The sequence below is a fragment of the Daktulosphaira vitifoliae genome, unplaced genomic scaffold, assembly GCF_025091365.1.
Source record: "Daktulosphaira vitifoliae isolate Bord-2020 unplaced genomic scaffold, ASM2509136v1 Scaffold_4, whole genome shotgun sequence".
Lineage (NCBI taxonomy): Eukaryota > Metazoa > Arthropoda > Insecta > Hemiptera > Phylloxeridae > Daktulosphaira > Daktulosphaira vitifoliae.
This window is the reverse complement of record NW_026099575.1, coordinates 33,311,836-33,417,771: the sequence shown is the minus strand read 5'-3', so window position 1 is coordinate 33,417,771 and position 105,936 is coordinate 33,311,836. Positions and strand designations below refer to the sequence as shown.

General features: G+C 25.5%; 6 protein-coding genes, 1 long non-coding RNA gene and 2 other non-coding genes across 14 annotated transcripts; 3 read left to right on the top strand and 6 right to left on the bottom strand.

Moving 5' to 3' along the window:
* Positions 1-9,419: 9,419 nt before the first annotated feature.
* On the bottom strand, positions 9,420-17,902 carry LOC126904502 (zinc finger protein 729-like). Its single transcript, XM_050683587.1, has 4 exons — positions 17,388-17,902; positions 16,510-16,569; positions 15,792-16,008; positions 9,420-13,406 (listed from the first exon to the last, which is right to left on the bottom strand). Exons 2-4 carry the CDS (start codon positions 16,557-16,559, stop codon positions 9,978-9,980), a joined length of 3,696 nt encoding a protein of 1,231 aa, XP_050539544.1. The 5' UTR covers positions 16,560-16,569; positions 17,388-17,902; the 3' UTR covers positions 9,420-9,977.
* Positions 17,903-20,501: 2,599 nt separating this feature from the next.
* On the bottom strand, positions 20,502-21,451 carry LOC126904509 (uncharacterized). Its single transcript, XR_007703765.1, has 2 exons — positions 21,028-21,451; positions 20,502-20,632 (listed from the first exon to the last, which is right to left on the bottom strand). It is a non-coding gene; the product is annotated as an uncharacterized LOC126904509 (long non-coding RNA).
* Positions 21,452-25,872: 4,421 nt separating this feature from the next.
* Trnae-uuc (transfer RNA glutamic acid (anticodon UUC)) lies at positions 25,873-25,944 on the bottom strand. Its single transcript has one exon. It is a non-coding gene; the product is annotated as a tRNA-Glu (tRNA).
* Positions 25,945-32,688: 6,744 nt separating this feature from the next.
* Trnae-uuc (transfer RNA glutamic acid (anticodon UUC)) lies at positions 32,689-32,760 on the top strand. The gene has a single exon. It is a non-coding gene; the product is annotated as a tRNA-Glu (tRNA).
* A 6,138-nt stretch (positions 32,761-38,898) lies between these two features.
* LOC126904505 (uncharacterized) lies at positions 38,899-49,680 on the bottom strand. Of its 2 annotated transcripts, XM_050683592.1 has the most exons (9): positions 49,314-49,680; positions 42,195-42,245; positions 41,905-42,128; positions 41,155-41,360; positions 40,950-41,067; positions 40,577-40,885; positions 40,382-40,512; positions 39,952-40,166; positions 39,510-39,699 (listed from the first exon to the last, which is right to left on the bottom strand). In XM_050683592.1, exons 2-9 carry the CDS (start codon positions 42,235-42,237, stop codon positions 39,659-39,661), a joined length of 1,287 nt encoding a protein of 428 aa, XP_050539549.1. In that variant the 5' UTR covers positions 42,238-42,245; positions 49,314-49,680; the 3' UTR covers positions 39,510-39,658. The 2 variants fall into 2 exon arrangements, with proteins under 2 accessions (XP_050539548.1, XP_050539549.1); XM_050683591.1 differs by lacking the exon at positions 39,952-40,166 and having other exon boundaries at positions 38,899-39,699; positions 49,314-49,666.
* On the top strand, positions 47,023-48,920 carry LOC126904507 (succinate-semialdehyde dehydrogenase [NADP(+)] GabD). The gene has a single exon (XM_050683593.1). The coding sequence runs from the start codon at positions 47,255-47,257 to the stop codon at positions 48,770-48,772; it is 1,518 nt and encodes a 505-aa protein (XP_050539550.1). The 5' UTR covers positions 47,023-47,254; the 3' UTR covers positions 48,773-48,920.
* Positions 49,681-49,805: 125 nt separating the features above from the next.
* On the top strand, positions 49,806-62,984 carry LOC126904508 (peroxisomal membrane protein PEX14). Of its 3 annotated transcripts, none has more exons than XM_050683596.1 (9): positions 49,817-49,951; positions 50,407-50,474; positions 58,773-58,918; positions 59,010-59,069; positions 59,144-59,179; positions 59,651-59,821; positions 59,883-60,020; positions 61,868-62,082; positions 62,146-62,984. In XM_050683596.1, exons 3-9 carry the CDS (start codon positions 58,877-58,879, stop codon positions 62,447-62,449), a joined length of 966 nt encoding a protein of 321 aa, XP_050539553.1. In that variant the 5' UTR covers positions 49,817-49,951; positions 50,407-50,474; positions 58,773-58,876; the 3' UTR covers positions 62,450-62,984. The 3 variants fall into 3 exon arrangements, with proteins under 3 accessions (XP_050539551.1, XP_050539553.1, XP_050539552.1); XM_050683595.1 differs by having other exon boundaries at positions 49,819-49,951; positions 50,344-50,474; XM_050683594.1 differs by lacking the exon at positions 50,407-50,474 and having other exon boundaries at positions 49,806-49,951.
* On the bottom strand, positions 54,212-58,364 carry LOC126905041 (testis-specific serine/threonine-protein kinase 1-like). The gene is made up of 4 exons (XM_050684437.1): positions 57,835-58,364; positions 56,317-56,524; positions 54,786-54,967; positions 54,212-54,561 (listed from the first exon to the last, which is right to left on the bottom strand). Exons 1-4 carry the CDS (start codon positions 58,362-58,364, stop codon positions 54,432-54,434), a joined length of 1,050 nt encoding a protein of 349 aa, XP_050540394.1. The 3' UTR covers positions 54,212-54,431.
* A 1,781-nt stretch (positions 62,985-64,765) lies between the features above and the next one.
* On the bottom strand, positions 64,766-87,769 carry LOC126904501 (RING finger protein nhl-1). 3 transcript variants are annotated; one of them, XM_050683583.1, is made up of 14 exons: positions 87,623-87,769; positions 72,189-72,367; positions 71,848-72,126; positions 70,509-71,735; positions 70,304-70,442; positions 69,857-70,099; positions 67,789-68,053; positions 67,313-67,689; positions 66,720-66,989; positions 66,446-66,618; positions 66,235-66,375; positions 66,021-66,161; positions 65,397-65,614; positions 64,766-65,241 (listed from the first exon to the last, which is right to left on the bottom strand). In XM_050683583.1, the coding sequence occupies exons 2-14, from the start codon at positions 72,321-72,323 to the stop codon at positions 65,028-65,030; spliced, it is 3,822 nt and encodes a 1,273-aa protein (XP_050539540.1). In that variant the 5' UTR covers positions 72,324-72,367; positions 87,623-87,769; the 3' UTR covers positions 64,766-65,027. The 3 variants fall into 3 exon arrangements, with proteins under 3 accessions (XP_050539540.1, XP_050539543.1, XP_050539542.1); XM_050683586.1 differs by having other exon boundaries at positions 67,613-67,689; XM_050683585.1 differs by lacking the exon at positions 87,623-87,769 and adding an exon at positions 72,728-72,874.
* Positions 87,770-105,936: the final 18,167 nt, after the last annotated feature.

Below are 105,936 nucleotides of genomic sequence, written 5' to 3'. Positions count from 1 at the left end.
ATGTTCATTTTCACCGTGAAGATAAAATATAGTCCGAAATTTTTTTTTTTCATAATAAAGTAAATTACATTAGCTTTAATTTAAGATATATATAAAAGTGTCAGACCTTCCGGAACATTTTCAAAAGTTATGTTGAAAAAGTAAATTTTTTGTGAAAAAGTTGTCATTTTAAATCCCCCCCTGTGGGCAGGTTAAGTGTCAGATTTACAAAAAAAATATACCAAATGATAAGTAAAGACATCAAGCATCTATATAAAAAAGAATTATATTGATATGTTCATTTTTGAAAAAGTTATGGCACTTTTAAGTAAAAAAAATTGAAAAAATTTCGAAAATTAGCGATTTTTAAATTTGTAATTTTTTTGGAGGTTTCCCCATTTACGGGGAACGAGGGCATTTTTTTCAATTTTTGAGGGTAATGTCTTCGACTAGATACAATTTGTGATCTTTTGACGTATCATTGAAAGAAATTGGTTCGGTGAGAGCTGAGAAAAAGTGGTAACAGACAAAAAAAAACACATCTTAGTAAAACCAATACCTTCTCAGCTTCGCATCGAAGCTAAAACTATAACTGAATTATGATATAACGTTTATAATCACTGGTGTCATATTTTCTATAACAAAAACAATTACATTACAAAAATAAAATTTATTTTTATTTGGGCAGCGTGGCGTGAACAATTTTTTTTCGTATATCTTAACTAGGACGAAATCTTAATAACGTCACTACTTATAATTAAATTATTTAAATATTTTCTTAATTTAATATTATTTATTGTTTTTAGCACAATATTAGGGGCGTGGTGTAGTGCGGTGGTCACATTTGTTGTTGACAAAACTCTAGTGTTAAACCACACCTACCGCTGTAAGTGAACGGATGGGTGACCATGCGTGCGCTTCTACGGTGGCGAAAAAGCACCATGTTCCCAGTGCAGAAAGCAACAACGGGCAACCATTGCACTTAAATTTTCCCAGGTTATACCAATCCAGTTGGTATTAACCAACCTAACGGTTGTAAAAAAAAAAGCACAATATAATTATTAGAACAAAATTTAATCATCAAATAATATTTTCATTAAGAATTTCTACATAAAAAAAAGTTTACCAAAACTTTAGTGCCTCTTAAGCATAAGCTGTCTCTAGTTAAGATAAACTTAAGTGTTTAATGAAGTAAATTTTTTATAGAATACACAAATTAGTAGAATTTTATAGTTCATTAAAATTCAACCTCTAAAATATATTGATTGATTATACATTTAATTGTAATTTGTAGTTAACAGTGGCATAACTAGACTTTTGAGGAGTGCAAAGAGATAATCATTAAAAAATCTCTCTTCAATTTTTTAATACTACTAATAACATTTTTACTAAAATAAAATTGAAATTAAAAACAAAAATTCCATGATAATTATAAAAAGATTGCAAAAACACCTGGAGTTCTAAAATATCGCTTTTACCAAATTTATCATTCAAGACCTTTTTACTTTTATTTTAGTTGGAGATGATAGTAAATGGAGATAACATGAGCCCCCTACACTCTCACCCTAGTCGACCACTGTTATGTGATAACCAAATCAAAATAACACTATGGCCTAACTGCAATGCTATTTAATAACTAGAAAGCGCTACACTAAGCCTCATCTATAAAAATTAATTATATTCATTTAAAACTTTTGATTTATACAATAAAAATATTTACATCTACTATTTTATATATTTATGTTTAAATTTAATAAGGTGTGTAAAATATTTTACAAAGTTATTGAACAAAATATTAACAATGTTGAATATACTATTCCATAATTGTTGTTAAATATTTCTTCTAAGACAGTTATTATTACAATTAGCGCTAATTATACTAACCATCTTGAGAACTTCAACGTAACGAGCAACATACTCAAAAGCTCACAATTATACAGAAAAAAATAACGAGAAGACTTTAATTCCTCTCTCTCTCTCTTATAAAACACTACTTAGCAAAAATAAAATTTAATTTATAATCAACTATACCATTATTTTTCTAAAATGAGTACTTACAAGATAATTGAATATAATTATAAATGTATTGGTAATATTTATAGCTTTTTTAATATAATAAGTAGATAAAAAGTAATCTAATAATTACTTTTTACTTTTACTAAAGCTGAAAACTTAAAAACTTAAAATGAGGAAACTAATTATTTAAATTTAAGTTATTCCATTTTAATATTTTTAATATTTTTTAGTTTTTTAAATTAATAATATTTTTAATATAGTTTTAATTTTACTTATTCCATAAAAGATAAACATACAATTATTTACGAGGAATAAAATCATACATAGCTGAAACAATATCAGTTTAGTAAATTTATTTTATACTAGTCTACTTAAGTTATCTATAATAAGATAAGGATACCTAGAAAAATACCCAGTCACACCATTGTGATAATTCATAAACATAGCACAACATGTTGTATAAATAAACCTTTATATAATCTAAATATAATATCTACTATACACTGTAAAAAGAAACAATGTGATATTATGTATTTTTATGTACTGAGAAGGTAGGCAAAGAATATAAATTCTATTAATGGAAATGTTTAAACAAAACGTTAAATGTCGTATTAGTTGTTTAAGATAACGTAAGCAAAAAAGTATCTATAATACCAAGTATTATAATATTACAAGTTCAATTATTTATAACAAATAATTTGTTAACCATATGATATTCCATAAAATTTTTATATTGAATCCATGCATTACTTTTAATAATAAGTTCTATTTCCATAAAAGATCTATAATAAAAAATGAAATAAAAATAAAATATTGATAGCATAAGAAAATGCCGCAAGCAATTGTAAAACTTTTTAGCGAAGCCTGTAATGATAACCCGATATTTTCAGAGAAACGCTTTGAAATTTGCAAAATTCCTCCATGTGCTCGATCGTAAGTCACCCTCTCTTAGGATGTTATTTACAGAGTAATCGAAATGCTTTTCAAAATACATTAAATATATACTCGTTTCATCTCTACATTAGCAAGGTTAAAGTATTTTTAAAAACATTTAAAACGCAGTTTAAAGTTTAATAAATGAATAAACATTGAAAATTAATTTGACGTTCTAATATTTTATTAATAATATTTTTTAAACTTTATTTTATAATTAACTTCTTGCTTTTAAAATAAAATGTTATAAAATAAAATGGAAACTTTGAAGTTTCTTTTATATAATTTTTATATTTGCTTGTTTTAACACGAGATGGAAATTTATAGCAGAATCAAATAAATATCCTTCAAATTATGTCTTAAATTTTAGTAACGTATATATATATATTTATGCTTCATTTAAAACTAAGGGAAAAAAATTATATTTATAAAACCACCAATCATGGATTCTAAAAAGAAGAAAGGGTAAATTATCTGATCTTACGATTACCTTTATTGTGTCACAAAAAAATGTTATCGTTGTTAATGTTAATGTATTTAATTTAAGACTAGCGCAATAAGTTTACTTGGAAGCTAACGCACTTTTCAATCAAAGAGTTATAGAGATACGGATATTTCTGTGTAAGAATAATAGCTTAAAAAAGTTATAAAATGTTTTTAAAAAAACATTAAATAGTTAAATTATAGTTATAGAAATAATAATTTCTATGTCTGTCCTACACATATATTTGCTTATACGAATTGTGATTTTAGGCATAATTCCAATTAAATAGTTAAATATCATATTTTTTTAAATAATGACAACTTTCAAATTTATGTAACTTCTGTAAAATTAACTGTCAGAAGTAAATTTAAACTTGTAAAATAAAATCAAACATTATTGATGAAATATTTTTAACGATTTATTTTTAATATATACAAGATGGAACGGATCTAACTGACAACTCTTATAACTTATGATCTACATAACATTTTATACTTTCTTTTTTTTTTTTAATCAATTTTTACAATATAGAACTATATTTAAAATTTGTTTTATGTTACTTTTTACAATTACAAAAATATTTTAAAAATTAATATTTTTTTTAAGATTTTAAAATAGCCATTTTATAGATAAGTTTTAAAGAAAAATATTGATACCAAATACTTTTATTTTAATTCAGTAGTTACGTTTATACAGCATTTGGAAGTTTGTTAAATTTTAATTTTTTTTACAATTTTCCAATGGTATCAAATGTTTGTTCATATTATGTAAAGTACAGAAATAAACACTTATTAAATTATTTACTGGTAATAGTACGCGATTTCTTTTCCATGAAAATTATTAACATTTGAATAAGCATTTGTAATTGACATAATAAAACAAGGAGTAGTATAATTAAGATTATTAAAAAAATTATAGAAACATTGTCTAAAACACGCAGATATTTAATTCATAATTTGTCAATGACAATAGAAGCAATAATTCAAGTTATAAATTTACAGCACACAGTAACGTAGTTTGAGCCAAATTTTAGGTATCGCAAAATTTAAAAAAAATTTCTGTGAGGCAATCAGCGTTTCTGACTTCCCTTTTGCCACTTGCCTATACTTATAAAAATAACCCCAAAATGATCGCTCACGAAACAAAAAATTATTTGCTGCATGATTTTCCCATTTTAAAATTGTACAAAAAAAATTACATAAATTTAATTAGAGACAACATGTTTACTTTCATTGATTGATTTTCAATCGATAGAAAGCTGAGAAGGTATTAATTTTACTATGATGTGTTTTTTTTTTGTCTGTTACCACTTTTTCTCAAATGTAACCGAATCAATTTCTTTCAACGATAAGTCAAAAGATCACAAATCGTATCCAGTCGAAGACATTTCCTCAAAAATTGAAAAAGTCTCCAAAAAATTACAAATTTAAAAATCGCTAATTTTTGAAATTTATTCAATTTTTGTTAATTAAATTTTTTTTAAAATGACCAAATCAATATAATTTTTTTTTTTTAGATACATTAGGTATTTACCTATCATTTTGTGTATTTTTTTATAAATCTGACACTTTACCTGCCCACATAGGGGGAATAAAAACTGACAACTTCACAAAAAATTAACTTTTCAACTTAATTTTTGAAAGTGTTCCAGAAAGTCTGATAATATTATATATATATTAAATTATTGCTTATGTAATATACTTTAATATGAAAAAAAAATTGACATCTAGACTTGTTTTCATGGTGAAATGGCTACTGTATTCAAAAATATGCTATTTTTGTTTTATAATTCTCGGTTTTTTTAATAATTAGTAATAATATCAAAATTTAGAAGTGAAAAAAAAGTCTAATTTTAGATTTGAATACAGTGTAAAAAGTTCATTTAGAGAAAAACACATTTGTTTTTTTGTTTTCTTATCAATCATATTTATGTCTTTGAAAATACCCACAACAAAAAAATGATTTTCAAGAAATTATTTCGTAAACGGCATTTTCTTATAAGAATAAACTTCCTTTATTGTTAAATATTATTTTTTCTAGTGTAAATGAATAAAACATTATTATTTCATGTGGATAATGATGCTAAGCTAAAAAATGTGTATAACATCAGAAAATATAATATCAACCATTTGCATATAGTGACTATTAAATTTTGTAAAAACAAATTCAGAAATTTTAAGTTGGTAAAGTAATTATGAAAATAAAAGCTATTTAAAACTGCGTCTTTAACTATTTTTATAAGTAATTCTTTATGAGATTACACTTGTTCAAATAAATTTTTTTTTATCTATCCATACCAGCTTATATTAATTTGTAGAAAATTCTATGTAAAATTATAAAAAATGACCTCTAATATTTAAGTATTTGACTAACTTTATAACTTCAAATTTTAAATAAATTTTTCATGTATGACAAAATATTTAATTCTATATTTATGAGGCGTAGTGATGTTTGGTGTGGCGCAGTGGATCATTCAGTCGCCACCTTAGCGTTGATGTTCATCTACGCTGTTTGCAATTAATTCCCAGTTGGATAATTACACGGAAACTTTAACAATGAACTCAAACAGAAATAAATTATTTCATTTGAATATTTTTTTAGATTTAATACTATATCGTTATCTAGTGTGATTTATAATAAAAAAACTGTATTTGGTATTTTAATTCCATGCCTTTGAAAAATGATAAAGCATTATACTTTATTTAAATACAATTTATAAAAGACAGTTTATACAATAGGAATATTGTCTATTAATATTTTTAAAAAATGAAAGAATATTTTATTTTATAATAACAATATGTTTAGTGAATAATAGTTTTCACTATAGATTTTTTAACATTTTAAAATAGCAAAAGAAATTAGTAATATAAAATTTCAAGCTAATTAAAAAATGATTCAATAATACGTTTTATTTTGTATGTTATTATGTTTTCTCGACATAATTCACTTTGGAGTGATCTAATATTATCTCAACCAAACTCCTATGTGATAGTTGAAGGGGTTCAATATAAACTCAGTGAATTATTTGAAAGAGATTCAAATAACAATATTGTGAATATAACAAATGATAAACGATAAAGTGAAACGAAATGATCCATCTGAGATTAACGCCGCGGCTTGTTCGTTAAATTTGGATGTTTTACCTGGAGAAACTATAATTTTCTGTCTCAGGAAGCCACTAGAAAAAAGGAAAATCGATTTTGAGGATGCTTTTAATGCTATTGGATTTGAATTTAATGAAGATTTAAAAATATTTCTATTTTCAGACGATTAAGGAAAAACACATTCATGATTTACCAACCCAAGAATGTTGCGCGCCAATATACTTATAACTTATAATGATTAATTTTCTTTATTTTTTCGAAATATAATAAAAAAATTTCTCCTGCTCTATCAATGGATATTAAATGAAGCAGCAATTGTTACTTCCTTCTTATTGTTCACATCGTACACAAAATAAAACGTGTTAATCGGATGTAAATTTATCTTTCAACCCAAAAACTTAACTTTGTAGCCGATTAACACATAGTTTTTCGCGGGGAAAACTAAAACACATATTATTTACTCAATATATTTTCTGAGCATAATATACTGAAGCTAATCTTTTTTTCAAATACAAAATAGAAATTTTTTTTTTTTTATTATTATTAAAAATACTAATATTCATCAAAATTAAAAAAATATGCGAAATAAACGTAGAAATAGCAATATATTTATCAATATAAAATTACATATTTGAACTCATTGTATTCTGAAACGTATTTATATATTTCTCTGCTATGTTTTACAATGTCCAGTAAATATATACAAATAGTATAAGTCCCTAAGCCTAATAATATTATTAGCTACTTAGTACTCATTACATCTTAATAATAAAAAAGTAACAAAATTAATAAATATCATCAAAAGGGATTAATAAAATCTAAAAATAATAATTCTTCTATAAATTTTAAAACTTGTTATCTCGACCTATTTCAATTTATTAATAAGAAATTATCATATAGAAAAATTAATTTTCTCAGAAACTCAGAAACAGAAGTTTAATTTTTATGAAGAACAAAATTATATGTTTTAAAAAACAAAATATGTGGTTACATAATTTTTCTTCGTCCCTTCAAAGTTTAAAACCTTAAATTAAATTTTCTTAAATAAGATTTTCTATTATTAATTTAATAATATGATAGAAAAAACATTATTTTGAAACATTGAGCGCAAGAAGGTATTGTTTGTAAAAATATATGTGAATTCCACCCGTGCTACATACCCACTCAATATATTTAAATCCTTTTAACTTAATAAATATTTGTCCTAAAATTGTTATCGATTAATTAAATATTTTTGAAAAAGAAATCTAAAAAATGATTAATTCAAAATTAAAAAAAAAAAATACTTTTATTGTATTTTTTAAAGTAATAAAATAAATCCCTAATAAAAAAAATAATAATCCCATTAATTATATTTGAAGGAAAAGTTCTAAAAACTGTCTATTTTAAAATTTAAAATTAAATAAAAATATTGTTTAATATTTTCATTAAACAAATAATAAAAATATGATTTAATGAATTCTAAGTTTGCATAAATTATTTTTAAAAATATTGCAGTGAAATGTTAATTGTATTAAAAATTATAGAATTTATCACTTAGATCTGTTCCATTCTGTATATTTTTCAAAAGCATATAATTGTTGTATTATTATAATGATTGACTTCTTAATTGGTAATCATATCTAAAATGATAAATACGTATACTACTGGGGACCACTAAACAAATATTTAAATAAAAATTGTACTATACAAAAATGGTGATGCTTTATTCTCTTCGTGAGTATTTTGTAACTAACAAAAAAAAAACAATATGTAAAAATTGTGGTTTAACTTGTTAAAAATAACAAAAATGTAAAATTTTACATCGGTGTTAAGGAACATTTTAATCTTACTCTTATGTTTTAAACAAGTTTTTTTTTAAACGTGTTTTTTTAAAAATCTGATCAAAATTAACAACATAACCAAATCAGAATGAATCAGATGTTTTTGTGTGAACAGCTTATCTCTCATAGTAGAACAATCGTCTGTGCTTAAGTTTTTCAATGAATTTTCATAAAAAGTATAAGAAAAGATATCTTGATATCACTTGTATTAACTATATAAATTTCATTAAAAACTGTATTTAATAAATAATTTTAAAACGCAAGGAAAAAATTGTAAAATTCTTTTTTTAACGGTTGGGTAATTTTGAGATTTTTCTGAATTTAAAAGGTAGTTTTTTCGGGAGCAATTCATTCAAATAGATTAATATTGGATTAGTTTGATATGAAGCTTAACAAAATCGGTCCAATGAGAATTAAGAATTCATTGACATGCAACTTAGTTAAAAGGACGGAATCTTGAAATTAAATTAAAATCTGTTAAGTGGAAACGCAAAATGATTTATAATTTAAGAAGTGATATTGGTATTTTCATATTTACTAACAAATATTACTAGTTTACACTAATGTAAATAAAAAATTGTTATACATATTATATATCTAAAAATATTATAAATAAAAAAATAATAATTTTTTTGAATAATTATTTTACAATATGGGACTTAAATTCAGAATATTGCAGCTAAAAATTCTTTCAGCACAGTGGCATCGATATGAGAGGGGAGCATACCCTCACAGTAATGTAACAAAATTACATGCATTGATTTATGGAAATTATTTTTTGGAAGGAAGAAATTAAATTAAATCCCTCAAAAAATTGACCACTTATGCCTATGGTTCAAATTTAGATAACTTCATAACTTAGAGAATAAAACTAAAAATAATATCTCATTCTTTTTCTTCTTCAATTTCCTCGCCTTAATCCCAACTACTTGAGTTCGGCCACCCTTATCCTAAAATAATATCTCATTAGAAATTAAATAAAATTTATAATTAATAGCCGTTTTATTTGTATTTATTAAAATAAGTAGTTTTATTTCACAAAGATTTCTTAAGAATTTTTCAATACAATAATTGAACATGGAGTTTTCTTAATAATAATAAATGCTATTTAATAGATACATAAAATAGTAATACTTAAAAAAACAACAACTTAAAATTACTGATCTTATTTAATTTGATAATTGAAAAAAATTATTGTTAAAACAATAAATTATGAAACTTACAAAATAAATATGGAACAAACAAAAAATAATATTAAAAAATGTAAAATGTAAAAGTTTCAATAAATAAGTTATATAAATTTTAAACACAAAAAATAGATATAGTATGATCGATTGGTTATTTTTGTCAATCTGATTTTTACACTTTTCTCTTAGTAGAATCTAACAAACTTAAAATTACAATATATAACTATTTTAGTAATGGATACATTCCTTGTTAAATAAAATTTCTAAAATATACATTCAGTGATATTTATAGAAAACATTTTGTGTAAGCTGAATCCTTTATGTTAAACTTTACTATTCTTAAATATAAGTTTCTTGTAGAATAAGTTACATAAATTAATTTTTAAACATATCTAGTCTTACACAGTAGATATAAGTATATTTATATTATATTAAATAATTTATCAGATAATTATTTCCCATGTTTATTTCTCATATGTCTCCAATAATTGCCACTACTAGAGAAAGAAAGGACACACTTATTACATTTGTACATTTTATTAGCTTTACTTGAATGACACTTTTTATGTGATATTAATAATTTAAAATTATTGTATACTCTGGAACAAATTTCACATTTGTATTGTCTTTTGATGTATTTTTTATTGCTTGAAGATTTTTTTGGGAGTGAATTACTTACAGGTTTTTGTATAGAATTAGAAACATGATAATCTAAAATGTGCATTCCTAAAGCAGCATTTGTATCAAATTTTTGACCACAATCTTTACATTCATAAACTTCATTGACCGAGTTCTTTTTATGAGTTTTTTTATGGTTTTTCAAAGAATTTAAATAAATGAACTTCTTACCACATTCCCCACAACTGTGATTTAGATCAATATTTTTACTTGCGGGTTCAATTTCACGTTGTTTCCAATTTTTAAAATGAATAGGCGATTTTTCTTTATTAATTGAAGATTTTTTTTCTTTGTTTTTTATATCAGTGTTATCTTTAAGTTCTGGATGTTTTCTTGATCTATGCTTCAAAAAAGTATTTCTGGAATTGAAAATCATACCACATAACTCACAGTGAGATTTTTTTATGTTTGCAGTTATTATAACTTTAGATTTTCTAGTAATTAAAGCTCTTTTACTGGATTTTACTGTATGTTTGACACCGTTTTTTTCAATTAAATTATGAATATTTCTACGATGAGCCCAATAATTAGAAGAACAACTATAAGATCCATTACAGATATCACAAATCCATTGCTGTGATTTTAAAAAGCGTTTTTCAGCTTCTTTTGTAGCAAATTCAGGCATATTACGGTTACAGTGACGTCTGCACTCTTTACTTTTCAACAAGTGACTATGCCAGTAACTTATTTTCTTATATCCATTCTTACAATGACGACATTTATACATAATATTACTACTATTTAGAACAGGTTTTGCTCTATGTTTTGAAGTAGGTTTAGAGTTAGTCATATAATAATAACAGTTCTCTTTTTGATTTTTAGAACTATGTGTTATTAAATGTCTCCTCCAGTTATACAACCAAGTAAATAATTTTCCACAAATAGAACACTTACAAGGTTTAATATCAGGGTGAGTACTTTTTCTATGATCAAATAATTGCAAAGGATTAGAATAATTTTCATCACAAACATCACAAACAAATACAGAACAATTTTTTATCAATATTTTATTAAAGTTTTCTGAAGTATTCATAGTTGGATTATAATTGGTCGTTTTTGGTACATCAATAGTTGTACTTGTGTATTCATATTTCAAGTTACTGAGATGCGTTTTTTCATGACGTCCTCTATTTCCTGAGTTTTTGAAAGTCATTTCACAATAACGGCATTTATAAGGCCTTAAACCAACATGATAAGTCATATGTTTTTTTAAAGAGTATAAATTTTCAAATGTCTTATTACACTTAGGACATATTATTGATTTATCTTCAAATACAACTTTGTTTATTGTATGAATATCAGTAGAAATTAAATTTGCTTCTTCGGTACTATCAGGATTGCTTATGACATTTTTGTTTTGAACAACCTCCTCGAACTTATTTGTATCATGTGAATTTGATGAATTTGCAAAATGAGTGTGGGATTTTTCATGGTTAGTGCAGCATCCTTTAGAAGAGAAAGTCTGGCTACAATACCTACATTCAAATAACTTAACAATAACTTTTGGGGGTACGAGTTCATTATTTGAGTGTATAGATAAAGTTTTGTCTAGACTAGTACAAGATCTTTTAGGTCTTATGCTTTTAATGACAGTTGAATCATTAGTTGAACTAGTAGCAATTATTTCATTTTTTACTTCTATACTATTAAGAATATTGTTATTAGCAATCAAATCAACATCATGATTCATTCTGTTCAAATTTTCCATAAGTTTTGAAACTGATTTTTTTAAAATGTTATGTTTACCATATTGATGTCTAAATAAATTTGATTGACAACTAAAAGCTGAATCACATAAGTTACATTGAAAAGGTTTAAATCCTGTATGTGATCTGTGATGAATAAACATTTGAAACCAATTTCTATTTCTTTTACCACATATTTCACAAACAATAAGTAAACTATTGTTTGGTTTAATTGAATTTGAATTATTGGACAATTTAAAATTTTGTTTGTGATATTCCATGTGTTGTTTTAGCTCTAAATCAGAATGAAATTGAATCTCACATCCAATACATTCCAAAGGTCTAGCTTTGCATAATGTTGAATGATAGCTCAAATGTAAAGCATAGCCATGTTTACAAAAGAACGGTTCTTTACAAAGAGTGCATTCAAAGGTTGGTAAAGATTTAGGTTTGACCTTTTCAACATTAGACGATACTGATGAATTTATATTATTTTCAGTTTTAATATTTGATTTATTAAATAAACCATCAAAAACCAAATATGAGCAAGCATCATTTTTTTGTTCTTCATCTTCTTGTTTAACTACTTTACTAAAAGTTTTATTTTGATCAGATTCACTACAAGAATTATTAATAAATTCTAGTTGGTTATTACTTGAGTTATTAGCATTAAAAGTTTCATTCTCTGATAAACAAATATTATCATTAGATAAACTATTTTTATGAAAGTTAAAATGTTGGAAGTGTTTTGTTACTTTATTATGATTTAATCTCACATGTCTTAATAGATGTCTTTTTAAAAAAAAAGACTCATGACAAAATTTGCATTTATGTGGTTTTATATTTAAATGTTTTCTGGAATGAAGTTTTAAATAATGTGGCGTGGTGCATATTTTATTACATACATTACACTTGTTTTCAATATTTATTTCTGTATTTTTTGATGCACTTTTAAACTTTTCCCAAATATTTATGAATTTTTTTGTACAATGTTCTAAATGACAATTCAAATAACTTTCATCGCTAAATTTAATATTACAGTTTTTACATTTGAATATTTTATTGTTTCCATGAGCTTGTTGCATATGAATCATTAGATCATTATTTGAAAAATTCTCTAAACATATTTGGCATTGTTTTTTCATATGAGAGTTTTGATGGGTAGACATATGTTGTTTCAAATCATTTTCAATTAAAAATTCTTTACTACATACATTACACGAATGACAAGATTGTAATTTACTCTGCCATACTCCATTAGTTTTCTGTAATTTTATACTTAAATTACTAGAGCTTTTATTATCTTTTTTTACTTCATTGTGTACTGATTTCATATGTTGATCAGTTTCTATTTCAGTTTCAAAATATAAATCACAATTGACACATTTATTTTGTTGAGGGTGACATTTTTTTATATGTCTATTAAGACCAAAATTTAACTTGAAATTTTCACCACATACATCACAATTAAAAGGTTTTTGAGAGCTTCCTGAATTTTTTGTATTTTGATCTGATGGCTAAACAAAAAAATAAATAATATTTGAATCCATACACTATTTAAGAACAAGGCCAAATTTAATTCATGTGCAGGGTTGAGATGTGACACTGGATAAAATACTAGCCTTGAAATTATCATTAGAAAATGTGAATTTCATGCATTGATAACTTCTTTATTTTTTTAGTGTATTATTTTTTTAAATGGTAAGCGCAATAAAAAAATTTGGTGATGATATTTAGCAACCTAGCTAGAGATTTTCCGGGTATCCGGTTTGGTTAGACAAATACTCAGTCTCCATTATAAAATTAAAGCAGACTACAGTATTGTTTTTAAACATTTTATTAGATGGCTTTTAGTCTGTATTTTTATCCTGAACAACTAACTCTGGCTACACAATTTCTAAATATAGGCCTATCAAAAATGATTAATATATTGTATTAAATATTATGTTTTTTAAGTAAAAAAATGCTTATATTCTAAATTATTATAAAGACACAGAACTTTGTTTATTAAAAAAAACACAATTGTAGAATCGTTTTATAAAATAAAAATAATATGGATAATTCTGTTTGCTAAGTAAGAGATCAACTTAGCAATTGACGTTCTGTACCTTTATTAAACAACAATTATGGACCACGTGTAATAAAAATCTGAAATAAAAACATTCTGACACAAATTTTTATCTATCTAGAATAATTTCAATAGACATATTAGTGTAGTCATTAAAGAACAATATTTTTATTTTACTTAGACTCCTCTGAAATTTATATTGATGCTAATAAAAATACATTGTGCAAAATTTGAATCTAATAAGTCAATGTTAATACATTCTTCACAACCTCAAAATTGAAAAAAAATGTCTTAAAAAAAGTTGAAATCTTCACAATTTTTTTTTTAATCAACTTATTATGACAATCATAATAAAACCTATAATTCAGAAATATTATGAAGATTTCAAAAATATATATGTACAATTTTCAACTATAAATTTTTATTTGAACTAATTCAATTAAAATGTAAGTTCTATAAAAAGACTTCTACTTAGAGAAATTTAATTGTTTTTACCGGTATTTTTTTAATATATGAGTATGCTATTAAAAAATAATGATTAAAAAAAAATAGAAGAAATTAAAAAAAAATCATTTAATCATTTAAATCAAATTACCCCATATTTTTAGTTTTGGCATGGCACTGGTAAACACTACCCTAGAAGTAAATAATTTTTTAAAATAATAACATTTTAATATAATTTTGAAGTAATAAAATTTACAAACTTTTTTATGTATCTATAAAAAAATTACTTAAAAACTTTAAAATAAATTATTTTGCATCCTTAATTAAGAATTAAATAACTAATTACACTATGTAAATATTAATTATACCATTGTTTCCAACAACAAAAAGTACACTACATTGAATAATATACAATAAAAATTGATCACTTATGGCTAATAATATTTAAAATTATATTAAAAATATTTATTTAAGACTAAAAAATATTTTTAATAATTTATTAATAGCATAACAGCATATTTTAACATACAAAGTAGGTGGTATTAGTGCAGCCTATTAAAAAATTGTTACCACGTAGTGTTTAATGGATGTGCGTTTATTAATAAAATAAAATAAGTTAGAGCCATTACAATGTCCCTCTATTAATTCTTCTTTTTAAATATTATTGGGAACCCATCAACTTCATGATTTAAAAACTGATTTCGTACAATTTTTTTATACATTCATAGTTAAATAAAAATAGTAAAAATTATAAATTGTCTAAGGGTAGCTAATGACCTAAATTATTTATAGAAATAATTTGCTTACTTTCTTGCCAGTCACAATACTGATTTAGCTAAATACTCAGTGATAGAACCTAGAAATTTATATAGAAATTTTGAATTTATATATTTTTTTACTATTAATACCAATTATGCTGAGTAGTTTTTGATTTATGAGTAGTAAAATCGTAATTATAAAACAAATAGAAAAAAAATTATGGTGAAAATCTCAATTATTTAAAAAAAAAAAAAATTGTATTTTTACTCGACTTAAGAAGCTTGAGACATATGTTTATAGTTCTCAAATTTTCAATAGTACATTTTTAAAAGCATCAATACAAATTTAAGGCTAATTTGAGGTAAAATTATGTTTAATAATCATCCTAATATATATAAATTACTACTATGAATATCGACCTAAATTTCTAAGTCCTAGATTAAAACATTATTATAAAGGATTTTCTATGGTATTTGACAAGTAATTCTAATATTCAACATTAAACTTTTATCAATAGATTAATATACTATTAAGTATTTAATACAGTAATTGATAATATAAAATATAACACAAAACAATGAATTTTTTCTGCATAATGAAGCTAATAGATAATAAAATCAATATTTTATACCTGAATATGATATTCTGTAGTATTATGTAATAAAAGATCATTGTTTTGAAGTGGTGTTTCTTTTGATATTTCCAAAAAACTTTGCCATGAGCAATCAATCAACACATCGGTTTCTAACTTAATAATCTTATTGGTATCTTCTGTTACTAGAGATACGCAATTTTCATCAGCTGTATACCATGCTCTACTACTATTTGTATTTTCAACCCATAATATGCTAAAAAATAGAGTAAAATACATATTTTTAAACATTTTATAATTCTATATCACAGTAGTTCCCAAACTATACAATGTAATAAAAAATAATTTTACAATACAAAAGTATTATTTGAAGGGTCTGTAAGAATAATGGGCTATGTTGCCATTTGTAAATTTTTATCTGATTTTTAATTATAAGATTACTACATAGTATGCTATTTTGCAAAAAAAGGTAAAATCCAAAAAATTCTTACATATCACTTTTTTGGATTACATTTTTTTTTTGCGTAAAAATGTGCTGTGAAGACAAGTAATTATATTAATAGATTTAGAATTTTTTTTTTTTTATGAATATTTACATAGTATGTTATTTTTGCCAACCCTTACATTGATTTTATTTAATAAATACAAAATAATAATATCATTTCACAGCAAGTGTGATTAAATATTACTATTTTATGGAAGCCTTGAATTAAGAAAAGTTTGAGAACCACTGTAAAATTTTACTAAGATACCATACCTAGGTAAATCATCGTTATTTTCTAGTGGCTCAATTTTAATGTTATCCATATTAATAAACCTAAAAATTAAAAGTAAATAATTTTTATGAAATATTGATATCCACATTTTAGCAAAAGCTTAAATAATATCAAAGTTGTTAAAAATATAAAAATTATTTTTTGAGTGAGTGTGATCATTTTTAAATATACTGAAATTAAATTTCAATGATTCCAAGTTCTCAAAAATATTTTATAACTAATTAATAATTAAAGTTTACAATTTGTACCACATTTAAAAATCTAAGATCAATAAATACAGTACTGTTTAGAATTTTTTTCTGCATCTTAACTCAAATTTTTCATCAATAAAATTCTTAAATTAAAGGAGGAAACGCTCAATTCATAGCTTACAAAACATATACTTTGACAGTATGTAAGAATGAATATTATTTTTAGTTGTATTTTAAAAGAATTTATTTAACATCTAAATTGTAGTAACATAATATTTCATTACGAGAGTCATACATTTTTTTTTAATAATTAAATCCCTCGATTGCTTAATTATTAATGTTTATTTATATAGATGTATAGGTACATTTTATTTTACAATATTAATTAAATGTTAAACAATATTTGAGAAATTTTTTTGGCATTGTTGCTTTAACCTAGGGTACCTTCCAATTTTTGAAACTTTGATATTGTTGTTGCTTATATATTGGTTATCAAAATTGAAATATACATAGAATTTAAATTTAATCGGTTAATTAATAAATAAACAAGAAGATTGCGATGGTCATACAGACTATGATTGTTTATAAACTAAAATTACTAACAATACCATAGTTAAAATTTTGTTAAAACTTTTCTTATAAAATTAGATGTAAAAAGAATAGAGTACCTTGTGAGAACTCCTGTCAATTAGAGTAAATAGTTAAGTAAGATACTTGGAGTTAAGACACAAAATTCATAATTGATCATTTAAATAAAAATCACATCAGTGATATAATAGCGTAAAACATTATTGTGCAATTTTAAATTTAATGTTAATTATTAGTTTACTATAAACGTTTTGTTAGCAAAAAAAAAAGAAATAATCAAATTTGAAAACACTATAGTCCATAATTTAACATGTTCAGATACTTAAAAATCAAGCAAATTATTCATTTTTTAAACACAAATGTTCAACTTCAATCGAAATGGTAGGCTTAAATTCCATTGATAAACGCCGCAACATAGTTTATACTTCATGTCTACAAGCAAATAATATTTCCTGAGCATAAGATTCTGTCGCCATTTTTTAAAATTGATAACGCACATATCTGATACGCGTATAATTCACATTATAGCACCATAAATTTGATCGTTGTGATTTTTAAATTATTCCTAACGACAATATCGTCTATTAAACCGCAGTAGGTATTCTCATAATTTGAAAAAATGAGATTTTTATCAATATTGATAAAAGATGTTCTGAATATTTTTTTTTCTTTATTTTTTTTTTTTAAAAACTTAGTTCTACTGGTAGTTATGAAAATAAAATCACCTCATTTATTAAAGCGTAAATAATTCAAATTAATATTTGATTATATTAAAGACCTAGAAAAATTGAGATGTATAGTGGCCATTATCATTATAATCGTACTATTGCAGAATAAAATATGATATTCTGTTATGAATTGATAAAATTAAAACGGTTTGTATCGCTAAAAAGCAGTGGCGTACAAATTTGGCTCCAATTAAAAAACATAGAAGAAACCTTTCCCATTTAGTTAAAATTAAAAAAAACAGTATTTTAGAAAGACTAGTTACATGTGTCTTAATGCAAACGCACGTTTCTTTAACATTGGGGGTTATTTATATATAGAAGACAATTGTGTCTTAATACAATCGGGAAAAGTATTTTTATTAGAGCATGTACCATAAGCTTTAATTAAAGATATGATTGAAGATAGGAATATTTCCGGAACATTTTTGAAAGCCATGTTGAAAAGGTTAACTTTTCATTAAAAATTGCTTTTTTAAAACCCTCTTTGGAGAGTAATTCGGTCAAATTTTCAAAAAAAATTACCTAATGAAAATAAAATACCTAAAGAATATTTAAAACAATGGTGTTGATTCAATCATTTTTAAAAAAATGATTAAAGTTTTAAGTGAAAAATTATAATAAATGTCTACGTTTACAGATTTCAAAAAATTTTAATCCTTTGAAGAATTTTCTCTATTTACTAGAAATGAAAGAAATTTTTTCGATTTTTGAGGGTAGTAGTGTAGGAAATTTTCAGTTATAAGCGATTCTTAATCTTTGACGTGTCGTTAAATAGAATTGGTCTTGGAAGACCTAAAAAAGAATTGATAAACACAAAAAAAAATAAGTTTACCATGATTAAAATAAAAAATATTCATTTACAGCTAAATTATATTTAATTAATAAAGTCACAATATTATTAAAAATTCGTTTATACGTATTTGAGAACAATCATCATCGCTAACACATATATAGTTTGCGTTTTCTAGGTAATATTATTTTATTATCACTTAGATAATTGATAAAATTATTTTCATATTAGATACTAGGCGATAGCCGGCACTTTGAATTATTATTATTTTGATTTCTATGTAATACACTCGCTAACACAGAGCATATAATCATAATATATTTTTTACTATAATTTAAAACTGAATAAAATCTGTAATCTTATAAAAGTTAAATTGAACATTATAAATTCTATGAGATTAACATAAAACATAATTTTTTTTTCAAAAGTTTCACTCTTAGAATCATAAGGAAAAAAATGAACATCACTTTCAGTTTTTGTACGATATCGTCAATATACTTATGTGTTTTGGTAAAAAAAGTTTCATCATAGTTATATTTAAATTTTAAATGAATTTGAAATATTTATAAAACATTTTCTGTAAGTTTACTTTTAAACATAATTTTCTTCATTGTTTCAATATTACAAAAGGGTTCACACAATAAATTTTATTTTTTGAAAAACATGACATGTTGATTCAATTAAAATAAACTATTAAGCGTTGAAACTATATATTTTATTGCAGTTTAAATCTTATTAGTGAATCATATTACAAAAAACAAAATTTAATGTTTCATCTTTGTTTTTTACTTTTTACTTATTGTTACATTAAACTATATTTATTCAGTGAGTATTATTCCTTAAAAATTATTCATTTATTTTTTAATGTTGAGTATTATTTTATACAAATATTAATGAAAAATTATTTTTATTTAAAACTAAGAATGAAAATAGTTTTAAGGAGTTATATCTCAAAAACACAAGCTAAATATAAAATTTTTTGTTTCATTATAAAAATTGACTTAAATTGACAAAAATTCTCTTATTAATTCATAAAAATTGGTTATAAAACAATTTAACATCATATTTCTATTAATTAAAAACAAATATGACATATTGTAAAAACTATTCTTGGATAATTATATTGTAAAACAATGAAGTGATAGTATTTATATATATATATATATCTTAAATATTATAGTTTACTATCAAATTTAATAAAACAATATAAATAAGTGATTCATGAAAGTTTAAAATTGATCATATATACGGTAACATTATTTTTATTAATAGTTTAAATCTATTAGTTTCTTTAAAATTAAAGAAAAATAAGTTTATTATGGATACAAATTTAATAAATTAAGTTTATTGACTTTTAAACATAAATGGGTAACAATTTAAAAACTCAAATACTAAGATAAAAATATTAAATAAAAATTTCCATTTAAACAATTATCACAAAATTATTATTAGCAAAAATTATTTAAAAAAAAAAACATTACTGAAGAAATCCATTATATAGAGACTTCAACCTTCACAAAAGATTCATGTTGTCCATTCAAAACTTGCTGTTATACATAATGACTAATATGTGAATTTGAGCTAGGAGTCAAGTTCATTTGAATTTTTCAAACTTTGTATATTATCTTCTTAATCTAGAGTTAGACCTATGTAACTTGCATTACTTGGTATAAACAATTCAGGAGTATAGAAATACACCGTTTGTCTGCTTTGGGGCGTATCAATAAAGTATACCAAAACTTTTGTTTAATTTTGAATTTAGTTTGAACTTGTAACAAAACTGCCTGAATCATTTAGAGTTTTTGAACTGAAAAATGATAGCCCTGTCATTATCAACAGCTNTGTTTTTGTGAACTGAAAAATGATAGCCCTGTCATTATCAACAGCTAGGCAATAGCTATAAAATAGTTTTTAGACCAAATTTCATTAACTCTGCAGTTAAACTAATTCTTTATGCAGATTTAAATATTGCAGATAGTAGCAAAAAAAAAATATCTTTAATATAATCATAGTTTGATTAAAGTTTAACGAGAATTTAATAGTTTTGAATTTCATTTGTTGTATAAATTATCAAAAAAGCTCTATTAACACACTTAAGTTTTATTACTTGTAATAAAAATTTGATTTTTATGGAGTAATTTTTTTTTTTAATTTTTGTAAGTATTTTTTTACGTATTTTATGAAACATAATTATAAAGTTACTTTTAAAGTCTTGATTCCTCAGCCATTTCTATTTCTTTAAGTCTTAGGAAATTTTTTCTGGACTCAAAGTGATAAATCGCCAAAAATAAAATATTTCCGATATTTATGCTTTGTTTCTCTTAGTAACCGTTTGGGTTACTTAGAATTATCATTTCAATCTGTTTGTTGATACGCATATCGTGGTAGTCACTTTGTAGGTTGGAGAGGTTCTTATCTATTGTATGTTGAGAAGCTGATGCCAACTATGTTACGTCTTAAGCCGGATTCCCACGACTGGTGTACTTGACAAATATACGTCACTTTTGTATACTCTTCAAGTGGTCGGAACTTGTACAAACATTGGTCACTTGTCAGTTTCCCGCAGATTGTCGGTAAATGTAACACAAGTCAGAGTAATTAATAGATTGAAAAATTTATAGTTGTAGTTCACTGATACACATTTGTGTACTTGTCAAGTACTTGACCAATATTTCATTTTAGGGTGACTATCAGTAACATAATTTTTTCTTCCCCGCCCACCTATATTTGTACAATATAGCGATGGTTTATATAGTTAATTAGTTAATTAAATTTAATGGATGGATAAAACTATTTTATAGTATAAATGTTATATATAATAAATTCAATTTATAAATATAATTCAATAGTTCAGGTTGATTATATAATATATTAATTATATAACTTATTAATTTATGAATATTAAATATAAAGTAAATATTATTGGATAGTTTAATATTTTACTAAAATGTTTATTATGTAAAATTATAATAATATAATTATAATTACGTATATGTAAAATTCTGTTTCATTTTTACAAGTAAAAAATTATATACCTTGTTATAATACGATGCTTAGCTGAAACGCTATTAATTTTACTCTTTTGGGGTTTTTTTCTTTAATTTTTAGGGAAACTAGACTCCTCAAATTCGCTCTAATTGCTTTTGTTGGTGGGTACCGAAAACAGGATTAATACATTTTAGAACTGAACACTATTATACAGTAATAGCATTTACTATTTAATAAATCTATACTAGAATTATAAGTGTAAAAACAGTTTTATTTCAAGCTTTGATGGCTATAATTAAATGAAAATGAATTAATCGGGCAATTTTAAACTAAAATATCAAAACTAAAAAATTAGCGATGCTAAAATACTTCAGTTCCAATATTTTATCAAAAGTATATAAATTTATCTAAATTTTTGTTAATATAGTAGAATCTAGAGACTTTTTGTATGTTTAATACCTGGTTGCATAAACATATACAGAACCAATAAGTTAATATAATATAATTAAAAAAATCAAATTGCAGTTCATATATTCCAGAAGCTCCGGAAAAGACTAAAGAGAATAGAACTTTACGACGTAAAAATACTAATAACAAAATACCGCTTCTGAACTCGTCCTCATGATATTAAAAAACATTTATGAGATAAGAGGTACTTATTGTTCTATAAATTCGACCAAGGAATCATGATGGACAATGATAATAAAATAAATATTTATGCAAACTTGAGTATTTTACTATTAACGATAGAATTTTTTTTTCATAATCATTTTATTCCGTTTGTCCCGATATCTTAAGCACACATATAGCGTTGAAATACCCCGGTCTAGACGTCGCTATGAATCCGTTTTCCAATGGAAAACGTATGGAAACGTCATCCAATTGACCAAGAGATACACACGAGTAATCGCTGTTGATATCGATGTTAAAAAATTAGAATTCGCCAAAAAAAACGCAGAGATTTATGGAGTCAGGGACAAAATTAAATGTATACAAGGAGATTTCTTCGAGATTAAAGAAACGTTAAACAAATGTAAGATACGGGTCATAGTGACGTCTCCCCCATGGGGCGGCCCTTCGTATAAAAAACACGAAGTTTACAGTCTCGAGAAAGATATGTGTAACGACTACGAAGGAGGCGGTAGAAAACTCTTGGACCTGCTGAGAAGAATTGCTCCCAACGTAGCACTACACATACTACACATACCTAAAGCTACAGGTCGAAACGAGGTAAATTAATCTAATTTCTATAGGTAAATCACAGTTGTAGTTAATGTTGATCAATTAATTTTCTAATTGATACAATTTGGAAAATTATTCGACCTCAACATGGAAATTCAACACAATTATATCGACGAAAGACACGATTCTATAACTGCGTTTTTCGGCCGATTTGACAACATGAACACGAAATTCTTATCTAATGACAACAAACTTTATACGAACAGAAAACATCTCAAGTATCCAGAATGTGCTGATAACTATTATTGTTAAATTATAATTCAGCCATTTTTTCTAATTATCCACATTGTATTGATAAAGAAAAATTTCCACATTTGTAAATTTAAATATTTATAAACCTATTTAGACATATCACCGACTTTTGAAACTATATGAATACCTTACAACTCTTTTATTTTTGCCACAGCTTGCTGTCGGATGACATGATTTACTGAAAAGTAAAGTTTAAATCATTGTGTTATGATTATGTACATTTAATTATAAAACAAATAGTATTTTTATTGATATTTCTAATATTTTTGTTTTTGTATAAATTAAATTTTTTTTATGTTTAATTTTTTATCTGTTTATAAAACTACTTTAAATTATTCTGAATATATTTTGTCGATTGTAAAAATGTTAATATACTTAAATTGCTAAAATTTCTTTATATATATATTTTATATTATATTCTACATGAATATAGAATATAATATTGAATGCTTCGAGTTATTATTTTACATTTTCATTTGAAAATATTTTACTAATTTTTAATTAATGAATTTTCAATAAGTTGATTTATGTTGGATAAAAGTTATTAAAACATTTTCTAGTGCTTCTAGTGGATGTTAAATAAACCAATGATAATTTATACAAATTAAAAAACATAATTTATTGAAAAATTAAAGACATAATCAATATACATATAATAATTACTTTCATATCACATCATACCTAATTCATATTAATTAGGTATGATTTTTAATTCATATGAATTAAAAAGTTTATTGTTAGAAAATTCAGGTGACATGGCAAACATTTGTTTATATTGCCAAAAGTATATAGAACATCACAGCAGAATTGAATGGGTGTCACGCACGCACTACATGTCGTCGAATGGTAACTGATTGTATAGCTGATGAGTATAGACCAAATGATTACAAAAATTTTGATTTCTATTTCATTTTGTGTGACATGACTAATAATTAAGTAAAACTATTTATAATAAAAATGTTATTATTAACGAACAGCAAATCGTCGTCTCCATAAAAAACCCTTTTTTTTTATTAATATAGTTTATTTTAAGTGAAAAATCTACATCTTTAATTTTAATGGATGGATATAAATTTTGTTTTCATAAAACATTTTAATTTTTTTTTTTGATCTTAGTAATTATGTTATCTCGTGGAACAATGAACTCGTAGATTTAATTAGTGAGAAAGAGATATGGAGGCTGTGGCATCAATGAAAAAGAATAAAACATTAGGAACAGATGAAGTGTTAATTTTTTGAAAATCTTGTGAAGCTATTAAAAGATCAATAAATGTTTTATTTATTTTCGATATTTTAAAATGATAGGTGAATACCTAAGGTATCTAAAAAAAAAATTATGTTTATTTGTAAATTTTAAAAAAGCTATGGTAGTTTTAAGAAAAAAAAGTAAAATTAATACCTTCTCAGCTTCGAATCGAAGCTAAAACTTAATCTGTTTTGTACTAGGTAGTTAGTCCGTAAGACGGCTAGTTGTGCACCGCACTAGAATAACGTTTTACCTTAAGCCTGTTTAAATCGCTAATTATTAAATAGTTAAACTCAATTAAAACAAACAATAAATAACATTAAAAATAATATAAAACTTAGCTGAACAGATGAAGTTGTTGATAGTGATGAGTGGACTGTATGAGATTTTGTGGTAATGGTGTCGAACATTTGAGTATGAAGAGTCAGAGTGTAGATCTGGACACGTAATCTGGATACGTAATAACTTGTACTTGAGCCTACCAGGCGTTTATTCAAATAAATAAATAAAAGTAATGGCAGATGAGAACAGACCGCGGGAATCGAATATGGCAATGAAGATATTTAGTGATGGTCAGGGCCCAATCACTAGTGGCGTGCAAGGGCACGAAAACTTTGAGCACAAGGTTGCAATAAACAAAAAAAAGATTAATGGTCAAACACTTTACCATTCAAGCTAAGACGCTTGTTACAGAAAAGAGTGACACATAAAATAAAAATTGACTGACTGACTTACGACGATGAACTGTAAACGGATGACAATTGACACGGAGGCCATCGATTTGCCGTGCTGGGTGGGCAAGGGAGTGAGTAAAGCAAGACGCTGGAGATCAGTTGCCACACGATATAATATAATCAACGATGTTTGTATCAACTTTGCTAAAGACGTTCTGTACCAAACATAATCTAAGGTTTGTTAAATCTAAGAATAGAATTTTGTATCAATAAATAACATTTTTGTCTTATTTCAATTCTATATTTCATAATATATTTTAATCCAAAAAATGTTTTTTTGAATATCACTATTCAACTACTATTGAACTACTATTGGTTCATTCAATATCAAATAATATATATTTTATAAAATAATAACCAAAATTAAACACAGTTTTTTTATACAAAATTTATTTTGGATTATCACGATATTTCAAATATAATTAATGCTGGAAAAATAAAAAAAAAGTCGAGATATAATATCAATACCGAATCGAAAAATCAATATTATTGACGAACCCTACAAAATAGTACATGATAAAATGATTTTTTCTTGCATTCATAATTATCAATAACGTACAATAAACCATAGATTAATAAAAACTATTCCGGTACCGGGAATCGAACCCGAGCCTCCTGGGTGAAAGCCAGGTATCCTAGCCACTAGACCATACCGGATGATGAATGGGAGAGCATTTTATATAAGTTATGAAGTAATTTAACATTATGGCAATTTTGAAAAAAAAAACATCAAATTTAAAAGAAAAAGTATTCAAATACAAATATTTCTAAAAAGTATTATGAATACTTTCAAATACTTTTTATTTATTTATTCTGAATTTTATCTAGAGTATTAATTTTTTAACTACCCCAATTTAATATTATATCGTGTGTTTAGGAGAATATGTGACAATACACATATTAATCAGAAAATTTGGAATACTGATTCACGAGAATATATAAATTAACAGAAATAGATCAGTTGAAGTTAATAATTCAAATTTTATTACAAATATTACAATAGTATGCGTAGTGTTTAACAATTTTAATATGAAAAAGAGAAGATTATTGCTGCTTATTAATTAATGGTTTGTTTATATATGAGAAATTGGGAAGGAGAGGAGTGGAAATTGGTATACATGCTTATTGAAGATAAATGAAAAAAAACGGTAGCACAGTGGGGTCGAGGCACAGTATAGACGTGGCATAGATGAGATAAGTATAGATGATATCTGACAGTGATTAAAATCACTATCATAAGAAACGCTTCGATGCAAATCTGTAGATAGTGTTTCCTTTAGAGAAATTGGTGAAATATTTTAAAAGCAACATGAACTCTTATTTCTTTAATTATATCCTGATTAGTAGTTCTTTGATTTTAAAATATAATATATGAATAAATACTAATTATAGTTTTTAAATTTAGTATGAAATTGTGAGGCCAGCTATGATGTATGGTTAATAGTGTTGGGCGGTTGATAAGAAAGTAGAGCAGAGAATAAGTGTAGCAGAGATGAGAATGCTTAGTTGGATGAGTGGAGTGACTAGAGAAGATAGGATAAGGAACGAGCATATAAGAGGAAGTATAGGTGTTGCGTCAATCGTGGATAAGATGACAGAAAATAGACTTAGATTGTTTAGTCATGGTATGAGGAAAGAAGAATCGAAAGCTGTAAGAACAGTTATAGAAATGAATGTTGAAGGAAGAAGAGATAGAGGAAGACCAAAAAAGAGATGGAGGGATGCTATTGAATGCGATTTGAGGACAGCTGATGTGAGCGTAGAAGATGTGGGAGATCGTGTCAAGTGGAATCTTAGGATAAGGGTGCCCGACCCCAAGTAGTTGGGATTAAGGCAAAGAAAAAGAAAAATATTACCAGATATTCCGGTGGCAATTGACATAATATGATTGTTATTTCGGAATGTACAATTTAGCGTTTAGTTGGGTTTAAATAATATAGCGTCAAATCAATTACCTACTCTATCGGTTGTATCTCAATATACACTACACTTTAATGATACAATAAATAAATAAACTCACACATACACACATATGCATTTATAACATTGTGTCTAATGTAAGTATAACATGATAAAAAGTAACCGTAAAATGAAAAAAATGGAATATAAATTTTATTACTCATATTAAATGTAATGTAACTCGAAAAATATTTGTTTAAATGAAAAAATATAAGATTATATTTTTATTTATAATTGTCTTTTAAACAACTTTTGTGCGAAACTTTTTTTTGTAAGTTAAATATTTTTTTTTGAGAAAATTAAGAAAGCTCATATTTTTGAACTTTTGCGAGGATTTAAAAAAAAAGCTCAATTCCAATCTTGAGGACTATTAGTATGTCATTATACATATTTTAATTCAACTTTTAAAAAAACAAAATTTTTTCCGCAATTTTTCCTTTGTTGACTGGCCTAGATGTCAATTTTAAACTTGTAATTGAGCTAAAAGTTATGGTAATATATTCAATTTATTTTACTATAAACTTTCATAAATCTTTATCAAAAATTTTTCATCAACTTTAAAGAACCAAAAAAATAGGTTAAAATTGAAAATTTGGACTGATTATTTTTAACATATTAAAAATCAAATCAGTAATAATTTGAAAACAAATTTTTTTTTCTTTTAATTATTATTTTATATATATAATTAGTAATAATATAAAAAATTAGAAGTGATAGAAATAGTCTACTTGCAGATTTGAAAACAACGCGAAAAGTTGATTTAGAAAAGTATATTTTTGCTTCTGATGAAAGTTCCTTGTAGTCCAGTGCATTTTTTTATAGTAACAAACAGTTTTTATTGAAAATTATTGTATCAAGCCCTTTAAATTTTTATACACGTAAAAGTAAAGCAAAATATAACTTCTTTATTATTTTTATAATTTCTCCGTTTAAATTACAATATTAAATATCAATTTCATACTAAATTTAATAATTATAATTAGTATATATTCAAATATTATATTTTAAAATCAAAGAACTACTAATCATGATATAATTAAAGAAATAAGAGTTGATGTTGCTTTTGGAATAATCCACCAATTGCCTAATTAAAACAAAAAAAAAAAAAGTTTGTTGGGAATTTTTTCTGCTATTCTGCAAAATTACTCCTTCGTTGACTAGAATGAATCATTAAATAGAAAATTTTATGAGAATTAAAACAATGTTATTTTTAAGATTAATATGCAGTCAGAAAGTTTTATAATTATTATTTATTGTAAATTTATCAGAAAAACTCATTATTTTTTGCATTTTTATCGTAATAGAACACTTAAATAGAAATCATAGTAATCATTTCTAAGTAATTTTTGATATTTAAAAAGATTCTACTATTGAAATATCCAGAACTGAATTAATTTTAATGATTTACTTTAACTAAAAAAAAAAAAGTTAATATTTTGAATCCCTCTTGTGGGCAGGTAAAGGGTTAGATTTATAAAAAAAACCAAATGATAGATAAAGACATGCATCTAAATAAAAAAAAATATACTGATTTGGTCATTTTTGATAAAGTTATAACAATTAACAAAGTTATAAGTTTTATACACTGGACTACAAGGAACTTCCATCAGAAACAAAAATATACTATTCTAAATCAACTTTTCGCGATGTTTTAAAATGTGCAATTAGACTTTTTCTATAACTTCTAAGTTTTAATATTATTAAAAAATAGTTTTTACATATAAAAAAAAATAATTAAGAACAAAAAAAATTGTTTTAAATTAATACTGATTTGATATAATATTTAATATTAATTTGATTATTAATAAGTTAAAAATAAGGAAAATGACATATTTAACCAATTTTGTTAATCGTTTAAAGTTGATTGTTGTAAATGTTTATAAAAAAAAAAAAAAATTTATTTTACCATAACTTTTAGCTCAATTGGTAAGTTTGACATTGACATAATTAAATAGAAAATTTTATGACAATTAAAAAAATTGTATCGTTAAGATCAATATGCAGTCAGAAAGTTTTATAATTACTATTTATTGTAAATTTATCAGAAAAGCTCAATATTTTTTTGCATTTTTATGGTAATAGATAACTTAAATAGAAGTAATAGTAATAATTTCCTAGGAACTTTTGTTGTTTGTTGAAAAGATTCTATAATTGAAATATTGAGAACTTAATTAATTTTAATGATTTACTTTAACTAAATGTACCAATCAAAACAAAGTTGTTAAAAAGATTTACTCAATTGAGTTTATTATAAAATTTGATTATATTTGTAAAAATCAATTGTTAATTCAGGAGAAAAAACAATCATTTTTTTTAGAAATGATTTATATAGCAACACGTTAGAAAAAAATTTGAATATTATAGTCTAATAGTAGCACACACAAACAGAGTAATAAAATTATTAAATTACAAAGTAAAATGATTTAATTTTGTAGTTGAAACCTATCATATCAAACTTCATTCGTTAATAAATATTTTGAAAACATTAGAAATTAATGATTTTAATTGTCTTTATGGAGACGATGTAATAACTAACTGTTTAATTGATAAATTAGAATTTTTTTTTCAATTTTTGAGAGTAATATCTTCAACTAGATACGAATTGTAGTAATTTGACGTATTGTTGAAAAAAGTAGGTCAAGTTAGAGCAGAGAAAATAAATGATAGTCACAAAAAAATATCTTCTCGGCTTTGCATCGAAGCGAAAACTTAAAATATAGTAAAATAATTTTAATACGAATAAGAAATTTCTTCTTGCAAGGGGCGACTAAAGTGATGGGATCCTTGATCTTTATTGAAGTTATTGAATCTAAATGTGATAAAAATCAAACGAGTTAAAATTTATACTAACTTAAAAAGAATTAAGAAAAAATGCAAAAAATTCATTGCCATATGCGGGTTGGAACCTCGTACCCCAAGCGTGTAAAACATAAATTTTACCAACTCGGCAACCGTACGTTGCTTCCGGCGGTTGAAAAATTGGCTATTTAAGCTAGTTCAAATTTCAAAGTTATTTTTCTCGACTTAAAAGAAACAAACATATTTAAATAAGTTTAACTATCTATACTATATCAATTTTAATTTATATAATATTTATGAAAATCTGTACTCCCCTTGTCAGGTATTTTAAAATAAAATAAAATACAAAACCCAGAATTTTAACACAAAAATAGCATATTTTTGCATACGGTAGTCATTTTTACCATGAAGACAAATCCAGAGGTCAAATTTTTTTTTTTCACATTAAAGTATATTACATAAGCTTTAATTTAAGATATATTTAAAAGTGTCAGTATTTCCGGAATACTTTCAAAAATTAAATTGAAAATATCGTAGTAACAATACGCATGTTTAAAGTTTTGACCCCCCTTGTTAAAGGGGTATGATCCGATTTACAAAAAAAGCGTGCCAGATGAAAGGGGTATATAAATATTTATTATAAAAAAATAATAATATTGATCCATACATTTTTCCAAAAGTTATATAAAATATAAATTAAATAATATAACATATAAAATCGAGATTTTTTTCACGGAAATCGTACGTTTTTCTTTAACTTTGATGTCCGTTTTCACCACGAAGACAAGTCCAGAGGTCAAATTTTTTTTTTTCAAATTAAAGTATATTACATAAGCTTTAATTTAAGATATATATAAAAGTGTCAGTCTTTCCGGAACATTTTCAAAAGTTAAGTTGAAAAAGTTCTACTTTCTATACGCATTTTAAAAGGTTTGCACCCCCCCTGTATAAAGGGAAATGGTCCGATTTTAAAAAAAAGTATGTCGAATGAAAGAAGTATATATAAAGTATTTATCATTAAAGAATAAAGTTGATTCATGCATTTTTTAAAAAGTTATAGCAACATAATGTTAAAAAATGTAAAATATAATATCAAGAATTTTTTCACAAAAATAGCATATTTTTGCATACGGTAGTCATTTTCACCATGAAGACAAGTCCAGAGGTCAAATTTTTTTTTTTCAAATTAAAGTATATTACATTAGCTTTAATTTAAGGTATATATAAAATTGTCAGTCTTTCCGGAACATTTTCAAAAGTTAAGTTGAAAAAGTTAATTTTTTGTAAAAAAGTTACCATTTTGAAACCCCATCCTTTGGGCTGTTAAAGGGTCAAATGTTCACAAAAATATATAAAATGATAGGTAATTATCTAAGGTATCTATAAAAAAAAAAATTATATTGATTCGATCATTTTTAAAAAAGTTATGGCAATTTTAAGTAAAAAAAATTGAAAAAATATCGAAAATTAGCGATTTTTAAATTTGTAATTTTTTGGGGGATTTCCCCCGTTTACGGGGAACGAGGGAATTTTTTTCAATTTTTGAGGGTAATGTCTTCGACTAGATACGATTTGTGATCTTTTGACATATTGTTCATCAAAATCGGTCCAGCGAGAGCTGAGATTGAGCGTTCACAGACACAAAAAAAAAAATAAAAAAAAAAACACATCATAGTAAAATTAATACCTTCTCAGCTTCGCATCGAAGCTAAAATAACATATTAAAATGTCCTGCATATATAAACTTTAAATGTAAAAGTATAGGGGTACCATGCTTACTAAAATTAAATATAGTTTAAAAAACTAAAAAACATGCTTTTAGAGCACATTAAACTAAAAAGTTAAAAATAATTTTCAAAATAAGCTTACAACAACAATGAACGAAAAATACTAGTATTATTGTGAATAAAAGTGTGGGTGTTTTGTGCCATATTTTTCGTATATTGAGCGCCCGACTGTTTTTTAAGTTATATTAATTTTTCACTTTTTAGTTTTTTATGACATCGCTGTGACAGTAACGGAGTATTTATTGTCAATTATGGCTATCAATAAATATAATTTCTGTATTGGCAGTTAGTGTATTTATAAACTCACAACTGTGTCTTACTACTATTGATAATACCTGCAAATATCGTCATAAAAAACCAATTAGCTACCAGTATTTGTAATCCGTTATGTATTATACATGTATATTAACTCAAAAAAATTTGAACCTTTAAATGTTTATATCTCATAATAAACTCTAAAAATTTGTTTATATATATATATATATTTATAATATTGATGACACGCGCACATGTACGGGTACGAAAATAAAAAAAAAAATCATGCAGGAATAGTGTTGTCGGGATGGGGTGAATGCGTTGCGACAGTCTAATTTCAAGGCCATAGACGACGGGATACCAGGAATAATAACAAATGGCGCGTGGAGAGTTAAAAACTTACAAATAAACTTACTAACATAAACATATATACAGGTGAAACTAATATAAGCGTGTTAATGACAATAGTTTAAAATTTCTTCTCAGCTTTTCATTGGAACTGAATAACAAATATAACTTTAAATAATTAAATTTGGCATTTAAGACGTATAAGAATTTACAGTAATCTAAAAGTTATACAAAATGCCAATTTATTTCAGTGTCCGGTATGGTCTAGTGGCTAGGATACCTGGCTTTCACCCAGGAGGCTCGGGTTCGATTCCCGGTACCGGAATATCTTTTTTAGAGTCTAGATAACACATTAAATGTATTTCTATCATATTTTTCTTGATTCAAGTTTATACATTTGGCAAAAAACTTAAATAATTTTGTCAACTATCCAAAAATACTATTTTTAGATTTTAAAATATACAGTCTGATCCGTTTATCATAACTTAATTACTCGCGAATACAAACATATTGATCTATATTTTTGTTAATATAGTAGAATCTGAAGACTTTTTGTGCGTTTAATGCCCGATTTCATGAATATTGAAACCAATAACTTAATATAATATAATTATGAAAATCAGATTGCAGTCCAAACATGTTAAATAAAGAGTCCTTTGTATTTTTTTACTTTAATCCTTTTTTAAGTATTTTTATTGTATAGTTTTTAACGAGGTGGTATTGAGACGTACTTTACGATTGCTTAAAATAAACACAGTTATGTTATAACTTTTCAAAAATATGTATTATTGTTCAATTTAATTTTTAATTGCCATAAAAATATTTTTAGATTTCTGTCGTTAGTTTCTAATATATACACATTGTTACAATAATATATTTTCGTCTATCTCTAAATACTCTACATAACCATAATTATTGCATTTATCGGAGAATAAACATCCAAGAAAATAATTTTTAAATTTTAGTGGAAATTCAATAGTTTTGAATTTCACATATTTAAGTTTTAATATTTGTGAAGTAATTATTCTGTGTATTTAATTTTGTAATTATTATTTAAAGAAAGAAAATAATAAAATTATTTTTGATGTCTTGATTCGTCGGCCAATTTTTTTTCTTATAGTCTTAAGAATGTTTTCCTTGATTTAAAGCAATAAATCGCCAAAAATAAAATATCTTTCCGATGTGCCACTTACTAATGAAATGCTTTGATTTACAACGTAATAGTAGTGTATCGTTTAGATTAATTAAGAAATATGATAATAATTTCTAAACTAAATAGTATTTAACTGTGTAAGTATATGGTCGAAAATTTGGAAATTTAAGAGAAAATATAAGAACCGTCAAATGCAAAACACCAACTAAAAGAATTGACATTATTATGTTATAAACATACTGGTATCTAACAAAAAATGTATAAGTTTTTTCTATTTCAATGGATAGAATAATTTATATTATAAACCAGTATGGATTTTTTTTTACATATATCTAAATTAATTACTTGGAACTCATAAGAATTATTGTATGTGATCTTATATTCAGGTGTCATAAAAAAATTTACGTTGTTGTCCCTCTATAGTTTTTCAAGTGGCCACCAACCACTAAATTCACATAAGTCCCTTATAATGAAATTTGAAGAAAAATTCGTTATATTGAACAACCAAGAAAACTTATAACGTGTCTCTAGTTAATTTATTTTCCTAATATACTAGTGCAAGTTATTCATTATTAATTAAATATAGAGATAAACATAAAATGTTTCGTTGTTAAGATTGATCATATATGTACACAGGTAACATAGGCTATTGGGTAAACAATTACAATTTAGGTTTTTACAATTTATGTATTTTACAATTTATTACTAATATTTAATACATGAATTATTACAATAAATTTATGGAGACTTGTATTTTATATTTTGTTTTGCAATTCAGACATTCTTATACATTTTAGGGTGGCTTCAATTGCTTTAGTTTCTAGTCCAAGAAACTCTGAAAGAAGTTTTGGTAATCCAGCCCGTCTTTTGCTTTCCATGAAATTGATGCATTCTGACATTATGTGTTTAAATGTAAGTCGTGTATTACAGGATTCACAGGTTGGAGGATCTTTTTTGGTCATAAGATAACTATGGGTAATATACACATTTTTTTATTTATATGATTTATTTAAGTAAATCATATAAGTGAGATGAATTTTTATATACTTTACATTTAGCCCTCGAAAAAAATATTTTTAATAAACTTAATATTAATTCTATGTTTTTTAAAATTTCGGTTATTTAGACATTATTAATACTTAATACAAGAGAGAAACATTATTTATAATTTCTAATATATAACCGGTTATTAATATAAGTTAAGTTTGCAATTATTGCATTGAATAAGTTATTACTACAATAGTCTTTTATAACAGCTTGAATATAAATAATGGGCGGGGTGGATAAGACGTATACATGATTTATTATGTTTAGGAGAATACTGAGATAATTACTATTTGACTCTAATTAATTAAATATTATTTTGAATAAGTGTGTTAAATTTCTAGTCAACACAAATGCTTAAAGTATTAAATTTCTTTAGGAGAAAAGACAATTTTACCAATGTTAAAACAGGGATCTAAATTCAAAACTTAAAAACAAATAACATAAACAATTTTAAGAAATTGAAAAAAAAAACAAATTGAGTGATGTATTATAATTTGATTAAACATTGATTTTAATTTGAGGAGTTGGAATTAATAACAAGCTATGTACCAAAAAATTAAAAATTGATCAGTGACAAACTCAATAATATAAATCAGTTTAAGTTCCTTAAGTCCCGCAAGGGGATTCGTAAGGATCACGGGCTTAACAACCCCGTGGACCTTAGTTAATTCAGTGGGAGTGGCAATACGTACCACTGCTCTCAGCCGGTCATGACTTTGGCTAGTTGGGACTGGTAGGCCTGGGCATACCTGCTTGCTAACAGCGAATAGGCCCTCTAACTCAATCATATCAAGTGAAAGGGTTGCTAACTTGTCACATGGTATTTAGTCGAAAGGTAAAGTGATCATTAGGATCCTCTATGGCACCTAGCACACCATAGAGTATACAGTCTTATCACAGTATCGAGCTCTGCAGTGATGGACCTTAATTTCTCGACTACTCGTGGAAACTATATGGATAAATACATACAAATACCATTAAATAACGAACTTGGTACGAACAGGGATCCTACGGATAACCTGTCGGAACAAGAGCGTGAATTGGCGGCTCTTCGCAAAAGAATTGTCTAGTTTGAAAGTTGCAATGCGAACAACAGGACATTTCGTGAACCGTCTACTAGCAAAGAGACAGCAACGTTAACAAATGCAGACCAGGAGTCGCAAGATCAATTGGGAGCAGTAGCTGACAAAATCTAGGGTCTAAAACTTAGACCCACAGACAATAGAATTCAATTCACTCAAATAAATCTGTATTACAGTAAGGGGGCCAGTAGTGTATTACTTTTACTAATTTACTTACTAATTGAGAGGCATGCAACACCCTTACAAATAGCACTTATTCAGGAACCATGGATAAATGGTGACCAGATTAAGGGGCTAAACCTAAGGAATTTTAAACTGTTTCATAAACAAGCAAATAAACCAAAAATTTGCATTTTGGTTAACGAAAAAGTTAAAGCTAGCCTCGTACTTAATCTATCAAGTGCACACTTGACTATTATTAGAGTAACACTAAGCGATGGTAAAAATATTATAGTAGCTTCAGGATACCTACTATATGAGGTAATAGACCCAACCTAACTATGCTCTTTAATTATTGTAAAAATGAGAAATTAGAACTCATCCTAGGTATGCATGCTAATGCTCACCACACTATTTGGGGGAGCAGTAACATCAACCAAAGAAGAGAGGTAATAATGGATCTATTGTTGACTGCAGACCTCAGTATACTGAATAGAGGTAGCGAACCTATCTATGTAATCAGAAACAGGCAAGAAGTTATTGATCTGACAGTTTTCTCAAAAGGGTTACTTCAAAAGATAAAAGGGTGGAAAGTGTCCTCCGAACCTTCTCTTTCTGATCATAGGTATTTACGATTCATTTTGGAAATTATCAAAATTGAGACGGAGTACTATAGGAACCCGAAAAGAAAAAACTGGGACAACTACAGGGCATATCTTTCTCATGACCTGAATAATCTACAGTCGAGACAGAGTACTGAAAGGGCTGTAAATATACTACATGACTCTATTGTCTCGGCTTACAAAGAAAACTGTCTTTTAATAGAAAAGAAAGGTACAGGACAGGATGTAGTTTGGTGAAATGCAAACCTATATAAGTTAAGAAAGAGTTCACGTAAGATCTTAAATAAAGCAATAAAATCAGGTTTGAAACAACACTGGGAATCCTATAAGGACACCCAAAGCAACTACTAATCTACATTGAAAAAGTCCAAAAGAGAAATCTGGAAGAAGTTCTGTGGGGATATATTACAATTCCCTAGAGCAACTAGACTTCTGTGATCACTAAGGAATGGACCAAACAAAACTGTCGAGGCAATACTACTGCCAGACGGCATGTTCACCAATAACGATAATAAAACATTATCACATTTGATAAACACAAATTTTCCTGACTCTGATTATGGAGAAACTTATTAATAGGTACATTAAGAAGGGGGTTCTAAAGGAAAACCCTTTACATGAAAACCAACATGAATATCAAACGGAGAAATCTACTGATACAGCTCTTACACTGCTTAATCACTAAGATAGGGAAAGCTGTTGAGAATAAAATGTATGCAGTAGGTGTGTTCTTGGATATCAAGGGGGCTTTTGACAATACTCCCTTCGGTGCTATGTGTGAATTTGCACAACAATATGGAATAGAACCACTTATTACTAAGTGGATAGAAACTATGATTAAGGAACACTCTATTTTGGGACAGCTCAATCAAACCAAAGTAATTAAGAGTGTTAAACAGGGATGCCCACAAGGCGGAGTTTTACGAGTAAAACAAATACTGTTATACACAAGCCTATGCTGATGATTTAGTTATAGCAGTGGTGGGTAATTTCCCAGACACTATCATAGACTTAGCACAATAAAGACTAAACACTATACATATATGGTGTTGGAAGTATATTTATCTGGTAAACCAAATAAATCAGAGGTCGTTATGTTCACTAGAAGAACAGGACTAGACAGTCATGGTACTCTACTCCTTGGACTATATCAAACCGGTTCTTAAGAATAACATTTCCTACAAAGTGGAAATCACTACAGGTAGAGAATAGAATATTAACCGCCTGATTGAAAAGGAGGATTTGTAATATATACAGATGGATCCAAAAAATCAGGAAAGGTAGGTGCTAGCATTTGGTGTCTAAAGCCATGAATAAATGTCAGTATGGCACAACACACTCTGTTTTCCAAGCAGAGGCGATGGCGATACTGGTAGGGGCTCAGAACCTGCTGGTATACAAGAAAAGAAAGATACTATCTTTTTTTCTTTCTATAACTACAAAAAATGACAGTCAAGCGGCTTTGAAAGCACTCTGTAATGACCAGGTGAATTCAAAACTTGTCTTCAAATGCAGGGAAACTTTAGAATCACTATCGAGGTTCAACAAAGTTACACTAGCGTGGGTACCAGGATACGACGGTGTCACTGGAAATGAAAATGCTAACTTTCTAACCAGGAAAGGAGCAGAGAATATCTATAGGATCAGAACCAGTAGTAGGACTTGCTGAGCAATTGCTTAAAGCACTGCGCAATAATTGGTGCAGACAACAACACAGGAAAATCTGGAAGTACTTGGTAGTACCCAGACAATCTAAAATTTTCATCAGGTCTACTGCTGGGTGATCTTAATAGCATGACTAGACAACAAATAAGCACTTTGATTGGTCTACTGATAGGACATGGTCACTTGCTTAAACATCTTTACGCAATGGGAGTATCGGAATCACTATTGTGCGTGAAGTGTGGAGTAGAATAGGAAAACTCATTTCACATTATGTGCGAATGTAAAGTCTTGTCCACACTAAGATCAAACTACTTGAGTAAACCTTTTCCTGAAAAAGAATATATTAAAAACCTTGTAAGTTTGTAAGTTCATAAGAAAAAAGAGGACTAGTGTAACAGAATTAGACATTTGCACCACACTAACTAGTTTTAGTAATCTATTTTAATGTTTGAAAAATAATTTATTTAAGTTTTAGATAATATTTTGTCTTCTGAATTAACTATAAAACTTAATAAGAAACAAAAGTTTACTTTTCAGAACCTTAAAAAGATTCTACATCATAGAGTTTACGACATATTAAATATAAAAATTGCCAAAGACTGGGGTACTGCCAGTGACTGTATTACTCCGTAACACATTTTTTCTACTATGAAGTAAGAAAATTACAATTTTTTAAATTCGAAGACCTCATTTTTCAGTAGAAAAAAAAATCAATTAATAAAAATAAAACAAGGTGTTATCATATTAAATCATAATGCTTAATTATCTCAATTAACATTTAAAACATAATATTTCGCATATAAACTATAAAAGTTAAATTAATTATGTTTTACAATACTATTTACAATCACAAATTTTATTAAATAAGAGCATAAACTACACAAAGTTCTAAATACAAAGTAAATCTATTATTACAGTTATAAATTATAACCAATACAATTACAAATTCTAATAATTTTAATTAAATAAATAAAAATAATTTTCATTACATAGAATATTTACAAATTTAAAAATAGTCTCACTTTTGTTTTATTAAGTCTTTTAAGTCATATAGTAAATAACAATGTAATATAAGTAATATGACACCGGGAATAGAGTACATAATCATTTTGAGCCATTCAGATCCATATTGTACATTGGAAATATTAGAAGATTGTGATAAATTTAAGGGACTTTGCTGTGGAGAGGGATAGTAATGATAAGGTGTAACAGCCTGATGGTAATAAGGCGAGCATATGGAATGACAACTGTGTTGAGAATATAAGCTTCTAGTGTCAAATTCATAATCACTTTTTGTAGAGTAAGTTGGATAAAATCCAGATGAAGGGAAAGTATATTCAGAAAGTTTGTTTCGATTATTTGAAGCAAATAGTTTTGGTGGTTTAATAAAACTTTTTTGGCTGTTGTAATCATTGAGTTTCATACTACGGAATAAATTATTAACTTGCTTATTTTCTAATCCTTTTTTAGTAGGAGTATCATAATCTACTTCCATCATTTCTGAGGTATCACAATTTTTAAGGGATTCATTTTCACTAAAAATAACAATAATACAATGTATCAACAAGTAAAATTTTTTTGAAGATTTATAAAATTATTTTATTTATTAGTGAAACAAACTTATTTTCAATAAAAATTATTAGCAGAAAAAATTATGATTTTGGAATGTAAATTTTAAGAAGTATAACACAATTATAATTATAAATCGTAATAAATACATTAATACACGTAAAACATAGAATTTTTAAATACTTGAACATTTTTTTCAGAACTTAAAGTAAACATACCATTTTTTTTTTGCGAGATCAAATTTTGGGCTTCTAAAATGTTATCATACTCATCTCTTGTTGTATATTGAATTGGTTTTGAAATAGCTTCAAGAAAAATTTTTTTGTTAAGTACATGGGCCACTTTGAATCTTGGGAGACGTACAATAAATTCATTACTTGACCCAGGTTGATAATGGTTTTCCCAAAGATATGATTTTGGTGAGATATCTTTTCTATTAAAATGATTATTATGGTAAAAATCAAATTGGTACTAGATAGCTCATTTTATAATTAAGCTACATTATAATAATGCTTTTATTAATATATGTATTGATCTACTTGAGTGGAGTATAAAAATGCCCAAATAAATAAAGGATTTTTTAAATATATTTTGAATAAGTTTGTTTCACATTAAGTAAAATATTTATATATTTCAGATTTTTATTACCTTGTATCAAATGGAGATGATGAACAGTTTTGATCAATAATTTTAATGTTGGTAGAATCATTTCTTTTTGTCGTAAAAGATATCATTAAAGTATAAGTAGGTATTAATATATCAAAAGTTATAAGTACAAGCTAAAATACAAGAAAACATTATATAACACAGTACATAGTATTAAATATCAAAAATAGTTCTTACTTTAATAGCATAATCTTCAAAAATATGAAAAATATTAACTATTGTTAATAAGAACCAACAAAACATAGTTATTAAATTTAATATTTCCAATTCCATGAAATTTTGATATATAAGTAATGTAGAACCAAATATGCATGTAATTATTATCAATTGATCAGTAGTTATAATATTGTTATTTAGAAAAGTCAAACTTAAATATTTGAAAAATTTAGTACCTAGATCATTTTCAATGTGAAATATAAATAATACATTTAAAATAGAGAGACATATTGAACTTATAAGTGGCCATTTCAATGAATTATATGTCAACTAAAAAAAAAAAATTTTATTTAGTAAATAATTCAATAATCAATGAAAAATAATGACTTATTACTGTTTGAAATCTATTTGAAATTTGTTTTAAACTATAACGTTGTTGTTGTATAAAAAGAATTTTTTTGGTGTATAAGTCACATTTATGACACAATTTTAAAGTTTTTTCTAGATTATTCCTGAAATTAGTAGTAATAAAATGTACATATTATTAAAATTATTATTAATTTTTTGAAAACAACATTTTTAATCATTTTAATAATTACTTAAATGCGTCTATTTCTTTGTCAAAGTATTTTTCTTTAGAAGGTGTAAAAGATGCCAGCTGCTTGATTTTTATTTCTTGAATAATATTACATCTATTGCATAGTCCGTTTTTGTTTTCTTTTGTATTATTTTGAGAGACAACAAAATGGTCATTATTGAGTATTTCATCATGTTGTTCAAGAATTTCTTTACTATAGCTTCCATCCTAATATTTATCAAAATTTATTTAATAATTTCAGTAAAAGATTTTATTAAATCAAGTTGATAAAAAAGATGATGTACAATATGTAATTTAATATTGTAGAAAACTAATTTAAGTTCATTTCTTTAAATAAGAATACAAGTTAAATTAAAATATTTCATATTTATAATAAAAAGTAAAAATATAAGAAAACTATGATTTCATTAATCTAATAATTGATTATTTATTCAAAATTATTTAATAATAAAATTAATAAAATTAGTTTATAGTTAAAGAAAATATTCTGTAGAGTTAAAAAATAAATTTCTTATTAGGAAAAAGGTACCCTCTATTATCAGTATTACACTGATGATCAAAAATATTATTTTAAGATAATATCACATTTTATTATTTTTAGTTGTGACTGAAGAAGAATTTATGAAATAAGTAATTTAAAAGTTTAATAAAAAAAAACCATAGGTGGTGTTGAGGTGGCCATATATATCTCATTATAGCTAACATTTTTTAATTTTATAAAACTAAAAAATTTGAATTTTTTAATACTTACATCTTTAAATCCATTGAACTGTCCACATTGTGAGCAAGTAAACTCTGATTTGTTTTCATAAGGAACACTGAAGTTGGAATTACAAAACCAACAGTTAACAGTGATAGGATAGAATTTTCGCACGTAAGTATAAATGTAGTAAATAAAAATAATAGTTATTATTGGTAGCAATGTTGTAGAAATCGGTTTCTCCTTTAATACATCTGATATTATACTTGGATAATCTAAAGATGATAAAACAATATATTACCACATTTAATATGTTTAAGATTAAATTCAATCAAATTTACCAGCAATATATAATGAATAACAGTTTAGCAATTTCGTCAACATTTCTATTTCTGTAAAAAAGATTTAAAAATATAAGCCATAAAGTAATTATAAAATTAAGTAGTGAATTTATTGTTAGAATATTCATTATAGGTATAATCGATTAGTTACATTGTAAAGAACATTCTTTTTTACAATAGTTAGACATGATAGGTTATTACTTATTTGGAATATTTCAAAAAAATAAAATGTACTTTTATTATACTTGACAAGATTATAGTTGAGGCACAATTTACAACAATAAGTAGTTAAATTATTTAATGTTGGTTGGGTTTGTGTTATAATAGCTATCATCATTAGCTAATAATTCATAAAATTTAAATACTATTATTAATACTTTATTTATTTAAAATAAATTTGTGATATAGATGATAAATAATTTGTAATATTTCGAATAATTAGATAAACTTATATTTTTCTTTGGTAACAAACTATACTTTTTTAAATATCCAAAGAAAAAAATTATTTGTGGATTAAGCAATTGGTTATCTAAGGCTGTCTTATATTTACGGATTTATTGGTATTTCAATATACAATTGCAAGGGTATACCACATTTTTTAATAATAAAAAATAGTGAAATATAAAAATATTACTTGAATTAATATCGATTTAAAAATAGTTTTTCTTGTAAAATACAATGACTAAATCTTACAAATCGTATTATTCTGCAGGAAAAAGAGAGATAGTAAATTTAAAATGCTCAAAGGAAATTTAATTCAAATACCAATATTCATTGTGTGATCAGTTGTATAGATGCTTATGAGGTTTTACACACATAGATCGCGATTATAATTTTTTTTGGAATGCCATACACCTTAACATTTTTATTTTTATTTGTAATTAAATAAAATTAAATTTACAATTTTTAACAAAATAATTTAATTTTTAAGGCATATTAAGGATAAGTCGATAAATAAAAAATACCTATTTTTACACGTGACAATAAATATTTTTCTTGATATACATTATATTTTATACACTACGCAATTTTAGACTGTGTTATTTTCTTTGAACATAAAGAATCTATTATATAATTAGAAGATAATGCATCTTGAGGATAAGTCGATTTATCTCCCCTTTCATGAGTAATCGCAAAATTACTTTGTTAAAAATTATATATTAGATTTTTTTTAAATATCAAAAAATAAAATTTTTTGCGTTTCTAGTATAAAAAAAAAACATTACTGAAAAGTATTGACTAATCCCTTTTTCACGCATAATCACAATATCACGAAGTAACATAGAAATCTCTATCTTAACTGTGTCACATTTTTAATTTTGTGTAGATAATATAATTATCAGATTATTTAAATTATATAATATATCAATTAAAAATAATTTAATGATCGATAAGAATAGTGATATAACTCGAAAAAAAAATTACTAGAGAGCAAAATATAATTAACAATGGAGGCGAGCTGTGGGTTTGATTATCTAGTTTGTCTTAATTAGATTAATTTCTTTGATGTGTATTCAGTGGTGCAACCAGAGGTGGTTAGGGGGTACAACCCCCTACAAATTATTAGTGATAATTAAGTTTTTTAGACGTTATAACCTATTATTTGGTTTATTTGTTTTCGTAAAAAAATTGTTGGTGATTAAAAAAATAACCGTAATAACTCTTCTTTCAGAAATTATTTTTTGGTTGTGCTACTGTGTGTAACAGATAAATATTTAAGTTGTTATTTTTAAAAGCACAAGTGAATATCTGTTAGGAGGTAAGAGAACAATTATTTCGTTAATTAGAAATCTATATAGTTTTATAAGCTTTTGAAAAGAAAAAATAGTACATTATTTTGTATTTTAGAAGATATAAAGTGAGAAATAGTTAATCAATTACCCCATATAATGAGTGATTCATTTCGAAACATTTCGTAAACTATTGAAGATTTTTAATTTTAGTAAAGAAAAATATTATTTGATTAGAAAAACTCTACAAAGATTTATTCAAGGATAAAAAATTCAATTTTTTTTATCGGAACTCCTATTTGTTGTTTAATTATGTAATAGAAAAAAATTACAAACAATGTTTTTTTTATATGATTAACCGTTTACGTTTTAAAATTGTTTAAAGATTTGGATTTAAAATTTAATTCATCATTAATTTCATTTTAATATTAATAATACCGGAGGAAACAACAAACTGTTCCAATAAATTTATCTGGTCCATAAATTATTTTTATGGTAATTAGACAATTACTCCACAGTAGTCAATCATCAATGTAGTATGCGTAGTAAAATAGTATGCAAGTATTAATAGATGTGTATTATTAAAGATTAGATTATTGTATGATAGATAATATCCAGTAATGCTAAGATAAATCACTACTGCATGTTAAACACTAAATGATAGATAGAAAATTGGTCAAAATCACAAAACTTATAAAAACAATAACAAAAAAATGAATTAGATAAAAAAAAGTTATAAGAATAAAATTTTTTGAGATTTTTTATTATCGTGTTATTAAAATAAAACATTAGGGTTCAAAAATTATATTAGTTTTTTGGATCAAATAGCATTTTCCTTTATAAAAATTTTAATTTTTCAAAAGTTTTAATGAAATTGAGTGTTTATTCCTTTAAATCACTCTGTATACATTGTTTTTTTTTCAGTTAAGAGAGAATAGGTTTTTTTTAAACACTAATAATCCTGATAACATTTTTTTTTATAAAATATCTGAGAAGTATTATCAAATTTACATTTAGAGATGACTTGGACCAATAGAACAAATTCCATTCAGTTATAAAGAAATCAATATTTAGTCTAACTATTGGTTTTTTCTTTTTTGTTTGTAGAAAAGAACATTTTAAAGTATGAAAAATAAATATTCTATTATTATTTCAAATCACATAATTAATTATTTGTTAATTAATAATTAATAAATCAATAAACTTTCTATCCTAGTGAAATAGGAAACAGAATTTAAAACTAGTTACCATTATATTATTGGTATACACATGATATTACATGATATTTGAACATAATACATCGTATTATATTTAAATATGTAAAGCACTGGATGTTTCTTAATTTCCCAGTTTGCTCCTGCTTTCAGTAAAAAAAGTGATATGTTATTGATAACTATTGTACATTTATCCAAAAAAGTCGTGAATCATATTTATTTATAAATACATAATAAAAATTATCATTTGGGTACAAATTTATAAGCGTTTATAAATTTTTGTTATGTTATTTTGAACATATTACTAATACTGTTTTTTATTAATTGGCTTAATAACTATGAAATATGTTGTAACTAGTTATGCGGAAGATTAGGAGGTTCATTCCCCTAAAAAATATTTCTATGTTTTAGTAAGTACCTGCAACAAAGTTGTATATATTTAGACCCTATCAAAATGAATAAAATAAAAATTATAAATAATTCCTGTTTAATATAAATAATTAAAGCTGAATGTGTCAAAGTGACATTTTGGGGGAAAAAATAGTTAAATGCAAAGCAAAAGTAAAATGTTCATTTTTTACAGAGAATTTAAGATCTCATTTGATTTTTAAAAATGTAGTAGTAATTGTGAACGGTACCAAATTTATATTTTTACATATTTGGCTGTTATTGCATATATATATTTGAGTACATTTCTTAAATTAAAATCAATTTTTCTATCGTTTCGTACGATACAATTACATACGCGCAAATTATTTGTTAAGGACTTACGTTCGTATATATATAAAATAAATAAATAAAAATAAAAATACGAATGTATAATTTAATGTGCGAATCTAGAGTTTAATGGGTACTAGTTATAATCGAAAATTTGTCTGTATAATCCTTTCTAGACATTTACTACCTTGTAACGTTAGCGTGATTTAAAAAACGGTAAACTAAAGATTATCTACTTATTAGTTATCAATAGTAATAATAAGCATCATTCAAAACCAAATAAAAGTAATTTTATATAGGTACCAAAGTATTATTAAATAAGGTAATCGATCAGTTATTCTTCATAATACGTTTTTAGACAAACAGAATAACAAAGAGCTAATCTCTCCATGTTTACTATAAGGGACGTATTTAGGAGGTACTATCGTCCTGGCGGTAAACTTTTTTTGGAATTAAGGGGCGGCATTATTATTTTGTAACCACAATATTTAAAATAGAGGGTATAAAGGGTTGACAATATAACTACCTGGGGCGTCAAAACTATAAATATGTCCCTGTTTATTATGTATTTTCTCATACATATACTAATTCCGATATCCTGCTATATTTGCGCCGATAAGATAAATATTACGTTGACAATTTTACATTTATTTTTGGTATACTATAACAATTTTATTTATTATGTAATTATTAATTATGTACCTACATGCGTACATCTTAATGATTGAAATTCAGTGTACGCATATAAATATCAACCATAGAAATTAAATAAATATTTTTTATCCAGTGAAAATATAAATTACTGAATTTAATAAGGAAATTATAATAAAGGGGTCACGCTGAATTGAATGACACCGCACGAAGCTTCCTTTATTCAGTAATACGAATAAATCGAAACTAAGTTTTTGTTGATATTGAATATTTTTAACAGCATAACTACTGATAAATTATTAATAAAAAAACACCTAATATACTCTTGATATCGAAATAATCATTTAAAGATATATACTGGTCATTTTCACAAATATTGAATTTTAAAGATATATCTAACTACAATTCGAGTAAAATATAGATAGTTGGTTGTTGGCAACACTGATAATTCGTCGGGGAAAGAATCTCTACCCGCCGCTTTCCCATTAATATTACTTTATTGATAAAAATTGGTTTCAAACCATTTATAAAACCGTATTTCACTACATCATTGTAAACATCTCGAGTGTTTACTCTTATATAGAATAGTGAAAACCACTTGTTAAGTATTCAGTTAATTAGGAATTCGTGGTTTATGAATTTTATGTAAAAATTTAATTATTTGGTCGATAACATATTTATTTTTAGAAAATATTGTTTCTTCTGACAACATAAAATAATTTTGAGATTTTCTTATTAAAAAGGAGAAATGTTTTTTTTACATACAAGGACTTTGAGAACATCATTGAAAATGTACAATTATCGCCATTCATCAGCTTGGCCATCACAAGCTTACATAAATGGATCTTGGTGTAATGCAAAATCAGGTAAGACTTTCAATGTTATTAACCCAGCAACTGGAGAAATTATTGCTACAGTACCAGATTTAAATGCAACGGATGTACAAATAGCCATTAATGCTGCTAATATTGCATTTCAAAGTTGGAAAACAACCACAGCTAAAGAAAGAAGTGATTTATTAAGAAACTGGTATAATATTCTAGTGAAAAATAAAGATTATTTAGCTGAAATAGTTACAGCTGAAGCAGGGAAACCATTACAAGAATCGTTAGGCGAGGTTTCTTATGGAAATTCTTTTGTAGAATGGTTTTCAGAAGAAGCAAGACGAAATTATGGTGAGTATGTCCCAAGTCCTATAAAAAGCAAAGAAATTCTAATGATTCGCCAGCCATTAGGCCCAGTTGGATTAATAACACCTTGGAATTTTCCAATTGCAATGATAACAAGGAAAGCTTCAGCTGCTCTTGCAGCAGGATGCACTTGTGTTATAAAACCAGCTGAAAATACGCCCATTATGGCATTAGTATTAGCTAAATTTACTCAAGAAGCTGGAATACCCAATGGTGTTTTTAATGTAGTGACTGCATCTAGAGAAAATACACCACAAATTGGCCAATTATTGTGTGAAAGCCCAGGAATATATGGAATATCATTCACTGGGTCTACAGAAGTTGGAAAATTGTTGTATAAACAATGTAGTAGTACAGTAAAACGTATTGGTTTAGAGTTGGGAGGAAATGCTCCTTTTATTGTATTTGATAATGCTGATTTAGATAAAGCAGTCGCAGGAGCAATGGCTTCAAAATTTAGAAATTGTGGACAGACTTGTGTTAGCGCAAACAGATTTCTTATTCAAAAACAAGTATACTCAAAATTTATAGATAAACTTATGGAAGCAATGAAGAAATTAGTTATGGGAAATGGTAAAGATTGTGGCATTAATTTAGGCCCATTGATAAATATAAGTCAAGTAGAAAAAGTAGACCGCATCGTGAATGATGCAAAAAATAAAGGGGCAAAAATATTAGTGGGAGGAAAACAAGCTATGAATTATGGGGAAAGATTTTATGAACCTACCTTAATCACGGATGTAAAAGATAATATGGCTTGCTACACAGAAGAAATTTTTGGACCTGTAGCAGTATGTATAGGCTTTGAGTCAGAGGAAGAAGGTTTGAAAATAGCAAATAATACTAATAGAGGCTTAGCTGGATATTTTTACTCAAATGATTTATCTCAAGTTTGGCGGGTTTCAAAAGCACTCGAAGTTGGTATGGTAGGAGTTAATGAAGGGATTATTTCATCCACTGAAGCAGCTTTTGGAGGTGTTAAAGAATCTGGTTTGGGAAGAGAGGGTTCTAGTCATGGTTTAGAAGATTATACTGAAATTAAATATATATGTTTTGGAAATATCCAACAAAATTAATCAAAATAAAGAACAAATTAAATAATGTCTTCCATTGGAAATTATGTCTTCCTGTAATTTTAGAGATATATTATAGTTGTTATTTATTTATGTACTGAATTGTTAATGGTAATATTTATAATTAATTATAATTAATAGTGAGAATAATGATTGCCAATAGCATTCTTTTTTAAACCTTCATTACTTGAGTTTTCCATTCAGTCAAAATTGATACTTGCATAAGATTATAAGTTAATTCGAAGTGGATTGGTAATGATAATTAATTATATTGTGTACTATCTGATTCTTTATTTTCATTTTATTTATGGGTTAAATAATTAATTTTTTAATATTCTCAATTGGTTATAAGTTTTACATTTAAATTTCTGACCATCAATTATTTTTGAATGATAATTAGTAATAACATATTGCTAAACTTAATAGTTAAGTTTTTGAAAGACATTAATTTAGATAAACACTTAAAAAAAGCATAGATAATAATTTATTTTCTTAGCAAAGACATAAAATAAGCATAAATAAGAAATTCAATTATATAACTTACTTTTTAGTCGTTTGAGTTAAACATTCATGATATAGTTGCAACTGAATTAACTATTTTACTGATTGTAATAATTATTTATACTTATAAAAAATGTATAGTCTTCGTTCAAATGTCTTATTGTAATTATTGTTAATATATTCGCGTGAGATATAAGTCAAGTAGGTTAAAAAAAATGGTTTTAATTTAATTAAATGGTATTCTATATAAAAAAACCACAAAAAAATTATATACCTAGATAAAACTGACCGAGAGTTATTCAGATATTAATAATTGAATATGCGAATAGAAACATTGATTAAATTCAATAGTTTTTAAAACTTCAGTTATAAGTAATAATGTGCTTGTTATTAAATAGATTTATTATCCACAGTTAAACACAACTTTAAAAACCTGAACAAAATATATTACATGATAAAGTGACTGTTTGTTCCATGATTTTTAAGAAACAGATTTACAATGAAAAAACTTATCATTTGTTATTACAATTTTGATAATTTATTTTCACAATTAGTCCTGAGCATTGATAGATTTTGATAATTAATAATTAATTTTTAGTCATCAGAATAAATACTATAAAATCAATGATTTTACGATGGTTGTTAAGAACATTGGACAACGATTGAAATTTAAACAATAAGGTATGTATTATAATAATTATAATGCAATGTCTTGTAATTTAATGTTCTACATCTATTATTGATGAATAGATTAAATTTAAATTGAATATTTTTAACAAATGGTAATATAATTTTAATTATAATATAAACAGGCTCTGACTTACAAATTTTTTAGCCTAGTATAATTTAAAACATTGTGTCTTTTTATATCTTAGAATGTAAATTTAATTAAGTGAGAAAAACAAACTTATTTATAATTGAAAAATATTACTTCTCCTAAATTATGTTATTGGGAATTAGTCTGCTTTTAAATATCCCAGTACAATTGGGTTAAGCAACCCTTTATATCCCTAATGTTTTTCTATAAACTGAATATAAATTATTAATTAAATTTTCTATTTTTAACTGTACAGGTACGTACTTACAGTTGTATTTTAGGAATATATCAAAATAGTTTTATGAATATTTACTTTTAGTTTTCATAATTTATTGGTGGCTGAAGGGAGGCTATGATAAAGTTAGGGATCCTCCGGACCTCTATATTGTGAGTTATTGTGAATTGATTTTTGTTTAGTTATAGAACTTTTGTTTCTTTTAAAAATTTATTTTCTTATCAGTTAAAATTTTTTATTTATTTAGATATAAATAATAGCCTCAAATTGCATTAAAATAATGTAAATATATTATGCTAAATCTAATTTAATATGGAAGAAATCATAAAACATAAAATTTTGTGTTTTACTACTACTCAATAAAACATTATTTATTGCATTTATTCAGTATTGATTTGTCTTTGAAGGTTTTTTTTGTAATGATGCATGCATTTGTTTAACAGTTACTATGGTAATATAATTATTCATTATTGAATAATTTTTAATTTAGTCTGTGTAGTAATTTTTTCAATTTTTATTTTTTATAATTTAAAATGTTTTTTTGGTTTGACCAAATAATAAATGAAAATAATAAAAAACTACCAAAAGTCTTTACAAAATCCGGTAATAAAAAAAATGTAAACAATAATTCATTAAATAAAATTTGTTATCCAAAGTATTCTCCATTACCTGCAATCAAGTCAAATAGTCTTCATAAAAAGCTAGAAAGACAAATAACATACATAGTTACAAGTCCTGTATTTGTAAAGGCTCCAAAAATCTCAAAGGAAAAGAAAAATATTTGGACTTTTAGGGATTTTAAAAAAGAATTGAGTAAAAAAAATAAAAAAGAAGATAAGACAAATGGATTAATGTGGTTTGAATTTTAAGAATAACTTATTAATTTTAATTTTGCATAAAATATTTTTTCTACAAAATATTAATGATTCCCATGAATCACTAATTAATTTTTCTTAAAAATAATTTATGGATTTATTTAAATAGATAAATTTTATTTTATTATAAAATATACATTAATAACTTAGATTAAGCATGAATTTTATATAAGTACTTATCTCATTAAATTGTATCTTGTTGAGAAATCAAATAGAATTGTAATTTTTTACAATTTTAATTTTGTGTTTCTTTATATTTTTCAAAACTAAGGAAAACGGTTCTAATAATTGAAAATCATAATAACCAGTTTTTTGTAACTATGTTTGATACTATATCATGGTTGAACTATTAAAATTTTAAGCAATTATTTATTTTTGAACTAAATCTAGGAATTTAATGAAATTAAGCTTACTTTTCAAAATCTTAAAAATGATTCTATGACATGTCAGGATTGAAAATTGCCAAACATTGGGATAGAACAACGATTGGTATCGTTATCCTAGTAACATTTTTAAAATTATATTATTATACATTTAAAAAATAAATGTTTTTGTATAATAAATTTTTACTTTTATATTTAAAATAATTTGTTTATTTTTTTATTAATCATTATCTACATTACCATATAACTATGCGTCTTTAAACAAAAATTTTTCATTTATAACAAGTTATTTTAATGTATATAAAATATTAAATCAATCCATTAGTATTTCCTTCTTTCTATGATCTTAATTTAAAATTAAGATATTACAGCTCATTATTTGTCTAACTTTGTTTATCTATAGCCATTTTATCTAAAATCATGTATCTTTATAGGATATAGTTTCTCTCTATTAGTACAAAATATTTCATGGTAGTTTTTATAAATATGTAGTCTGATTGTGTAAAAAGGTATAATGTGTTTTTTTTTAATTGTTTATCCAATTTAAGTTGTGATAGTGAGAGAAGAAAAACCTTATATGTATTATTTTCCTGAGCTACATAGAGTTTTCATTTTAAAAATAACATATAAAAAATACATGACATAAAATGTAATAAATTATAAAAAATCTATATGACTACTTATATAATTCTGGAGTCTGTGGTAAATTCAAAAGAAAAGATTTCCCTTTGTATTTTAAGTATTGAAATACTTATTAATATATTATATCAAAGTTTGAATTTTTAATTAAAAGTAGTGTGTTAAGTTTATCTTTCCGACTTGTCTTCTGTCACTCTTCATATAATTTTTTTTTTTAATTATAATATGCTTAATAAATTTTAATGTATTCCTTAAAAATGTTTTTTTGCTTGTAGACTCTATAGGGTCATTGCTGCCTTCCTCACCGTTTTGTACTCTTGTAAAAATAGTAAGTCTGTTGCTAGAGAAATAGACAAAGTACTATTGCTAGGCTAATTAATTATTCAGCGCACAGAACTCACAAAACGTTATTTTTTCAAAAATAATAATTTATTCAATAAATCAAACAATTATGGTTATTACAGATATCTTTCAAAATACAGATAATATCTGTATATTTATAGTATTTATAATGTTTCTAAAACTAATCTCTTATAACCAGTTATAATTTAATAGAGTTAGTTTATAAATATTCACTTGTTATTAAAATAATTAGATCATATCTTCTGTTTATGAATGCCAATTAACATTAGGAAAATATAATGTATTTTAATAAGTTAAACTTATTAAATGAAATTCTTGAATGAATATTACTTAGTTGCTATAAAGTTGCAGCTATAATAAACTATTTTTTTGTAACCTCAAAAAGATTCAATAAAAATATTATATAGTTTTTAAAAAAATTAGGTTGAAATGGTGATTACTGATTGTGTTTAATATCAATTTTTTTTTTTGGATATGATGTTCAAAGATTTTGATATAATACTATATATTTAAATGTGTAAAAATAGTAATGTAATGTAAAAATTTTCACTTACCTTGTTTGATATTTTCTGTGCAAAATATGGCGAATCGATGAAGAAAAGAAAAAAGAGAAAAACACTAATCAATTTAAATAATATAATAAACGCTAGATCGTGAGTTGTCTATGTGATATTTTCGAATTAAGCAATAATAATAAATAATAATTTGTAAATAATAATTATTATAATAATAAAAACGTAGATGCGAGTACGAAAAACAAAAAAAAGATTGTTTGTGAGCTGGATTTAAATATCCTCGCTCCCAGAATTATTTAAAGTTGTTATTTGCTATATGTGTAATGGACAAGTGAAATGAAGTTTTAAGTATATTGAATATTATACTGTCTATTGCTATCTGTATGATAATCATCAACAGTGAGTTAAAATATTATTGGAAGGATAATATATTATTATTGTGTTATAATACTATTACTGAAGTACAAAAACTATTTAATTCATTAATAAAAATTGATTTCTGGCTAATATTGTTTAAAATTAAAAGTATATTAAAAATATTATTAATCTAAAAATGTGTAACTCAAAAAGCCACAAAATAATTACTAAAAAATTGCAGATTGTATTTCGGGAACTATGTTATTTAAAGTTTAATTTTAATATTACCCCTATCACATATGATCAGTTTTTATTAAAACTTGTGACATTTTATATGAAATAAAATTAATATAGTTCCTCTTGTTTTTTTTAAGGGGTTGTATTCAAATGTCATAATTTTTAAATTTTAGTCAGTTGAGTTATTTCTGTATATAGATATTTAAAAAAAAAAAAATAAATTGATATTAGTTAAATTTTAGAAGAAGACGTTCCTTATTTATTTAATTTACTACGTGACTTATTTAGAATGCTAGACTGTAGTTTTTGTATCCTATATCAAAATTGATTATTTTTAATTTCTGATTAATTTTTATTCAGGTGACATTGTTAAAAATTTTGATTTGCATTTATTTTTGTTGAAATTTTTTATATATAAAATTTAATGATACTTTAACGTGTTGTGTATGAATAATAAAAAAACAATATCAAGTTTAAATTAAGAGAATATTTGTGTATTCAGTTCATATCAAGTCATTTTTAATTTAGACTTGTTAATTTATTTTAAAATACTTAGGAAATTAAAAGTTAAATTTTTCGATATAATTAATTTTTTTTAAATTAATTAAGATGTTTTGTACTGTGAATCGAATTTTTTTTTGCAACAGTCACAGTTCTTTAAAATTGTTTGACTTTTCATGAAAAATGAGATTCTGTATTACTTGTACTAGTGAGTTATGTTACATAATATGTATAATATGTTATACGTTATGTTGTTTTACATTATTAAATTCTTCTTTGGTAATGTGGAGTGGATTTTGTTTATACCATGTATGATTCATAATTTGCCCTAACACTGCCCTTTTTTTGACATCGGGCTCAAGTATATTCCTGAAAAAGCATTTAACATAAAATTTTACATTTTCGTTTTGAAAATAATAGTAATTATTTTTCGAATTATTTTAGCTTTTACATCTCAAATCTTCAGCCGAATTAATTCAATTTATAAGCAATATTAGTATGTGTAACCTATTATCAACATTTTTTTATATTTTAGAATTCGTTAGTGCTTATTTATACATATTTTTTTGACTAACTTAATAATGATATGTTACCCAATAAGTTTAAGTGCTTCTCGAGGAATTAATTTTCTCGGTTGGTATAATTTCTTAGCTAATTGGTTAGCTACAATTTTACTTCGATCTGAATGTGGATATGGCATAACATTTCCAAGCATTATGTACAGCACTACACCCAGTGCCCATACGTCATACAATTTTGGGTTGTATGGGATACCCTTTCATAAAACATATAAATAAATATTTATAAAATTAATTATTTGTGTGTCAAAATAAAATTAAACTGGTATATTTTTCTTACTATCTCTGAGTGTATTTAAATTCATACATATTTAATTTAAAAGGAGTGAGTAATACTAATACAGTTTGCCACAAATCCGGAAAACAGGAAAAATCAGGGGAATTTTTTTATTTACCAATGATTCTGTGGAGTGTTAGGGAATTTTATTATAGTACCAGGAATTTTGACAAAACTGTTTCACAGTGTAGTGCAGGACCGTATACGGAAGACCATTGGTTTCCGGGGTACAATGACTGTGGTTTTCACCAAAAAATATTTCTATCGCGCCACGAAAAGAAATGATGAGAAAAAAAAAAGTCAAAAATAAAATTTATGTAAGTTATTTAACCAAATTGTGCTCATCATAGCAGCCTTTATCACTCAATAGATAGTACTGGCCTCGTGGCCAGTCCTCACCTATTATAGTGGATTTCTGTTAAAATTTAATTATAGTTATATTAATTTTGCTATATTAATAGATGGATTGTAATTTAATTAAATATTGAATTATTATAATTTAATGACATATAATAGGTGAAATTTTATAATTTTTGTGGTAATACTTTATTATTTCTATGAGTACACTTCTTCATTTTTCGTGCTTTAGTTAACGAAATAAGTGCATTATCTAGCGTTTTATACCACTATTAACCACGACACTAAATTGTATTATTAGGTAGGGTTGGGTTTATTTAAAAGAACCTTTTTTTTTTTGCGTTGCCTCCCTTCTGAAAAATGTCTAAAATTTCAAGGAATTTCAATATCAAAAAATTGTGACAATCCTGTAATATTTTGATATACTATGTTAAAATTTGCGGTTTATTTAATGATATTAACTTCCTTACCCTCAATATAAAATAATATATTACCTAAAATTTGTTTAAGGATTTGCAAATAAAAAATACTGCTATTAAACATTTTTCTTTAACAACTTTGTTAATTATTTTACAGAGTTACGCATATTTTGACCAAGTTTGTATGCTACCTAACTTTTTATCCTAATATTTTCAAAGTTAAGTTAAAATCCTAAATGTAGATTTTGGGTATATGTTTATAATTTTATTTATAAAATGAAGAACGTTAGAGACTTAGTATCTGACGTAATTCAAAAGTTGACTTAAATATATTGCCAAATAAAAGAAATTATGAATGTTATTGATATTATTCTTAACGTTACTATCTAATGATAATAAATTACGTTTTTTTAATAATTTAAATAATTTTTAAATACGAAATAAAGTGTAACAATTATATTTTATGAGCATTAAATTCAAATATTATTCATACTTGTAATACTTCTGGTGCAGCGTAAGAGGAACTCCCGCAGTAAGTTTGACTTAACACTTGTCGGCTTCTTTCATCCACGCAAAATCGAGTGAACCCAAAATCAGTCAACTTGATGTGTCGTAAACTTTCTAGTAAAACGTTTTCACATTTAATATCTCTGTGCGATATATCGTTCCGGTGTAGATAATCCACGGCTCCACATAATTGTCTGTAAAATATTTATTATAAACATTTGATCACCAATCAGTTGTTTCAGTAATAACTTTTGGTCAATAGTATTTTTAGGGAGTTTACAGTGCCCTTAACGTCCATCAAAGTCATTTGTGGTTTGTGTCATTTGTGTATTTTTAGAATAAATAGTTATATTGAGACAATAGACAAATTGTACAAGCGTCGATTTTTGAGAGATTCTTTTTCATTAAAATATCATCGGTGAAAAAATTTCGTTTTTGGGAAAAATATTATATTTATAACCTGTTGTTTTTTTGTTTATTATATATCAAAAGGTATTCTCGTCGGGAAATTTATTACTAGCATTCATTCCATGTCATCTTAAACAGTTATAAAATCGCTTGTACTTTATTATTTGCTGTATTATGATTTATTTCTTAATAATTAATTTTTTATTAATAATCTGTTGGAAATCATTGTTCATATTATTCACATTTTTGGTTGATCATTAAAGAAATTAATTTCGAATAGGGTTAAATAAAGCTATTTGTCGAGGCATAAATAGAGTAAATTTTTTAATAATAATTTTAACACGAATAATTGCCAAAAAAATGAGGTTTAGAAATAAAGAAAATAACGTAAGAAATCATGAAATGATGAATGTTTTTATTAATGATTTCAGTCATAATATTAAATTATTCAACGCTGATAATATTAAATTCTAAGATATTTTCTCAATCTTTAATCATAAACTGTTTGAAATTTTGCGCATGGAACTGTTAAAATTTATGAGAGTTTTACTCGCATGTAGACTGTAAAGATAGACAACAACCCGATTGTTAATCGTTATTCGCGCTGTTTTCTATAAGCTATAAAAATGATCGTGAAATCTATAACAGTTGTTAGTTCAACGAGAAGAAAACTTTTTCTCTAAAAATTTGTGTAATAAATATTTGTATTAAAACTGTACTCGAAGTGTACTAAAAAGTGTTTTCAAATAAGCCAACTGCGCGCATTTAATCTGATCGATATTTTAAATAGAACAACGACAATATCCGTCGTCGTTGGTGACTAAGACAACCTTAACTTCGTTCTGTGTTCCTTTTTTTAATAGCTCGTAAACTGAGATAGATTTAGTTATAGTTCTGCGTTATTACGGAAATAAAAAGATAATTTTCTTTTACGACCCAAGTACACGTTTGTGGCCATCATTATTTTCTTTATTATTTTTTAAAATATTTCGTGCGCGTTTCGTACTTCTTATTTTGTCCTATCGGACAAGTGCTTGAAATAAATCACGGCAGCCGAGTTCCTAAGGAACTCTTTGAGTTTAAAAACCGTTCTTACTTAAAAAAAGAATGTGCTTGCCATTGGGGTAGACCTCTGGTTTTTTGAATATAGTTGAGCAAGTCGCCTTTTTCGCAGTAATCCATGAACACGTATACAGAAGATGGCGTGATGAATATCTTGTGCGTATTAACTATATTAGGGTGTCGGACGATACGTAAAACTTCGAGTTCTCTTGGTAAGAATTTTCGTATATACGACCCATTGGATGCGCGACGTTTGTCGATCAATTTACATGCCACTCGTTTCATTGTCCGATCTGGTTGCAACTTTAAAGCCATTTTTACTTTACTGTACGAACCCTGACCAATAGTAGAGCCTATATAGTATCCATCTTCGGCCAAGGCAGAACTAACTGAATGTTCGGTCACTTGGACGATTTTCGGACGGATTTCAGACGCATACCACTGCCACTGTTGCTGTTGCTGTTGCGATTGCTGTCGTTGACTTATATAATTGAACTGTTGGGGTTGCGTGTGGTAATGATTGCACAAGTGTCTATGTTGGTTATTAGTGCTTATATTTGACATTAGAACCTTTGTCAATGAAAACCGGAACTTTAAATTACCACTAACAATTTACTATAAAGATTTATAATGTTGGTTTTAAATCCGGAAATGACATTTAAAAAATATAATTTTGAATAATGATAAAAATGTATACTGTTGCCAAACAAAACTACTTACCGTTTTAAAGAGATTAAACAAAATTTTATTTTATTATTAGCCAATTTGCGTGATATTTAATTTTTATCATAAAATATTCTTTCATCAACCTATGAGCTATCATTAAAATTAAATATTAAGGAATAATTTAAGTTTTGTTTATTATTAATCTAAAAATGTATTTTATTATTGATTCATAAAAACTTATAAAATGTATTTATTTTTATAGTCTTCTATCGAGATATTTATGATTATTATGTTTTTTCTTTTTAGATACTTTTAAAGTTGTCAAAATTATATAGAAATATATTTTTAAAGAAAATATTTCATTGTCCTTGTTTTACTTTGATTTTTTTAATCAAATAAAACGGAGAAAAATGGACAGTGATGGTACATCTATTGAATTATATTCTAGTGATGTAAGACTATTTCATTATTATAATAATTATTTTTACATTAATATAGTCAAAATTATTAAAAAATTACCTAGCATGGTTATTTATTTTACAGGAAAATAATACAAATATTTCAAAAAATTCAACAGATATTAATGAAACTGATAATTATAAGGCAAGTTAAATATGAACATTGTATAATCTTAATCTTGCGTGTCTCATTTCTAATACTAAATTGTTGTTATCCAGGTTAATGATAGACCAATCGATATTCGTGAAAATTATGTAAGTATTATATTAATTCATATCAGGGCTAGTGGAAGTGTATGCAGCCAATAAAATTTCCGAAGTCCTCCTTGTTTAATAAATAAAAAAGACGACCCTTTTTTCTTTCATTTGGCTTTACAATATCTAGTGCCAGTACTGGTTTATATTAATTTTTTAATTTTTATTTTAATTATGCTATTCATAGGCGAAATTATAAAAAAAAAAATTGGCGTGACTAATGATAATTTTCCCTCACCTAGTTTTTTTTATATAATATTATACAGCGTGTTCAATAAGTAAGGAATTAGATCAATTTTTACCAACAATGAGAACAATAGAAAACCGATTTTTACTAACTGAACACTCTGTATGATCTTCTGAAAGTAGGGGTAACTTAGGCCCTGAAGATCCACCCTGACTATGCATATGACATTATATTATTTAAACATGTATAGATAACTAATGATCAACTGAATCAATGATTCATAGGTAACTAAAGCGATAGAGTTTTTAAATGCTGAAACAATAAGAAACACACCTTCTGATAGAAAAGTTCAATTTTTAAAATCAAAAGGGCTAACTGCTCAAGAGATAAATGTAGCTTTTAGTAGAATTTCAGATATAAACTTCCCAAATCAACAATTTAATTCTTCTAATCAAGTATGTGATGTTTTTTGTTACTTTTTCCATATATGTTGTATAGACATTTTATGTTTTTTAGTTTCAACCATATTATAATTCTACACACTCATATGGTGTTTTACAAAAACCATATGAGACACAAGGATGGTTTAGAAAACTATTTGGGCCAATTGCTTTAGCATCTACCTTTATATATATATGCTTTCACATATATAAGGTTTGAAATTATTTAAATTAAATTATAATAAAAATTTTATTTTAATATGTTAAATTTATTATTTGATATGTACTTTGTTATATTATTTAAAATTTTAACTATGTGTAGTTTAAGGCTTATAAGAGTCATTTACCCAGTTAATTTGAGAGGTTAAAATGTTGTATTGAGGCACATAATATTTATTTATTTAATGGACCAGTGGCTCTTATTTTTTTTTATGTTTTACTTCTCTTCTTAAAATAAGTAGTAATTTTAAGAAAAATAAATAAAAGTCATTAAAATGATTTTAAACTATATTCCTTACTAAAAATTCTAATTGCATTGTTGGTATGTTAATTGGTATACAGAATGTTCATAATTAAGGAATTACGTTAGTTGCTACAAACAATGAGAATAGTAGAAACACATATCCTTACTTGTTGAACATTCTTACTTTTTTCTATATTAGATTATTTATTTTTTGTCTTTAGTTAGTTTTGGTTACTAAAGACATTTTTAGAACTTTTGAAGTAAAATGCCATTGATAGCTCAAGTACAGGATATTTTTCAATATGTAAAACAATTGACATTAATTTAATGTATGTAATATGAATTATTTAATTATATGAAATATAGACATAAAAATGGTAAGGAATAATGATACCAATAAAGAATTACAAAGTAATGTTAATTTATACTGCGAAGTAGATAATTATAGAGATAATATTTTATAGATGAAATGTTATCATAGGAAAAATCTTATTTCGCCTCATTACTCAATATTAGCATTCTATTTAAAGGATTATTTTGACCATAACTGGTACAAGTTTTTATAAGGAATGTAGGATTAAAGTGAGTATTGTATTGTGATATATGAAAGGGAACACATTTAATAAGTTGGAAACAGGTATAATGGTACTATATAGAATAACAGGGTAAATATAAAAATAATATGTAAACTAATTTATTGAGTTAATATTAAGCCTATTATTAAAAGAGGTTATGGTTTTTAGACATTGAATTTTAGGTACAAATATACCAGTATCTCTATGTATAGTATTATAGAAAAATTTACTGACTTTGACATGTGATCTTATTATATTGTAGTAAGACCAAACATCTATTTAATTGAAGAAAATTAAGTAAAAAAAGAAAATATTGAAAATTATATCAATTTTTATTTTTTGGTTGAAGTATAATGTGAATTTTTAAATGTTTGTCAATATTAATTTTTATAGATAAAATTAACATAGTATAATGTACATAATTATAATAGAAACATTAATAATATTGATGTGTGTTAAGGAGTGTTTAAAATAATAATAATAGAAGTTCGCAAGTAAATGTTAGGAGCCGAGTTACTCAATCTTGCTAACATATGCTTAGTTAGTGTTATATAACAGAACTTGACATAAAACGTCATACTGTGAACTAACAAAGAAAATATTTATTATTATAATGCTCTTAACGACATTAGTTTTTATAGTCAAAGTAGTAAATCAGGGTGGAATACTCTGTTTACAAAAGAGATATATCATCAATAAATATAATTACAAAAATTAAATAACAGTTTATTTGTACATTACACATTATTATAATATTAATTACATTACATATACATTACACATATATTATTACAAATTTTATATTCGAGTATGTATTATTTAACTATGAGAGAGTAAATAAAAAGTAAAACATGTTTAACTCTTATAGAAATGTATTATTTAAAAATGATAAACCAACTTGTTAAAATTGTATCACACAATTTAGTATAATTCAACATTATTTTAGTAATTTAATTCATTTTAGAAATTCATTATTTTAATTGAGTTTTCTCATAACTGTTAATTTTATCTTTTGATATTTAGAAGTACATAGAAGTGTGGCTTTTTGGAACACAAAAACCAACAGTAGAAGAACGTTTACAAATGGTTGAACTATCAATTCAAAAATGTTTGTTACTTTTGGAGAAAAAAAATTTGGAATCAGAAGATCATATATCCAAACATCAAACTCATAATCAAATAGAAAATGATTTTATTAAACAAGAACTTAAGTCACTTAAAAGTTTATTACTCAGCAGGTAATTTTCTTAAATACATTAAAATAATTTGTAGAGCATATTATAACTTAATATTTTATTTAGAAACCAATTTCCTCCAGCTAATGGTACACCTAGTTTACCTCAATGGCAGCAAACAAAACAATTAAAATGTATAAATGATACACAAATTAAAAATAATTCCATTTCTTTAACTCAATCAATAAATGGTAATATATCTAAAGATAAGTCAAACACTGATAATAGTCAATTATCATCCATCAAACACACAAAGCAAAACCAAAATTCTTCAAATACCAATGTGAGCAATTCTATATCTTCTGAAAGTGTTGATATTGATGAAACTGATTGTGTTTTTAAATTAGAAAATAAGGAGAATCAGATATAATTAATAACTGATTTATAAAATGTATTTATTTGATGAATGTTTGTAATAGATGTTAAATTAAAACAATAACAAATTTGTTAAAATCTTAATTTACACCATGTGTAAATTAATTAATAAGACTGGTGTTTGTCATTTAAGAACAAAAATAAGTGGGTTATACAATTTAATAATTAATTAAATTTATATTTATTAGATTTAATTATACTTGGTATTTTTTTTATAAAAACATTACTTTGTGTAAGTAAAAATATATATAATTCTATTAAATATTGCATTAATGAATAATATTCACTTAAAGAAAGTCTAAATTATTTTATGGAAGTTAATTTTAAATATATTTTTGGGTACTGAATACTTAATTTGAAATTATTATACTATTATGACTGAAATTTAACTGGTTTATGTTTTTTATTTCTATGCATATTTTAATCAAACAAGAAAATTGGGTGTAATATTATGGTTTGTTGCAAATTTTTATAGATATGCTTGATTTATTGATAAAACTTTCAAAATATACAAAATCTTTTGGTTTGAATATTGATTTCATTTATTTTTGTAAAATTTGATTGTTTACATTTTTTTAGCTTCGATGTGAAGCTGAGAAGGTATTAATTTTAGGTATCATTTTAAAAATGATGTGTTTTTTATATTTATATACATGTTTCATAGAAGTAACAAAATATACTACTATATCATTTTTTATTATTTCTCTGTAAAAATTACAATAGTAAATTATTAAATATTAATTTCATACTATATTTAATTTAATTTACCGACCTCAAGTAGTTGGGATTAAGGCGAGGAAGAAGAAGAAGATACTATATTTAATTGTTATAATAAATATTTATTAATAAATTATACTTTTAAATCTAAGAACTACAAATCAGGATATAATTAGGAAATAGGAGTTGATGTTGTTTTTGTAATTATGCAATAATTTCTTAGAATTAAACACTATCTACAGATTTGCTTTGAAGCGTTTCTTATGACAGTGATTAAAATCATTATCAGAGATCAGCTATATTTGTCTCAACTATAGCATGTCCATACTGTGCCACGACCTCACTGTGCTACCGTTTTTTTATTATTTATGAAGCATAGTAAAGTGAAATTACTTTTAAATTAACGAGTTTTGTTAGAGTGTTAAAAATATTTATAGGTATTTACTCAGAAAAAATAATCATGGTATATTTCGTATATTCGAATATAATATATTAAATGTATTTTACTATAAATCTACTCAAAAAACATAGTTTTGAAGTAATTGAGTTTCAATGATTACTATTTTAATGTATATCACTATAGTATTTGTAATTTTATAATTTCAATATTATAATTATATTAAAATATAAAGTATGAATTTTTACCATAAAAAAATGTGATAATTTTTTTTTTAGATTTAAACGTTAAAATAGATATTAGATTCCATAGATTAAATTTATTTGTGTGACTAAAGCTATATAAGTGAAAAGCTTAAATATAATGTGGTGTTATTATGAGTATAATAAAAAAATTTGTTAAATATAATTGAAAGGGGGTTTTAAAACGCTTTTAACTATAAAAAGTTTTTATTAACCACTTTAAAAAGTATTTTAGGACATTAATTTTTATATGCTATAGCGTAGAGAGGAAGGCCTTGGAGGCTTTAGCTCTACCAGTGCTCTACTATAATTTAAAAAAAATCAAATGTATTTTTAATAAAACCTTTTTTCAAAGGAGAAAAATAAATCTTATTAAGATTTAATCCCTCAAAATATGTTGTCCACTTAAAATTCATGAACGTTTTGCTAAATTTACTATGTTGCCACTAAAAAAAATTAATTTCTATAAGAAAATATAGTTAAAATATTCAGTTTTTGCGTTTTTTTTTTATTTTTGATACTTAAAACTTTATTTTTAAACCATGTGTTAAATAAAATGTACGTACCTATCTGTAAAAAAATTTTTACTTTTCAAATTAGTTATTATTACCATGGTTTTTGGTTTAATTAAAATCTGATAAATCGTTTTTAATATTAAAATTTGATGGAAATCGTCAGATAGATGAGTTACGATCATATACTACCATGAAATTATACGTGTTGTCATCTTTATAACAAAATTGTATTGAGGCAGTTTTAAAGATTTTACAGACGTTTCGTGATTGTCAAAGACAATTTTATGACTACGTTGTGTTTACGATCCATTAATGTCAGATTTCAGACTTGTTTCCCAACAATATAATATTTGTTCAGAATTTTGTTGTATGTTCCACTTTTTCGGGGATTCGATTTTACTTTAATTTAAAACTATTAGGTATTATAAAAAAAACAAGTGTAAGTAGTTTTATATTATATTTTTAAATTTAGTTTAAATAATACAGTTAAATATAAAACGAAATAAGTAACAACAAATAAAAAACAGTTCAGTAAATTGTAATTATTATTACAATGCCTTGATAGTAATAGTTTTTTTCTTTTAAATTTATTCTATGGTAATGAGAAGCTGAACGAAGAAGTTATATTAGATCTAATTTAATTACTATTAAAAGTACATTATGTACACTTTGAATTCTCTGGAATTTTGTAATTAACTAAGATTAAAAAACTTGAACCCTGTGATTTTCTCGATCGCACACTAATATGTTCCCATTAGACATGACTGCGACACCTTCTAGACCTTTGAATTCTCCGTCTCCAGATCCCCAACAGCCAAATGCTCGTAGAAAAGTGGAATCTGGATGGAATATTTGCACGCGATTATTACCCGAATCAGCTACTAATATGTACCCTTGATCGTCTACAGCAACTCCTCTGAAATAATTTAATTATTTTACAGTATAAAGTAGAATTTAATTACAAAATTGGTAATGTATAAAACTAATTCTATACAGTCAGTTTCATTGTTGTTAATTGATCATAAGCTACTTTATAGATATTATATCTAAATACATATACAATACACTTACTTTGGGAATTTAAACTGCCCATTTTCAGATCCTTCAGACCCGAAAGAACTGATCACTCTACCGTTAACATCAAATATTTGTATTCGATGGTTATTGCAATCCGAAACAATAACTCGATTCGTGTTAGATACGGCAATGTAATGTGGATGTTCAAGCTGTCCGATTTTGTTACCTTGGGAACCGAATTTTCCTACAAATGTTCCATCTGATTGGAATACCTGTAAAAACATCAATTTAAGTTCATAAAATCATTTATCAACTGTATGTCATTTCATTCAAGTGCATAGTATATCTATGGTAAGTCATTCGATCAATTTTAGAGGTTGTTGATGTTAAACACTATGTGTTGACATTTTACGGGAAGAGAGAGATAAAAATGTTGACAGGTCTACGTGAGCGTATTGTTTGTAAGAAATCTCGAAGCGCTTCATTGACTAGCCACAACGTGATAGATTGAGAGTAAACATCAGTAAGAAGTACAGAGGCTAGCGTTGGTAATGGACATTTAAACAAAGAAATAATAATCTTTTGTTTAAATAGTTAAGTTTGCGTTTTTAAAAATTATAGTTCTCTTGATATTATTGAATTAAATTATAAACATCTTATTTCATTAATTTTCTTTACCTGAATTCTATGATTTTCTTTATCGCATACATATATAAATCCAAGAGCATCTGTAGTTATTCCCCATGGATAATTGAATCGACCGTCACTTGAACCTTGACTTCCGAACGATCTTAAAAATCTCCCTGAAGGATCTAGAACCTAAAAAAAAATTATTATTTTAGCTATTTTATATCAAATGACATACAGATCTATGATTAAGAATCTAATTTACTTGTATTCTATGGTTGTATCGGTCAGCTATGATATACTGTCCTATTCGGTTAACAGCTAATCCAGCCAAACAGTCAAATTCACCTTCGCTATTTCCATAGGATCCAAAATCTTTATATAGACTACCGCGACTATCAAACACCTAGTAGTGTTGCATGAAAAATAATTGTAAGCTCTACTTTGAATATTTTTACGAATATTATATTACGTACTTGAACTCTATGGTTAGAGGAATCTGCAACGACAATTAGATTGTCTGGACCGACAGCAACTCCTCTTGGCCATGTAAAATATCCGGGCTCGCTCCCCCGGCCTCCGATTTTAAACAACAATTGTCTTTTCTGCAGGTACTGAACTCTAGGGGTAGAACCTACGCCCTGCATACCTGTATAAAAGTATAAAGTTTATATTTTATACTGTTTCATCAAAATTTTGTCATTATTTTGATTTTAATATTTAAATGTTGTCACAAACAAATTATCTTGCCTGGTTCGATAATTGTACGGGAGACGGGGGAGCTTTGCATGTTTTTTTGGTCGTCATCTGAACTGTCGACAACCGTTGAATTGGATCGCGATCCTACTCCTAGGGATATGCGTCTAGCTGCTGATGAGCTTGATGGTGTACTAGATGAAGCAACAGCAGAGGAAGAAGACGTGTTCTCTTTTGCTGAATTTTCTTTATTCCGATTTCCATATTTATTTTTAAGATATCTCGCCCATGAGCTCAATGAAGTACCATCTTTTTCTGCAGCTCCTGTAATTATAAAGCGTAAATATTTTAAAATCTGAATTTATGATAAAGTAATTTTTGACTTAGCAATTTTTATATAATTTGAAGCTTTTTTACTTTTCTTTTAATTAATAAATTGTCTACACACTCTATTCACTCTTATAAATTAACATAATATTTATACGACTAAAATATGATTCCGAAATTACAATAACCAAAGGTGTTTAGAAAATATAGGAATTCTATCATAATGTATTAAGATATGATCTATGGAGTCATCGAAAAATAGCTATTCGTAAATTTTTTGTGGGATCGTAAATTTTTGGGTTGACCGATTTTCGTAATACCTGAATTAGTTACAGGCCTATCGGGTGAGTTTTCCCGAGATTTTAAAGCATGGCTGGATCGACTTCTGGATAAGTCTGAACCATAGTGGTTTTTAGAATATGATGAGGAATATGGAGAAGTGCCAGGATCGTCCTGATATAGGTCTTCATCAAGGTTAGTACTGGTCCTACTGCGTAATAACCCCTTGTCATTGTATTTGCTCTCACTGCTATAACTCGATTTGCTAGGGTCTTCTTCTATACTTTTATTTTTTAAGAATCTGCTAGTGAAGCGTGGGGTAGTTCTGTTCAGGTACTTACTACCACTTGTGGTCGTGTCAGGTTCTTTTGGACTCTGGTACGACGACGACGATGACTTATACCCGCCAGTGCCGTACCTAAACAAGATAAAATGTTTAATTTCTAATAATTTATAATTTTTTACTTGAAAATTTAATAATAATTAAAAAATAGCAAAAGCCATTTAATATTCTTACCGTGATCTAGTGTACGATTCGTCTTGACTAGGTCTTCTCGAATTGTTCCCACTACCACCATTGTTATTATCTCTTGCGTTGGCACTTCTTGCCAATAATGGACCAATATCTGTTTTTTCCATTGCTTTAGTTGTTGGGGTTTTGGGTTTTGAATCTTCAGAATCTTCATCTGATTCAGTTTCAGACGATTCTGATGAAGTATCAGTGTCTTCGTCTTCTTCTTCATCTTCAATTTCTTCTTTTCTGGACGAACCTTCATTGTTACCTAAAGTTAATATTTAATTTTTTTGTAATTAAAATTTTAACTATAATATTTATATAAAAAAATTCCGATACTATTACATTTTAGTTTTTTCATATGTAGGCCATAAAAAATCAGTTAGAAATTATTCAAATTTTAAGTTTTAGTAGCACACATAGTATTAATTAAATAATATGTTACTATTAACTTATTGTAGATATCATCATAGTGTAATATTTAGGCAATAGCTTTAAAATTTTATAAACTCCTAACAAATTATTTTTACATGAGTGATCTTCAGTAAAAACTAAATACTTAAAATAGTTAAAACTTAAATTTATTAAATAATAGAAAAGACCAGATAAAAGCTCTTTTGGTGTTGAAAATATTTTTTTGTTTTTTTTTTCTAAGTAAGATCGTTTTTTTTTTAACAACCAATTTTTATTCATATTTTTTGCTTATAGTTTTTATAATCTGTATTTCTAACATTAATGTATATTTAGATAATTTGATGCTATACTATATTAAAATAATTGTTTTTCAATCATTTTTTACACTAATTAGTGACGTATGAACTTTTGTTATTTTATTAAAAATTTTTCCAATATACGTAGCTAATATCTAACAAACCCATGGTTCATAACCAGATAAAAAGCGCTTGCCAAGAAGGATCGTAGTGTAGACTTTCTTGACGAAATAAAATTAAGAAATTATTAAAATTAAGTATAATTTAATTGTCTTTTTAATAATTTGAACATTTTCAATAATACCCCACGTACTCACCCTTGTTTATGATTAGAGCTTCAATCAGTGATACGAATTATCAGAAAAATAATAACTTCTCCATTTGCTAATAAAAAGTAAATATATTGGAAAAATAAAAAAATTTTTATTTGACGATTACAGAAAATTTAGTCTTTATTATATGCAATGGCAATTTTTATGCTCTGTGGTAGATAAACTATGAAAGATAGTTTTTAAAATCTTCACTGTATATTTGCTAGTTATTGTGGTTTGAATAAAGCCTTAAATAGCTAAATTTGTTCTCCATTGGTGGGAACCGTGATGAAAAATGAAATATTAAAAAATTAGTCATTCTTTTAACTGTTAAAAATATTTTTGTTTTTTTTTTAATTTTTCAAATTTATTATAGGTATGAGTATTTACTCATAAATATCTTTCTACTTAGCTATTAACTAACTTTCTAGGATTTATCATTAAAGAGAAAATAAAAACAGTATTATTTTTCTGTATATTCACGTTTTTTTGTGTTCTTGTTAAATTGCTCTGGTATGATATTGAATATTTCCAGTTAATATCTCATTTAAAAATCAATACTATACAATGTATAGTACTCATAACAAATAAATGAAATCTTGACGTTGTAAAAAATATGACTTTTTTCATTTTAATTTCCATAATATCTTCTTAATTTTAAAAAACCAAGAAAGTAAAATACATAAAATCTATTACATTATTTCATAAGTTGCTTATACAAATGTTTTTAATATGGTTGATAATAACTTACCAAATATGGATCATAAGTTGCAAGTTATAAATATTCAATACTTAAGAAAAAACTTTATTTATAGTCATCATTTATAATTAGAGTAAAAGTTTGTATTATTTATATAATATAAACTTTATTTTTCATGCATCATAGGTCAATTTATGATAAATAAAAAAACTTTTATTAGAATACAAAATCAAATATCAATATTCGAACTAACTAAATTTAAGTCACACTCAATACAATAATACTATGTAAATGAAAAAATAATAGGAGAAAAAGTATAAAAGTAATAGTTAGAAATATTGGTGAATTACCAGAGGTATTGTAACTTTGACTTCTAGAATTCGTTGGTGTTGACGAATCCCTTTTTGAAGAAATAGAAGAAAAACGTGCACGAGGTGTTGCACTTCCTGATCTAGAGCCAACTGGTGATTGTTTTATTTCATCCGAAGGATATGATGTTCCCGAAATTTTACGAGGGGTAGTTCCAGGAGTTTCAGAAGAACCAGAACTTTCCATACTCTCTGACCTCGTTGATTTTATTTTTTGGTTATTACCTTAAAATTTAATACCACAATTATTATATAAAAAATAATTAGAAAGACAACTAGTATAAATTGAACGTTATTGATAATCATATACTAAAACTAATACTCAACATTATTTATAGTTTATTTGAATAATAATTATTGCGTATATAAGGATTAAATTTATGCTCTAGTTGTTATTTTACTAATTATTTTGTTTTCCTCTCGTTTTACCTGATGTCATAGAAGATCTTCTCGACCCTGTTGATGAAGATGATGTTGGTGGGAATCCAGGTTTAGAAACTGAAGTTGATTTTCTTGTTTCTACTACTTCTTCTTCAGATTCGCTCTCGGATGATTCAACTGTATCAGCCTGTAAATATTATTCATGAAATTCCTATTTAGATTATTTAATTATAATTCAAAAATTTTTATTTACGTTTTCAGCAACAGCTGATTTACGAGAATTATCCGTTGGAGTATTTGAACGATTTGAATCTCGGGACTCTTCTCGTTTAATGACACTGACTCTATCTTTTCGATCATTATCTGAAGATGTAGACGCTGTTTTATTTTGTCGTTTAATTCTTGCTATTTCATCGTCTTCGCTTAATTGTCGCTGAGGGGTTTGTTGAGGAGATGGTTTTTTGAACTGATGTACTTGTTGTTGAACTTGAACTATAGTTTTGGGAATAACTACCTCTTTCTTTTCTTTGTTCTCACTTTCTTGTAATCTTTTCATCACTCTAGGTGAATCATACAGTCTAGTAATACCACTCAATGGGCCCTTAGCAACGTCTTCCGTGTCTAAGACGCGTTCTCTTTCCCGATGTACTATACTGGGTTCTGAAAATCGTACAGATCTTGTGTCTGTATCAGAATCTGTATTATCACCTAAACCATGTCTATTCAAGCGAGACCTAATTCTAGATCGAGCAGAACTTCTATTTTCGTTATCATGTGATGAATCGGCGTCATATTCATTTCTGTCTCCCCGAGAATACCTACTTGGGTATCTCTCACCGAATTTTCTACCACCAAGTGGTGATACTCTACCACTTATTTCACCTCCAGCGTCGTAAGTGTTTCTTTCTTCTTGACGATATTGAGAAGCTAACCGATGATCGCTTTTGGATCTCATTAGTCCTGGCCCTGGAGGTTGAAGTGTGTTTGAGCTCGAGGTGAATGGTTGATGTGGAGCTTGAATTACAAGATCACCATAGCCGGCAACGTGCATCACCAACTGATTAGGGTCATGAGCCATAATAAATTTAGCTCTTCTATTGTAATCTCCTATTTCTGTCTCAAAGTTTCTGATAAATTCTACAGTTTTAAGGAATATTTCTTTTGCGTCCATTAGTTCACTATCTTCCCATTCTACATCATCTGATTGCATATGTTTATCAGCCAGATCACAATTACTTTGAATATTAGAAATTTCGATTTCAAGATTATCTTTAAGATTACTAAGATTTTTTAGTTCTGTTGTCAAATAACGATCAATGTCACCACGAATATTTTCTGTACGATCTTTTAGTGCTTTGGTTAGTCTACTATAAATTTCATCTACTTCTTCAGATACAGATGTACAATTTAACTGTAAAGTTAACATATTTTTCTCTACGCCTGCTAGCATGTCAGACAATCTGTGAACAGCACGTCTTACCTATGATTCAATAAAAATATTTTAAAAATACTTTTTGAAGTCGACTTTCTATCTTTTATAAAAAATTAGGTAAAATTATTGCAAATATTTAATCTTTTCCAAGATCAATTACCTGATTATTTATTCTTGATATTTCCCGTCTCAATATGTCCATATGAGCACCTTTGCAATCTACACATACTTCTTTATCACAATGAACACATGGTGTCACGTATGCTTTTTCTGAACAAACTCCGCAACGTTTCATTACTTGACCACTGGTGGGGTCAGGAAGTTCTCCTGTGATCTCGATATGTAATTCTAAAAAGCGCTGTAAAGTTACATTTGTTGGATATCCTTGAACACCATTGTACGGAATTCTGTGTTCAGCTCGACATTCTGGACATTTTACCTAAAGAAAAAAACAGATTTTTAAGTAGCTATATTCTTTGTGTTATATATATAAATTTTTACTTGTCTTCGGACATAGTCAACTAAACCATCCATGCACGGCTCCATACAAAATGAATGTTGGCATGGTAATAATTTTGGGTTGCGATACCTGTCCAAGCATATGGCACAGGTTAGCAGTTGCTCGAACTGCTCCATATTGCAGTTGTACTGCTTTGATTGTAGTATTTGTGAGTTTAATTCTAAAACAAAAGTTTATTCGCGTTTAAAAAACGTATGAAGTTCTATTAATGTTAAAGCATTTCACTAAAGTATAATATGCACATTTTAATAAGAGGACACGGAAACACCATTAACCTATTACATCTCTAACGCGTTGTTTTATCAAACCCTTTTAGGTAAAATAATTTCAACGATGTCAAATTAAAAGAACATATATTTCAACTTAAATATATTATCTTTTACGAAGTTTAATACAGAATACAAAACACTTTTGTGCCAAATTATTAGAATTCTAACTTCCCAGTGCAATGACTTGAAATCTAATCCTGTTATACATTGCAAAGTTCAAAGTCTCGAAACAAGTAAAAGTATATGCTTACTCGTGAACAAAATTGTTTTGAATTTCCTTTGATAAAATGAATATCACTGAGATTATAGTTTTAAAATATTACTACTATGAAAAATCTCTTGAAACTGATGTCGGTCATTGTATTTATAGCGTAGCACACGGTACGGTGGTAACTAAGTCACTGAAAGACTCAGAACATAATATATTCCATAGATGCGATTACTAAGTGTCTATAAATAGGCGCACAACTCGAGTGAATATGATCCTGGTATTCACCTTGTCGCATCCCGTTGAAATTCTAATAAATGAGTGAAGTACGTGGGTCGTTTACATTAAGACGGAAAAGTCGAAAAGGAAATTGCGCAATCAATGATACTTTATAATATATGAGATTTGAAAAAATATTTTACTTAAAGGAATATTCTTCATTAGATTTAGATGATTGCAGTCATGTTGTTTATGCATACAGTTATACATTGCTTACGTTTGTGTGAACGGCGATTCTGTCTACGATTTTTTGGCACTGATTTTTGTGTTAGAAATAATATAATATACTATTTTGTGTATGGTAACATCGTTACTAACATTTATAAATTCCAAAGAGTAATATATAAATATTTATATTAAGTGTAGTTATTACTTTAGGACAATAAGAATATTTATTAATCGATTCTAAATCTAATTTTTGTCAAAAAAATCAATGAATTTCAAATACAATAAAATATTTTCATTCTTAAAAATGAAATTTTTAAGAATAAATCTAAAACTTTTCATAATAGAATTTTTAGTAATATTAAAAGAAACTTTTATTTTAAATAAATTATATGGTTTTGAAAAAATTAACGTTTTGTACCGGAACAAAACAAAAATATTACTTTAGATGCTAATAACTTAAAAAATTATAAAAGAAAAACAGTTCAATGATTTTTTTTATAAATGTGTTTAAAAACCATCGAAACTACAAAGTCATGAAAAAAAGTTTTATAATAATCATAACTTTTATATTTATTTAATAGCTCTGATTTTAAAGGTTATTGAAATATTTAAAAATTATGAAATATATATTTTTAATTTATGTAATTTTATTAAAAACTATCATCTTAGAAGAACTTTAAAAGGTTAGTCTCATAATAATATAAACAAAACAGTTATTGTTTTGTTTTCTTTAATTTAAATTAACTGAAATGAAAATTCATTTTTTAAAATAAATTTACGCAAGCTTGGAATATATTTCACAAAAATTTTTTATTTATTGATATCACAGTGGAAGTTACGTGTACTGCATAATATGTATACTACATAGCATAAACCTAATATAACTTGTTATGATACCACGCACATCATTTTTTCGTTGTGTTTCAACGTTTTTTTATTGTGATATTTATTAAAATACTTTCTCGAAAATTTTATTGGAATTAATATTTATGTAAAATGACTTACTAGTATATTTGGTTTAATTATACTTAATTTTATTCATTTAAATACGACTTTATGGAAAACCTTCACATGTCTAATAACTTAGATGCGGAAAATTAAAAATAAGTTTTTTTGCTAATGGTAAACTTATAAAATTTTTACTCCGCCTTAAAATATATTTTTATATAACAATAAAAATAATTTTCTAAATTTTTGGAGGTTAAGAAAATATTTTGAGGGACTAAGCCGTCCAAACTCTCTCACTTTTTCACCGATGTATTATTTTTTATTTTTAATCACGCCTTTAGTGGTTTTTATATAAATATCATACCTGTGGAATATTAAAACTAAAGATGTATAATTGGTTAGAAATAAGTGAATCATGAGAAAAATAGAATCTAAAACATATGTGAGGTCCTTCAATTCTTCTGTAATGCTTCAAAACTTTTTTAGGCTTAGTATCACCTTATATAACAAAAATATCTATTTTTACTTAAACTTTATGTATACGAACTAGTTTGAGTTAATCTTAAAACACTTGTATAGTATTCCCACGCAGATATTCGTTATCCGGATTACCTAGGATAAATAAAATGTTTTTCTTTTTTTAACTAGTAATCTTTTGAAATGTGGAATAAATATTAGAATTAATAGTGGAGTATTACCCTGTCACAGGATAATAAAACAATAATTAATTCAAATTTCGATCAGATATTAAAGTTAATTTTTCTTCTGTCTAAAAAATATATTTATACAATGTGATTTTTTAGGAATGATAATCCTCATTTTTCGTTAAATTATGATTTTTGATAAAAATTTACAAATTATAATTTGGTTTATTTTTAAAAATAATTGTAAATATAAAATTTATTGCAGGGAAAAATTATATCCAAAGGTAGATTTAAAGAGTAACTTTTGAAATTAAAATAAAACACTATTATTATTTTTTTACTATTAAATGAAGAATGGTTTAAATAAAAATTTGACTGATCAATAACTAATACTGTATTATTACTTTTTGAGTTAATGTAATTTTTTGTTATAAACCACAGAAATGCGCAACGTTGAAGAGTTTTTATCTGTATGTTATGATTTAAATAGAGCGTTGCTAAACACTACCCCACTTTTCACTTTTTCTACATTTTTGAATGCTCAAAAAGTAATATTAACTGGTTATCGACCAGTCGAAATTTATTTAGACCTTTTTCATTTAATAGTAAAAAAATTAAAATAGATTCTTATTTAAATTTCAAAAGTTACTTCTAAAATCTACTCTTAGAAATAATTTTTTCTTGCAATTAACTTGATATTTAAATGATTTATACAAATAATTAAGGTTATAATTTGTCCATTTTTAGAAAAATCATTTATAATTGAAAAATGGAGATTATCATTCTTAAAATATCACGCTGTATATTTTTTAATAGATATATGTTAAGCGTTCCATCGTATACAAATAAGGGGTTAAGTTTTAAATAATAGTTTTTTATTATCAATATATTTTTCTTAACTAAATGTGTTCAATATAAATATTTTACAATACGCTGAATATTTTAAAATATAAATATAAATTATTTTTGTAATTTTGTTTTGATGAGGGCTTTTTAAATGTATTTTTAAGATTACGTGACGTCGAGGTCACGATTAAGTTCGTCAGTGCGTCATCGCTGTAAAAATAATAACTCTCGATTGTGTCCTACAGTTTTACATAGTAACATTGATGATTAACTTGTTTACTTAAAAAAATGTATTTTGATAATATGACAGAAATATTAACATTACGAAAGTTGTTGATTTAATTATTGTTGAATTTTCAGGGATGAACTGGTTCCTTTATTGCTGCCCTGGAAATTATACTTTTAGCGGACAAAAATATTTTTCATTTGTAATATTTAAATAAAAAATTATCATAATATTTAATATTTTTATTTACTTATTTTCTATCGAATAATTTTTTATTAATTTTTATTTTTTTGTTAAATATCAATCAATAATTTGGATTTAAATTTAGGTAATAAGTTAAAATATAATACTCAAATAATGTCATAACAAATCAATTTATAGCTGATACAAAAATATAATAGAAATCAAAAATTTCATGACCGCACCTGTGAATATTATACAGTTGACTATGATTATATGCTTTAAGTTACCAAGGCAATTAAAAGTGAGAAGGTAAAGCAAAGGCCAAAGTATGAACAATGCAAACAGAAACCATGTTAAGACGTTAAGAAGTATAATAAAGATTGAACAGGTTAGTATTAAATATTTAAATTTTTGAAAGAACTAACCAATTTTTAGCTTCGATGCGAAGCTGAGAAGGTATTAATTTTACTATGATGTGTTTTTTTTTTTATTTTTTTTTTATTTTTTTAGCTTCGATGCGAAGCTGAGAAGGTATTAATTTTACTATGATGTGTTTTTTTTTTTATTTTTTTTTTGTGTCTGTGAACGCTCAATCTCAGCTCTCGCTGGACCGATTTTGATGAACAATATGTCAAAAGATCACAAATCGTATCTAGTCGAAGACATTACCCTCAAAAATTGAAAAAAATTCCCTCGTTCCCCGTAAACGGGGGAAATCCCCCAAAAAATTACAAATTTAAAAATCGCTAATTTTCGATATTTTTTCAATTTTTTTTACTTAAAATTGCCATAACTTTTTTAAAAATGACCGAATCAATATAATTTTTTTTTTTATAGATACCTTAGATAATTACCTATCATTTTATATATTTTTGTGAACATTTGACCCTTTAACAGCCCAAAGGATGGGGTTTCAAAATGGTAACTTTTTTACAAAAAATTAACTTTTTCAACTTAACTTTTGAAAATGTTCCGGAAAGACTGACAATTTTATATATACCTTAAATTAAAGCTAATGTAATATACTTTAATTTGAAAAAAAAAAATTTGACCTCTGGACTTGTCTTCATGGTGAAAATGACTACCGTATGCAAAAATATGCTATTTTTGTGAAAAAATTCTTGATATTATATTTTACATTTTTTAACATTATGTTGCTATAACTTTTTAAAAAATGCATGAATCAACTTTATTCTTTAATGATAAATACTTTATATATACTTCTTTCATTCGACATACTTTTTTTTAAAATCGGACCATTTCCCTTTATACAGGGGGGGTGCAAACCTTTTAAAATGCGTATAGAAAGTAGAACTTTTTCAACTTAACTTTTGAAAATGTTCCGGAAAGACTGACACTTTTATATATATCTTAAATTAAAGCTTATGTAATATACTTTAATTTGAAAAAAAAAAATTTGACCTCTGGACTTGTCTTCGTGGTGAAAACGGACATCAAAGTTAAAGAAAAACGTACGATTTCCGTGAAAAAAATCTCGATTTTATATGTTATATTATTTAATTTATATTTTATATAACTTTTGGAAAAATGTATGGATCTATATTATTATTTTTTTATAATAAATATTGATATACCCCTTTCATCTGGCACGCTTTTTTTGTAAATCGGATCATACCCCTTTAACAAGGGGGGTCAAAACTTTAAACATGCGTATTGTTACTACGATATTTTCAATTTAATTTTTGAAAGTATTCCGGAAATACTGACACTTTTAAATATATCTTAAATTAAAGCTTATGTAATATACTTTAATGTGAAAAAAAAAAATTTGACCTCTGGATTTGTCTTCATGGTAAAAATGACTACCGTATGCAAAAATATGCTATTTTTGTGTTAAAATTCTGGGTTTTGTATTTTATTTTATTTTAAAATACCTGACAAGGGGAGTACAGATTTTCATAAATATTATATAAATTAAAATTGATATAGTATAGATAGTTAAACTTATTTAAATATGTTTGTTTCTTTTAAGTCGAGAAAAATAACTTTGAAATTTGAACTAGCTTAAATAGCCAATTTTTCAACCGCCGGAAGCAACGTACGGTTGCCGAGTTGGTAAAATTTATGTTTTACACGCTTGGGGTACGAGGTTCCAACCCGCATATGGCAATGAATTTTTTGCATTTTTTCTTAATTCTTTTTAAGTTAGTATAAATTTTAACTCGTTTGATTTTTATCACATTTAGATTCAATAACTTCAATAAAGATCAAGGATCCCATCACTTTAGTCGCCCCTTGCAAGAAGAAATTTCTTATTCGTATTAAAATTATTTTACTATATTTTAAGTTTTCGCTTCGATGCAAAGCCGAGAAGATATTTTTTTGTGACTATCATTTATTTTCTCTGCTCTAACTTGACCTACTTTTTTCAACAATACGTCAAATTACTACAATTCGTATCTAGTTGAAGATATTACTCTCAAAAATTGAAAAAAAAATTCTAATTTATCAATTAAACAGTTAGTTATTACATCGTCTCCATAAAGACAATTAAAATCATTAATTTCTAATGTTTTCAAAATATTTATTAACGAATGAAGTTTGATATGATAGGTTTCAACTACAAAATTAAATCATTTTACTTTGTAATTTAATAATTTTTTTACTCTATTTGTGTGTGCTACTACTAGACTATAATATTACAATTTTTTTTTGTAACATGTTGCTATATAAATCATTTCTAAAAAAAATGATTGTTTTTTCTCCTGAATTAACAATTGATTTTTACAAATATAATCAAATTTTATAATACACTCAATTGAGTAAATCTTTTTAACAACTTTGTTTTGATTGGTACATTTAGTTAAAGTAAATCATTAAAATTAATTAAGTTCTCAATATTTCAATTATAGAATCTTTTCAACAAACAACAAAAGTTCCTAGGAAATTATTACTATTACTTCTATTTAAGTTATCTATTACCATAAAAATGCAAAAAAATATTGAGCTTTTCTGATAAATTTACAATAAATAGTAATTATAAAACTTTCTGACTGCATATTGATCTTAACGATACAATTTTTTTAATTGTCATAAAATTTTCTATTTAATTATGTCAATGTCAAACTTACCAATTGAGCTAAAAGTTATGGTAAAATAAATTTTTTTTTTTTATTATAAACATTTACAACAATCAACTTTAAACGATTAACAAAATAGGTTAAATATGTCATTTTCCTTATTTTTAACTTATTAATAATCAAATTAATATTAAATATTATATCAAATCAGTATTAATTTAAAACAATTTTTTTTGTTCTTAATTATTTTTTTTTATATGTAAAAACTATTTTTTAATAATATTAAAACTTAGAAGTTATAGAAAAAGTCTAATTGCACATTTTAAAACATCGCGAAAAGTTGATTTAGAATAGTATATTTTTGTTTCTGATGGAAGTTCCTTGTAGTCCAGTGTATAAAACTTATAACTTTGTTAATTGTTATAACTTTATCAAAAATGACCAAATCAGTATATTTTTTTTTATTTAGATGCATGTCTTTATCTATCATTTGGTTTTTTTTATAAATCTAACCCTTTACCTGCCCACAAGAGGGATTCAAAATATTAACTTTTTTTTTTTTAGTTAAAGTAAATCATTAAAATTAATTCAGTTCTGGATATTTCAATAGTAGAATCTTTTTAAATATCAAAAATTACTTAGAAATGATTACTATGATTTCTATTTAAGTGTTCTATTACGATAAAAATGCAAAAAATAATGAGTTTTTCTGATAAATTTACAATAAATAATAATTATAAAACTTTCTGACTGCATATTAATCTTAAAAATAACATTGTTTTAATTCTCATAAAATTTTCTATTTAATGATTCATTCTAGTCAACGAAGGAGTAATTTTGCAGAATAGCAGAAAAAATTCCCAACAAACTTTTTTTTTTTTTGTTTTAATTAGGCAATTGGTGGATTATTCCAAAAGCAACATCAACTCTTATTTCTTTAATTATATCATGATTAGTAGTTCTTTGATTTTAAAATATAATATATGAATATATACTAATTATAATTATTAAATTTAGTATGAAATTGATATTTAATATTGTAATTTAAACGGAGAAATTATAAAAATAATAAAGAAGTTATATTTTGCTTTACTTTTACGTGTATAAAAATTTAAAGGGCTTGATACAATAATTTTCAATAAAAACTGTTTGTTACTATAAAAAAATGCACTGGACTACAAGGAACTTTCATCAGAAGCAAAAATATACTTTTCTAAATCAAATTTTCGCGTTGTTTTCAAATCTGCAAGTAGACTATTTCTATCACTTCTAATTTTTTATATTATTACTAATTATATATATAAAATAATAATTAAAAGAAAAAAAAATTTGTTTTCAAATTATTACTGATTTGATTTTTAATATGTTAAAAATAATCAGTCCAAATTTTCAATTTTAACCTATTTTTTTGGTTCTTTAAAGTTGATGAAAAATTTTTGATAAAGATTTATGAAAGTTTATAGTAAAATAAATTGAATATATTACCATAACTTTTAGCTCAATTACAAGTTTAAAATTGACATCTAGGCCTGTCAACAAAGGAAAAATTGCGGAAAAAATTTTGTTTTTTTAAAAGTTGAATTAAAATATGTATAATGACATACTAATAGTCCTCAAGATTGGAATTGAGCTTTTTTTTTAAATCCTCGCAAAAGTTCAAAAATATGAGCTTTCTTAATTTTCTCAAAAAAAAATATTTAACTTACAAAAAAAAGTTTCGCACAAAAGTTGTTTAAAAGACAATTATAAATAAAAATATAATCTTATATTTTTTCATTTAAACAAATATTTTTCGAGTTACATTACATTTAATATGAGTAATAAAATTTATATTCCATTTTTTTCATTTTACGGTTACTTTTTATCATGTTATACTTACATTAGACACAATGTTATAAATGCATATGTGTGTATGTGTGAGTTTATTTATTTATTGTATCATTAAAGTGTAGTGTATATTGAGATACAACCGATAGAGTAGGTAATTGATTTGACGCTATATTATTTAAACCCAACTAAACGCTAAATTGTACATTCCGAAATAACAATCATATTATGTCAATTGCCACCGGAATATCTGGTAATATTTTTCTTTTTCTTTGCCTTAATCCCAACTACTTGGGGTCGGCCACCCTTATCCTAAGCTTCCACTTGACACGATCTCCCACATCTTCTACGCTCACATCAGCTGTCCTCAAATCGCATTCAATAGCATCCCTCCATCTCTTTTTTGGTCTTCCTCTATCTCTTCTTCCTTCAACATTCATTTCTATAACTGTTCTTACAGCTTTCGATTCTTCTTTCCTCATACCATGACTAAACAATCTAAGTCTATTTTCTGTCATCTTATCCACGATTGACGCAACACCTATACTTCCTCTTATATGCTCGTTCCTTATCCTATCTTCTCTAGTCACTCCACTCATCCAACTAAGCATTCTCATCTCTGCTACACTTATTCTCTGCTCTACTTTCTTATCAACCGCCCAACACTATGAACCATACATCATAGCTGGCCTCACAATTTCATACTAAATTTAAAAACTATAATTAGTATTTATTCATATATTATATTTTAAAATCAAAGAACTACTAATCAGGATATAATTAAAGAAATAAGAGTTCATGTTGCTTTTAAAATATTTCACCAATTTCTCTAAAGGAAACACTATCTACAGATTTGCATCGAAGCGTTTCTTATGATAGTGATTTTAATCACTGTCAGATATCATCTATACTTATCTCATCTATGCCACGTCTATACTGTGCCTCGACCCCACTGTGCTACCGTTTTTTTTATATTTATCTATTGGAGAGTCAATTAAGTCTCACTGAATTACTAAACTAATACTTTTATATTATTTATATCATATTATGTAATCTTATAAGAAATAATATTTTCAAGAGACTTTGTTAAAGTTTTAACAAGAATTAAACAATTTTTTACTGATAAATTTTACTTCACTGCTTTATGTTAGAAATAAGAAGTGTATAATTTTGTTTATTTATTGTTATATAATGGTAATTAATGATAGTAGTCCACAACTTTATATTATTATTATTTATTTCTTTATCCATATGTTATCCATTAAAATTGCTCAACATATGCTATTGTTTTTTCGATGGTTTAATTTGTCATTTCTTCAATACAAAAGACCATATTATTATGTGTATAAACCGAAGCTTTTATTTAATATACTTTCAAAGATGAGTATGTTTTGTTATAACAAAAACTGTGAAAGAGCATTATTTCATTATTATTGTTTAATTTTTCGTGTTTATCATCTATTGAATTTTGTTTTAAACAAGTTATTTGATAGATTAAACTTCTAGACATACATTTCAGATTTCAAACTTTTTAAGTTAAATATAAAATTAAAATAAGCACAATGAATCATTCAAAAAAATTCACTATTTGTATATCTTTAATTTATTTTCGATGACAATTTATAAAATATGATAAACATATTAATTGGGGACGACAACGCTCTAGAGCATTTTACTAAGTTCTGTTTTCAGTCTTAGTTTAGTTAATTTTAAATTTAATTATTTTCTCAAATTAAAATGTCGTCGTTTAATCTATTAGACGACCGAGCATGAATCGTGCAATTAGAGTTGGACAAATAAAACTGTTAATCTTAACGACCTTACTACTAAAATTTAGGCTACAATATTAATCCATCTTTGAAATTCACAAGTTTCTTATACTAATGTAGGATAATCAAAACAGTATTTATGTTAACAGACTCGCGATTCACCCCCAGTCATTGTATTAATGAGTTATTAACTTCTAAAATGTTGGTACAAAAGTTGTTATCGAACTGTCATTTTCTTAAAAATAATAGTGGCTAGTTAGTAAGTTTGTTAATTATGTGTATTTATATTAAAATAAAATTTTTTAGCACAGTAGGGGCTTGATATAGTTGGGACAAGTATAGAGGATATCTATCAGGGATTAAAATCACTATCATAAGACTCGTTTCCATTTAAATCTGTACGTAGTATATAATTATATATATATATAAAATGGTGGATTATTCCAAAATAATATCAAATCCTATTCTCTTAATTATATTCTGATTAGTAGTTTAAGTAGGTAATTTACAGTAATTAAATTTAGAATTTATTAATTTCTTGATTTTTAATGTTTCTTAAACCTCCTGATAAATCTTCTGTGACTGAACATCTAATGACATATAAACACTCCATTAAAACCCTAAAATTAATTTAAAATGTATATAACTATAAGTTGAGATTTGAGATAAAAATAATCGAAATTTATTTTGTGTATATGCTTTTGATATGTTAGGCGGCCATAAAGAATACTGAAGAGTGTGATAATTACCTAAGCCAAAAAGCGCGTTAGGAAATTTTGCTGAAATCGTTAATTTTATTTAAATTTTATTTGATCATTATTTCAAAAAAATGATATGAAATATTGCTATTTAATTCTCAAAATATAAACCGTTGAACTGCCTATAAAGCTTGTAATTCGTTACTTAGTATTTAAAGTACTAAATATGGTTTTATTCACAACAGAATAAAAAAGAATTTTTCTCATTATGATTCATAATGGTCACAAAAAAAGTCTTTTTATTTCGCTTAGTAATATTATGAGTCAGTTTGCCAGAAATTTCTGAAAAAGAGAACTATAGTTCTCAATAATTCAATTTTAGATACTTAAATTTAAATTTATTAATAACAACACTATAAATGTATTTAATAAAGAAACCTTTCCAAATTTTCTTCTATATTAAGTTTGTGTTCCCTATGTGTTACTTTTCAAGTTTTCTTTTCCTTTTTTTCGCTTACTTAGAGATCCTTCAGGCTAAATTTCAAAATCAACGGGCTATTCACCGTAATTTTTTACTGTCTAAAAGTGTATTCGTGTTTACAGCTATCAAAAATGTTTTCATCTATTGCAGACATCAACATCATATCGTATCTATAATCATATATACCAAACCTTTTACATTTCGTCAAGTTAACCGTAAGGCCAGTCGACAAGAACATGGACATTTTATAATTAGACGCCTAGGGAAGTTTTAGATGTGACAGCCAAATCCTTAGACCTGGATCTGTGCCAGGATATATTGTGCGAATTTGGCGTGGACACAAACCGCCTTTGTGCGTCCTCGACGCACGCTTTTCTCTTTAAATATTGTGCACAACAGTTTTATACCCCCCTCGTCATTTATCCATGTATATATTAAACATACCTCTTGTTCTAGCCTTGGTGTGTAACTCTGTCTTCGGAAGGTATCTAGATGTACTTCGCATTAGATTAAAGAGCGTACGTGTGTTTTTGTCTCTTTGTTTCAAAATACAAAGTACCGAAAGTTCCGTGACCCAACGGTGTACTATAAATATAAATACGACAGACAAGTGATATTAATCAGATGTACTCATCCGTACCTCATTGAACAAACGCAATACTCTTTCTTTTATATTTCCATGAGATTACTTAGATTCCTCATCTATGTTTCCTTTGAGTCGCTCACTTCCAATGTCCCAGTACTATTATAACATGAGAAAATCGGCCGTTTTAGAATTAATTAGAAAGTCAGCATCACAGAGCTGATTTTTGTTCTCGACAGTAATGCGGGTAAAATACATTTACATTCGAAAATAATCGTTAAAAAAAAAGTGTTCAACTGACCATATTGTGTCTGGTTAGGGTTCACTGCTACAATAAAAGTGCTTAGAATGATGGAGAATTTTGTTTAGCGAAATATTAGTTGACAGAAGTCAAAGGTTTTGGTTTTAAACAAACTGAAAATTCTGTTTAAAGAAGTCAATGTAAAGAAGGTGGTTATTTATTTTGTTCGGACGCTTTTGAATAATAAAAAGTCAAGATCACTACATTTTATATTATTTGAGTATAAAAGAAAAATTATCGATAAATGAACTTGGTGCAATTTAGTTGGAACTNATCGATAAATGAACTTGGTGCAATTTAGTTGGAACTATAAAATTAATTTTTTAAGTTCTTTTAGATAGTTAACTAATATTTATGTCAATGAAAACGGAAAAAGTTCTTCTGGAAAAATGTCTGTGAACTAAATCGAATCTCAATATTTGTACTTAGAGCAATATTTATCCTAACCGAGTCTAATGGTTTATTAGTTTTCTTATTAGTAATAAGTTAGTTTTTTTATTTTTCATTTCTATAAATCACCAGTGTACTTTTATCTAGATAGTCTTGGTGGAGTTATTTTCATAAAAATAATTTTCTAAAGGCCATATGAAGAATGTTCATATTCATTATGACATTCCCTAAAACCTAGTGAAGTAATTTATCTACGTGGAAAAATTCGGTTAGTAAATAAATTTCCGCGATGTACGTATTATCATTACACGTGTCATTTGGTGGAAGTTATCGGTTTTTTACTTGTAGTGTTAGGATTCTAGTATATAGATTCATTAACTTAGACGGTTCATTGTCTAAATGAATAATACAATAATAAATAGCGATAGTCATTTTGTTACAACGTATTTCTTTTGACCACTCCTTTACTGTGAAATATAATTGTAAGCATATGACTTTTCCCCAAATGTATATAATCACAGGTATTTTTACACTTTGTTAGTTATTTGTATACGCGTACATATAGTCTATGCAAAGTTATGTTATTTTTTAGTCAGTTATTTAATATAGGTCTTCAATCAGTAGGCGAAAAACGTTCTAGACTTAGTGGGGCGCTCTGTTATAGGATTAACTCGACAATGAGACACTGCAGTTTTCTTATTAAAAACTCTGTTCAATTAGGCTGAACTTAATGTAGAAAACATCCTTTCCATCATCCCTTCTACTACACGCTGTCAGTCCTACCACATCCTAGCTTTCACTATTTTTTTTTTTGTTTTTCATTCTTCTTTTCCGACGCGTTTAATTGTGCGTAAAACGTGTAATGGTATCTTGGGTCTGTGTAGAAGGCGGTGACGGCCTAGTCACTAGTGGGCTGATAATGAGAAACAGTCGCTGTTGGGAAATAAATGCGACGACCTGTACCCATACAAGTCAAGGAAAAAGTAACTTAACGGCTTTAGTCCAAAAAAAAAATTCGATTCCTCTGAATACATCAAACCAAACACTAGTGTTTTCTCTAAGGATTTGGAAAACAAAAACTAAGTAGATTATTGTATGGTAAAAAACTCGTAGCATTGTAAGAATATTGAAATTTTAATTAAAAATAATGCAAAAATCTGTTTCCAATATTTTAATTCTTCAGTAGTGAGAGATTTTCATGATTGTTTTGAATTAAGTAGAACGATTTTTTGAAAAACACTTATTTAATGTATTTTATTTTATGGTTTTTGTAAAGAAATTAGCTATTGTTCTGGTCCATAAAACAAAAAGTTAATTTAGATGTTATTATTTATTATTATTGGTAATATTGGTTCTAAAAAAATAATATGTAGAAGAAGAACCTTACAATAAAATATAAAACTTGGCAATATAGAGCGGATGTTGTAATTTCCTGGAAAACTATGCATTTTTTTTTTTTATTGTAACTTGATAAATTCCACTATATTTTTATTAATAGAACTTAAGTAATTGTTTATTTGGCCAGTAAAATGAAAAATAAATAAATTTGGCAACATTAAAAAAAAGTTATAATAATCTAGAAACTGAAATTTAGTATCTCAATTACTATATCTCGATGTGCTGTAATCGCTTTATTAAAATTAAGAAATGTTCAAGTTCTTTTAAATATTTTAACTTATATTTTTCAAACAATTATGGTTACTAATAGGCACGTTATTTAGTGAATACATTTTAAGCTAGACAAATTTGAACTTTTGCATATGCATTCATCAAGACATACTTAATTAGTCACGCACTGAACCATCCATGGAAGTTTTACTTAAAAGTATTAAACTTCGCTAGAGTTGATCTAAATAAATTTATTGCATTCATGTGCATAAAATATAATTTTATAGTTCTACGATTGATCTATAATAAATATAATAAGACGATTTTGAACTATAGCCAATGTAGGATTTGGTAAAGACATGTACACTCATAACAAAAAGAATTTTTCCTCTGAGATTGTAAAAGTTATGTTTTTGATATTTTACAACACTTTTCTAACAAGTAGTTGAACTTAATGAGCAAAACGTATTTTTATCTCCATTCTACATACTAGAAGCAAATATAATTTTTATTTTATCGTATTTAATGCTTTAGAAATGTAACGTCATTAAATCAAGTAATTTTCATAATTGTTTTTATTTTTGTTTCGTGTGTTAGAATTTATCTAATTATTCCAATTATCAAATTAAGTGTTTTGGCATAATTTTTTATACTAAAAGAACATACCATTATTATTAGAAATATAATACGACGACATCATAATAATCACTAGGACTTGGTTTTCGGTAGTCATTGACAAGTATAAAAACACATATCGCGTTTTAGGCACAGTGTTACATTATACCACTACAGGGTATTGTTTGGACATTAATAGTAACGCTGTGCTCTAACAACAAAGATATTGCATTACTATATTACTGACAATAGACAACAACGGACGAGTAAGTATGACTGAGTTATGGATATCGGATCGTACGCTGGTAATTTATTTTTAAAGCTAACTTACCTAGGTGATTTTCAAAAGATCCATCGTAACCGTGATCTAGCGCGTTTCCAGCTCCGACGAGCCGAAAGTAACGCGAACACTGAACTCGATCATTACCGTTAAACACCTCTCTGTAGCAGTCGGACGCGATTTTTGGCTAATTCTTTGAACGGCCGTGCTATTTGTATCCCGACATCATTGGCAGATATCCACTTTTGACGCGCGTAACCAAATTCACCGCTACCCTTTCGCTGTCGCCAAACGTCAGGTATACTTACAGTATGTATCTATTGTTTTATGTGCTACAATAATAACAATAGTAGCTGTTGTTATGCGTGAAAAATCAAGACGAATTTAAACATTTTCGTCAAAATTATTATTTGGTAAGGAAACCCGTTGTTCAAATTTCTGTCATCATTAGCTGCTAAAAATGTATTTTCATAACTTCATAATCATACGACAGCTGTTGTTTTGTTTCATTTTATCGAGTATTTATGTTTTATAAATTCGGAATATTTAATGTTTACAAGTTAAATAAAGAAAATGAGACTGGAATGAATTTAATCAAAATGATAAATAGATGAAGTCTATAACTCTGACATATTTTTAGCAAATTTATATAGTTTATGGGACTGAGAAGGAAATAATTTTCCTTAGTGCTATAGGTTTGTGCGGCTTGCAATATCCATTGTTTTTCTGAATTGTAGTCAATGCCATTCCATCCAGAGTAATATCGCAGGTTTTTTCACTTTATATTACATAGATAAAGTTGTAAATGCCACAAGTTTACAGGTCTTGATAAAAATCTTTTTCTCGGTGCACATCTTTTTTCTCATCAATATCATTTTATTGTTGAGAAAAGAGATTTGCGCTCAATCTAATAAAATATACACCATTTTATTGTTACTTAAATATTCAGACACTCGAATGAGACAATTTACGTTAAATTTTAAAATCTTTCTTGGTTATAAATTTTTGACAAAAATAAATAAAATATCGATTGATAATAAATTGCAATTCATAAATAATTAATACACTAAAAAGTGCCTTAGGCTAAAATGCACTTCGGCTATCGATTGTTAGGCTTTATGAATGGATGACAGTTTATTAGTTATAAGACATTTTTGATTTCCCATAAATTCCATAATAATTTTCTTAACAAAATTTAAACACTAACATAAAAATATATTTTTCGTAAGAAATAGAACATATAAATTAGGTTGTAATATGTGTAATCTACACACGATTGATTTTTATTTATTGTGTCGTGGCTTCTAATTGAATTAAAATAATTTATCTTCCTTACATTGTCAATACTAACATTATTACGCATTACGCCTTGCTTATACAATGCCTCTTGACTGATAGTATTACGAAATTGGATCGAAATAAAAAAAATAATCGCAAAATACGGGACTCGTTTTTTATATTGTTGGAATGGAAAATCCGGATACGGTTCCACTAAGATACTTCTAAATTGTGTTTATATTTATCACAAAATATGCTAAGCATTCAACAAAAAAAAGAAATAAAATTCATCTATGTTAAATTCTATCAATGTTTTTCAGGAACTTCCTCAGGCGCATATAATTAAATTAAAAATAAAGTTTTTTTTTAACATAAAATTTTATATTAACTGAGTAGGTGAACTCTTAAAATTATGTAATCACTACTATTTGATATTTATTTTGATTATACTTTTTTTGTATTGTCTAATATGTGCGTATTAGGTATTTATATTTATTTATAACGTATTTTTGATATTTTATTATTAAAAATAAATAAATGTTATATAATTTGTTTATATGTGATAAAATTATAGTAGTTGAAATAATATAAATAACAAAATAAGAGATGAAAACATTTTGTATAATGAACCCGAAAAAACATATCAAAAAATTACACGGTGAGAACGATGCCAAAATTATGAAGCTATTTGGAGATTTTAAAATTAAAAATTACTCATCTTAAAAATACAAGTTTTCCTAAATAAATATTAATATAAATAGAATAGGAGATAGATACTTTTTATAAACATAAAAAAATTATTTTATATTCCATAGTCATATAATGTGTATCAATGTTAAGTAAAAAATATTTTTTCAGTCACATTATAGTATAATATAATCTATTACCAGAGAAAAAAGATTCCTCTATTTGAATAATTACAAAGTTAATAGAAAATTAATTTTATTAAACCATTAAACAATAGTCTTATGAGATGAATACTTACGTGAATAACTTAGAAAGCGTTGCTTATTAAGATTATTTTATGAACAAGGCTAGTCGGAGGCAAAAGCTAAGTAGAAGAACGTTAAAAAATATTCAAGAAATCTCATCCAGAAAGAAATTAAAAATAACTTTTGTAATAATTCTTGTACATGTCGTCGCATTTTAATGAATTAAAATAAAACCAAAGATGTTGTTAATATGATGCAAATATTGACTATATTAAATGTACTAAACCAAAAGTAAAATATGAACTATAATAGGTATATGGTACATGTATAATTAATATAAATATAATATTTAGAATTCATAAAATTTTAAACTACTTATTAGTTAACTTTTATGATACCAAATCGTTGCTTAATATGTTTCCTTATTTAAACCAACAATAAATAGAAAAAAATGTTATGTTTAAAAAAAACATTAAGTTAAATAAATGACCACGTGTGTATAAATTCACGTACATGTATAAAACACACTTGGCCATTTTCTTTATGCTGTTACGTTAATGAATGGCATTTAGACAAAGCCTTTGTACAATTACATTTATGCGATATTTCTTTTGAATACAAAACTGCTTTATAATTACGCGTTTAAAATGACACTTTTTTTGTTTTTAAGAATTTCTATGCCATAAGATATTTAATGCAAAACATTTTATTTTACTATATCCAATTATCAGGTACAATAAATTAACGTTACTAAACTAATTTGCAAAGGTATTTCAATATTAGACTTTTATTAAACTCAAGTTTTAAGTTATTATATTGTTTAAGCCTAAAATGAATTTAAAATAATATTAAATAAAAAGAACAAATATATATATAAAATTTTTTTTTCTAAAATATGTTATTTAACATAAAAATAACTTTATAAGGTATTGATCAACCGTTATCTGTATTTTTAAAATGGACTTAAATATTGAATTTCTGGACGAACAAAAAGAAATATGATATTTAATCGACAGAGGAGGGTGACATAACTTTAATAAATCATCATCCTCATACATAGTGGTCAGTGAAGCTTTAAACAAAGATAGAAAATGATTATTAATGATCATTGCAAATCTTCTAGTTATTATTGCGATTAGATTTACAAAAAAAAAAAAGTAATGGAAAAATAAAAATAATTGATCAGTTTTAAATCCTTCTATTTCCTTAACTTAATATGCTACAGAGGGCGATAGTTCTCTTTTACATATTAGGGAGTCAAAAATAGTTCTTTGCTAAGTGAATGATGGACGGAATGGGGATTATTATCGGCTTACACCAGAGACCAGACAACACCAACGACAAAATCGCAAGAAAAAAATCGTTAGCACCCTGGGGATCGAAGCCGTGCCCCGTGCGTCCAAACACGTTATTTCCCACTGTCAGGCCGACCCCTTATAAAAAAGTAATGATAAGTAAAAAGAATTCTTTTATAAAAAAGGCGAAAGATTTATTCGTATTGAGAGGGAGCCGGAGTTAATCTTTTTATAAAAGTTTAACTTAATATAAATAACGTTTGAAAAAATCAAGTTTCGTTGTTCAAAAACTCTAAGTTAAAATTTCTAAATTTTTTTTTTTCACGATTTTATTTATAATTATAATTTATTGTTTTATTATTTCACTATTTGGGTGGTTAACGTAGATCATTCGATAATTCCTAGTTAGTAATAATAACTTATTTTATATTATTTAGTACATTTTTAAAATTATAATTTTATGACACCTTCAAATATCCGTTATATTTTGAAATCCTAAAATGGATACGACTAAAACTTTTCAGAGTTCCACTTGAGAGCTAATAGTAACTAGTACATTTGAATCCCACTGAGTAATTGAGTTTAATATTTCCATTATGCTATGTCGAGGCCTTGTGTAATATATTAATGAAGTTCCTTTGAAATTTGTTTATTTTTTATTAAGTAATAGCACAGATAATAAAAAATACACAAATTCGGTTTATTAAATAAAGCATTTGTAATTTACTAATTTTCTCGTAAGTTTACATTAAAGGGATTGCTTAAAATATTTTTAAAAGATTATAAAAACTTATAATCCAATATTTTAAGTAAATAATAAAAAAAAAACTTGGTAAATTATCCTAAATAATTAATGAATGAGGAATAAGTAAGAGTTTTTTAACAATTCGGTTTGCAATTTTTTTTTTGTTAAAATCTGATTTATCTTCCTAGTTACTATTCAACCAATGCCTGTTACGGCTATTTTAAAAAGTTTATGCATAATTAATTAGCTAATTAAGGTTATTATCCATTCGACTGAATACCTTGTAGTTCTATTATTAAAAATTGGAATTAAACTATAAAAATTGTGCAAATTCCTTTTATCATGACATTGTCTAGTTAGGGTAATCTAATCAATATTGAAATGTAGTGTCGTTATCAGATTCGGAATAAAAATTTGTATAAAAATCATTCAGAAGGGCTTGTTTTTGGATTTTTAAGAAATCAATAGAGTCCTCAAAGGAGTTCAGGTTTGAAACTCCTAAAACGAAAATAATTACATGTTAAAAGTTCGGAGATTGGTATGAAAATTTTTCTAATGTATGACTTCTCCCTTCCCCTAAGAAAAAACTCTGACCACATAGTTATAATCTACTTTAAATCAGTACAATATTAAATGTATGTTGAAATAAATTTCAAAAATTTGTGTAACAAGCTTGACAAATTAATTAATTAGGTATCATAAAAGCGTGACGAGTTATTTTAACACATGATAATTTTAGATAATAAAAGTTTAAATTTTAGTAACAGGAGCCCATGAGAGTAATCAACAAAAGACATCATTATTCAGTCAGTATTATCATCTAATCGAATTAAGTAGGTAGCCACATGGAAATTGATAGCGAGACGTTGGACACCTATTCGAAACATGTGAACACGTGCAGACTAATGCATGCACATAAGTCGTTATAAATTCCTGGTACTCATATTTAACGTGTTCCCTTATGAGTTATTGTTGGTGCTATAGGGATCAGGAAAACCTACATAGCACAATGGAGCGGAATTTAATCCCGGCGCCTCCGCACTGAGACACTAAGTGAATTAGGCATGTCGTCTAAATAAGATGTATACTAAAACATCAGTTGCAGCTATCACAATGCATTGCTATCGATGCGGTATAATTAGCCGTCGTGACAATTCTTTCTTAGGCGCATAGTCACAATCTCACATTAGACACCAAACAATAAAAATAACGTTATTACAAAACAGCCGCCATAAGCCGCTGTAACTTTTCTTGGACGCCGGATTTATGCATGAAAACATTAGTCCTTATGAATTCCTGGTACTAAATGTTGATATTTGTCACAAATATCGACACCATTCTAAATTATCCAGAACGGTGATAATTATTATTTACAATAATATATACTCGGTGTCGATATTTCACGAATTCTTAAATAATAACATTTTTAACAACAAGGACAAGTTTTATTTACGAAATAAGTATTTTAACTGTGCCAAAAATTATAAATTTTAATCAGTTTATGAAAATTTGCCTTTTTATGATCATTTATCTTCGTAAGTTCATCTTTTTTATTTGATTTTTTTGACAATAAGTTACAAATATATAAAATAGTGCGTTACTTTTATCTGACTAGTTATTCATAAAAGTATTGTGTACACTACAAATTTGATTTCAATTGCTTTTTAGTACCACATGATATATGTAAAATCGGAAAATCATATTTCGACATACTGTAAGACAAACAAATATGTTTGCAGTTTTCAATTTCTACGTATTGTTATTGTTATTATCTCCGTTTTTTGTTTTGGCAAAAAATTATTAGCAATTTCTTTTCTTATACTATTGGATATTTGTTAAAACAAACATGGTTTTACTTAAGTAATTAATTGCATTAATCATTCAATATTAATTTTAACAATTATATAATACTAATGATGATATATACATTGAAATTCTAATTATATGAATACTTATAATAATTTTTTTTTAGTGACAATATAATGTTGAATTATTTGTCAAACTTAAGTCCGAATTAAATAATGTAGTTATAATAAAATTAAAGAAATAATGAAATATTTTAAGTATATCTCCGATTAACGTTTTTAAATGTGTCTTTATTATATTTAATTTAAAAATTTATTTTTAAAACGTTAATTGCAATTATTTTATACTAAAATTTTAATATTTAAATGAAGTGTCATTGTAAATTTTCATTTATTTTTTATGAGTTATCTCATAAAAATTTTTGTCATCATACTGAATGTTTTAAATTGTAATGATATCTATAAAATTTTAATATGAAAAAGTAAACTAAATATGTTAACTGTCATTTTCACATTATTCGTATGTTTTACATTTTTGTTAGTATTGTTATATTTACAAAAATTGCTGGTGGAAATTATCATTGGTTAGGCGTTTAATCAAATTACTATTGTAAAAAAAACCTTATATTCTCTTTACATATGTATGATCTTGACTTTTTACAGTATTGAATTTTTTTCTAAACAATTAATTATTAAGCAAAATAATATTTTATGATAGTTTTTGGAAACTTATGATACTCCTATATATTGTTTTACACTTATAAAATCATATATTAATAAAAATTTAAAATTTAGGTTTAAAAAGCTCTATGTCAGCAAGTAGAATTTTTTTATATTTCATTTCACTACTGCAGATAGGGAAAAACTTTATTTTTGAAGGTACTTGGACATTAATATCATAGTGGTTCAATTACCTTGCTGTGTTTTAGCAGTAAAATTCAAACGAAATACAAGTTTTGATTTGTCTAACTTAAATTCATCTAATTCGTGATAATATAAAATAAAAATGTTTTATTGTTCATAAATGAATTTTATAATGTTAAAAATGTTGAAAATATAAGTGTTAAATATGTTAAATATAATATTAAAATGAAACATTGATAAAAGGTTGCTTGAGCATATTGAAAGGAAAATTAGAAGGTATACTCGTATATTATTATCTTGAATTCCATTTTTGTGTTATTGTCTTGTGTGATGATCACCGGTTGGGTTACTATTGAAAATCCAAACAAATGGCATTATAAGGTATGCTTAGAGCATAACAGATATCGGTAAATGTAAACATAAAGAAAATAAAATTCTAAAGGAAATATATCATTGCCCGGTGGCAAAAAGCAAAAGGCACAATTATAATGAAAAGGAAAATTTATTATTCATTTAAAATTTGTACACGGTTTTATTTTAAGTGCTATGGCCTTTGGGTTGTGACGCAGCTGGGAATTTTCAATATACATAATATGATTAAACTCTGTTAGAAATTTAAAATACGCTCAACATATAATTTATTTAACTTAACAAGAATACATACTCTATTTAGAGATTTATAAATGTTTCAAAAAAAAATGAAAAATATAGTTCATTACTCAAAATTAAACTCGACAATACATAGTTTGAAGTTCATAAAGCATTATGAAAAATGACTTTAGTACTTATTATATTTTTTATCAAATGATAATATTTAAAATTATTGTTTAATAATATAGAGACAAGATGAATAAAGTTTGAGCAGAAAATAGAAGTCCAATTTATTTCTATTAACATCATTAGGTAGTGTATCCTATACCTTATGATTTCATAATTAATCCATAATTAACAACAAATAAATCTACAATTCTGCTGTAAAAGACAGATACGATTTTTTTTAAGTAAACATACTGAATGTTATAGCAAATAAAATGGAATCACTTTTATAATTAGGTTTTGAACCAATAGTCAATAGATTCGAAACAATGATTAACAATCACAAAAAATGACTTAAAATACTTTTTTGCGTTTGGATTATCCAATTCTACAAAATAACTTAAAGTTATTTATTCTACAAACAAAACAAACAAATCCAACAAGGTATCACTTTGCCGCTATCTACAAAAAATTATATGACACTCATAATATGTATGAAGGTTATTTCAATAAAATTAAAACACATTATTTTATCAAAAAACTTCATGAAAATGAACTTAAATAGTAAAAAATAAATTGTAGAGTGCACTTTTAAAGTATTAAATATTAAAAAATTGTTACCTCGTAATTCATAAATGTAGAAATGAATTATTAATAAACATTATAAATATAACTTAAAATTTAAATTTAAAATCTTAAATAGGTTCATTAAAATATAACTATCATTTAATAATAATGATAATTCTATACTTTAAAACTTCGATTACAACTATATTTATTTTTAAAGTAATTATTAGACGGCTAACTTGAGTTATAAATTTTTCGATACTTGTATAATATATTAAAATTGTTTTTTGTCTAATTTTTGTAACTTTAAGATTCTTTTTTCATAGGATTTTTATTAAATTAAAGTACGATTGTTCTGCAAAAAAAAAAAAAATTATGTGTTAAAGATATTTGAATACTTAGTATAAAGTAGACATTTATTAAGATCAAAATAAATACACATTTAAAGATTATTATATATTCAAATACAGAAATATCCAATTGAATGTATAGAGGGGCTAAATTGATTCACTTTAATATTTTTTTTTAAATCAGAAACGAAAGAATTAGAGTTTTTAAACGAATATTTTTTATAAAAACCTTTTTTTAAAAACAATTTGCCAAAATAAAAATGATAAATCTAATTATTAATTTATCATTAAAGCATTTATTACTATTTTTATAATAAAAATAATTATTTTACGTTATTTGAGATATTAAAACAATTTTATACTAAAAATAATGTATATAGATGCAAAAGTTGATATTTATTTAAATTTTTCTTAAAATGTAATCCAAACATTTATCACTATAAAAAAATTAATTAATAAAAAATACCTCAACATTTTCAAAGTTTTATGATATTTCTGTGCTGAATATATTTATTCGAATACTTGTAGTTTAAAGTGGTAGTGCTTTTAAAAATCAATCAGTATTGTCAGTGTAGATTTTTTTGAAAAAAATGACTACATATAGATGTACGAAAATAATGTAATATATTCAAAGTAATGAGGAATTTTATTCATATACAAATGAAACATACAAATATGATTTTAATAATGTGAATATTTCAAATATTTTGAAATATACTCAACGAAATCAGAAATAATAAAAGAATCTCATAAAAAATGGCATGTGGTACTTGACAGACACAATGAACATAATGTCTATTAATAGTGCAAATGTTTATAAAATTTACTATGGCGAATTTTACTTTTTTACAAAAATGTCTTAAACACATAGCACGTCATGAACTAAGCATCAAAGTATTTTTTTAACTGGTATATTTTATAATAATTTGTATTGTTTTCACTGAGGGGTGAAATCAGCGTGGCGTCTTATGATGGTGGCGGTCGAAGTGTCGGTCAATCGAGTTTCTTGTGCACATGAAATAACAGTTGAACTGTTTCATCACAAAACTATGGGCAGTCAGCCAAAGTTAACTGCCACCATGAATGACTTCCCACGTGCTGACGTACACCTCGACATAATTGACCGCAAAGTTTGGACAACACAAACAACAACTTAGTATCGCCAAAAGTCACCCATACAAAATGACGACACGGTCAGTATTTTTAACACAGGCAACTCAGAAAAACAGTTAGATTTATCCAGTTATAAAACTGTAGTTGTTTCGCATTCGTTTTTCTACCATCTTTAGCTGTATTAAAATAAGATTAGAGCCCAAGTTAGTCATTAAAAATGGCTAATATAAGTTTATTTTATTGGAATAGATTGATGTAATTTTGTTGCACTCTGAAACACTTTAAAAACATTTATTTATTTTTAGAGTGTTTTCATTTATATCAATATGAAGCCAAATATATATATAATTTATAATTATACAAAACTAAGTGTAACATCAATTTAAATATATAAGTTCTTAATTTTTAACTATACATTTTTTTATTTTACTTTTATCATAAATTGGGTTCAGATTCAGGGCGGCCCAAGGGGGTAGATGCCTTTTCGATTTTAAATTTTATTAAGGCCTCGGGTTCTGAAATCTCAATATTACAGAACTTTTCATATTCTACTTAAAGAAATAAAAAACATGTTGTAAAATTTTGCATAGGAATAAGTAATTTAAAAAAATTATCGAGCATAATTATGAATGTTACATTTATACCTATTATATATATATATAATATATGACAGTGATTAAAAAATGGCTACTATAAAAAATTCTGTCTATAGTGTTTAAATTTTTGAAAGGAATTGTTGGATTATTCCAAAAGCAACAGTAATTCATACAAATATCTTTAATAATATCCCATACAGCATTTGAATATTTAATCAATAATTATAATATTAAAATATTATACATAAATATTTGAAAAATAAATATTCATATTAATTTAAATAAAATAATATTAATTTCAAAAAAACAAAAATTTTAAATTTATTGTGTAAATCATTTTGAAATGTCGAAAAAAAGAAATAAATTAAAATACTTCATTAATCTGAAAATTAATAAGTTAATAAAATGTTTAAGAATATTAGAAATATTCAAATTTCAACATTTAACTAATATATTTAAAACATTAAAATTTAAATATTTAAATTTCAATGGTAAATGAATACTAACCAATCTAAACTCATGATGAATACTGTGTGGGTTTCTGATCACAAATTTTATAAATATATTACACAAATGAATTCTTATTAAAATAATTAAATTTAAAGTTATGATATTGAAATTGTATTTTATTATAAATCATTAGTAGCTAGAACACTTTTTTTGAGGTCGGCAGCTCCTTTTTTTTAAATATATTTATTGGATTGACATTGAAAGCTACGAAAATTCTCCCTGAAAATATGATAGAAGAAATAATATATTATGAAACAATATTTTAGAAATTATTAACGTTTTTCTATAAAGGTATGGGAAGAGTGAGACTGAGAAATATCTAGTGATAAAAATAACAGCACCTAAGACTTACCTATAGTCGATATTTAAAATCTGGTCAACACCGATAATAATCCCCATTCCGTCCATCATTTCCTTAGCAAAGAACTATTTTTTACTCCCTTACATGTAAAAGAGGACTATTACACTCTGTTTCATATTAAGTTAGGGAAATAGAAGGATTATTATTATTATTATTTTTCGATTAATTAAGTGGTCAATGATAAAAGAATTTAATGTAATATATATCATATCATCTTCTATAATTAATACTGAAATCTTATTTATTTTTTGTAAAAATGGGCAGTTTAAATGGAGTATTAACCTCCACAATTTATATGTTATTTGACCTGAAATATAGACACCAATAATTAAAAAAAAATTGAGCCAGAAAATCATGAATACTCAAAAAATGGTGATTTTTTTACACATAAAAATAATATTTTTTATTTAACGTCAGCGGACACACAGAAGATAAGGTACAGGTATAATTTATTTTTCCAACTCATAGTACTTAACAGGAGTTTTAGTTTCATAAATGTTTGAAGTTCGGAGTATAATCGAAATTAATATTTACCAATTTAAGAAATTGTAATTTTTTGAAAATTGCTCCCATTTACGAGAAATTTGGATATTTTTATAACTGTTCGTAGTAATTTTAATTACTATGAATTATTACCTTTAAATTATTATTAATTAAGGTAATTATTATTGCCTTTAAATTTACCTAATGTACAATTTATAATTTTATAATACATTTTTAATAAGCGTTTTGAAAAAAATAATAAGTAATTATACGAGTGAACCATAAAAATTATTGTTTTTAAGAAAAGCCTTAAAATAACCATCAAAATAATTTTGCAATTTTATAATTTGAGTTTCATAGTAATATCGTAATCTCGGAAGTAATTACATGAATATTCAATTACTTCAATGCAAAAATAAAGCTATTGTCAGAGTTTAAGTGTCATACAATTTCCAAAACAATCTATTTTAGATTTCTATTTAAATTATCAGTGTTAAAGCTTTGCTTTCGTCTTAAATTATAGTTTTAAATATTAATGATTTATATACAGAAATTTGTCTCCACATTTTTAAAGTGTCAATAGTTTTGTTTCCAAGATATAAATTATGCGTTCGGCGAACAAAGTTCCTGTTATACAAATATTAATACATCAATATTATAAATCATATTAAAATCTAAATAATTTCATTAAATTTAAAGAGTATTATTTTGAGTTTAAATAATCAAATTTATCAAAGATATAAAAAGAATAGCAAATTGCAAATTTTTTATTGCTATAATAAATCAATATACAACAAAGGTGTATTAATATACATTGTAAATTAACACGTAGCAATTGTTATTTTTATAACTTGATAGGGGAGAAGTGAGGACAAGAAATGTTTATTTTAGCAGTAGCGGTCTCTACGCTTCACCTTCTGCCATTACTTTAAATTGTAAATTGTTTCTAAAATACTGGTACAAAAGATGTTATTGATAAGTTATTTTGTTAAATAGATCATTATCTAATAAATAAGTTAGTTAATTATGTATATTTCTATTTAAAAATAGTTGATACATTATACAGTATAATTATGGACATAATTATAAAAATATTTCATGATTGATAAATTAAGAAAAACATTTACCTAAATAGAACAAAAAAAAAAATTATCAATATTGCTTTTGATTCATCGAAAAATCTGCTAGTTCATGAAATTCTGATGACCCTTTATGTGTATTAAATGTTTTACAGGCGCAATTTTATGTTTTGCCGAAAGAGTTGGAGATATACACAAACTTATCGGCTTAATGCTCTTCACATAAATATAATAAACAAATATAAAACTAAAAATTATATGGTATATTATTGTTTAAAATGTGTAGATTTCTCATAGTTCAGAAGAAATTTTAATTAAGAAAATATTTTCTGTTAAACTTAAAATATGGATAATATTTTTTCGAAACACTTATATTAAAAAAAAACAATAAATTAAATTCGAGGAATATTATCAAAAAAAAAATCCTTATCTAAACATATTGTTAGTTTCACGTCATTACTGATATAGAAAATATAACATATGTGGTGGCATGTGTACTTGAAGAGTGATTTATTCTAGTGACTAGTCAATTAGACTAAATTTCACATACACCCAACCTTTTGAATAGAAGCGTTTGTTATCAACAACAGTCACTCATTTAGCTACTGTAGTTTCGTTACTAAGGACTACTAGTCACAGTGGTCTCTGATTTATGGTCAACGCGTAGAGCGGTCAAAACAAAACAATAATTCGTTTAGACGACACATTATACGTCAATTGACCTAAAATAGTTACTGTGTAATATATAAATGTAGAGGTATATCTTGTGTCAAAATCATGTTCAAATCCGTAAACTCTGAATGTGACAACTATTATTTATTAATATTTTTTGTAAATTCAACTAATTTTTATTTACTTAAATAATTATTGTATTGTATTTCTTTAATTTTAAAAATAGATTAATTGAAATGTTATCAACCTTTATTTTAAAATATTTACTGAAGTTTAATACGAGTTAAACTGATTTACAGATAATAAATACTTATGAAAATTTTAAAACACAGCTTCATTTTATACGTTTTATTTAATAAAAATTAACTATAGTTGAAAACAACTCGGCTCTACATAGTTTTAATCGTACATTTTAATAACTTATAAAGTAATAAAACAATACTAGTAATAGTTTAGTTAAACAATTCTTAATATCATCAATTGTTTGTTAGTTTAATAATAATTGTAAGAGTTTTTCGCTTTATTATTAAAAACTTCACTATAAATGTAACCTTAAAATACACTTTTTTCTCTCAAAAAAAACTTGAATAATGGTAGTTAAAACGAAATTTTATTAAGATCTGTAAGTTGTAATAAAAAGTTATTGATAAAATATGGGATATTATATTTAATATTTTTGATAACTATTATATTATGTAATACTTGATTAAAATTAATATTACATGATTTATTGTGTCTTAGTAAATTTATTTTAAATAATAACAAACTTTTTTAATACTAGATTTAATTACCATGTTATTTCAATTATAAAAAAAATTAAAAAATAATAAAAAAGATGAGTAAATACTTTATGTATTATATGATCATTGGAATTTATATGACTTATAATATATTATTTACGTGCGTTTAAAAAACGTTCTCCTCCTCTTTTTAAACTTTGTGTAAAAAAATATAAAAGTCTTATTTGAAGATCTCTTTTGCTATTAGTGGAGTATTCAGAACATTGTTTCCGTTGCGCATTTTTGCGTGGCTTCTGTTTACTTCCTCAAGTATTAGCCAGAGGGTGTCTATTCTTATGTAAATGAAGTTGGTTTAGTATTTCGAGTAATATATGAATAGAATATGAATGTTGGTCATAATACTACAATAACAATAACAATAAACTCAATTTAGAATTCTAGTATTTTAAGTGTACGGTTCACATGAAAGTTAGTTAGAGTTACTTTTATTAAATTAGTTTAATATTTTTAAACTAATTTTTGCACGATTTTTCTTATAACTAATAATATTTGAATTTTGTAAATAGGAAAAGTACTAAATCATAAATACTTTTTAACTATTTTCCTATTTTGAGATTTATTTGCTACTTATAAGAAATTTTTTTCAACCAGTTTTTACCTGCATCTATTGATTGGTCCATAATTTCAATGGAGTGACAGCTATTTTTTATTAAAAAATGGATAATGCTCAGTAAACGAATTTATTCGTCATTCCTACTTTATTATTACTACTTAATTATCTCGGTAATAGAATCTTTTTTCTTTTAATCGAGAATTTTTTCCTTCAGTAAAATAAATAAATAAAATCCTATAAAAATATAAGGGATCGCAATAAAGTATCCATTGAAGCGTTGTACGCTGTAAAATATTTTTTTTGAAACATTTTATACTCTAATTTTTCTATTACTTTTGTATCATATTTTTATGAAATAGTATTAAGATAATATTTTTACTGGTTCAGTAAAATCATTGAATGTTTTTTTTTTCTGTTGACCGCTGACTATAAAAACCATTGGCCTGTAAAACTGACCTATGACCATAAAGCTACTCTTGAGTTTTACTAATTGACTTTACAGCCAATTAAAGTGACTTTAATTCGAACTTCAGTATGTCGTTTGTATAACAAAAAAATGTCTCTGAAAAAAAAAAAACTGAAAATACATGGCAATTATAAATTATTTATTCATGAACCATTTAAGTAAAATACTTGAACCGATTACTTTTTATTAATCGATTATACATTTTATTCCATCCTGCAGTATCACGCTTATCTATAAAATTACTAGTTATCTAATTATGTTATCCTTGTTAAACATAACTTTTTGTCTTTGTTATGTATGATGACAATTATTAAATACTAGAGTAATAATTACTGTAAGTGAAACTTTTAACCATCATAATTTATACATTTTGCCATACAGTACACATCGTATTTGGTACTTAGAAGCGCCTTGTTAATAATTATTGTTACTCCTTTGTTGTTTCAATGTCATTTGATATTGTTAAGGAAAATGAACGAAGAACAGTGAATTCCCATGCTTATAATAATCGTCTTTCAGGTTAAAGCTTCTATATGTAATTATATGACTATGAAGTGTATGATACTCTTTCACCCTTACTTACTAATGACTGCAGTAATGTTATTAATTATCAAGTTGCCGCAGGGAAACACCACTGGTCGATGATCAGCGTTGTAATAATATTCTCCAGAATATCAGATTTAAAAATTTAATAGTTTAAAATATTTTTGTCCTCCAAACGGAATAAAAAGTAAAATAAAGTTTATTGCTTTAACTTTTATTCTTTTTTTGAAATAAATTATAATTTAAGGTAAATAATAGCTGTTAGTGTGATATTCACGTATTTCTCCGAAAATGATACGTTAATAACGTATTTGAAAATAAGAACGAAAAACTGTTAAGATTTGAAAAACGGTTACTAAAGGTACCTACAAAATTAAATGTTTATTCTTTGAAATTTATGATTTTCAAGCATCAAAAACATAAATTACTAAGTTGGATTTTTTTACGGGTGAAAAAAGTCTATAAATATTCATTATAAGTTTGTCAAAATGCGGTATTATGCAAAGTTGTACTACATTCGAACTTTAAGTAAAATACGATTTTTTTTGTAGCTCAATTTCCGACAAGTCGTTAAAATAAAGTATTGTTTGAAATGAATGAATAAACTCGATGTTAAGTTAACCTGCGCTTCAGATTAGTCACGATCTTCTTTTGTGTTTTCGATAAGGCATGTACATTGAAGGGAACAATGGACCGTGAGGTGAAACCATTATGAGTGCCTTGTCTTGCATCTATTGCCGTTAAAAACTATATAATACAATTAAATCGAATTCTTTGAAATAGTTCGATTAATTAATTGAATACTAAACGGGAGGACATAAACTAATAAGTCCATAATGACTGGGAGAAATTTTAATTTTCTTAAGAATTAAAAAACAAAACTTTAAATATTTAGCTTATAAAAATTTTTGATTTATTGAAAAAATAAGACATTTTCATAAAAGAATAGAACCAATTTTTTTTAGATTATTTTGAAATTTTTCTCAGTAGATTAATTTTTTTTAAATGTTTAGCGATTTTATATTTTTAGTAATTTATTCGACGAAAATGTTCGTCAAATACATTAATAATACAACTATATAGCTGTACGAATTGTATTTTTTCTAGAATTACTTTAAAAAATCTGTGTCAATAAATAATTTATAACATTAATTTGGTTATAGTTTGAAAGAATTCATTATATGACTGTATCTTATTCTTTAAATATTTAAACTATGTTATATTTCACTACTTTTTGGAGGGATTTAAATTTCTTAACCTTAAAATGCCACAAATTTATATTCGTTATGCTAAAGGAATTCAAAACACTAACTTTACAATAATATTAGTAAATTGCTTATGAATAGTTGTAGAGATTAAAATTAAGTATATTTTGATGTATATTCGAAGAGCAGCAAAAATTCGATCAAATGTTTATACAGGAACTTATTTATCAGTCATTGCAAGTAGACTGCATTTATAATCAATAGTCAAACTATCACAAGCGAATAGTTTATAAATGATTTTCAATCATTTAAATTAATAAAAATCATAGGTTATATTTATAACATTGGTTATAATCAGTATTATAAATAATTATTATTATTAATAATCTAAAATAGTTTGAATTATTTATATATACTAATTATATAATAATGATAATGATAATGATAAAATTCTTAGGGTTAGTTGGAACAGCAGGATTTATACTAGGGATGTGTGAGGCATAACCTTACATTAGGCCGTGCGCTTAAAAGGACACTGTAACGTACATTGAGAACAATAAAAAAGTTTTAAGTTTTTTATTTTTTTATTATAGATAATATTACAATCTGTAAATAAATAATACAATAATTAACAATGATCAATACAATGTTTCTTAATAGAATAGTTTTAAAAATTGTAATATTTCGCTAAATCGCTAACATTGTAGGTGTTTTTTTAAACCCAATTTTTTATGTTAATCTGTGTAAATGAATTTTAAAAATTATGTTAAAATGTATTAAAAATAAAATAGACGCAAATATTGGAGTCTGGTTCTACATGTTAAAAATACTAGTTATTTATAATCTATTTCAACTAAAGTACAATACATTTTTTGTATAAATTGAAATGACTACAAAAAAAAAACACAGTTTTATTTTATCTAGCTTATTGAATAAATATACATATATCTATATTAGGGTGGCCCTCAAAAATCGAATGTCTTTTTTTTCTTTACGCTACCCCTTAATTTTTTTTTTATGGTCAAAAAAGTGAGCTGTGCAAAATTTGGGACCGATCCGTTAAGGTTAACCCGTGCCCCCGGGCCTATTAAGTTGAGTCGAAAAGTCAAATTTAATAGAAATAACTGATCTATGTCTCATAACTTTTTTTTCTCTTAACTTAGAATAATAAAAGTAAAACTCAGGTAAAGGAAATTTTACAAGAAATTCAAAAATAATAACTTCAATGTTGTTTTCTCAATAAATAGCCCACAAAAAAACTACATACAGTAAAAAACATGTAAAAGTCTTAAAATACGTTATAACTGATTTTGTTGATTTTTAATTATTTATTTTCATTTTATTTTTTGGAAAACGCATTTTCGTTTAAAAAAAGAATCTAGAAGTTTAATT

Bases quoted from the DNA above. Each gene is read 5' to 3' on its own strand.
- LOC126904508 (XM_050683594.1), top strand. From the start codon at position 58,877: ATGGACAGTGATGGTACATCTATTGAATTATATTCTAGTGAT. The intron at 60,021-61,867 runs GTTTGAAATTAT...TTTGATATTTAG, and splicing joins TATGCTTTCACATATATAAG to AAGTACATAGAAGTGTGGCT. The intron at 62,083-62,145 runs GTAATTTTCTTA...TATTTTATTTAG, and splicing joins AAAAGTTTATTACTCAGCAG to AAACCAATTTCCTCCAGCTA.
- LOC126904501 (XM_050683583.1), bottom strand. From the start codon at position 72,323: ATGGAGCAGTTCGAGCAACTGCTAACCTGTGCCATATGCTTGGACAGG. The intron at 70,100-70,303 runs GTAAAACGAGAG...TTAAATTTTAAG, and splicing joins AAGATCTTCTATGACATCAG to GTAATAACCAAAAAATAAAA. The intron at 66,376-66,445 runs GTACGTAATATA...CAACACTACTAG, and splicing joins CCTCTAACCATAGAGTTCAA to GTGTTTGATAGTCGCGGTAG.
- LOC126904505 (XM_050683591.1), bottom strand. From the start codon at position 42,237: ATGTTGACGAAATTGCTAAACTGTTATTCATTATATATTGCTG. The intron at 40,513-40,576 runs GTAAGAACTATT...CTTGTATTTTAG, and splicing joins TTGAAGATTATGCTATTAAA to CTTGTACTTATAACTTTTGA. The intron at 39,700-40,381 runs GTAATAAAAATC...TGTTATTTTTAG, and splicing joins TCATCTCCATTTGATACAAG to TGAAAATGAATCCCTTAAAA.
- LOC126904507 (XM_050683593.1), top strand. From the start codon at position 47,255: ATGTTTTTTTTACATACAAGGACTTTGAGAACATCATTGAAAATGTAC.
- LOC126905041 (XM_050684437.1), bottom strand. From the start codon at position 58,364: ATGTCAAATATAAGCACTAATAACCAACATAGACACTTGTGCAATCAT. The intron at 54,968-56,316 runs GTATGAATAATA...GTTTTATGAAAG, and splicing joins CTGCACCAGAAGTATTACAA to GGTATCCCATACAACCCAAA. The intron at 54,562-54,785 runs GTAACATATCAT...ATGCTTTTTCAG, and splicing joins GAAGCACTTAAACTTATTGG to GAATATACTTGAGCCCGATG.
- LOC126904502 (XM_050683587.1), bottom strand. From the start codon at position 16,559: ATGGATAACATTAAAATTGAGCCACTAGAAAATAACGATGATTTACCT. The intron at 16,009-16,509 runs GTATGGTATCTT...TCTATTTTTTAG, and splicing joins AATAACGATGATTTACCTAG to CATATTATGGGTTGAAAATA. The intron at 13,407-15,791 runs GTATAAAATATT...TTTTTTGTTTAG, and splicing joins CTACAGAATATCATATTCAG to CCATCAGATCAAAATACAAA.